The 143281-nt window shown below is 46.4% G+C and overlaps 3 protein-coding genes, 1 long non-coding RNA gene and 5 pseudogenes across 5 annotated transcripts; all 9 read right to left on the reverse strand.

The window, feature by feature from the left end:
* Nucleotides 1-584: 584 nt before the first annotated feature.
* On the reverse strand, nt 585-3209 carry LOC133054902 (uncharacterized). Its single transcript, XR_009692532.1, has 3 exons — nt 2398-3209; nt 2133-2227; nt 585-1086 (listed from the first exon to the last, which is right to left on the reverse strand). It is a non-coding gene; the product is annotated as an uncharacterized LOC133054902 (long non-coding RNA).
* A 1430-nt stretch (nt 3210-4639) lies between these two features.
* Nucleotides 4640-11989, reverse strand: LOC133054903 (killer cell immunoglobulin-like receptor 2DS2). Its single transcript, XM_061140308.1, has 6 exons — nt 11827-11989; nt 9246-9545; nt 7930-8232; nt 6908-6958; nt 5218-5270; nt 4640-5106 (listed from the first exon to the last, which is right to left on the reverse strand). The coding sequence occupies exons 1-6, from the start codon at nt 11969-11971 to the stop codon at nt 4951-4953; spliced, it is 1008 nt and encodes a 335-aa protein (XP_060996291.1). The 5' UTR covers nt 11972-11989; the 3' UTR covers nt 4640-4950.
* Nucleotides 11990-29269: 17280 nt separating this feature from the next.
* Nucleotides 29270-40671, reverse strand: LOC133055224 (putative killer cell immunoglobulin-like receptor-like protein KIR3DX1). Its single transcript, XM_061140650.1, has 6 exons — nt 40623-40671; nt 35609-35632; nt 35452-35487; nt 34013-34291; nt 32829-33128; nt 29270-29901 (listed from the first exon to the last, which is right to left on the reverse strand). Exons 1-6 carry the CDS (start codon nt 40669-40671, stop codon nt 29582-29584), a joined length of 1008 nt encoding a protein of 335 aa, XP_060996633.1. The 3' UTR covers nt 29270-29581.
* Nucleotides 40672-44985: 4314 nt separating this feature from the next.
* Nucleotides 44986-52417, reverse strand: LOC133055225 (putative killer cell immunoglobulin-like receptor like protein KIR3DP1; annotated as a pseudogene).
* Nucleotides 52418-63229: 10812 nt separating this feature from the next.
* LOC133052147 (putative killer cell immunoglobulin-like receptor-like protein KIR3DX1) lies at nt 63230-70289 on the reverse strand (annotated as a pseudogene).
* An 8147-nt stretch (nt 70290-78436) lies between these two features.
* On the reverse strand, nt 78437-86956 carry LOC133055226 (putative killer cell immunoglobulin-like receptor like protein KIR3DP1; annotated as a pseudogene).
* A 9023-nt stretch (nt 86957-95979) lies between these two features.
* LOC133052158 (putative killer cell immunoglobulin-like receptor like protein KIR3DP1) lies at nt 95980-103377 on the reverse strand. 2 transcript variants are annotated; one of them, XM_061136927.1, is made up of 9 exons: nt 103327-103377; nt 103150-103185; nt 101715-101993; nt 100530-100829; nt 99205-99504; nt 98180-98230; nt 97330-97452; nt 96557-96609; nt 95980-96445 (listed from the first exon to the last, which is right to left on the reverse strand). In XM_061136927.1, the coding sequence occupies exons 1-9, from the start codon at nt 103358-103360 to the stop codon at nt 96290-96292; spliced, it is 1332 nt and encodes a 443-aa protein (XP_060992910.1). In that variant the 5' UTR covers nt 103361-103377; the 3' UTR covers nt 95980-96289. The 2 variants fall into 2 exon arrangements, with proteins under 2 accessions (XP_060992910.1, XP_060992902.1); XM_061136919.1 differs by having other exon boundaries at nt 97318-97452.
* Nucleotides 103378-116883: 13506 nt separating this feature from the next.
* LOC133055227 (putative killer cell immunoglobulin-like receptor-like protein KIR3DX1) lies at nt 116884-124002 on the reverse strand (annotated as a pseudogene).
* Nucleotides 124003-131864: 7862 nt separating this feature from the next.
* LOC133052168 (putative killer cell immunoglobulin-like receptor like protein KIR3DP1) lies at nt 131865-138912 on the reverse strand (annotated as a pseudogene).
* Nucleotides 138913-143281: the final 4369 nt, after the last annotated feature.

The following is a 143281-nucleotide window of genomic DNA, read 5'->3' on the forward strand; positions in this document are numbered from 1 at the left end:
AGATTGATGAGGTCTTCAGGAAAGGAATAGTGACTTTATTTGGAAAGCCAACAGACCAATGAGATGGTGAACTCGTGCACCAAAGAATCATCTTATCAGGGTTAGATAGGCTTTTTTTGAAGGGGAGGGATGGTCAAACAGTGTTTACTAAATGTAAAATAACCCTAGCCCATGGGGAAGAAAATTCCAAGGAGAGGAGAGAAAAATACAGGTTAAATACCCACCTGTGAACTCACACTTTCACACACACACACACACTCTCTCTCTTTCTAAAAGGGGAGGAGGCATAGCTGGCTGTTGCCAACTTTCAATTAATTAATGAATGGCTGTGCTGGGTCTTCGTCGCTGGGCACAGGCTTTCTCTAGTTGCGGGAAGGGGGGCTGCTCTTTGCTGTGTGAGGGATCTCATCGCTGTGGCTTCTCTTGTTGTGGAGCACCCGCTCTAGGCACATGGGCTTGTGGCCCACGGGCTTAACTGCCCCATGGCATGAGGAATCTTCCCATTCTCGGGATTGGGCCTGTGTCCCCTCCATGGGCCGGCCGATTCTCAACCACTGGACCACCAGAGAATTACTGATCCAAAGTTGTTTCCCCTTAACTTATTTATTTTTAATGAAGGGACAATTACAATACTGTGATGGCTTCTACCATACATCAACACAGATCAGCCATAGGTATAATTATGTCCACTCCACTGTGGAAAACTTTTAATGCTAAATCCTTGGTTTTCAAAGCGTTCCATGTAGGTCTGGTCATAATATCCCTTTAAGCCCCCAGGAAGACAAAAGTTTCTGTCTGTTCTGCAAATTTTTATCTCTGTACGAATGGGAAAGTGTCATACCTTTCAAGTCCAGAGCCTTGAGAATAGTCTTAGTCCCTCAGTCACGTCCGACTCTGTGACCCTATCGATTGTAGCCCACCAGGCTCCTTGTCCATGGAGTTCTCCAGGCAAGAATACTAGAGTGTGTTGCCGTTGACTTCTCCAGCCTTGAGAATGGGTTCTCCTCTATTCCAAGCTCATGGCAACGTTCTTTTACCAAAGAGCCAGCATGAGTAAGCACAGACAGCAGAGCCCAAGGGTTAGAGCTGAAGTAAAGACCCAAGAGGAAGTCAGAGCCAGAGGTGTGTGGCTCTCCCTCTGAATGGTAAGTGTTATCAACTCCCAACTGCTGCAGTCATCTGTCCTGCCACCAGTCACATGGTGCTTCTGCCTAGTCGCTCAGTTGTGTCTGACTCCCTGTGATCCCATGGGCTGCATCCTGCCAGGCTCCTCTGTCAGTGGGGATTCTCCAGGCAAGAATACTGGGGTGGGTTGCCAGTTCCTCCTCCAGGGGATCTTCCCCAAGCCAGGGATCAAACTCATGTCTACTGCATTATGGTGGAGTTTTATCTTCTGAGTCACCAGGGAAGCCCGCCAGTAACATAAGAAGACTCAATGTTTCTTCCCACAATTACAATTGCCAATTTTTCCATTTACTTTCAATGAGGCCATGGTGGGTGTTTGGCATCAAGCTTTCACTATCAGTGTAGCATAACTCTGAGGTGGAATGTACCATAAACTTTTAAATAGAATATGAATAGAATGCTAACTTCCCAATTAAAAAATAGATATGCAACTAGCAACAAAGATTTACTGTATACTATCAAGAACTATAGTCAATATCTTGTAATAACCTAAAATGGAGAATAATCTGAAAAATACTACAGGTATACATAACTGAATCACCTTATTATGCACCTGAAACACTGTAAGTCAACTAACTTCACTCACATATATATATAATGAAATTTATAATTTCATTATATTTCATTTATAATTAAATTCATTTATAATTAATTCATTTAAAATTCAAATTTAGTTTAATTTTTTAATTAATTTAATTAATTTAAATTCATATATAAATTCATTTATAATTAAATTAAATGAAACCTGTAAAATAAATTTTAAAATGAAATGAAAGAAAATGAAGTTGCTTAGTCATGTCTGACTCTTTTTGACCCCCTGGACTATCCCCTGGCAGGCCCCCAATCCCTGGGGTTTTGCAGGCAAGAATACTGGAATGCATTGCCATTTCCTTCTCCAAATAGTGCAGGCCAACTGCAGCATACTCCTTGATGGACTGTGTACTCACTTGCACATTCCAACTCTGCATACAGTGTATTCACATGGGCACTCTGAAGCTGCCTAAAAGAGTCTCAGCTGAGATGGTGGGTTTCTGGAAGTTCCCTGGAAGGAAGTCAGAGGCTGAGTCCCAGGACCTCCCCACCCCTCACTCCACAGCTCAGCACAGGAGCCCTTCCAGGTTTCACCAGCATCCCAGAGTCCCCACTTCACCCCCCACCGAGCTTTCAGGGCTCAAGTGAGACATGGGTCTCAGGAGACCCAGGGGGACCCACCTGCACCATTCAGGGTCCTCTGGCCCAGACACAGCCCTGGAAGTGAGAGATTTGCCAGCGAAAGCCTGGGCTGATTCTCTTCCAGTCAGGATCCCTGGCTCTCCAGCTGCCCAAGCCCTGAGGTTCCTGTGAACTGGAGGGAGGGTGGGCGTCCTGTGCCCTCCTGCAGTGCCCTCCTGCCCTCCACATCTGGCCAAGGCAGAGAAGTGCAGAGAGGATGGGAGGTATGTCTGTAGCTCTGAGCACCCAGAACCCCGCACCAGCCCTGTACGGATGAGGAGACCATGGGGCCCTAGAGGACAAATAGAATGTGGTCCCTGGGGGTTGCCGCTGTCCCGCTGGGTTCCCAGGCCATGGACCCGCAGCAAGGGGGTGGCCCCTCCGTTGACCTGGCAACGATGACATCTCAGCCCAGCCCTGAGGTCTCACTTCTTTCACTTTTTGTCTGTTCTGAACCCCTGATCCAGAAGGTGGAATCCAGGTTTTCATCCTGATTCAACTGTCACAGCCTGGCTTCAAATAGGACTCAGAACTTGATTTTCCCAGTTCCCTCCACAAATGGAATTTACTTCTCATCTTCGGTCACTTCAAAAGTTATTGCAGAGCACCTACTCTGACCAGGCATTGGTGCCACAACAGAAATACACCCATGACCCAGGTGAAACCATCTTCTGTAAGTGGTTCAAGAATTCAGATTCAGCAGAATGCAGGCATCAAACGCTAACATTCAATTTTTTTTTTTAAAAGAAATATGAGAATAACTGGGGTTCATGTCTACACTTTGAACATTCAAAAAAATGAAGATCATGACATCTGGTCCCAGCACTTAAAGGCAAAAAAAAAAAAAAAAAAAAAAAAAGGAATCTTAGGGGGAAAATGAAAAAGTCGCAGTAGCAACACAGAAGCCCAGCCTGTCTTCACTTCTAGTGATCCTGACATTTCTTGGTGAAAGAGTTCTTGGGCGGTTTAGTTCTAAGCCAGGAGAGACATCACACACAGAGAGCTCAATGAGGAACTAAGGCTCCCTGGAGCTTGATTTTCACCCCATTTGCCAGCTCAGTTCACACCGGGGTCCTCATGTTGTTATGGTCTTCATCCCTCTGCTTGGGTGAGCCAAGCCAAATGGTGACCCAGCTGATAACTTAAGAGGCACAAGATTCTCAAATCCTTGGCTTTGGTGACAAGAAGCAAAAAAGACAAAACTTGCAAATATCAGTGGATTCACACAACACACGCAAAGCCTCCCTGGGGCAAGTGTTCTCTCTGCAGCCCCTCAGTGATCTGGAGTGGAATGTCCAGTAGAATTCTCTGTGATGGAGGGACTCTTTAAACATCTGCCCTGTCCAGCACCCTGGCACCTGGCTATATGACGCTACTGAGCACTTGAAAACTGGTGGGTGTGACTGAAGAGCTGAATGCTCTACTTCACATACGTGTAGAGTCAGTGTCTGCACCACATGGCTGGGTAACTACTTTATCAGCCAGTGCAGGTCCAGACTGACGGGGATCTTGTTGTCCTGTTTCTACCCTGGAACCCCAGCAGCCTCAGTGCCCACAGCTGAGAAAAGGTTGAGGATGTTCCCCGGTGGTTCAGTGGTAAAGAATCTGCCTGCCAATGCAAGAGACATGAGAGATGTGGGTTCAATCCGTGGGTCAAGAAGATTCCCTTGAGAAGGGAACAGCAGCCCACTCCAGGATTCTTGTCTGAAGAATCCCATGCAGAGAGGAGCCTAGCGAGCTACACACCATCCACGGGGTTGCAGAGAGGAGCCTAGCGAGCTACACACCATCCATGGGGTTGCAAAGAGTCAAACATGACTGAAACGACTTAGCACTCACACACGCAGCCTCTTCTGGCAAGTGGTACCACACTGGATGTCTCAAACAGAATATACTTGTAACCGAAGGCCATGCTGAGCCCTGACTTGGCCCCATCCTTTGGGCACAGAGTGTTATAAATTGAAGAGCTAGATCTCTTTTATTTTGCCAACTTGCATTGCTTTTATTACTGTTTCATGGAAAGCACTTTGTTTTAAATATGCCAGTGTGCACATGTCAATCTTAAACTTCCAATCTATCTCTCCCCCCACCCTTCCGCTCTGTAACTCTAAGTTTGTTCTCTAAGTCTACAAGTCTCTTTCTGTCTTGTAAATAAGTTCATCCTTGTAAACTATTAGTGAACAGAGGTTTCTTTTTTAATTGGCTTTATTTTATTTTAAACTGAATAATTTGAAGGCTCAACTTGCAAATTTTAATGCTTTACTGGAATTCTCAAAAAGTAGGATGATCATGGTAACCTACCCAGTATGTGCAACTGATTAGAATAACTTCTCCCAAAATGTTAGATAGTTAAAATAGAATATTAGTATAGCCAGGGGATTACTAAGAGGTGGTGGGACATCTGATGACAATCCGATAATTCTTGGACTCCACTGTTCACCTCAGAGCTGCTGGGCTGCTTTGGAGGAGGAGGAGTGTCCACAGAGGAAGCCCTTTAAAAAGAGATCTAGCTCTTCAATTTATAACACTCTGTGCCCAAAGGATGGGGCCAAGTCAGGGCTCAGCATGGCCTTCGGTTACAACGAGTTCCTCATAGATACTGGACTCAGCAGAGGGGTGCATGGTGCTCAGAGGAGTGGGAGTGAACAGTCTCTCAGAGAGGCTCCTGTGGTTCAAGTGGGCGAATATCACATTTTCTGCTACAAGGTCCTGAGAGGAAGGAAGTGTGAATGATGGGATGAGATGCGATCTTCGAAGGCTGGGGCATTGGGCATTGGAGGGGCTCGGCCTATGGCAAGGGTTTGGGCAGGGAGGACTCACCGCGCTGTTCACTGTTCTGTCTTCCTTGGGCTCTCCTTCCATGATGGCAACATCTGCGAATGGAAGAGAGTCAACGCTCTTGAGGTGGCGGTGGTTCTTATAGACTTCCATGTCTTGAGTGGGGACATCAAAGCCAAAAGAAGCAGTGGTGTACCCCAGGTTGCTGAGCTTGTCTACTCCACTAAATTAAAAGCAAAAACCACCCTGTATACAAGCCCAGCCACTGACGGACTCTCAGGAACCTGTGCAAACACACGGAGCCCATCCTACGTCTTCTGTTATGGACCATCCTCTAATGTGTACCAGAAGATTCCCAAGATCATAAAGGGGAGAAGAGCAGATGGCTGTGGTGGAAGGGAAGAACAGGGCTTGGAGCGTCCCTGGTGGCCGGGGATAAAGGGTCCTCCTTCCAGTGCAGAGAGTGTGGTTCCATCCCTGGTGGGAGAACCAAGACCCCACGTGCTGTGAAGCAGCTAAGCCCCACAGGCTGCAACTGCTGAGCCCGCGAGCTCTGGAGCCTTGAACCACACCCCAGCACCACAATTAAGATCCCCCATGCTGCTGCCAAGACCTGCTGCAGTGAGAAATAAATGAAATAAATGAACACATGTTTTCATAAAAAGAACAGGGTTCCATGGTTCTCTGCAAGATATTCCCTCAGGGATTACAAAGGTAAATCAGGTTTTACCCTACAGGAAGTGAAAATGCCATTCTCTGCTATGAGCCCACCTCCCCCTGGGTCAGATGATGCTGTCCTTCCCTCCTTCAGACTTATGATTTTGGGTAGAACACCAGTGACAGTTTGGCTCTTCATACTTGCTTTTTGGGAAACCAGTGACAGAGAAGAACAGCGAGGAGGATGCTGGCATAGATGAAGGCTAGGGATAGCCTAAGGAGAAGGTGCAGCTGGCTGGAGTGGCCTTGAGAAAGCCGTGCTTCTGCCAACAAACAAATGGCAGAAAGTCTGGTTATTCGTTGCATACATCCTGCCCCTAAACACAGGATTTATTGTATCCTTGTGTCAGAGTGTGTCAGCAGCTCTCAACCTGATCAGTTATGGTCTCCACTTCCCAGGAGGTACCAAAGCATCCAGCAGAGATGCTAGCAGTGGATAAAGTAAAGAGGCTGTGCAGACCAGCAGAGGTCTGAACCAAGGTCCCCCAGGCACCGATGAAGTTTTTCTCTGGTCCCCCTCATCAAGGCATGGTGTTTGTACATGATTGGAGACCCCTTTATTCCTCAATATAATTCCCCCTCCATCCACATATACCTGGAATGGAATCCTCAAGAAGACAACGACACTTCTATCTCTGAACTGTGGAATGTTTATTTCATAAAACAATAGCAAAAGGATAGCACATATTAAAGTGCTCCCTACAATTCTCCTCTTGTCCCCCCACCCCCACCATCCTTCCCCAAAGATCCTGGTGAAGGGAGGGTAAGCATCTCCCTTAAGCATGGGGTCAGGTCACTCAGACCAACTTTGTCCAACTTAGAAATTCCCTGTCCCAGAGCATGAGAAACTCAATGCCCTCTCTGGTTCTAATCCAGACCATGATCTCAAATGCTGACATGACAGGAACGTTGAGGAGCCCAAAGTCACAGAGCTGGGAGGTAGTAGAACCAACACTCACATAGGAACCCTCTGTCTTCTCAGACACTTGCTGAGATAGGAGACCGCCTTGCTTACCTTCTGTGGTGTGTGGATCCATGGTTGATGGGCAAGTACTTTTAGTGGATCCTAGGAGAAAGAAACAGAAGTGGTGAGCAAGTAACTTTCCTCATACCCACTGAATGAGGACTATTCTTTCTGGAAGGTTGACCTCCTGCCTGTCTTTTGACTCTGTCATCCCCCAGAGCACTGATGGGGGAGGGGAGAGCTTCTGGTCCCTCCCCATGAATGCGTTGAGTAGATCCTCCATCCTGAAGAAGTGACGGTGGAAGGAGGCAGGAAGGATATGTCTGGTGGTGAAAGAAAGCTGTAAGCAAGAGACATTCTCTCTGCTCCGGGAATGAATATCTATGCTCCTTAATTGGGAAATCACTTATATGTCAGAGGTGCTTTGGGAAAACACTAAGAGCAAGGGGCAGATGCAATCTCTGATCTTCCCCAAGCAGCCCAGCCTCTCCTCCTCCTGGGTCTACCCTGACCATTTTCTTTATTTGCCTGGATAGACAGGACTCTGATGTGGAGCATCCATACAGGAGGTGGAAGAGGGTTGAGATGCCATCGACCATCTCTCTTCCTCTCTGGTTCTCATTGCCTCCATTTCTCCAGAAGCCCAAAGGTCCCCTGACACCAGCACGGGGCTCTTGAGATAGAGCTCATGATATAGTAAGATGTCATGGAAAAAGCCAAATGGACTTTTTGCACAGTGCAATCTCATTTACTATATTGTAAAGCATGGGACTCTTCATGGGTTCTTGATGAAAGGCTCCTGGAGTGGGTTGCCATATCCTCCTCCAGGGGACCACGTTTTGTCAGGACTCTTCACTATGACCTGTCTGTCTTGGGCGGTCCTGCACGACATGGCTCATAGCTTCATTGAGTTACGCAAGCCCGTTTACCAGGACAAGGCTGTGATCCACGAAGGGGAGAAAGTGAAGGACAGAGGAGTCTGTCGAGCTGCAGTCCACGGGGTCACAAGGAGCTGGACACAACTTAGCGACTGAAGAGCAACAAGAAAGCTGGGCCAGGAGGAGGGTCCTCACCTGTGACAGACAGGAGCACGGGGTCGCTGGGGTCTGACCACACGTAGGGAGAGCGAGTGAAGGAGCCGTAGCACCTGTAGACCCCGCTGTGGGCTGGGGTCCCAGGACCCAGAGGGAACGCTGCCTGGAGTGCACCGCAGGGGCCCCGCCCTCCAGCGAGCAGGCGCCTAAGGTTCTCCCCCTCCCTGAGCAGATGGAACTGGTCAAAGGTGCGCTCGGAGCTGCAGAGCAAGGCCACATTCTCTCCTGACCTCACCACGGCCCCCCGCCTCTGGGCTGAGAGAGAGGGCTTCTTGGACAGACCTGGAAGGAAGACCTTGATCTTAGGGCACAAAGTAACTCTAGCCCTAAATAGAGGACTAAAGCTGGAAGTGTGCAACGAAAGAAGCACTGTAATGAGAAGGCCGCCCACTGCCAGGAGAGAAAGCCCCACAGCAACGAATACCCAGCACAGGGGAATATTCAAACTTAACTTTAATAATGGAGTGTCACTTAATATCCTTTTTTTAAATAGATATATATGTATATGAAGAACTGAATCACTCTAAGGTACAACAAGAATTAACAACATCTTAAATCAACTAGAATTCAACATAAAAAGAAAAAAGAAAATTTAAAAATCAACCAGATTGGGCTGCTCTTGAATTATGGAACCTATTATCTACTGCTGGGACCATCAGAAGATATGATACTGACCCAGAAGCAGACCTTATGGAGTGGAAATTTCCAGAGTCTCACAGGATCTTTGACCACCTCATTCTTGAGGGAGTGTTCAGTGCTGCCCTGCCCACCCCCAGGGGCTGGAATGGACTCCTTAGTAGGGAGAGTGGGAGGGACCACTCCCCCCTCTTTGTGCAGAAGGACGCGTTAAACCACGAGGCTGAGCAACTTCAGGGTGTCAACCTCTATCTCGATCACCCAGGGGCTGGACTGCAAGGGCGTCTGGTAACACTGTGCTCCTGACAGAGGACGGGAGCTCTGAAATGAAGGTTGGAAACCAGCCCCTTAACCAACCATCGTTGGCTGCCTGAGCCGGGAACTGCCCGGGTCCCTGCTCTGGTACATCTTTCTCTATTGATCGTTCTTTCGTGTTCTTGCTGCTTCACTCTGTCACCGGCTGTGTCTTCTCTTTACCACATGGCAGGTACTCTGTTCTCTTTTCCTTCCGTGTTCACACCTCCTCTCTCTCTGGTTTGTTCCCTCTCCTGAGTGTGTGTCTCTGCACGCCTGTCATTGTCTCCCGGTACTGATGCTGGACTGGACACCAGACCTTTTGTGACACAGACAGCAGAAGGGACTGGTCTGGACACACTCACCTGTGATGACGATGTCCACGGGGTCACTGGGGGCTGACCACTCATAGGGGGAGCGGCTGAGAGAGCCGTAGCATCTGTAGGTGCCCGCACTCCCCGAGGTCATGGGGCCAATGAAGAAATCAGCTGCGGCATGCCCGCCCGTGAACCTCTCTCCATGTCTCTGGAAATGCCCTGTGCTGTTTTCCTGGTGCAGGATAAACTTGTCAAACGACAGCTGTGATTGACAGTGGATGGTCACATTCCCTCCCACCTTCATGAGGGGGCCTGGGTGGGCTGAGATGGCGGGTTTTGTGAACAAACCTAGGAGCAATGAGGTTGTGAGCTTCAGTGAGTCACCCCACCTCAGCGCTTCCCCTGAGAGCTGAAGATGTGAAAAACCTCCCCATGAACCAGCAGAGCCAATTACCCTTCCTGTATGTTCTGTTGCATTCTCTCCAGCCTTGTTCTCAGGCTCTGGCTCATGCTTTTCTGTTTCTCTTTGCTCAAGACCTCCAGCCTCCTCTGAGCTTATTCTAAGCTCTTTAGCTGCTGTATCTGCTCTCAGCTTTATGCAAGCACACTCAGTCACTTCAGTCCTGTAAGACTCTCTGTGACCCCATGGACCATAACCTGCCAGACTCCTCTGTCCAAGGGATTCTCCATGTGAGAATACTGGAGTGGGTTGCCACGCTTAGCCTCATATCATCCCTAATATCCGTGGTGGGGAGCTGGGTGGTTCTGAGGATGCATACCCTGTCTCCCTTCACACTCATAGAATGTGGGCGATGACTGGCAGGACGTTGGGATGGAGGTGGAGAAAAGGGAACTTTTCCCATATGACCCCATCTCATGCCTCTGGATACTTTCCTGGGACTCCTTCCTGGGGCTCCTGCTCCTTCATCGGGTACTACAGCTCCCTACAGCATGGCAGGTGCTGGATCAGGGTCATTCCCCATCCCCCCTGCTGGCCCGCACTGCCTCCTCCTTCCTGAGCCGGCCACCACATCTGTTCAACACCCAGAGTTTATACTCTCATTTTATGTTCTCTTTCCTGGTTTGTGCCTGGCTAGGAATCCTGAATCAGTCTTGAACCACATAAGGAACTTGGACCTAGAGTGGGATTGCCTGCATAGAAGGCTGTCCTGGGCTTGGCTGAACCCCTCCTACCTGTGACCACAATCTGCAGGGGGTCACTGTGTCTGGGCAAAAGAGGGAGAAACCAGGAGAATCCAGAACACGTGTAGGACCCAGCATGTTCTCTGGTCACCGGGCCAAGGGTGAAGTTGTTGAAATGATTTCCCCAGAGCTCGGACAAACTGGTCCCATCTGTTCTGAACAGTCTGAATCTCTTAAGTGGAGAACGGAAGTGACACCAAAGAGTCACAGTCTGTCCTAAGGGAACCACGGGGCTTGGCCAGGCTTACAAAGAGGGCTTCTCAAATTCACCTAGGAGAGATGGAGGCACAGGCTTTGAGAGGAAAATAGGAATGGTCCCCTCTCCCCACTGCTTTGTTGGAGCACTTCCCCTTCAATTCTTCCAAGGCACCTACTCTAAAGTGGATCACCCTGATCCTCAAGGACACCTGGGGCTTGGGGACAGACAGAGACACAGTCAACCCAGGACAGACAACACGGAGATTCTGAGAATGTGATTCTCAGCAGTGATTCTTCTCAGGAGAAGAATAAGTCCTTGGATTGACAAAATGTTGAAAACTCTCTCAAAACACAAAACACTGGGGATTCCCAGGTGGTCCAGTGGTTAGGACTTAGCACTTTCCCCGCCAAGGGCCCTGGTAGACTCCCTCATCAGGAAACTGAGATCCTGCACGCTGCGTGATGCAGGCAAAAGGAAACACCACAGAAAAATGACGAGTGATAAAGAAGGGAAAGGACTTCCCTGTTGTGTTTGTGCAGCTCAAATGGTAAAGAATCTCCCTGCAATGCAGGAGAGCAGGGTTCAGTCCCCAGGGAGGGAAGATGCCTTGGAGAAGGAAATGGCAACACACTCCAGTATTCTTGCCTGGAGAATCCCATGGACAGAGGACCCTGCTGAGCTACAATCCATGTGGTCACAGAGTCGGACTTGACAGAGTGACTAACAGTAACACAACTAAGAAGAGAAAAAGCCACTTGACTGAAAAGCAGGAAGAAAACTATGAACCCCGCTCCTTTGTTAGCTAGCCTCCATCAAATGTGGGACAAGGTCCAGGTGGCCCTGCCTGACACCCAGCCCCTCCTCTGGGGTCAGGTCTATCGGGCGATCCTGCAGATCCTGTTGTGAAGGGCTGGTTGGAGATGCCACGTTGTTGGAGAGGGGTCTGTGGGCTATAGCACCTCACTCCCTCTCATGATAGAAATGGCAGTCAGGGGGCCCAGCTCTCAGCTCCCAGGCTTCACACTGTCCCTTCAGGTCCAGAGTCCAGAGCCGGGCTAACTTCTGGGGAGACTGAAGGTGAGTATCAATGCCAATAGGAGGACATGGGATCCACAGGGCACGCGGCTCTCACTGTACTGACAGGGGTCTCACCCTGCCCCCCAGTGTCATCTGCCTCAGCCCCGCCTGCTCTGCTCAACACAGAAATAAGGGATGGGGAGGACTCACCCACAGCTGCCCAGATCCTCAGACTCACACAGAATCCTAGAAGGAAAAGCCCGTCAGAGATGGCTTGTCCCGGTGGACTCCACGCTCCTTGCACCCTCATCCAGGGAACCTGGTCAGTGGTGTGAAGACCCCCAGTTTCCACCATAAACCAAACCTGCCGTGTCTTTCCAGACTCACCGAGACTCAGGAGGCTGAGGAGTGTGGGCCACATGGCTCTGCTTCTGTGAGGCAGGAGGCAGGACTGAGCAAAGCTGACCGAGTCACAGGATGCGGAAGGCGGGCGGTGTTGTTGATACAGTCAGCCTGGTGCAGGTCACAGGGGAAGATGGGCAGCCTCCTCTCACGCCAGGGATGGAAGTCTGTCTGAGCCTCATCTCTGAGCAGGCCTCATGACCTGAGCATCAGTTGTTGTTTCCCAAACACTATAAACGTAGGAGGATTTGAACAGATCTTGCTGCCTCATGAAGTAGGAATAGTGATTCAGTGTATACCATGCACGATGCTTTCCCCAAGCTCATGATAAATCTCATTAACCTTAAGTCTTTGCAGAAGAGAAATCCGATGTACTCACCTCGTATTTCAGGCTCAGTAGAGGTTCCCAATTAAAGGCTCATTAATATGAACTTTGATTCTACATTCTCATGAGAGGAAAAGACATGCACTTTATGGCTCTTTGAAAATTGTAAAAAATTCTATATTGTAATATTTGTGATTAAGAGACTAATTGACTGTGTTAATTTCAGCTGTACAACAAAATGATTCAGTTATTCATATACATGCGTCTATTGCTTTCAGATTCTTTTCTCACTTAGGTAGTCACAGAATATTAAGTAGAATTCTCTGTGTTATAACAGTAGGTCCTTGTTGGTCATCCATTTTAAATATAGCCCTGTGTATATAAATCCCAAACTTCTAATCCCCCTGACACTATACCACCTGGTGACCATAATTTCTTTCTCTGTGAGTCTGTTTTGTAAATAAGTTCATTCTTTTAGATGTCACAAAGAAGTGATATCATGTGGCATTTGTCTTTCTCTGACTCTTCATCTGAAATTATTCCGTGACTGTGAGTGGAAACTTTGCAAACACACACTTTCTCTGTCTCTCTCTCTTGCTCCCTTTCCAATCCAAGGACCACACATGTACACAAAGATAACGTGTGTAAAGAGCACGGTGGTGTTTTTTTGGGAGGGGGATATGTTCTGCCTGAAAAGGTGGACCACCTTGCTTACTACATACTCAAATGAACACAAAATATGTCAAGTAGAGACTTCCAAGCTCCAGAATGTTTGAGTGAGGGGCATATCTCCAATCAACTCCAATCAGGGACAAAACGGCCCAGCTGTTTCAGGACTCCAAGAGCAGACATACACCTGTTCAGCTGTTGTTCACAGACAGAAAAGAAACTCAGTAAGGGCAGTGATTCCATTCCATTTTGCTGGGGGTGGGTGTTGTTAACATTAGTGATGCTCCCTAAGTAATAAATCTGGTCTCCTCTTGATCATTATGTATATAATGGAGTAACAGTCCAGTCACCTTTCTTAAAAGTTCCTTTATTTACTTAATATCATGTTTCAGAATAGATCTGTATTCTTTGTCATTTCAGTTTGTGCATTTTGACTGCCATGTAATATTTCTTTTTTCCCCATTTATTTTTATTAGTTGGAGGCTAAGTAGTTTACAGTATTGTAGTGGTTTTTGCCATATATTGACATGAGTCAGCATGGATTTATGTGTATTTCCCATATATATATATAGAAGATCTTAACAGACCCATCACAAGCAAGGAAATCATAATCAGAAATCTTCCAGCAAACAAAAGCCCAGGACCAGATGGCTTCACAGCTGAATTCTACCCAAAATTTAGAGAAGAGCTAACACCTATCTTACTCAAACTCTTCCAGAAAATTGCAGAAGAAGGCAAACTTCCAAACTCATTCTATGAGGCCAACATCACCCTAATTCCAAAACCAGACAAAGATGCCACAAAAGAAGAAAACTACAGGCCAGTATCACTGATGAACATAGATGCAAAAATCCTTAACAAAATTCTAGCAAACAGAATCCAACAACATATTAAAAAATCATATATCATGACCAAGTGGGCTTTATCCCAGGAATAAAAGGATTCTTTAATATCTGCAAATCAATTAATGGAATACACCACATTAACAAATTGAAAGATAAAAACCATATGATTATCTCAATAGATGCAGAGAAAACCTTTGACAAAATTCAACATCCATTTATGATTAAAACTCTCCAGAAAGCAGGAATAGAAGGAACATACCTCAACATCATAAAAGCTATATATGACAAACCCACAGCAAGCATTACCCTCAATGGTGAAAAATTGAAAGCATTTCCCCTGAAATCAGGAACAAGACAAGGGTGCCCACTCTCACCACTACTATTCAACATAGTTTTGGAAGTTTTGGCCACAGCAATCAGAGCAGAAAAAGAAAAAAAAAGGAATCCAGATAGGAAAAGAAGAAGTGAAACTCTCGCTGTTTGCCATGAAATATTTCATTGCAGATATATAAACCACAAATTTTTAAAATTAAAAGGAAATTATGAACTATGGTTCATTTCCACTGTATAGCAAATTGATTCAGCTTGACCTATATATTCTTTTCCATTATGATTTTTGGCAAGATGCTGAATAGAATCCCCTGTGCCATACTGTAGAACCTCATTCTTTATCCTTTCTATGTAAAAATAGCTTTCATCTGCTCATCCCAAACTCCCAGTCCTTCCCTCCCCCGTAGCAACCACAAGCCTGTTCTCTATGTCTGTGAGTCTGTTCCTCTTTCCTTGATACGTTCCTTTTAGATTCCACAAGTGGGTGATATCACATGATAACTGTCTTTGTCTTTCTGTCTTACTTCACTTAATATGTCAATCTCCTGGTCCATCCATGCTGCTGCAAATGGCATGATTTCATTTTTCAAATGTCTGAGTAGTATTCCATTGTGTGTGTGTATAGGCATATACAACATCCTCTTTATCCATTCATCTGTTGGTGGAAATTTAGTCTGTTCCCATGTCTTGGCTATTGACAGTTGTGCTGCTATGAACACAAGGGTGCATGAATCTTTTCAAGGTATAGTTTTATTCCAGGTATATGCTCGGGACTGGAGTTGTTGGATCATATGGAAACTCTGTTTTTGCTTTTCTTGAGGAACTTCCATATTTTCTGCCACAGTGGCTGAACCAGTTTATTTTCCCCAAAAGTGTAAGAGGGTTTCCATTTTCTCCAAACCCCTCTCCTGCGTGTGTTATTTGTCAACTGTTTAATGATGACCACTCTGATTGGTATGAGGTGGTACCTCATCGCAGTGTCAGTTGGCCTTTCTCTACTAGTGAGCAATGCTGAGCATCTTTTCATATGCCTGTTGGCCATCTGTGAATCTTCTTTTAAACCACAGATATCAGTTGTGAGAGTGATGTCTTTGGTTTTGTCTAAAATGAACAACACCTCTGCTGATGTCTCATGAATGTGCTCTGAGTGCAGCCTCACATTGCTTGTCATGGGACAAAGTGATGAGATCTTCAGGAAAGGAATAGTGACTTTATTTGGAAATCCAGCAGACCAACGAGATGGTAAACTCGTGCCCCAAAGAATCATCTTACCTGAGTTAGATGGGCTTTTCGGGGGGTGGAGAGGGTTGGTCAGTATTTACTGAATGTAAAATAACACTAGCTCATTGGGAAGAAAATTCCAAGGAGGAGAGAGAGCTATACTGTTTAAACACCCACCTGTGACTCACACTTTGACACTTACACACACACACACACACACACACACACACACACACTCTCTCTAAAGGGGGAGGAGGTGTGGCTGATTGTTGCAAACTTTTATTAATTAATTGATGCCTCCACTGGGTGTTCATCACTGTGCACAGGCTTTCTCTAGTTGTGGGAAGGGGGCCTGCTCTTTGCTGTGGTGCAGGGTCTTCTCCTTGCAGTGGCTTCTCTTGTTGTGGAGCACCCTCTCAAGGAACATGAGCTTGTGGCCCTTGGGCTTAAGTGCCCCGAGGCATGTGGAATCCTCTCGGTTCCGGGATCGGGCCAGTGTCCCCTACATTGGCAGGCAGATTCCCAACCGCTGGACCATCAGGGAAGTCCTGTTGCAAGCTTTTTTCCCTTAATTATTTTTAATTTAAGGACAACTACAATATTATTAGTTTCTGCCATACATCAACATGGATCAGCCATAGCTATAGTTATGTCCCCTCCAGTGTGGAAAACTTTTAATCTTGGAATCCTTTGTTCTCAAAGCTGTCCATGCAGGTCTGGTCATGCTGTCCCTTTAAGCCCCCAACAAGACAGAAGGTTCTGTCTGCTCTGCCACTTTTTATGTCTTTATAAAAGGGAAAGTGTTATACCTTTCAAGTTCAGAGCCCTGAGAATAGTCTTAGTCCCTGAGTCATGTGTGACTCTTTGTGATCCCACGGGCTGCAGCCCGCCAGGTTCCTCTGCCCGTGGGGATTCTCTAGGCAAGAATACTGGGGTGGGTTGCCATTACCTTCTCCAGGAGATCCTCCCAATCCGGGGATCGAACTGAGATCTCCTGCATTGCAGGAGGATTCTCTATCATCTGAGTCACCAGGGAAGCCCAGCAGTAACATCATGTGATTCAATATTTCTTCCCACAATTCATGTTGCCACTGTTTTCCATTTACTTTCAACGTGGACCTGGTGGGATATTGGCATTATGCTTTCACTGTCAGTGTAGCATAATACTGAGGTGGAATATAGCATAAATTTAAAATAGGAGTTTGGATACAATGCTACGTTTCTAATTAAAAAAGAAAGATGTGCAACAAGAGACACAGATTTACTGTATAGCACGGGGAACCACAGTCAATATGTTGCCATTACCTAAAATGGAAAATAATCTGAAAAATAATGTATGTGTATTTGAATAACTGAAGATCACCTTGCGGTGCACCTGAAACACTGTAAGTCACTGAACTTCAATAAAATATATTTATGAGATTAAGTAATGGAATCAGTAAAATAAATAAATTTTAAAACAAAGTGAAAGAAAATGAAGTCACTCCATTGTGTCCGACTCTGCAACCTTATGGACTGTAGGCTGGCAGGCCCCAATATCCATGGGATCTTCCAGGCAAGAATACTGGAATGAGTCACCATTTCCTTTTCCAAATAGTGCAGGCCAACTGCAGCATACTCCCTGAAAGTCTGTGTACTCACTCTCACACTCCAACTCTGCACACAGTGTATTCACATGGGCACCTTGAGCTGCCCAAAGAGGCTCAACCCAGTTGGTGGGTTTGTCGAAGGTCCCTGGAAGGAAGTCAGAGGCTTAGCCCAGGAGCTCCCCACCCCTCACTCCCCAGTTCAGCTCAGGAGCCCTTCCAGGTTTCACCAGCATCACTCCAGAATCCCAGTGCCCTCACCTCCTCCCCCACCAATTTCCTGGGACTGAAGTGAGATATGGCGACCCAGGAGCCCTGGGAAGACTCACCTGCAGGGTTCGGGGTCTTCTGGCCCAGACTCAGCCCTGGAAGTGAGAGATTTGCCACCGAAATCCTGTGCTCATTCTCTCCCCATCAGGATCCCTGGTCCCTCCAGCTGCCTGAGCCCTGAGGTTCCTGTTAACTGGGGGCGGGTGGGCATCCCGTGCCCTCCTGCGGTCCCCTCCTGCTCTCCACATCTGGCTGAAGCAGGGAAGCCCAGGGAGGATGGAAGGCATGTCTGCACCTCTGAGTGCCCAAACACCTCCGCCCCCATCCTGTACAGATGAGGAGACTACGGGGCCTTAGAGGACAAACAGGATGTGGTCCCTGGGGGGCTGCCGCCAACCCTCTGGGTTCCCATGGCCGTGGACCCACAGCAAGGGGGGCCCCCTCCATGGACTTAGCAACGATGTCACTCGGCAGGGCTCAGGAGGCATCTCAGCCCAGACCTGAGGTCTCACCTCTCTCTTTCTGCCCGGTCTGACCGCCTGCTGTAAGGGTGAGACCCATGTTCTCGTCCTGAGTCAGCCCCAGACAGTCTGGCTCCAACTAGGACTCAGAGATTTATTTTACCAGTCCCCTCCAGAAATGGAATTTACTTCTCATCTTGGGTCAGTTCATAAAGTATTGCAGAGCACCTACTGTGTACCAGGCATTGGTGTCACACAGCAGAAATACACCCATGACCCAGTTAAAGCCATCTTCTGTAAGTGCTTGAAGAACTCAGATTCTGCAGAATGCGAGCATCAAATGCTAATAATCAATTATTTTTTAAAGAAGAAATATGAGAATAACTCGGGTCTATATCTACACTGTAGACATTTGAAAAAATGAATTGCATGGCCTCTGGTCCCAGCACTTAATGGCAAACAAACAAACAAAAAAATTTAGGGGAAAAGTGGCAACTGTGACAGATTTTCTTTTTTTGGGCTCCAAAATTACTGCAGATAGTAACTGCAGCCATGAAATTAATAGACCCCTCTCCTTGGAAGAAAAGCTGTGACAAACCTCGACAGTGTATTAGAAATCACTGTTCCAACAGAGGTCCTTATAGTCAAAGCTATGGTTTCCTAGTAGGCACATGCGGATGTGAGAGCTGGAGGTAAAGAAGGCCGAGCACTGAAGAACATGCTTTTAGACCGTGGTGCTGGGGAAGACTCTTGAGAGTCCCTTGCACATCAAGGAGATCAAACCCATCAATCCTAAAGGAAATCAACCCTGAGAGTATTCATTGGTAGGACTGATGGTGAAGCTGAAGCTGCAATAATTTGACCACATGATGCAAAGAACTGACTAATGGAAAAGACCCTGATGCTGGGAAAGATTGAGGGCAAGAGGAGAAGAGCGCGACAGAAGATGAGATGGTTGGATGGCATGATTGACTCAATGGACTTGAGTTTGAGCCAACTCTGGGAGACAGTGAAGGACAGAGAAGCCTGGTGAGCTGCAGTCCATGGTCACAAAAGTGACACATGACTTAGTGACTGAACAAGAGCGTCTACACTGTACTTGAGGGAAGAGCTGCTTGAGGAGGTGGAGAGCCCTGGGGTAGGAGGGAGTACGTTCTAGAGGGAAAAGAACATTCCCTAGACCCTGGGACACAGGACTTCCTGAGGCGGGAGGGGGGAGTTGGTGGAGGGCATGTACAGTGCTGTCCACTGTTCAAGGATTGTGGTTTTATTTTTAAGAGAAATCAATAGATAAGCAAAAAACTGTATGATAAGACAGCATTGTGAAGGTCATATTATATTAGTCGCTGTAGAGAAAAGGGAAATGGAGGGAGGAGCCAAGATGGCGGAGGAGTAGGACGGGGAGACCACTTTCTCTCCTACAAATTCATCAAAAGAATAACTGAACGCAGAGCAAACTTCGCAAGACAACTTCTGATTGCTAGCTGAGGTCATCAGGCGTCCAGAAGAGCAGCCCATTGTCTTCGAAAGGAGGTAGGACAAAATATAAAAGATTAAAAGTGAGACAAAAGAGCTAAGGACGGAGATCCGTCCCGGGAAGTCTTAGGCGGCATTGCTTGGGGTAGGGTCCGGGCCTGAGTGCCCTGAGGACAATCGGAGGGAGCTTCTGTGAGTTGCCGACTTGAACTGTGGGAGACCAAAAGAGAGAGAGTAAACTAACCGGCCCGAACACACTGCCGGCCATTCGCAGAACAAAGCGACCGAGAAAATCCAGAGAAGAGCTCGCAGGCTGCGGACCGGCCCAGCCCCGCCAGAGGCAGGAGGCAGGAGGGAGGGGAAGGTCGCGGCGAGACACAGGGCGCAGGCACCCGACCGGCGCGGGCGGGGACTGGGGCTGGGGACGCGGAGGCAGAAGGCGCGCGCACCCGACTGGCGCCAACGGAAACTGAGACTGGGTCCGCGGAGGGGAGGGGGCGTGCCACATCTGGGGAGAGTGCGCCCACCAAGCCCCTGGCTGCCTGGACCGCTCTGACGGGGAAGGCACAGTGAGCAGGCGCAGCTTTTCCTTCCGCGCTTTTGTGGAACACCCGAGGGCTGGAACCTCGCGCAGCGCGGGGCGCGCTTCACATAGAACAGCTGGAAGCCTGAGCAGCGCAGATGGAGAAAGCAGCGTCAGCCCCTCCCGGCAGCCCCAGCCCGTCCCCGCGGCGCCAGCCCGTCACCACAGCGCCAGCCCCTCCCGGCAGCGCCAGCCCCGCCCCGCAGCGCGACGGAACTAGCTACCTGAATAAGAGTCCACTTCCGCCCGCCTGTGTCAGGGCGGAAATGAGGCTCTGAAGAGACCGGCAAACAGAAGCCAAATAAACAAAGGGAACCGCTTCAGAAGGGACTGGTGCAACAGATTAAAATCCCTGTAGAAAACAGTGACTACACCGGAAGGCGCCTGTAGATATGGAGAAGCGTAAGCTGGAACGAGGAGCTATCTGAAACTGAGCCGAACCCACACTGACCGCAACAGCTCCAGAGAAACTCCTAGATATAATTTTACTTTTTTCTCTTTTTTTTTCTTTTTTTAATTTTTTCTCTTTTATTTTCCTTTAAAATCCCCTATTACTCCCCCATTACTCCTTAACTTTCATTTACATAGATTTTTACGATTTTTTTAATTAGGGGAAAAAAATTTTTTTTCTTTTCTTTTTTTTTTCTTTTTTCTTCTTTTTTTTCTTTCCTTTTTCTCTTCTATTTTCTATTTTTCTTTTTCTCATTTCTTTTAAAGTCCTCTAGTACTCCTCTACGACTCCTTAATTTTCATTTTCAATACACTATAACCTTACAAAAAAAAAAAAAAAAAGAAGAGAAGCCCTATTTTTAAACCAAAGAGTATTCTCTCCCAATCTTGACTCTCTGTTTTCTACCTCAGAACACCTCTATTTCCTCCTTTCCCCTTCTCTTCCCAATCCAATTCTGTGAATCTTGGTGAGTGACTGGGCTACGGAGAACACTCTGGGAACAGACAGCTGCGTAGATCTGTCTCTCTCCTCTTGAGTGCCCTTTTTTCTCCTCCTGCTCATTTCTATCTCCCTCCTCCCTCTCCTCTTCTTCATGTAACTCTGTGAACCTCTCTGGGTGTCCCTAACAGGGGAGAATCTTTTAGCCATTAACCTAGAAGTTTTCTTATCAGGGCTGTATAGTTGGAGAAGTCCTGAGACTACAGGAAGAATAAAAGTGAAATCCAGAGGCAGGAGACTTAAGCCCAAAACCTGAGAACACCAGAAAACTCCTGACTACATGGAACTTTAAGTAATAAGTGACTGTCCAAAAGCCTTGATACCTACACTGAAACCAACCACCACCCAAGAGCCAATAAGTTTTAGAGCAAGACATACCACGCAAATTCTCCAGCAATGCAGGAACATAGCCCTGAACATCAACATACAGGCTGCCCAAGGTCACACCTAACACATAGACCCATCTCAAAACTCATTACTGGGCACTCCATTGCTCTCCAAAGAGAAGAAATCAAGTTCCACAAACCAGAACAATGACGCAAGCTTCCCTAAACAGGAAACCTTGACAAGCCAATCGTCTAACCCCACCCACCGGGTTAATCCTCCACAATAAAAGGGAACCACAGACTTCCAGAATACAGAAAGCCCACTCCAGATACAGCAATCTAAACAAGATGAAAAGGCAAAGAAATACCCAACAGGTAAAGGAACATGAAAAATGCCCACCAAGTCAAACAAAAGAGGAGGAGATAGGGAATCTACCTGAAAAAGAATTTAGAATAATGATAATAAAAATGATCCAAAATCTTGAAAACAAAATGGAGTTACAGATAAATAGCCTGGAGACAAAGATTGAAAAGATTCAAGAAATGTTTAATAAAGACCTAGAAGAAATAAAAAAGAGTCAATTAAAAATGAATAATGCAATGAATGAGATCAAAAACACTCTGGAGGGAACCAAGAGTAGAATAATGGAGGCAGAAGATAGGATAAGTGAGGTAGAAGATAAAATGGTGGAAATAAATGAAGCAGAGAGGAAAAAAGTAAAAAGGATCAAAAGAAATGAGGACCACCTCAGGGACCTCTGGGACAATGTGAAACGCCCCAACATTTGAATCATAGGAGTTCCAGAAGAAGAAGACAAAAAGAAAGGCCATGAGAAAATACTCGAGGAGATAATAGCTGAAAACTTCCCTAAAATGGGGAAGGAAATAGCCACCCAAGTCCAAGAAACCCAGAGAGTCCCAAACAGGATAAACCCAAGGCGAAACACCCCAAGACACATATTAATCAAATTAACAAAGATCAAACACAAAGAACAAATATTAAAAGCGGCAAGGGAAAAACAACAAATAACACACAAAGGGATTCCCGTAAGGATAACAGCTGATCTATCAATAGAAACCCTCCAGGCCAGAAGGGAATGGCAGGACGTACTGAAAGTAATGAAAGAGAATAACCTACAACCTAGATTACTGTACCCAGCAAGGATCTCATTCAGATATGAAGGAGAATTCAAAAGCTTTACAGATAAGCAAAAGCTGAGAGAATTCAGCACCACCAAACCAGCTCTTCAACAAATGCTAAAGGATCTTCTCTAGACAGGAAATGCAGAAAGGTTGTATAAACGTGAACCCAAAACAACAAAGTAAATGGCAACGGGACCACACCTATCAATAATTACCCTAAATGTAAATGGGTTGAATGCCCCAACCAAAAGACAAAGTTTGGCTGAATGGATACAAAAACAAGACCCCTATATATGCTGTCTACAAGAGACCCACCTCAAAACAAGAGACACATACAGACTAAAAGTGAAGGGCTGGAAAAAAAATATTTCATGCAAATGCAGACCAAAAGAAAGCAGGAGTCACAATACTCATATCAGATAAAATAGACTTTCAAATAAAGGATGTGAAAAGAGACAAAGAAGGACACTACATAATGATCAAAGGATCAATCCAAGAAGAAGATATAACAATTATAAATATATATGCACCCAACATAGGAGCACCGCAATATGTGCGGCAAACACTAACGAGTATGAAAGAGGAAATTAATAGTAACACAATAATAGTGGGAGACTTTAATACCCCACTCACAACTATGGATAGATCAACTAAACAGAAAATTAACAAGGAAACACAAACCTTAAATGACACAATGGACCAGCTAGACCTAATTGATATCTATAGGACATTTCACCCCAAAACAATCAACTTCACCTTTTTCTCAAGTGCACACGGAACCTTCTCCAGAATAGATCACATCCTGGGCCATAAATCTGGTCTTGGAAAATTCAAAAAAATTGAAATCGTTCCAGTCATCTTTTCTGACCACAGTGCAGTAAGATTAGATCTCAATTACAGGAAAAAAATTGTTAAAACTTCAAACATATGGAGGCTAAATAACACCCTTCTGAATAACCAACAAATCATAGAAGAAATCAAAAAAGAAATCAAAATATACAAAGAAATGAATGAAAATGAAAACACAACAACCCAAAACCTATGGGACACTGTAAAAGCTGTGCTAAGGGGAAGGTTCATAGCATTACAGGCTCACATCAAGAAACAAGAAAAAAACCAAATAAATAACCTAACTCTACACCTAAAGCAATTAGAGAAGGAAGAAATGAAGAACCCCAGGGTTAGCAGAAGGAAAGAAATCTTAAAAATTAGGGCTGAAATAAATGCAAAAGAAACTAAAGAGACCATAGCAAAAATCAACAAAGCTGAAAGCTGGTTTTTTGAAAAAATAAACAAAATTGACAAACCATTAGCAAGACTCATTAAGAAACAAAGAGAGAAGAACCAAATTAACAACATTAGAAATGAAAATGGAGAGATCACAACAGAAAACACTGAAATACAAAGGATCATAAGAGACTACTACCAGCAGCTCTATGCCAATAAAATGGACAACTTGGATGAAATGGTCAAATTCTTAGAAAAGTATAACTTTCCAAAACTGAACCAGGAAGAAATAGAAGATCTTAACAGACCCATCACAAGCAAGGAAATCGAAACTGTAATCAAAAATCTTCCAGCAAACAAAAGCCCAGGACCAGATGGCTTCACAGCTGAATTCTACCAAAAATTTAGAGAAGAGCTAACACCTATCTTACTCAAACTCTTCCAGAAAATTGCAGATGAAGGTAAGCTTCCAAACTCATTCTATGAGGCCACCATCACCCTAATCCCAAAACCAGACAAAGATGCCACAAAAAAAGAAAACTACAGGCCAATATCACTGATGAACATAGATGCAAAAATCCTTAACAAAATTCTAGCAAACAGAATCCAACAACATATTAAAAAAATCATACACCATGACCAAGTGGGCTTTATCCCAGGAATGCAAGGATTCTTTAATATCCGCAAATCAATCAATGTAATACACCACATTAACAAATTGAAAGAGAAAAACCATATGATTATCTCAATAGATGCAGAGAAAGCTTTTGACAAAATTCAACATCCATTTATGATTAAAACTCTCCAGAAAGCAGGAATAGAAGGAACATACCTCAACATAATAAAAACTATATATGACAAACCCACAGCAAGCATTACCCTCAATGGTGAAAAATGGAAAGCATTTCCCCTGAAATCAGGAACAAGACAAGGGTGCCCACTCTCACCACTACTATTCAACATAGTGTTGGAAGTTCTGGCCACAGCAATCAGAGCAGAAAAAGAAAAAAAGGAATCCAGATAGGAAAAGAAGAAGTGAAACTCTCGCTGTTTGCAGATGACATGATCCTCTACATAGAAAACGCTAAAGACTCTACCAGAAAATTACTAGAGCTAATCAATGAATATAGTAAAGTTGCAGGATATAAAATTAACACACAGAAATCCCTTGCATTCCTATATACTAACAATGAAAAAGCAGAAAGAGAAATGAAGGAAACAATACCATTCACCATTGCAACAAAAAGAATAAAATACTTAGGAGTATATCTACCTAAAGAAACAAAAGACCTATACATAGAAAACTATAAAACACTGATGAAAGAAATCAAAGAGGACACAAACAGATGGAGAAACATACCGTGTTCATGGATTGGAAGAATTAATATTGTCAAAATGGCTATTCTACCCAAAGCAGTCTATAGATTCAATGCAATCCCTATCAAGCTACCAACGGTATTTTTCACAGAACTAGACCAAAGAATTTCACAATTTGTATGGAAATACAAAAAACCTCGAATAGCCAAAGTAATCTTGAGAAAGAAGAATGGAACTGGAGGAATCAACCTGCCTGACTTCAGACTCTACTACAAAGCCACAGTCATCAAGACAGTATGGTACTGGCACAAAGACAGAAATATAGACCAATGGAACAGAATAGAAAGCCCAGAGATAAATCCACGAACCTATGGACACCTTATCTTTGACAAAGGAGGAAAGGATATACAATGGAAAAAAGACAACCTCTTTAACAAGTGGTGCTGGGAAAACTGGTCAACCACTTGTAAAAGAATGAAACTAGAACACTTTCTAACACCATACACAAAAATAAACTCAAAATGGATTAAAGATCTAAATGTAAGACCAGAAACTATAAAACTCCTAGAGGAGAACATAGGCAAAACACTCTCCGACATAAATCACAGCAAGATGCTCTATGACCCACCTCCCAGAATATTGGAAATAAAAGCAAAACTAAACAAATGGTACCTAATGAAACTTAAAAGCTTTTGCACTACAAAGGAAACTATCAGTAAGGTGAAAAGACAGCCCTCAGATTGGGAGAAAATAATAGCAAATGAAGAAACAGACAAAGGATTAATCTCAAAAATATACAAGCAACTCCTGCAGCTCAATTCCAGAAAAATAAATGACCCAATCAAAAAATGGGCCAAAGAACTAAACAGACATTTCTCCAAGGAAGACATACAGATGGCTAACAAACACATGAAAAGATGCTCAACATCACTCATTATTAGAGAAATGCAAATCAAAACCACAATGAGGTACCATTACACGCCAGTCAGGATGGCTGCTATCCAAAAGTCTACAAGCAATAAATGCTGGAGAGGGTGTGGAGAAAAGGGAACCCTCTTAGACTGTTGGTGGGAATGCAAACTAGTACAGGCGCTATGGAAAACAGTGTGATGATTTTTAAAAAACTGGAAATAGAACTGCCATATGACCCAGCAATCCCACTTCTGGGCATACACACTGAGGAAACCAGATCTGAAAGAGACACATGCACCCCAATGTTCATCGCAGCACTGTTATAATAGCCAGGACATGGAAGCAACCTAGATGCCCATCAGCAGATGAATGGATAAGGAAGCTGTGGCACATATACACCATGGAATATTACTCAGCTGTTAAAAAGAATTCATTTGAATCAGTCCTAATGAGATGGATGAAACTGGAGCCCATTATACAGAGTGAAGTAAGCCAGAAAGATAAAGAACATTACAGCATACTAACACATATATATGGAATTTAGAAAGATGGTAATGATAACCTTATATGCAAAACAGAAAAAGAGACACAGAAATACAGAACAGACTTTTGAACTCTGTGGGAGTTGTGAGGGTGGGATATTTCAAAAGAACAGCATGTATACTATCTATGGTGAAACAGATCACCAGCCCAGGTGGGATGCATGAGACAAGTGCTCCAGCCTGGTCCACTGGGAGGACCCGGGGGAATCGGGTGGAGAGGGAGGTGGGAGCGGGGATCGGGATGGGGAATACGTGTAAATCCATGGCTGATTCATATCAATGTATGACAAAACACACTGAAATGTTGTGAAGTGATTGGCCTCCCACTAATTAAAAAAAAAGTTAAAAAAAAAAAAAGAGAAAAGGGAAATGTGAGTATAAATGTAATTTTTTTAATTAAAAAAAATCATTCTTGACCTTCAATTATTCCGATATGGGCATGTCAACCAGCATTCTAAATGACTTATGTGGATTTTTCATATGAAAATTGCCCCTTAATAAGGAAAAAACCCAATAAGAAGGGATGGAAATGATAGAGTATACCTTTGTGTCTACTTTTGATTGGGAGTAGAAAAGGAACTTGTTGAGTCTGAATGTTCTCAGAAGAGCTGATATGAGAGAGCACACAAATGTAAAATGGCCTATTTTCCGTGTATTGGAGTGTGTGTGTGGTGTTACTGCACTATTATCATTGTGAGGGAAGAAAAGGTGAGACCTGAGATCGGAGGGGGGTCACCTCTGGAGGACCATGAGCAGACTGGAATTCAGGTAGAAGAGTTTGGGGTTTGCCCTGAAGATGTGGGCACCATGCAAGGATTCAGGGCCGAAAGCAGATTCTGAAATGTGAGTTAGACAGATGAAATGTGGAGGATGAACTGGAGATGGGAGTGTGGGTCTGAAGCTGAGAACTAGGGAGGTTATGGCTGGGATCCATGTGTGGCTGTGGGCTGGACTATGTGGATAGAGAGGACAGCAGTGGTCAGGGGCACCCTGGAGGCTGAATTCATTTACTGCATGATTGAATACGAGATGTAAGTGTCGAGGAGTTGAGTGTGACATTCACTCACTGCCTTGGTTGGGTGGAGGCACCAGTGATGCCCTCAGAGACCTGGTGAACCGCGGGGTGGGGGAGCGAGGATGGCTGGGGAGTTTTGCAAAGTACACTCTGCTCTCACAAGAGAGCACAGCTCATCCTCCTGGACCCAGAGAGCAGGCTTTACTTCTCCCAGTGACAGGCCAGGGTATGTAAGAAGCAGGATGTGTTCTGTCCCTTTGAGGTGAAGCATAGATTCATTTCTGTCCCTTCAAAGCATCCTCTGATGCATCATGTTGCTCTCCTTGTCAACCAATGGAGACTCCAGGATTCAGACAAGAATGGTCCTCATCAGAGTTCCTGATCAAGGACAGACACAGATACTAATACATATGATATACTTCCCTGAAGTGAAATAAAAATAAGACAGGAAGCAGCCTGCTAAAGTCACCAACTGCCTCAGGAAGTGGTATAGCCACCACTGAAATCTATTGATCTATCTATCTCTCTATCTACATATCCTCATGGAGAATGAAATGCAACGCACTCCAATATTCTTGCTTGGACAATCCCATGGACAGAGGGTCCTATTAGGTTTCAGTCCATCGTGTTGTAAAGAGCTGGACATGACGAAGAGACTAAGCACATCTATTATCTATCTATCCAGTTTCATTTCTTGTAATTGACATACAGCCCTGAGGTGTAGAAGCTAATGACCTGACTTACATGTATTAGGAAATGATTGCACGTTCAGATATATCACACAGCCGTGTGGTATGTGCTCACTCACAGTAGCAACAAGAAAGGAAGCCCCAGCAAGTCTTCATTTGTAGCGATCCTGAGATTTCTCTTGGTAAAACAGTTCTTGGGTGGTTTAGTTCTAAGCCAGGGGAAAGATCACACACAGAGAGCTCAATGAGCAACTAAGGCTCCATGGAGCTTGATCTTTGCCCTATTTTCCAGCTCAGTTCACACCGGGGTCCTCATGTGTTTATGCTCTTCAGCCCTCCTCTTGGTCAAGACAAGCTGCATTGTGCTACCAGTTCATAACTTAAAAGGCACAAGATTCTCAAATCCTTGGCTTTGGTGAAAAGAAGCAAAAAAGACAAAATGTGCAAAAATCGATGGATTCACACAACACGTGCAACCCTCCCCGGGGCAAGCATTCCCTCTGCAGGCCTCGGTGATCTGGAGTGGAATGTCCACTAGAACTCTCGGTGATGATGGGACTCTTTAAACATCTGCTCTGGCCAGCACCCTGGCACCTGGCCACAGGATGCTACTGAGCACATGCAATGTGGTGGGTGTGACTGAAGAACTGAACGCTTTTTTCATATACGTGTAGAGCCATTGTCTGTACCGAGTGGCTGGGTAACTACTTTATCAGCCAGCGCAGGTCCAGACTGAGGGGGAATTTGTTGTCCTGTTTCTACCCGTGGATCCCCAGCAGCCTCAGTTCACATGGCTGGGAAAATGTTGAGGGAGCGTCCTCGATGCCTCAGTAGTAAAGAATCCGCCTGCCAATGCAAGAGACATGAGAGATGTGGGTTCGATCTCCGGGTCAAGAAGATCCCCTCGAGAACGTAATGGCAACTGACTCCAGGATTCTTGCCTGGCGAATCCCAGGCACAGAGGAGCCAAGCGAACTACACACTACTCATGGGGTTGCAAAGAGTCAGTTATGACTGAATTGCCTTAGCACGCACACACAGAGCCTCATATGGCTAGTGGCACCACACTGGCTAACTCAAACAGAATATACTTCATGTTTTTATTTCGCCATCTAGCATTGCTTTCATTATTTTTCATGGAAAGCATTTTATTTTAAACATAGCAGTGTGCACATGTCAATCTTAAACTTCCAATCTATCTCTCCCCTCACCCTTCCCCTCCATAGCTCTAAGATTGTTCTCTAAGTCTACAAGTCTGTTTCTGTCTTGTAAAAATGTTCATCCTTGAAAAACATTATTGAATAGACATTTTATTTATTGGTTTTGTGTTTGTTTTAAAACAGAATAATTTGATGAAACAACTGGGAAATTTTTTATGCTTTATTGGAATTTTAGAAAAAGTAAGATGATCATATTAACCTGCGCAGTTTGTGTGATTGATTATACCATCTCCCCAAACAGTGAGATAGATAAAATGGAGTCCTAGAAGAGACAGGAGATTACTTAGAGGTTGTGTGATTTTTGAAGATGATCCTGCAATCTTGGACTCCACTGTTCACCTCAGAGCTGCTGGGCTGCTTTGGAGGAGAAGGAGGAGTGTCCACAGAGGAACCTCTTTAAAAAGAGATCTAAGTCTTTGATTTGTAGCAATCTATGTGCTCACAGCCTGGGGCCAGGTCAGGGCTCAGCACGGTCTTTCTTTACATTGAATTCTTCATAGATACTGGGCTCGGGGAAGGGGTGCAATGGGCTCAGGGAAGTGTGAGTATTCAGTCTCTCAGAGAGGGTCCTGAGGTCCAAGTGAGCGTATATCACATCATCTTCTGGAGAGTCCTGAGAGGAAGGAGGTGTGAATGATGGATTGAGATGTGATTTTCGAAGACTGGGACATTGGGCATTCGACAGGCCGATGCTATGGCAAGGGTTTGGGCTGGGAGGACTCAGTTCATTGCTCACTGCTTGGTCTTCCTTGGGCTCTCCTTCCATGATGTCAAGATCTGTGAATGAAAGAGAGTCAAGGATCTTGGGGGGTGGAGGCAGTTATTCCAGACCTCCATAACTTTGATAGGGACATCAAAGCCAGAAAAAAAAACAGGGGTGTGCCCCAGGTTGCTGAGTCTGTCTACTCCACTAAATTAAATGAAAACAAAACATTCCATCTACAAGCCCAGCCATTCACGGACTGTCTCAGGAGCCTGTGCAAACCCACAGACCCATCCTACCACTTCTGTTATGGACCATTCTCCTCTGCTTATCAGCAGATTCCCAAGATCATGTAGGGGAGAAGAACAGATGGTTGTAGTTGAGGGAAGAACAGGGCTTGGAATGTCCCTGGTGTCCAGAGATTAAGTGTCCATCTTCCAGTGCAGGCAGCCTGGGTTCTATCCTTCGTGGGAGATTTTTGATCCCACATGTCTTGAAGCAACTGAGCCCCACGTGCTACAAAAGGTGAGGGCACGAGCTCTGGAGCCTGAACCACACCCCAGACTGCAATGTGGATCCCCCATGCTGCTGCAAAGACCTGATGCAGCCAAGAAGAAATCAACACATATTTTCATAAAAAAAACAGGCTTCCATGGGTCTCTGGATGATGTTCCCTCAGAGATAACAACACTGGAAACCAGTTTTAACCTGCGGGAAGTGAAAACCTCATTCTCTGCTATGAGCCCATCTCCCCCGGGTCAGATGGTGCTGAGCTCGCCACCCTCAGGCTTACGATTTGGGGTAGAACACCAGTGACAGACAAGAGCAGCGAGGAGGATGCTGGTAGAGGTGATGGCTATGGCAAGCCCAAGGACGATGTACAGTGCACTGGAGCATTCTTGAGGAAGCCCTGTTTCTGCCAAGAAAAGCTGATTAAAGACAGCTGTAAGAAAGAGACATTGTTTCTACTCCAGGAATGAGTATCTATGCTCCTTAATTGGGAAATCACGTGTATGTCAGAGGTGCCTCTGGGAAAACATTAAGTGCAAGGGCCCAATGCAATCTCTGATCCTCCCAAATCAGCCCATCCTCTCCTCCTCCTGGGTCTACCCTGAACCTTTTCTTTATTTGCCTGGATAGACAGGACTCTGATGAGAAGCATCCATACAGGAGGTGGAAGAGTGTTGAGATGCCACCGACCATCTCTCGTCCTCTCTGGTTCTCATTGCCTCCATTTCTCCAGAAGCCCTAAGGTTCCCCTGACAGCAGCACAGGGCCCTTGAGATAGAGCACAGTGATAGAGTAAGATGTTATGGAAAAAGCCAAACAGACTTCTTGACCAACACAAAGTGATTTCGTGTACTGTAAAGCATGGGACACTTCTTGGCACTCTGGAAACAAGAATACTGCAGTGGGTTGCTGTTTCCTCCTTCAGGGGACCAGATTTTGTCAATACTCTTCACTATGACCTGTCAGTCTTGGGCAGCCCTGCACAACATGGCTCATAGCTTCATTGAGTTACACAAGCGCCTTCATCATGACAAGGCTGTGATTCACGAAAGGGAGATAGTGAACAACACAGGAGTCTGTCGAGCTGCAGCCCACGGGGTCACAAAGAGTTGTACACAACATAGCGACTGAAGAGCAACAAGAAAGCTGGGCCAGGAAGAGGGTCATCACCTGTGACAGACAGGACCAGGGGGTCGCTTGCGTCTGACCATGAGTAGGGAGAGTGAGTGAAGGAGCTTAGCACCTGTAGGCCCCGCTGTGGGCTGGGGTCCCAGGACCCAGAGGGAACTCAGCCTGGAGTGCTCCGCAGGGGCCCCACCCTCCAGCGAGTGGGCGCCCAAGGTTCTCCCCCTCCCTGAGCAGATGGAACTGGTCAAAGGGGTGCTCGGAGCTGCAGAGCAAGGTCACGTTCTCTCCTGACCTCACCACGGGGCCCCCCTGGGCTGAGAGAGAGGGTTTCTTGGACAGACCTAGAAGGAGGAGATCTTGATATTAGAGCACAATGTAACTCTAGTCCTAAATATAGGCCTAAAGCCAGAAGTGTGCAACAAGAGAAGCATTGCAATAGAAGGCCGCCCACCGCCAGGAGAGGAAGCCCCACAGAAACGAATACCCAGCGCAGGGGAAAATTCAAACATAACTTTAATAATGGACTGTCATATAATACCCTTTCTCTGAAAAGAAATAGATGTATATGACTAACTGAATCAGTCTTATGTACAACAGGAATTAGCAACGTTGTAAATCAACTAGACATCAACAAGAATAAATAAGAAAAAATATACTTTAAAAATCAACAGGACATGGGGTTCTCTCGAAAGACGGAACCTACTAGGTTCTGCTGGGACCATCATAAAACATGGTATTGACCCAGAAACAGACATTATGGCCTGGAAATTGCCAGAATCTCACAGGATCTTTGACCACTTCAAACTTGAGGGAGTGTTCAGCACTGCCCTGCCCACCCCCAGGGGCTGGAAGGGACTCCTTAGTGGGGAGGGTTGGCAGGGACCACTCCTTCCTCTTTGTGCAGAAGGACACATTAAACCACAAGGCTGAGCAACTTCAAGGTGTAGACCTCCATCCTGACCACCCAGGGCCAGACTGCAAAGGTGTCTGGTATCACAGAGCTCCTGACAGAGGAAGGGAGCTCTGACATGAAGGCAAGAAACCAGCCCCTTAACCAACCATCATTGGCTGCCTGATCCAGGAACTGCCCGGGTCCCTGCTCTGGTACATCTTTCTCCATTGGTCGTTCTTTCACGTTCTTGCTTCACTCTGTCACTGGCTGTGTCTTCTCTTTAGCACATGGCAGGTGCTCTGTTCTCTTTTCCCTTCCGTGTTCACACCTCCTCTCTCTCTGGTTTGTTCCCCTTCCTGAGTGTGTGAGCATCTCTGCACGCCTGTCATTGTCTCCCGGTACTGATGCTGGACTGGACACCAGACCTACTGTGACACAGACAGCAGAGGGAACTGCTCTGGACACACTCACCTGTGATGACGATGTCGACAGGGTCACTGGGGGCTGACCACTCATAGGGGGAGCGGCTGAGAGAGCTGTAGCATCTGTAGGTGCCCACACTCGCCAAAGTCATGGGGCCAATGGAGAAGTCAGCTGGGGCACGCCCACCCGTGAACGTCTCTCCATGTCTCTGGAAATGCCCGTTGCTGCCTTTTTTGTGCAGCATAAATTTGTCCAGCAGCAGCGGTGAGTGACAGTGGAGGGTCACATTCTCTCCCGCCTGCACGAGGGGGCCTGGGTGGGCTGAGATGTAGGGTTTTGTGAACACAACTAGGAGCAAAGAGGTTGTGAGCTTCAGTGAGTCACCCTGTCTCAGCTCTTCCCCTGAGAGCTGAAGGTGTGAAAAATATCCCCGTGAACCACCAAAGCCAATTACCCTTCCTGTGTGTTCTGTTGCATTTTCTCTAGCCTTGTTCTCAGGTCTGGCTCATGCTTTTCTGTTTCTCTTTGCTCAAGATCTCCAGCCTCCTCTGTGCTTATTCTAAGCTCTTTAGCTGCTGGATCTGCTCTCAGCTTCATGCAAGCATGCTGTCACTTCAGTTGTGTCCGACTCTGTGGGGTCCCATGGACTGTAGCCCGCCAGGCTCCTCTGTCCCTGAGATTCTCCAGGCGAGAATACTGGAGTGGGTTGCCATGCTCTCAGCCTCTTCCCATCCCTAATTTGCATTTGAGGGGCTGGGGTGGTTCTCAGGATGCATACCCTGTCTCCCTTCACATACATCTCTTATAACGTGAGTGATGACTGGCAAAATTAGGAAGGCAGTGGAGAAAAAGTGGAACATTTCCCATCTCTGACCCCACCTCATGCCTTTGGAGACATTGCTGGGATTCCTCCGTGGGGCTCCAGCTCCTTCACAGGGGACTACAGCTCCCTATTGGGTGGCAGGTTGTGGATCAGGGTCATTCCCTTCCTCCCTGCTGGCAGGCAGTGGTCGCATCCTGTCTAACTAAAGCCTAGGGAGGTCCTCCTTCCGGAGCTGGGGCACCCATCCCTCTATTCAAACCCTGAGTTTAAACTCTCAGAGTGGGTTCTCTTTCCCTGGTTAGGTTCTGGCTGGGAATCCTGAGGACGTCTTTGGCTGCACTGGCACGTGGACCTAGCATAGGATTGCCTGCAGGCTCGGCCATCCCGGGCTAGGCTGGACCCCTCCTACCTGTGACCACAATCTGCAGGGGGTCACTGTGTGTGGACCACACAGAGAGAGACATGTAGGTTCCAGTACACGTGTAGGACCCGGCATGTTCTCTGGTCACCGGGCCAAGGGTGAAGGTGTTGACATGATGTCCCTGGAGCTTGGGCAAACTGGTCCCATCTCTTTTGAACAGTCTGAATATTGCAAAAGGAGAACGGGAGTGACACTGAAGAGTCACAGTCTGTCCTAAGGGAACCACGGGGCTTGGCCAGGCTGACAAAGAGGGCTTGTCATATTCACCTAGGACAGAAGGAGGCACAGGCTTTGAGAGGCAAATAGGAACAGTCTCCTCTCCCCGCTGCCCCAATGGGTGCTTCCACTTCAATTCTTGCAAGTTTCCTCCCCTAAAGTGCATCATCGTGGTTCTAAAGGACACCTGGGGCTTGGGGACAGATAGAGACACAGTCAACCCAGGACGGACATCACGGAGATTCTAAGAATATGATTCTCAGAGGTGATTCTTCTCAAGAGAAGAATCATTCCTCAGGTTGACAAAATTTTGAGAACCTTTCTCTCGAAACACAAGACACTGGGGATTCCCTGGCAGCCCAGTGATTAGGACTTGGCACTTTCTCTGCCAAGGGCCGGGGTTGATCCCTGATCAGGGAACTAAGATCCTGCAAGCTGCACACTGCAGGCTAAAAAAACACCACAGAGAAATTGATGCATGGAAAATAAGTGAAAGGACTTCCTTGTTCGATTTGTTAAAGCTCAAAGGGTACAAAATCTTCCAGCAATGCAGGAGAGCAGGGTACAATCCCTGAACTGGCAAGATCCCCTGGGCAAGGAAATGGCAGCCACCTCCAATATTCTTGCCTGGAAAAGCCCATGGACAGAGGAGCCTGCTGAGCTACAGATCATGGGTCGCAAAAAGTTGGATATGACTGAGTGACTTACAGTAACACAACTAAGAAGAGAAAAAGCCACCTGACTGAAAAGAAGGAAGAAAACCATGAACCCCGCTCCTTTGTTAGCTAGCCTCCATCAAATGTGTGATCAGGCCCAGGTGGCCCTGCCTGATGCCCAGCCCCTCCCCTGGGGTCAGGTCTAGAGGGCGGTCCTGCAGATCCTGTGGTGAATGGCCGGTAGGAGATGCCACCTTGTTGGGAGAGGGGTCTGTGGGCTGCAGCCCCTTGCTCCCCTCTCATGATAGTAATGGCAGTCAGGGGGCCCAGCTCCCAGCTCCCAGACTTCACACTGTCCCTTCAGGTCCAGAGTCCAGAGCTGGGCTAACCTCTGGGGAGAGTGAAGGTGAGTATCAAGGCCAGTAGAGGACCTGGGATCCACAGGGCACACGGCTCTCACTCTACTTACAGGGGTCTCACCCTGCCCCCCAGTGTCATCTGCCTCAGCCCCGACTGCTCTGCTCAACACAGAAATAAGGGATGGGGAGGACTCACCCACAGGTGCCCAGATCCTCAGACTGACACAGAATCCTAGAAGGAAAAGCCCGTCAGAGATGGCTTGTCCCGATGGACCCCACGCTCCTTGCACCCTCATCCAGGGAACCTGGTCAGTGGTGTGAAGACCCCCGATTTCCACCAAAACCTCTCCTACCTTGTCTTTCCAGACTCACCAAGACTCAGGAGGCTGGGGAGTGTGGGCCACATGGCTCTGCTTCTGTGAGGCAGGAGGCAGGACTGAGCAAAGCTGACTGAGTCACAGGATGCGGAAGAGGGTTGGTGTTGTTCATACAGTCAGCCTGGTGCAGGTCACAGGGGAAGATGGGCAGCCTCCTCTCATGCCAGGGATGGAAGTCTGTCTGAGCCTCGTCACTGAGGTCACCTCATGACCTGAGCGTCACTTTTTGTTTCCCTGAACACTATGAACATAGGAGGATTTGAACAGGTCTTGCTGCATTTAGGAAGTAGTCATGGTGATTCTGTATATACCATGCAGCATGCTTTTCCCAAGCTCATGATAAATGTCATTAACCTTAAGTCTTTGCAGAAGAGAAATCACATGTACCCACCTCGTATCTCAGGTTCAGTGCAGGTTTCCAATTAAAGTCTCATTAATAGAGACTTTGATTCTGCATTCTTATAAGAGGAACAGTCATGCATATTATGGCTCTTTGAAAATATTAAAAAATTCTATATTGTAATATATGTGATTAAGAAACTAGCTGTGTGAGTTTCAGCTATTCAACAAAGTGAATCAGTTATACCTATGCATGCATCTATTGCTTTCAAACTCTTTTCCCACTTAGGTAGTTACAGCATATTAAGTAGAATTCTCCGTTTTTACAGTAGGTCCTTGTTGGTCATCCATCTTAAATACACCCATATATATATATCAATCCTAAACTTCCAAGCTAACTTCCCCTTGAGACTATCCCTCCTGGTAACCATAAGTTCATTCTCTGTGTGTCTGTTTTGTAAATAAGCTCATTGTTTTAGATGTCACAAAGAAGTGATATCATGTGACATTTGTCTTTCTCTGACTCTTCTTCATCTGAAATTATTTCATGACTGTGAGTGGAAACTTTGCACACACACACACTCTGTCTCTCTCTCTTGCTCCGTTTCCAATCCAAGGACCACACATGTACACAAAGATAACGTGTGTAAAGAGCACGGTGGCATTTTTTTGGGAGGGGGATTTGTTCTGCCTGAAAAGGTGGACAACCTTGCTTACTACATACTCAAATGAACACAAAATATGTCAAGTAAAGACTTTCAAGCTCCAGAATGCTTGAGTGAGGGGCATATCTCCAATCAACTCCAAACAGGGACAAAATGACCCAGTTGTTTCAGGACTCCAAGGGCAGACATACACCCAGTTCAGCTGTTGTTCACAGACAGGAAAGAATCTCAGTAAGGGCAGCGATTCCAGACCATTTTGCTGGGGGTGGGGGTTGTTAACATTAGTGATGTGCCCTACGTAATAAATCTGGTCTCCTCTTGATAATTATATATGTAATGGAGTAACAGTCCAGTCACCCTTTTCAAAATTTCTGTTTATTTACTTAATATCATGTTTCAGAATTGATCTGTGTTCTTTGTTATTTCAGTCTGTGCATTTTTACTGCCAAGTAATGTTTCATTGCAGGTATATAAACCACAAATTTTTAAAAATTAAGAAAAATTTTGGACTATAGTTTATGTCTCCTGTACAGAAAACTGATTCAGCTCCACATATATATTCTTTTCCATTATGATTTATGGCAAGATACTGACTAGAATCCCCTGTGCCATGCTGTAGGACCTCAATGTTAATCCATTTTATGTGTAAATAGATTTCATCTGCTCATCCCAAACTCCCAATCCTTCCCTCCCCCTTGGCACCCACAAGCCTGTTCTCTGTGTCTGGGATTCTGTTCCTGTTTCATTGATATGTTCCTTTTAGAGTCCACATATGGGTGATATCATATGATAATTGTCTTTCTCTTTCTGTCTTACTTCACTTATTATGTTAATCTCCAGGTCCATCCATGCTGCTGCAAATCTCATGATTTCATTTTTTCAATGTCTGAGTAGTATTTCATTGTGTGTGTGTGTATAGGCATATAAAACATCTTCTTTATCCATTCATCTGTCGATGGACATTTAGGCTGTTCCCATGTCTTGACTATTTCAAGTTGTGCTGCTATGAACACAGGGGTGCATGAATCTTTTCAAGGCACAGTTTTGTCATAGATATATGCTCAGGATTGGAATTGTTGGGTCAAATGGAAACTCAGTTTTTAGTTTTTTGAGGAACCTCCATACTGTTTTCCACAGTGGCTGCACCAGTTTACACTATCCCAACAGTGTAAGAGGGTTTCCCACTCCTCCACATGCTCTCCAGCATCTATTTTTCATCAACTGTTTAATGATGGCCCTTCTGATTGGTATGAAGTGGTACCTAATTGCAGTGTCAAATGGCCTTTCTCTACTAATGAGCAATGCTGAGCATCTTTCCATATGCCTGTTGGCCATTGTGTATCTTCTTTTAAACCACAGATATCAATTGTGAGCGTGATGTCTTTGGTTTTTGTCTAAAATGAACGACACCTCTGCTAAAGCTTCATGAATGTGCTCTGAGTCCAACCTCACATTTCTTGTCATGAGACAGAGTGATGAGATCTTCAGGAAAGGAATGGCGACTTTATTTGGAAAGCCAGCAGATCAACAAGATGGTGAACTCGTTCTCCAAAGAATCATCCTATCTGAGCTAGATGGGCTTTTTGGGAAGAGAACACTGGTAAGTGTTTACTGAATATAAAGTAACCCTAGCCCATGGGGAAGAATAGAAGGCAATGGCACCCCACTCCAGTACTCTTGCCTGGAGAATCCCATGGCTGGAGGAGCCTGGTAGGCTGCAGTCCATGGGGTCACACAGAGTCGGACACAACTGATGAAGTTAGCAGCAGCAGCAGCATGTGGAAGAAAATTCCAAGGACAAGAGAGAACTGTACAGATTAAATACCCACCTGTGAACTCACACTTTCACACTTACACTCACAGTCACACTCTACAAAAGGAGGAGGTGTAGTTGGTGGTTGCAATGCTTTAATTAATTCATTAATGGCTGTACTGGGCACAGGCTTTCTCTAGTTGCGCGAAGGGGGCGCTGCTGTTTGCTGTGGCGCAGGGTCTTCTCATTGCCGTGGCTTCTCTTGTTGTAGAGCACCCTCCCTAGGCACATGGGCTTGTGGCCCACGTGTTAAACTGCCCCGGGGCATGTGCAATCTTCCCAGTCCTGGGATCAGGCCCGTGTCCCCTGCATTGGCAGGCAGATTCCCAACCACTGGACCACCAGGGAAGTCCTGTTACAAGCTTTTTTCCCCCCTTAATTTATTTACTTTTAATTTAAGGACAACTACAATTTTGTTAGTTTCTCCCATACATCAACATGTATCAGTCATAGCTTACATCCCCTGCACTGTGGAAAACTTTTAATCTTGGAATCCTTTGTTCTCAAAGCTGTCCATGTAGGTGTGGTCATAATACCCCTTTAAGCCCCCAGAAAAACAAAAGGTTCTGTCTGTTCTGCCACTTTTTATCTCTTTACAAAAGGGAAAGTGTTATACCTTTCAAGTTTAGAGCCTTGAGAATAGTCTTAGTCCCTGAGTCATGTCTGACTCTTTGTGATCCCATGGGCTGCAGCCTGCCAGCTTCCTCTGTGCATGGGGATTCTCTAGGCAAGAATACTGGGGTGGGTTGCCATCTCCTTCTCCAGGAGATCTTCCCAATCCAGGGATCGAGCTCAGGTCTCCCGCCTTGCAGGTGGATTCTCTATCATCTGAGTCACCAGGGAAGCCCAGCAGTAGATAATGTGATTCAATATTTCCTCCCACAATTCACGTTGCCACTGTTTTCCATTAACTTTTAACGTGGACCTGGTGGGACTTTGGCATCGTGCTTTCACTGCCAGTGTTGCATAATACTGAGGAATATACCATAAATTTTAAAATAGGAGTTTGAACACAATGCTAGGTTTCTAATTCAAAAGAGATGTGCATCAAGCAACAAAGATTTACTGTATAGCACGGGGAACCACAGTCAATATGTTGCCATAACCTAAAATGGAAAATAATCTGAAAAATAATGTATGCGTATTTGTATAACTGAAACTCACTTTGCGGTGCACCTGAAACACTGTAAGTCACTGCACTTCAATAAAATATATTTATGAGATTAAGAAATGGAACCAGTAAAATGAATAAATTTTAAAACAAAGTGAAAGAAAATGAAGTCACTCGGTCGTGTCTGACTCTGCAACCCTATGGACTGTAGGCTGGCAGGCTCCAATGTTCATGGGATTTTCCAGGCAGGAATACTGGAATGCGTCGCCATTTCCTTCACTAAATAGTGCAAGCCAACTGCAGCATACTCCCTGATGGTTTGTGTACTCACTCTCACACTCCAACTCTGCACATGGTGTATTCACACGGGCACCTTGAAACTGCCCAAAAGAGTCTCAGCCCAGATGGTGGTTTTGTAGAAGGTCCCTGGAAGGAAGTCAGAGGCTGAGCCCAGGAGCTCCCCACCCCTCACTCCCCAGTTCAGCTCAGGAGCCCTTCCAGGTTTCACCAGCATCACTCCAGAATCCTAGTGCCCCCACGTCCTCCCCCACCATTTCCTGGGACTGAAGTGAGATATGGCGACCCAGGAGCCCTGGGAAGACTCACCTGCAGGGTTCAGGGTCCTCTGGCCCAGACGTAGCTCTGGAAGTGAGAGAATTTCCACTGAAAGCTTGGGCTGATTCTCTCCCCATCAGGATCCCTGTCCCCTCCAGCTGCCTGAGCCCTGAGGTTCCTGTGAACTGGGGGTGGGGGGTGGGCGTCCCATGTCCTCTTGCAGTCTCCTCCCAGCTCTCCACATCTGGCTAGGGCAGAGAAGCCCAGGGAGGATGGAAAGCATGTCTGCACCTCTGAGCACCCAGACACCTCCACCCCTGCCCTGTACAGATGAGGAGACCACGGGGCCCTAGAGGACAAACAGGATGAGGTCCCTGGGGGGCTGCCGCCGCCCCCTCTGGGTTCCCACGGCTGTGGACCCACAGCAAGGGGGCCCCTCCGTGGACCTGGCTCCGATGTCTCCAGACAGGGCTCAGGAGGCATCTCAGCCCAGACCTGAGGCCTCACCTCTCTCTTTCTGCCCGGTCTGACCGCCTGCTCTAAGGGTGGGGCCCATGTTCTCGTCCTGAGTCAGCCCCAGACAGTCTGGCTCCAACTAGGCCTCAGAGATTTATTTTCCCAGTCCCCTCCAGAAATGGAATTTACTTCTCATCTTGGGTCAGTTCATAAAGTATTGCAGAGCACCTACTGTGTACCAGGCATTGGTGTCACACAGCAGAAATACACCCTTGACCCAGTTAAAGCCATCTTCTGTAGGTGCTTGAAGAATTCAGATTCTGCAGAATGCAAGCATCAAATGCTAATAATCAATTATTTTTTAAAAGAAGAAATATGAGAATAACTGGGGTCTATATCTACACTGTAGACATTCGGAAAAATGAATTGCATAGCCTCTGGTCCCAGCACTTCATGGCAAACAAACAAAAAAAAAATTTAGGGGAAAAGTGGCAACTGTGACAGATTTTCTTTTTTTTGGGCTCCAAAATTACTGTGGCTAGTAACTGCAGCCATGAAATTAAAAGACCTTTCCCCTTGGAGGAAAAGCTGTGACAACGCTAGACAGCACATTAGAAAGGACTGTGCCAACAGAGGTCCTTATAGTCAAAGCTGTGGTTCCTAGTAGGTCTATATGGATGTGAGAGTTGGACATAAAGAAGGCCGAGCACTGAAGAACATGCTTTTAGACCGTGGTGCTGGGGAAGACTCTTGAGAGTCGCTTGGACAGCAAGGAGATCAAACCCATCAATCCTAAAGGAAATCAACCCTGAGAGTATTCATTGGTAGTACTGATGGTGAAGCTAAAGCTGCAATAATTTGACCACATTATGCAAAGAACTGACTATTGGAAAAGACCCTGATGCTAGGAAAGATTGAGGGCAAGAGGAGAAGAGGGCAACAGAGGATGAGATGGTTGGATGGCATGATTGACTCAATGGACTTGAGTTTGAGAAAACTCTGGAAGATAGTGAAAGACAGAGAAGCCTGGCGAGCTGCAGTCCATGGTCACAAAAGTAACGCATGACTTAGTGACTGAACAACAACGGAGTCTACACTGTTAACTTGAGGGAATAGCTGCTTGAAGAGGTGTGGACACCATGGGGGAGGAGCAAGTACATTCTAGAGAGAAAAGAACATTCCATAGACCCCTGGGGACACAAGGAGTTACTGAGGGGAGAGGGGAGTTGGTGGTGGTCATGTACAGTGCTGTCCTCTGTTCAAGAATGATGGAGAATATTTTTAAGAGAAATGGAATATACAAGCAAAAGATTCTAATGATAAAAAAAATTATGATGATCACATGTTATTAGCAGCTATAGAGAAAAAGGAAATGAGACTATAAATTTACTTTTTTTTAAATTAAAAAGAAATAACCCTTGATCTTCAATTATTTCAACATGGGTGTGTCAACCAGCATTCTAAGTGATTTATGTGGATTTTTCATATTAAAATTGCCCCTTAATAAGGCAAAAACCCATTAACAAGTGATGGAAATGATAGTGTCTACCTTTGTGTCTACTTTCGATTAGGAGTAGAAAAGGAACTTGTTGAGTCTGAGTGTTCTCAGAAGAGATGGTATGAGAGAAAACACAAATGTTCAATGGCCCATTTTCCATGTGTGTATTTTTGGTAAAGCATCACTACAAACAAAGCTACTGGAGTTGATGGAATTCCAGTTGAGCTATTTCAAATCCTGAAAGATGATGCTGTGAAAGTGCTACACTCAATATCCCAGCAAATTTGGAAAACTCAGCAGTGGCCACAGCACTGGGAAAGGTCAGTTTTCATTCCAATCCCTAAGAAAGGCAATGCCAAAAGAGTGCTCAAACTACCACACAAATGCACTCATCTCACACGCTAGTAAGGTAATGCTCAAAATTCTCCAAGCCAGGCTTCAGCAATACATGAACCGTGAACTTCTAGATGTTCAAGCTGGTTTTAGAAAAGGCAGAGGAACCAGAGATCAAATTGCCAACATCATCTCGATCATCAAAAAAGCAAGAGAGTTCCAGAAAAACATCTATTTCTGCTTTATTGACTATGCCAAAGCCTTTGCCTGTGTGGATCACAGTAAACTGTGGAAAATTATGAAAGAGATGGGAATACCAGACCACCTGACCTGCCTCTTGAGAAACCTGTATGCAGGTGAGGAAGCAACAGTTAGAACTGGTCATGGAGCAGCAGACTGGTTCCAAATAGGAAGAGGAGTTCGTCAAGGCTGTATATTGTCACTCTGCTCATTTAACTTATATGCAGAGAACATCATGAGAAACGCTGGGCTGGAGGAAGCACAAGTTGGAATCAAGATTGCCAGGAGAAATATCAGCAACCTTAGATATGCAGATGACACCACCCTTATGGCAGAAAGTGAAGAAGATCTAAAGAGCCTCTTGATGTAAGTGAAAGAGGAGAGTGAAAAAGTTGGTTTAAGCTCAACATTCAGAAAACTAAGATCGTGGCCTCTGGTCGCATCACTTCATGGCAAATACATGGGGAAACAGTGGAAACAGTGGCTGATTTTATTTTTCTGGGCTCCAAAATCACTGAATATGGTGATCGCAGCCATGAAATTAAAAGACACTCCTTAGAAGGAAAGTTATGACCAACCTAGACAGCTTATTAAAAAGCAGAGATATTACTTTGTCAACAAAGCTTCCACTAGTCAAGGCTATGGTTTTTGCAGTAGTCATGTATGGATGTGAGAGTTGGACTATAAAGAAAGCTGAGCACTGAAGAATTGATGCTTTTTAACTGCGGTGTTGGAGAAGACTCCTGAGAGTCCTTTGGACTGCAAGGAGATCCAACCAGTCTATCCTAGGAGGTCAGTCCTGGGAGTTCACTGGAAGGAGTGATGTTGAAGCTGGAACTCCAATACTTTGGCCACCTGATGAGGAGAGCTGACTCATTTGAAAAGACCCTGATGCTGGGAAAGACTGAAGGCAGGAGGAGAGGGGACGACAGAGGATGAGATGATTGGATGGCATCACCGACTCAATGGACATGGGTTTGAGTGGAGTTCACGAGTTGGTAATGGACAGGGAGGCCTGGCATGCTGCAGTTCATGGGGTGGCAGTCAGACACGAGAGAGGGACTGAACTGAACTGAACTGAACATATACTATGAAATGATTACACATTCAGATATATCACACAGCAGTATGGTATATGCTCACTCACAAAAGCAACAAGAAATGAAGCCACAGCATGTCTTCATTTCTAGCGATCCTGACGTTTCTCTTACTAAAACAGTTCTTGGGCGATTTAGTCCTAAGGCAGGAAAAGATCACACACAGAGAGCTCAATGAGCAGCAAAGGCTCTGTGGAGCTTGACCTTCACCCCATTTGCCAGCTCAGTTCACACTGGGGTCCTCTTGGTCTTATGCTCTTCAGCCTTCCGTTTGGGTGAGCCAGGCCACATCGTGCCACCAGTTGATAATTTAAAAGGCACGAGATTCTCAAATCCTTTGCTTTGGTGAAAAAAAGCAAAAAAGACAAAACTCGCAATTATTGATGGATTATCACAACACATGCAAAGCCTCCCTGGGGTGAGTGTTCCCTCGGTAGCCCTTCAGTGATCTGGAGTGCAATGTCCAGAAGAATTTTCTGTTGAAACATCTGCTCTGTCCAGCACCCTGGCACCTGGCCACAGGACACTACTGAGCACTTGAAATGTTGTGGGTGTGACTGAAGAACCGAAAGCTTTACTTCACATACGTGTAGAGCCATTGTCTGTACCACGTGGCTGGGTAAGTACTCTATCGGCCAGTGCAGGTCCAGACTGAGGGGGATTCTGTTGTCCTGTTTCCACCCCTGGAACCCCAGCAGCCTCAGTGCCCACAGCTGGGAAAAGGTTGAGGGGCTTCCTCGGTGGCTCAGTGGTAAAGAATCCGCCTGCCAATGCAAGAGACATGAGAGTCATGGGTTCAATCCCTGGGTCAAGAAGATCCCCTCGAGAAGGGAATGGCAACCCATTCCGGATTCTTGCTTGGAGAATCCCATGCAGAGAGGAGTCTAGCGAGCTACACACTGCCCATGGTGTCCCAAAGAGTCAAACATGACTGAACCGACTTCCACTCACACACGCAGCCTCTTCTGGCAAGTGGCACCACACTGGATGTCTCAAACAGAATATACTTTATCTTTTTATTTTGCCAACTTGCATTGCTTTTATTATTGTTTCATAGAAAGCACTTTGTTTTAAATATGCCAGTGTGCACATGTCAATCTTAAACTTCCAATCTATCTCTCCCCCACCTTTTCCCTCTGTAACTCTAAGTTTGTTCTCTAAGTCTACAAGTCTCTTTCTGACTTGTAAATAAGTTCATCCTTGTAAACTATTAATGAAGAGAGGTTTCTTTTTTTAATTGGCTTTATTTTATTTTAAACTGAATAATTTGAAGGCTCAACTTGCAAATTTTTATGCTTTAGTGGAATTCTCAAAAAAAGTAGGATGACCATGGTAACCTACCCAGTATGTGCGGTTGATTAGACTAACTTCTCCCAAAATGTTAGATAGTTAAAATAGAATATTAGTATAGCCAGGGGATTACTAAGAGGTGGTGGGACATCTGATGACAATCCGATAATTCTTGGACTCCACTGTTCACCTCAGAGCTGCTGGGCTGCTTTGGAGGAGGAGGAGTGTCCACGGAGGAAGCCCTTTAAAAAGAGATCTAGCTCTTCAATTTATAACACTCTCTGTGCCCAAAGGAAGGGGCCAAGTCAGGACTCAGCATGGCCTTGGTTTACATCGAGTTCCTCATAGATACTGGACTCAGTGGAGGGATGCATGGGGCTCAGCGGAGTGGGAGTGAACAGTCTCTCAGAGAGGCTCCTGTGGTTCAAGTGGGCGAATATCACATCTTCTGCTACAAGGTCCTGAAAGGAAGGAGGTGTGAATGATGGGATGAGATGCGATCTTCGAAGGCTGGGGCATTGGGCATTGGAGGGGCTCGGGCTGTGGCAAGGGTTTGGGAAGGGAGGAATCACCTCACCGCTCACTGTTTGATCTTCCTTGGGCTCACCTTCCATGATTGCAACATCTGCGAATGGAAGAGAGTCAAGGCTTGTCGGGTGGGGGTTGTTCTTCTAGACCTCCATATCTTTGGTGGGCACATCAAAGCCAAAAAAAGCAGGGGTTGCACCAGGTTGCTTAGCCTGTCTAGTCCACTTAAAAACAACCACCCCATATACCAGCCCAGCCACTGATGGACTCTCTCTGGAACCTGTGCAAACACAGGGAGCCCACCCTACGTCTTCTGTTATGGACCATCCTCTAATGTGTACCAGCAGATTCCCAAGATCATAAAGGGGAGAAGAACAGATGGTTGTGGCTGGAGTGAAGAATAGGGCTTGGAACGTCCCTTGTGGCTGGGGATAAAGAGTCCTCCTCCCAGTGCGGAGAGTGTGGTTCCGTCCCTGGTGGGAGAACTGAGACCCCACGTGCTATGAAGCAGCTAACCCCCACAGGATACTACTGCTGAGCCTGTGAGCTCTGGAGCCTTGAACTGCACCTCAGCACCACAATTAAGATCCCCCATGCTGCTGCCAAGACCTACTGCAGCCAGATTAAATGAACACATATGTTCATAAAAAGAACAGGGTTCCATGGTTCTCTGGAAGATATTCCCTCTGTGAAAACAACAATGGAAATCAGTTTTTAACCTACAGGAAGTGACAACACCATTCTCTGCTATGAGCCCACCTCCCCCTGAGTCATATGCCACTGTGCTTCCCTCCTTCAGCCTTATGATTTTGCGTAGAACACCAATGACAGTTTGGCTCTTCATACTTACTTTTTGGGAAACCAGTGACAGACAAGAACAACGAGGAAGAAGCTAGTATAGATGAAGGCTACGGAGAGCCTAAGGAGAAGGTGCAGCTGGCTGGAGTGGCCTTGAGGAAGCTTTGCTTCTGCCAACAAGCAAACGGGAGAAGTTCTGGTTATTCGTTGCATACACGCTGCGCCTACACACAGGATTTATTGTATCCTTGTGTCAAAGTGTGTCAGCATCTCTCAACCTGATCAGTTATGGTCTCCACTTCCCAGGAGGTACCAAAGCATCCAGGAGAGATGCTAGCAGTGGATAAAGTAAAGAGGCTGTGCAGACCAGCAGAGGTCTGAACCAAATTCCCCCAGGCACCAATGCAGTTTTTCTCTGGTCCCCCTCATCAAGGCATGGTGTTTGTACATGACTGGAGACCCCTTTAATCCTCAATATAATTCCCCCTCCATCCACATATACCTGGGATGGAATCCTCAAGAAGACAACGACACTTCTATCTCTAAACTCTGGAATGTTTATTTCATAAAACAATAGCAAAAGAATAGCACATATTAAAGTGCTCCCTACAATTCTCCTCTTCTCCCCCACCCCCACCATCCTTCCCCAAAGATCCTGGTGGAGGGAGGGTAAGCATCTCCCTTAAGCATGGGGTCAGGTCGCTCAGACCAACTTTGTCCAATTTAGAAATTCCCTGTCCCAGAACATGAGAAACTCAATGCCCCCTCTGGTTCTAATCCAGACCATGATCTCAAATGCTGACATGACAGGAACGTTGAGGACCCCAAAGTCACGGAGCTGGAAGGTGGTAGATCCAACACTCAAACAGGAACCCTCTGTCTCCTCAGACACTTGGTGAGATAGGAGACCATCTTGCTTACCTTCTGTGGTGTGTGGATCCATGGTTGATGGGCAAGTACTTGTAGTGGATCCTAGGAGAAAGAAGACAGAAGGGGTGAGCAAGTAATCTTCCTCGCCCCATGAATGAGGACTATTCTTTCTGGAAGGTTGACCTCCTGCATGTCTTTTGACTCTGTAAAAAGTCTGATGGGGGAGGGGAGAGCTTCTGGTCCCTCCCCATGAATGCATTGAAGAGACCCTCCATCCTGAAGAAGTGATGGTGGAAGGAGGCAGGAAGGATATGCCTGGTGGTGAAAGAAAGCTGTAAGCAAGAGACATTCTCTCTGCTCCGGGAATGAATATCTATGCTCCTTAATTGGGAAATCACTTGTTTGTCAGAGGTGCTTTGGGAAAACACTAAGAGCAAGGGGCAGATGCTATCTCTGATCTTCCCAAATCAGCCCAGCCTCTCCTCCTCCTGGGTCTACCCTGACCCTTTTCTTTATTTGCCTGGATAGACAGGACTCTGATGGGGGCATCCATACAGGAGGTGGAAGAGGGTTGAGATGCCACCGACCATCTCTCTTCCTCTCTGGTTCTCATTGCCTCCATTTCTCCAGAAGCCCAAAGGTCCCCTGACACCAGCACGGGGCCCTTGAGATAGATCTCATGATACAGTAAGATGTCATGGAAAAAGCCAAATGGACTTTTTGCACAGCGCAATCGCATTTACTATATTGTAAAGCATGGGATTCTTCATGGGTTCTCGATGAAAGGATCCTGGAGTGGGTTGCCATATCCTCCTCCTGGGGACCAGGTTTTGTCAGGACTCTTCACTATGACCCGTCTGTCTTGGGCGGCCCTGCATGACATGGCTCATAGCTTCATTGAGTTACACAAGCCCGTTTACCAGGACAAGGCTGTGATCCATGAAGGGGAGAAAGTGAAGGAAAGAGGAATCTGTCTAGCTGCAGTCCTCGGGGTCGCAAAGAGTTGGACACAACTTAGTGACTGAAGAGCAACAAGAAAGCTGGGTCAGGAGGAGGGTCCTCACCTGTGACACACAGGAGCAGGGGGTCGCTGGGGTCTGACCACGCATAGGGAGAGTGAGTGAAGGAGCCGTAGCACCTGTAGACCCCGCTGTGGGCTGGGGTCCCAGGACCCAAAGGGAACACTGCCTGGAGTGCTCCATGCGGGCCCTGTCCTCTCGCTAGCAGGCGCCCAAGGTTCTCCCCTTCCCTGAGCAGATGGAACTGGTCAAAGGTGCTCTCAGAGCTGCAGAGCAAGGTCACGTTCTCTCCTGACCTCACAACGGGCCCCCCTTGGGCTGCTAGAGAGGGTTTCTTGAACTGACCTGGAAGGAAGAGACCTTGACCTTAGAGCATAAAGTAACTCTAGTCCTAAATAGAGGACTAAAGCCCGAAGTGTGCAACAAGAGAAGCATTGCAATGAGAAGGCCACCCACCACCAGGAGGAAAGCCCCACAACAAGGGATACCTGGAACAGGGGAAAATTCAAAGGTAACTTTCATAATGGAGTGTCACTTAATATTCTTTTTTTAAAAAAGAAATATAGATAAATGAACAACTGAATCACTCTTATGTACAACAGGAACTAGCAACATCATAAATCAACTAGATTTCAACAAAAATGAATAAGAAAAAATATACTTTAAAAATCAACGAGATGTGGGGTTCTCTTGAAGAATGGAACCTATTAGGTACTGCTGGGACCATCATAAAACATGGTATTGACCCAGAAGAAGGCATTATGGCGGGGAGATTGCCAGAATCTCATTCAATCTTTGACTACCTCAAATGTGAGGTAGTGTTCAGCGTTACCCTGCCCACCCCCAGGGGCTGAAAGGGACTCCTTAGTGGGGAGGGTTGGCAGGGACCACTCCTTCCTCTTTGCGCAGAAGCACGCGTTAAACGACAAGGCTGAGCAAATTCAAAGTGTTGACCTCCGTCCTGACCACCCAGGGGCCAGACTGCAAAGGCGTCTGGTACCCCAGCGCTCCTGACAGAGGAAGGGAGCTCTGACATGAAGGTGGAAACCAGCCCGTTAAGCAACCATCGTTGGTTGCCTGAGCCGGGAACTGCCCGGGTCCCTGCTCTGGTACATTTTTCTCCATTGCTCGTTCTTTCACGTTCTTGCTGCTTCACTCTGTCACCAGCTGTGTCTTCTCTTTAGCACATGGCAGGTACTCTGCTCTCTTTCCCTTCCATGTTCACACCTCCTCTCTCTCTGGTTTGTTCCCTCTCCCGAGTGTGTGAGTGTCTCTGCACGCCTGTCATTGTCTCCCGGTACTGATGCTGGACTGGACACCAGACCTTCTGTGACACAGACAGCAGAGGGGACTGGTCTGGGCACACTCACCTGTGATGACGATGTCCACGGGGTCGCTGGGGGCTGACCACTCATAGGGGGAGCGGCTGAGAGAGCAGTAGCATCGGTAGGTGCCCACACTCCCTGAGGTCATGGGGCCAATGGAGAAGTGAGCTGGGGCATGCCCGCCCGGGAGCGTCTCTCCATGTCTCTGGAAATGCCCGTTGCTGCCTTTTTTTGTGCAGCATAAATTTGTCCAGCAGCAGTGGTGAGTGACAGCGTAGGATCACATTCCCTCCCGCCCTCACTATGGGGCCTGGGTGGGCTGAGATGGTGGGTTTTGTGAACAAACCTAGGAGCAAAGAGGTTGTGAGCTTCAGTGAGTCACCCCACCTCGGCGCTTCCCCTGACATCTGAAGGTGTGAAAAATGTCCCCGTGAACCACCAAAGCCAATTATCCTTCCTGTCTGTCCTGTGGCATTCTCTCTAGCCTTGTTCTCGGGTCTGGCTCATGCTTTTCTCTTTCTCTTTGCTCAAGACCTCTAACCTCCTCTGTGCTTATTCTAAGCTCTGTAGCTGCTGGATCTGCTCTCAGCTGCATGCATGCATGCCAAGTCATTTCAGTTGTGTCTGACTCTGTCGGACCCCATGAGCCTGCCAGGCTCCTTTCTCCATGGGATTCTTCAGGCGAAAATACTGGAGTGGGTTGCCGTGCTCTCAGCTTCATCCCATCCCTAATTTGCATTTGAGGTCTGGGTGGTTCTGAGGATTCATACCCTGGCTCCCTTCACAGACATCTCCTATATCATGGGTGATGACTGGCATCAACGGGAAGGAAGTGGAGAAAAAAGGGAACATTTCCCATCTGTGACCCCGCCTCATGCCACTGGAGACATTCCTGGGACTTCTCCCCAGACCCCAGCTCCTTCATACGGGATTACAGCTCCCAACTGGGTGACAGGTGCTGGATCAGGGTCGTTCCCATCCACCCTCCTGGCAGGGGATGGCCACATCCTGTCTAACTAATGCCCAGGGAGGCTCCTGCTTCCTCAGCCGGGCATCCCATCCCTCTATCAACACCCTGAGTTTAAACTCTCAGAGTGGATTCTCTTTCCCTGGTTAGGTCCTGGCTGGGAATCCTGAGGACGTCCTTGGCTGCACTGGCACGTGGACCTATAGTAGGATTGCCTGCAGGCTCGGCCATCCCGGGCTGGCTGGACCCCTCCTACCTGTGACCACAATCTGCAGGGGGTCACTGTGTGGGTACCGGTAGCCTCCAGAACACGTGTAGGACCCGGCATGTTCTCTGGTCCCCGGCCAAGGGTGAAGGTCTTGAAATGAATTCCCCGGAGCTCGGAGAAACTGGTCCCATCTCTTTTGAACAGTCTGAATCTCTTAAGTGTAGAACGGAAGTGACACCGGAGAGTCACATTCTGTCCTAAGGGAACCACGGTGCTTGGCCAGGCTGACAAAGAGGGCTTGTCATATTCACCTAGGACAGAAGGAGGCACAGGTTTTGAGAGGACAATAGGAACAGTCTCCTCTCCACCCTGCCCCCATGGGCCCGTCCCCTTCAATTCTTGCAAGTCTCCTATCCTAAAGTGCATCACCTTGATTCTCAAGGACACCTGGGGTTTGGGGACAGACAGAGACACAGTCAACACAGGACGGAGATCACAGAGATTCTAAGAATATGATTCTCAGAAGTGATTCATAAGAGTCACTCCTTGGGTTGACAAAATGTTGAAAAAGTTTCTCTCAAAACAAGACACTAGGGATTCCTTAGCGGTCCAGTAATTAGGACTCAGTGCTTTCTCTGCTGAAGGCTCGGGTTGATCCCTGATCAGGGAACTAAGGTCCTGCAAGCTGCATGATGCAGGCAAAGGAAAACACCATGGAAAAATTGATACATGGAAAAGAAGTGAAAGGGCTCCCCTGTTGCATTTGTTGTAGCTCAAATGTTCGAGAATATTCCTGTCATGCAGGAGAGCAGGGTTCAATCCCGGCGTTGGCGAAATCTCCTGGACAAGGTAATGGTAACCTCCTCCAGTATTCTTGCCTGGAGAACCCCATGGACAGAGGAGCCTGCTGAGCTACAGTCCTTGGGGTCAGAAAGAGTCAGACACGATTGAGCGACTAACAGTAACACAACTAAGAAGAGAAAAAACCATCTGACTGAAAAGAACGAAAGAAACCATGAGCCCCGCTCCTTTGTTAGCTAGCCTCCATCAAATGTGGGACCAGGTCCAGGTGGCCCTGCCTGATGCCCAGCCCCTCCCCTGGGGTCAGGTCTAGTGGGTGGTCCTGGAGATCCTGTAGTGAATGGCCAGTTGGAGATGCCACCTTGTTGGAGAGGGGTCTGTCGGCTGTCGCCCCATTGCCCCCCTCTGATGATAGAAATGGCACTCAGGGCTCCAGCTCTCAGCTCCCAGACTTCACCCTGTCCCTTCAGGTTCAGAGTCCAGAGGTGGGCTAACCTCTGGGGAGAGTGAAGATGAGTATCAAGGCCAATAGAGGACCTCGGATCCACAGGGCACCTGGCTCTCAGTGTACTGACAGGGGTCTCACCCTGCCCCCCAGTGTCATCTGCCTCAGCTCCGGCTGCTCTGCTGAACACAGAAATAAGGGATGGGGAGGACTCACCCACAGCTGCCCAGATTCTCAGACTCACACAGAATCCTAGAAGGAAAAGCCCGTCAGAGATGGCTTGTCCCGATGGACCCCACGCTCCCTGCACCCTCATCCAGGGAACCTGGTCAGTGGTGTGAAGACCCCCGATTTCCACCATAAACCTCTCCTACCAGGTCTTTCCGGACTCACCGAGACTCAGGAGGCTGAGGAGTGAGGGCCGCATGGCTCTGCTTCTGTGAGGCAGGAGGCAGGACTGAGCAAAGCTGACCGAGTCACAGGATGCGGAAGGGGGGCGGTGTTGTTCATACAGTCAGCCTGGTGCCTGTCACAGGGGAAGATGGGCAGCCTCTTCTCCCGCTAGGGATGGAAGTCTGTCTGAGCCTCGTTTCTGAGCAGGCCTCATGACCCGAGCATCAGTTGTTGTTTCCCAAACACTATAAACGTAGGAGGATTTGAACAGATCTTGCTGCCTCAGGAAGTAGGAACAGTGATTCAGTGTATACCATGCAGGATGCTTTCCCCAAGCTCATGATAAATCTCAGTAACCTTAAGTCTTTTCAGAAGAGAAATCAGATGTACTCAGCTAGTATTTCAGGCTCAGTTGAGGTTCCCAATTAAAGGCTCATTAATATGGACTTTGATTCTGCATTCTTTTTTTTTTTTTTTAAGGTTTTTAAATTTTTTTTATTAGTTGGAGGCCAATCACTTCACAACATTTCAGTGGGTTTTGTCATACATTGATATGAATCAGCCATGGATTTACACGTCTTCCCCATCCCAATCCCCGCTCCCACCTCCCTCTCCACCCGATTCCTCTGGGTCTTCCCAGTGCACCAGGCTGGAGCACTTGTCTCATGCATCCCACCTGGGCTGGTGATCTGTTTCACCATAGATAGTATACATGCTGTTCTTTTGAAATATCCCACCTTCACATTCTCCCACAGAGTTCAAAAGTCTGTTCTGTATTTCTGTGTCTCTTTTTCTGTTTTGCACATAGGGTTATCGTTACCATCTTTCTAAATTCCATATACATGTGTTAGTATGCTGTAATGTTCTTTATCTTTCTGGCTTACTTCACTCTGTATAAGGGGCTCCAGCTTCATCCATCTCATTAGGACTGGTTCAAATGAATTCTTTTTAATGGCTGAGTAATATTCCATGGTGTATATGTACCACACTTCCTTATCCATTCATCTGCTGATAGGCATCTAGGTTGCTTCCATGTCCTGGCTATTATAAACAGTGCTGCGATGAACATTGGGGTGCACGTGTCTCTTTCAGATCTGGTTTCCTCAGTGTGTATGCCCAGAAGTGGGATTGCTGGGTCATATGGCAGTTCTATTTCCAGTTTTTAAAGAAATCTCCACACTGTTTTCCATAGCGGCTGTACTAGTTTGCATTCCCACCAACAGTGTGATTCTGCATTCTTATGAGAGGAAAAGACATGCACTTTATGGATCTTTGAAAATTGTAAGAAATTCTATATTGTAATATATGTGATTAAGAGACTAATTGACTCTGTTAGTTTCAGCTGTACAACAATGTGATTCAGTTATTCATATACATGCGTCTATTGTTCTCAAATTCTTTTCTCACTTAGGTAGTCACGGAATATTAAGTAGAATTCTCTGTTTTTACAGTAGGTCCTTGTTGGTCATCCATCTTAAATATAGCTGTGTGTATATATCAATCCTAAACTTTCAAGCTAAGCTCCCCCGACACTATCCCTCCTGGTAACCATAAGTTCATTCTCTGTGTGTCTGTTTTGTAAATAAGTTCATTGTTTTAGATGTCACAAAGAAGCGATATCATGTGATTTGTCTTTCTCTGACTCTTCATCTGAAATTATTCCGTGACTGTGAGTGGAAAGTTTGCACACACACACCCTTTCTGTCTCTCTCTCTTGCTCCCTTTCCAATCCAAGGACCACACATGTACACAAAGATAACGTGTGTAAAGAGCACGGTGGTGTTTTTTTGGGAGGGGGATTTGTTCTGCCTGAAAAGGTGTATAACCTTGCTTACTACATACTCAAATGAACAAAAAATATGTCAAGTAGAGACTTCCAAGCTCCAGAATGTTTGAGTGAGGGGCATATCTACAATCAACTCCAATCAGGGACAAAACGGCCCAGCTGTTTCAGGACTCCAAGAGCAGACATACACCCTGTTCAGCTGTTGTTCACAGACAGAAAAGAAACTCAGTAAGGGTTATGATTCCATTCCATTTTGCTGGGGGTGGGGATTGTTAACATTAGTGATGAGCCCTAAGTAATAAATCTGGTCTCCTCTTGATCATTATGTATATAATGGAGTAACAGTCTAGTCACCTTTCTTAAAAGTTCCTTTATTTACTTAATATCATGTTTCAGAATTGATCTGTGTTCTTTGTCATTTCAGTTTGTGCATTTTGACTGCCATGTAATATTTCTTTTTTCCCCATTTATTTTTATTAGTTGGATGCTAAGTAGTTTACAGTATTGTAGTGGTTTTTGCCATACATTGACATGAGTCAGCACGGATTTATGTGTACTTCACATATATATATAGAAGATCTTAACAGACCCATCACAAGCAAGGAAATCATAATCAGAAATCTTCCAGCAAACAAAAGCCCAGGACCAGATGGCTTCACAGCTGAATTCTACCCAAAATTTAGAGAAGAGCTAACACCTATCTTACTCAAACTCTTCCAGAAAATTGCAGAAGAAGGTAAACTTCCAAACTCATTCTATGAGGCCAACATCACCCTAATTCCAAAACCAGACAAAGATGTCACAAAAGAAGAAAACTACAGGCCAGTATCACTGATGAACATAGATGCAAAAATCCTTAACCAAATTCTAGCAAACAGAATCGAACAACATATTAAAAAATCATATATCATGACCAAGTGGGCTTTATCCCAGGAATAAAAGGATTCTTTAATATCTGCAAATCAATCAATGGAATACACCACATTAACAAATTGAAAGATAAAAACCATATGATTATCTCAATAGATGCAGAAAAAACCTTTGACAAAATTCAACATCCATTTATGATTAAAACTCTCCAGAAAGCAGGAATAGAAGGAACATACCTCAACATAATAAAAGCTATATATGACAAACCCACAGGAAGCATCACCCTCAATGATGAAAAATTGAAAGCATTTCCCCTGAAATCAGGAACAAGACAAGGGTGCCCACTCTCACCACTACTATTCAACATAGTTTTGGAAGTTTTGGCCACAGCAATCAGACCAGAAAAAGAAAAAAAAGGGATCCAGATAGGAAAAGACGAAGTGAAACTCTCGCTGTTTGCCATGTAATATTTCATTGCAGATATATAAACCACAAATTTTTTAAATTAAAAGGAAATTATGAACTATGGTTCATTTCCGCTGTATAGCAAATTGATTCAGCTTGACCTATATATTCTTTTCCATCATGATTTTTGGCAAGATGCTGAATAGAATCCCCTGTGCCATACTGTAGAACCTCATTCTTTATCCTTTCTATGTAAAAATAGCTTTCATCTGCTCATCCCAAACTCCCAGTCCTTCCCTCCCCCTTAGCAACCACAAGCCTGTTCTCTATGTCTGTGAGTCTGTTCCTCTTTCCTTGATACGTTCCTTTTAGATTCCACAAGTGGGTGATATCACATGATAACTGTCTTTGTCTTTCTGTCTTACTTCACTTAATATGTCAATCTCCTGGTCCATCCATGCTGCTGCAAATGGCATGATTTCATTTTTCAAATGTCTGAGTAGTATTCCATTGTGTGTGTGTATAGGCATATACAACATCCTCTTTATCCATTCATCTGTTGGTGGAAATTTAGTCTGTTCCCATGTCTTGGCTATTGTCAGTTGTGCTGCTATGAACACAAGGGTGCATGAATCTTTTCAAGGTATAGTTTTAGTCCAGATATATGCTCGGGACTGGAGTTGTTGGATCATATGGAAACTCTGTTTTTGCTTTTTTTGAGGAACTTCCATATTTTCTGCCACAGTGGCTGAACCAGTTTATATTCCCCAAAAGTGTAAGAGAGTTTCCGTCTTCTCCAACCCCTCTCCTGCGTGTGTTATTCGTCAACTGTTCAATGATGGCCACTCTGATTGGTATGAGGTGGTACCTCATCGCAGTGTCAGTTGGCCTTTCTCTACTAGTGAGCAATGCTGAGCATCTTTTCATATGCCTGTTGGCCATCTGTGAATCTTCTTTTAAACCACAGATATCAGTTGTGAGAGTGATGTCTTTGGTTTTGTCTAAAATGAACAACACCTCTGCTGATGTCTCATGAATGTGCTCTGAGTGCAGCCTCACATTGCTTATCATGGGACAAAGTGATGAGATCTTCAGGAAAGGAATAGTGACTTTATTTGGAAATCCAGCAGACCAATGATATGGTAAACTCGTGCCCCAAAGAATCATCTTACCTGAGTTAGATGGGCTTTTCGGGGGGTGGAGAGGGTTGGTCAGTGTTTACTGAATGTAAAATAACACTAGCTCATTGGGAAGAAAATTCCAAGGAGGAGAGAGAGCTATACAGATTAAACACCCACCTGTGACTCACACTTCGACACTTACACACACACACACACTTTCTAATGTGGGAGGAGGTGTGGCTGATTGTTGCCAACTTTTATTAATTAATTGATGCCTCCACTGGGTGTTCATCACTGTGCACAGGCTTTCTCTAGTTGTGGGAAGGGGGCCTGCTCTTTGCTGTGGTGCAGGGTCTTCTCCTTGCAGTGGCTTTTCTTGTTGTGGAGCACTCTCTCAAAGAACATGAGCTTGTGGGCCACGGGCTTAAGTGCCCCGAGGCATGTGGAATCCTCTCGGTCCCGGGATCGGGCCAGTGTCCTCCACATTGGCAGGCAGATTCCCAACCACTGGACCACCAGGGAAGTTCTGTTGCAAGCTTTTTTCCCTTAATTTATTTATTTTTAATTTACGGACCACTACAATATTATAGGTTTCTGCCATACATCAACATGGATCAGCCATAGCTATCGTTATGTCCCCTCCACTGTGGAAAACTTTTAATCTTGGAATCCTTTGTTCTCAAAGCTGTCCATGCAGGTCTGGTCATGCTGTCCCTTTAAGCCCCCAACAAGACAGAAGTTTCTGTCTGCTCTGCCACTTTTTATCTCTTTACGAAAGGGAAAGTGTTATACCTTTCAAGTTCAGAGCCCTGAGAATAGTCTTAGTCCCTGAGTCATGTGTGACTCTTTGTGATCCCACGGGCTGCAGCCCGCCAGGTTCCTCTGCCCATGGGGATTCTCTAGGCAAGAATACTGGGGTGGGTTGCCATTACCTTCTCCAGGAGATCTTCCCAATTCGGGGATCGAACTGAGATCTCCTGCATTGCAGGCGGATTCTCTCTCATCTGAGTCACCAGGGAAGCCCAGCAGTAACATCATGTGATTCAATATTTCCTCCCACATTTAACGTAGCCGCTGTTTTCCATTTACTTTCAACGTGGACCTGGTGGGATTTTGGCATCGTGCTTTCACTGCCAGTGTAGCATAATACTGAGGTGGAATATAGCATAAATTTAAAATAGGAGTTTGGATACAATGCTATGTTTCTAATTAAAAAAGAAAGATGTGCAACAAGCAACACAGATTTACTGTATAGCACGGGGAACCACAGTCAATATGTTGCCATAACCTAAAATGGAAAATAATCTGAAAAATAATGTATGCGTATTTGTATAACTGAAACTCACTTTGCGGTGCACCTGAAACACTGTAAGTCACTGCACTTCAATAAAATATATATAATATGAGATTAGAAAATGGAACCAGTTAAATAAGTAAATTTTAAAACAAAGTGAAAGAAAATGAAGTCACTCCATATGTATGACTCTGCAACCTTATATACTGTAGGCTGGCAGGTTCCAATATCCATGGGATTTTCCAGGCAAGAATACTGGAACGCGTCGCCATTTCCTTCTCCAAATAGAGCAGGCTGACTGCAGCATACTCCCTGATGGTCTGTGCACTCATGCTCACACTCCAACTCTGCATACGGTGTATTCACACAGGCACCTTGAGTGGCGCAAAAGAGCCTCAGCCTACATGGTGAGATTCTGCAAAGTCCCTGGAAGGAAGTCAGAAGCTGAGTCCCAGGAGCTCCCCACCCCTCACTCCCCAGCTGAGCTCAGGAGCCCTTCCAGGCTTCACCACCATCACTCTAGGATCCCAGTGCCCCCACCTCCTCCCCCACCAATTTCCTGGGACTGAAGTGAGATATGGTGAACCAGGAGCCCTGGGAAGACTCACCTGCAGGGTTCGGGGTCCTCTGGCCCAGACTCAGCCCTGGAAATGAGAGATTTGCCACCAAAATCCTGTGCTCATTCTCTCCCCATCAGGATCCCTGGTCCCTCCAGCTGCCTGAGCCCTGAGGTTCCCGTGAACTGGGGGTGGGTGGGCATCCCGTGCCCTCCTGCGGTCCTCTTCTGCTCTCCACATCTGGTTGAAGCAGGGAAGCCCAGGGAGGATGGAAGGCATGTCTGCAGCTCTGAATGCCCAAACACCTCCGCCCCCATCCTGTACAGATGAGGAGACCATGGGGCCTAGAGGACAAACAGGATGTGGTCCCTGGGGGGCTGCTGCCGCCCCTCTGGGTTCCCATGGCCATGGGCCCACAGCAAAGGGGGCCCCTCCATGGACTTAGCAATGATGTCACTCGGCAGGGCTCAGGAGTCATCTCAGCCCAGACCTGAGGTCTCACCTCTCTCTTTCTGCCCGGTCTGACCGCCTGCTCTAAGGGTGGGACCCAAGTTCTCGTCCTGAGTCAGCCTCAGACAGTCTGGCTCCAACTAGGACTCAGAGATTTATTTTCCCAGTCCCCTCCAGAAATGGAATTTACTTCTAACCTTGGGTCAGTTCATAAAGTATTGCAGAGCACCTACTGTGTACCAGGCATTGGTGTCACACAGCAGAAATACACCCATGACCCAGTTAAAGCCATCTTCTGTAGGTGCTTGAAGAACTCAGATTCTGCAGAATGTGGGCATCAAATGCTAATAATCAATTATTTTTTAAAAGAAGAAATATGAGAATAACTGGGGTCTATGTCTACACTGTAAACACTCGAAAAAATCAATTCCATGGCCTCTCTTCCCAACACTTCATGGCAAACAGACAAATGCCAAAATTTAGGAGAAAAGTGGCAAGTGTGACAGATTTTCTTTTCTTGAGCTCCAAAATCACTGTGTACAGTGACAGCAGCCATGAAATTAAAAGATCCCTCTCCTTGGAAGAAAAGCTGTGAAAACCCGAGACAGTGCATTAGAAATCATTGTTCCAACAGAGGTCCTTATAGTCAGAGCTATGGTTTCCTAGTAGGCACATGCGGATGTGAGAGCTGGACGTAAAGAAGGCCAAGCACAGAAGAACATGCTTTTAGACCATGGTGCTGGGGAAGACTCTTGAGAGTCCTTTGGACAGCAAGGAGATCAAACCCATCAATCCTAAAGGAAATCAACCCTGAGAGTATTCACTGGTAGGACTGATGGTGAAGCTGAAGCTGCAATAATTTGACAACATGATGCAAAGAACTGACTAATGGAAAAAACCCTGATGCTGGGAAAGATTGAGTGCAAGAGGAGAAGAGGGTGACAGAGGATGAGATGGTTTGATGGCATCATTGACTCAATGGACTTGAGTTTGAGCAAACTCTGGGAGACAGTGAAGGACAGAGAAGCCTGGCGAGCTGCAGTCCATGGTCACAAAAGTCACACATGACTTAGTGACTGAACAACAGTGTCTACACTGCACTTGAGGGAAGAGGCTGCTTGAGGTGTTGGAGACCATCAGGGAGGAGCGAGTACGTTCTAGAGAGAAAAGAACATTCCCTAGACCCTGGGACACAGGCACTCTCTAGGTGCAGGGGGAGTTGGTGTTGGGCATGTACAGTGCTGTCCACTCTTCAAGCATGATGATTTTATTTTTAAGAAAAATCAATAGATAAGCAAAAGACTGTATGATAAGACAACTTTGTGAAGGTCATATTATATTAGCCGCTGTAGAGGAAAGGGAAATGTGAGTATAAATGCAATTTTTTTAATTAAAAAAAATCATTCTTGACCTTCAATTATTCCGATATGGGCATGTCAACCAGCATTCTAAATGATTTATGTGGATTTTTCATATGAAAATTGCCCCTTAATAAGGCAGAAACCCATTAACAAGTGATGGAAATGATAGAGTCTACCTTTGTGTCTACTTTTGATTCGGAGTAGAAAAGGAACTTGTTGAGTCTGAGTGTTCTCAGAAGAGCTGATATGAGAGAGCACACAAATGTAAAATGGCCTATTTTCCATGTATCGGAGTGTGTGTGTGTGTGTGGTGATACTGCACTATTATCATTGTGAGGGAAGAAAAGGTGAGACCTGAGATTGGAGCGGGGTCACCTCTGGAGGACCATGAGCAGACTGGAATTCTGATAGAAGATTTTGGGGTTTGCCCTGAAGATGTGGGCACCATGGCAGGATTCGGGGTAGAAAGCAGATTCTGAAATGTGAGTTAGAAAGATGAAATGTGGAGGATGAACTAGAGATGGGAGTGTGGATCTGGAGCTCAGAGCCCAGGGAGGTTATGGCTAGGATCCAGGTGTGGCTGTGGGCTGGATTATGTGGATGGAGAGGACAGCAGGGGTCAGGCGGACCCTGGAGGCTGAATTCATTTACTGCGTGATTGAATACCAGATGTAAGAGTCGAGGAGTTGAGTGTGACCTCCACTCCCCACCGTGGTTGGGTGGAGGCACCAGCGATGCCCTCAGAGACCTGGTGAACCAAAGCGTGGGGGAGTGAGCAGGGCTGGGGAGTTTTGCAAAATACACTCGGCTCTCACAAGACAGCACAGCTCTTCCTTCTGGGCCCAGAGGGCAGGCTTTACTTCTCCCAGTGACAGCCCAGGGTGTGTAAGAAGCAGGATGTGTCTCTGTCCCCTTGAGGTGAAGCATGTGAGTCATTTCTGTCCCTTCAAAGCATCCTTTGATGCTTCATGTTGCTCTCCTTGTCAACCAATGGAGACTCCAGGATTCAGACAAGAATGGCCCTCATAAGAGTTCCTGATCAAGGACAGACACATATACTAATACATATGATATACTTCCCTGAAGTGAAATAAAAATAAGACAGGAAGCAGCTTGCTAAAGTCACCAACTGCCTCAGGAAGTGGTATAGCCACCACTGAAGTCTATTGATCTATCTCTCTATCTACATATCCTCATGGAGAATGAAATGCAACCCACTCCAATATTCTTGCTTGGACAATCCCATGGACAGAGGGTCCTATAAGGTTTCAGTCCATCGTGTTGTAAAGAGCTGGACATGACCAAGAGATGAAGCACATATATTATCTATCTATCCAGTTTCATTTGTTGTAATTGACATACAGCCCTGAGGTGTAGAAGCTAATGACCTGACTTACATGTATTAGGACATGATTGCATGTTCAGATATATCACACAGCCGTGTGGTGTGTGCTCACTCACAGTAGCAACAAGAAAGGAAGCCCCAGCATGTCTTCATTTGTAGCGATCCTGAGATTTTTCTTGGTAAAACAGTTCTTGGGCGGTTTAGTTCTAAGCCAGGGGAAAGATCACACCCAGAGATTTCAATGAGCAACTAAGGCTCCATGGAGCTTCATATACGCCCTATTTGCCAGCTCAGTTCACACCGGGGTCCTCATGTTTTTATGATCTTCAGCCCTTTTCTTGGTCGAGCCAAGCCACATTGTGACCCAGTTGATAACTTAAAAGGCACAAGATTCTCAAATCTTTGGCTTTGGTGAAAAGAAGCAAAAAAGACCAAACGTGGAAATATAGATGGATTCACACAACACGTGCAATGCCTCCCCAGGGCAAGTGTTCCCTCTGCAGGCCTCAGTGATCTGGAGTGGAATGTCCAGTAGACCTTTCTGTGATGACGGGACTTTTCAAACGTCTGCCCTGTCCAGCACCCTGGCACCTGGCCACATGACGCTGGTGAGCACTTGAAACGTGGTGGGTGTGACTGAAGAACTGAACGCTTTACTTCACATACGTGTAGAGTCAATATCTGCACTGCGTGGCTGGGTAAGTACTTTACCGGCCAGTGCAGGTCCAGACTGAGGGGGATCTTGTCCTGTTTCCACCCCTGGAACCCCAGCACCCTCAGTGCACACGCCTGGGAAGAGATTGAGGGAGCTTCCTCGGTTGGTCAGATGTAAAGAATCCACCTGCCAATGCAAGAGACATGAGAGACATGGGTTTGATCCCTGGGTCAAGAAGATCCCCTCGAGAAGGGAATGGCTGCCCACTCCAGGATTCGTGCCTGGAGAATCCCATGCACGGAGGAGCCTAGCGAGCCTCACACTGTATATGCCATTGCAAAGAGTCGGACATGACTGAATCGAATTAGCATGCACACACCCAGCCTCATATAGGTAGTGGCACCACACTGGATATCTCAAACAGAATATACTTCATCTGTTTATTTGGCCATCTAGCATTGCTTTTGTTAGTTTTTATGGAAATCATTTTATTTTAAATATAACACACATCAATCTTAAACTTCCAGTCTATCTCTCCCCCAACCCTTCCCCTCTGTAACTCTAAGATTGTTCTCTAAGTCTACAAGGTTGTTTCAGTTTTGTAAATAAGTTCATCCTTGTAAAACGTTGCTGAATAGACATCTTATTTATTGGTTTTGTGTTTTTTAAAAAAACTGAATAATTTGAAGAATCAACTGGCAGATTTTTTTATGCTTTATTGGATTTTTAGATAAAGTAAGATGATCATATTAACCGACCCAGTGTGTGTGATTGATTATCCCATTTCTCAAACAGTGAGATAGAGAAAATGGAGTCCTAGAAGATACAGGAGATTACTTCGAGGTTGTGGGATTTTTGAAGATGATTTGGCAATCTTGGACTCCACTGTTCACCTCAGAGGTGCTGGGCTGCTTTGGAGGAGTGTCCACAGAGGAACCCCTTTAAAAAGAGATCTAAGTTTTTGATTTGTAGCACTCTGTGTGATCACAGCCTGGGGCCAGGTCAGGGCTCAGCACGGTCTTTCTTTACATTGAATTCCTCATAGATAATGGGCTCGGGGAAGGGGTGCATAGGGCTCAGGGGAGTGGGAGTATTCAGTCTCTCAGAGAGGGTCCCGAGGTCCAAGTGAGCATATATCACGTCTTCTGCTGGAGAGTCCTGAGAGGAAGGAGGTGTGAATGATGGACTGAGACACGATCTTTGAAGGCTGGGACATTGGGCATTGGATGGGCCGATGCTATGGTAGGGTTTGGGCTGGGAGGACTCACTTCATTGCTCACTGCTTGGTCTTCCTGGGGCTCTCCGTCCATAACAGCAAGATCCGCGACTGAAAGAGAGTCAAGGATCCAGGGGGTGGAGGCAGTTATTCCAGACCTCCATAACTTTGATGGGGATATCAAAGCCAGAAAAAAAACAGGGGTGTGCCCCTGGTTGCTGAGTCTGTCTACTCCACTACATTAAATGAAAACAAAACATTCCATCTACAAGCCCAGGCATTCACTGACTCTCTCAGAAGACTGTGCAAACCCACAGACCCATCCTACGTCTTCTGTTATGGACCATCCTCTTCTGCATATCAGCAGATTCCCAAGATCATGTAGGGGAGAAGAACAGATGGTTGTAGTTGAAGAGAAGAACAGGGCTTGGAATGTCCCTGGTGTCCAGAGATTAAGTGTCCATCTTCCAGTGCACGCAGCCTGGGTTCTATCCTTGGTGGGAGATCTATGATCCCATGTGTCTTGAAGCAACTAAGCCCCACGAGCTGCAACAGCTGAGCGCACGAGCTCTGGAGCCTGAACCACACCCCAGACTGCAATGTGGATCCCCCATGCTGCTGCAAAGACCTGATGCAGCCAAGAATAAATCAACACATATTTCCATAAAAAGAACAGGGTTCCATGGGTCTCCGGAAGTTGTTCCCTCCGAGATAACAACAACGGAAATGAGTTTTTAACCTACAGGAAGAGAAAACGCCATTCTCTGCTATGAGCCCAGCTCCCCCTGGGTCAGATGATAATGAGCAGGCCACCCTCAGACTTATAATTTTGGGTAGAACACCAGTGACAGACAAGAGCAGCGAGGAGGATGATGGTAGAGGTGAAGGCTATGGCAAGCCCAAGGACGATGTACAGCGCACTGGAGCATTCTTGAGGAAACCCTGCTTCTGTCAACAAGCAAACGGACGGTCTCGTTTTTCATTGCGTACACGGTGCCCCTACACACTGGTTTTATTGTATCCTTGTGTCAAACTGTCAGCATCTGTCAGCCTGATCACTTATGGTCTCCACTTCCCAGGAGGTACCAAAGCATCCAGGAGAGATGCTAGGATTGGATGAAGTAAAGAGGCCTTGCAAGTCCAGCAGAGGTCTGAACCAAGGTCCACTGGGCACCAATGCAGTTTTTCTCTTCTCCCACGTCAAGGCATGGTACTTTTCCATGCTTGGAGACCCTTTTACTCCACAATACATTTCCCCCTCATCCACATATACCTGGCACAGAATCCTCAAGAAGATATAACACATTTATTTCAGAACTGTGGATGCTTAGTTCATAAAACACTAACAGAAGAATAACATATTTAAGGTGCTCCCTAAAATTCTTCACTTGCCACCCCAATCCATCCCCAAAGATCATGGTGGAGGGAGGGTAAGCATCTCCCTTAGGCATGGGATCAGGTCACTCTGACCCACTTTCTTCAGTTTAGAAATTCCCAGTCCCAGGATCTCAATGCCCCCTCTGGTTCTCATGCACACCACAATCTCAAATGCTGACTTGAGATGGATGTTTAGAAGCACAAATTCACAGAGCTGGTAGCTGGATAAGCCAACACTCACACAGGACCCCTAAGTCTTCTTAGAAATTTGCTAAGATAGGAGATCTTCTTGCTTACTTTCTGTGCTTCTTGGATTCATGGGTGATGTGCAAGTTCTTGCAGTGGAACCTAGGAGAAAAAAGACAGAAGAGGTGAGCTAGTAACCTTCCTCACCCCACCAAAGGAGGACTGTTATTTTTGGAAGGTTGACCTCCTGCCTGTCCTTGACTCTGTGATCCCTCAGAGCACTGATGGGGTGGGGGGGAGAGCTTCTGGTCCCTCCCCATGAATGCGTTGAGTAGAACCTCAATCCTAGAGAAGAGATGGTGGAACCAGGCGGGAAGGGTATGACTTGAGATGAAAGACATCTGTAAGCAAGAGACATTCTCTCTGCTCTGGGAATGAGTATCTATGCTCCTTAATTGGGAAATCACTTGTATGTCAGAGGTGCCTCTCGGAAAACATTAAGAGTAAGGGGCTAATGCAATCTCTCATGTTTCCAAATCAGCCCAGCCTCTCCTCCTCCTGGATCTACCCTGACCCTTTTCTTTATTTGCCTGGATAGACAGGACTCTGATGTGGAGCATCCATACAGGAGATGGAACAGGGTTGAGATGCCATCGACCATCTCTCTTCCTCTCTGGTTCTCATTGCCTCCATTTCTCCAGAAGCCCTAAGTTCCCCTGAAACCAGCATGGAGCCCTTGAGCTAGAGTTCAGTGATAGAGTAAGATGTTATGGAAAAAGCCAAATGGAATTTGTGGCCAACACAAAGTGATTTAGTGCATAGTAAAGCACGGGACACTTCTTGGGGTTCTGGAAACAAGAATTCTGCAGTGGGTTGCCATTTCCTCCTAGGGGACCACGTTTTGTCAGGCCTCTTCACTATGACCTGTCTGTCTTGGGTGGCCCTGCACGACATGGCTCAGAGCTTCATTGAGTTACACAAGCCTGTTTACCAGGACAAGGCTGTGATCCACGAAGGGGAGATAGTGAAGCACAGAGGAGTCTGTCATGCTGCATCCCACGGGGTCAAAAATAGTTGGACACAACTTAGCGACTGAAGAGCAACAAGAAAGCTGGGCCAGGAGGAGGGTCCTCACCTGTGACAGACAAGAGCAGAGGGTCGCTGGAGTCTGACCACGCGTAGGGAGAGTGAGTGAAGGAGCCGTAGGACCTCTAGACCCCGCTGTGGGCTGGGGCCCCAGGACCCGGAGGGAACTCGGCCTGGAGTGCTCCGCGGGGGCCCTGGCCTCCAGCGAGCAGGCGCCCAAGGTTCTCCCCCTCCCTGAACAGATGGAACTGGTGAAAAGGGTGCTTGGAGCTGCAGAGCAAGGTCACATTCTCTCCTGACCTCACCATGGAGGCCCCCTGGGCTGAGAGAAAGGGTTTCTTGGACCAACCTGGAAGGAAGAGACCTTGATCTTAGAGCATAAAGTAACTCTAGACCTAAATAGGGGACTAAAACCCAAAGTGTGCAACAAGAGGAGCATTACAATGAGAAGGCCGCCCACTGCCAGGAGAGAAAGCCCCACAGCAAGGAATACCCGGCCCAGGGAAATATTCAAACATAACTTTAATATTGGAGTGTCACTTAGTATCCTTTTCTTAAAAAAGAAATATAGGTAAATGAACAACTGAATCACTCTTATGTACAACAGGAATTAGCAACATCATAAATCAACCAGACTTAAACCAAAATGAATAAGAAAAAATATACTTTAAAAATCAACGAGATGAGGGGTTCTCTTGAAAAATGGAACCTACTAGGTTCTGCTGGGACCATCATAAAATAGGGTACTGACCCAGAACAAGACATTATGGCCGGGAGATTGCCAGAATCTCATTGGATCTTTGACTACCTCAAACTTGAGGGAGTGTTCAGTGCTGCCGTGCCCACCCCCAGGGGCTGGAAGGGACTCCTTAGTGGGGAGGGTTGGCAGGGACCACTGTCCCCCCTTTGAGCAGAAGGACGCATTAAACCACAAGGCTGAGCAACGTCAAGGTGTCGACCTCCGTCCTGACCACCCAGGGGCCAGACTGCAAGGGCGTCTGGTACTACAGTGCTCCTGACAGAGGAAGGGAGCTCTGACATGAAGGTGGGAAACCAACCCCTTAACCAACCATCGTTGGCTGCCTGAGCCGGGAACTGCCCGGGTCCCTGCTCTGGTACATTTTTCTCTATTGTTCGTTCTTTCACGTTCTTGCTCCTTCACTCTGTCACCGGCTGTGTCTTCTCTTTAGCACATGGCAGGTGCTCTGTTCTGTTTTCCTTCCATGTTCACACCTCCTCTCTCTCTGGTTTGTTCCCTCTCTTGAGTTTGTGAGTGTCTCTGCACGCCTGTCATTCTCTCCCGGTACTGATGCTGGACTGGATACCAGACGTCCTGTGACACAGACAGCAGAGGGGACTGGTCTGGACATACTCACCTGTGATGACGATGTCCACGGTGTCACTGGGGGCTGACCACTCATAGGGTGAGCGGCTGAGAGAGCCATAGCATTGGTAGGTGCGCTCACTCCCCGAGGTCATGGGGCCAATGGAGAAGTCAGCTGCAGCATGCCCACCCGGGAGCATCTCTCCACGTCTCTGGAAATGCCCATGTTGCCTTTTTTGTGCAGCATAAATTTGTGAAGCAGCAGTGGTGAGTGACAGCGGAAGGTCACATTCCCTCCCGCCCTCACTATGGGGCCTGGGTGGGCTGAGATGGCGGGCTTTGTGAACACACCTAGGAGCAAAGAAGTTGTGAGCTTCAGTGAGCCACCTGACCTCGGCGCTTCCCCTGACACATGAAGGTGTGAAAAACGTCCCTGTGAACCAGCAAAGCCAATTACCCTTCCTGTCCTGTGGCATTCTCTGTAGCCTTGTTCTCAGGCTCTGGCTCATGCTTTTCTGTTTCTCTTTGCTCAAGACCTCCAGCCTCCTCTCTGTTTATTCTAAGCTCTGTAGCTGCTGGATCTGCTCTCAGTTCATGCATGCATGCTCAGTCACTTCACTCGTGTCTGACTCTGTGGGACCCCATGGAGAGTAGCCTGCCAGGATCCTTTCTCCATGGGATTCTCAGGCAGGAATACTGGAGTTGGTTGCCATGCTCTCAGCTTCATCCCATCCCTAATTTGCATTTCAGGGCTTGGGTGGTTCTGAGGAGTCATACCCTGGCTCCCTTCACACACGTCTCCTATAACGTGGGTGATGACTGGCATCAACAGGAAGGAAGTGGAGAAAAAAGGGAACATTTCCCATCTGTGATCCCACCTCATGCCTCTGAAGCCATTCCTGGGTCTCCTCCCTGGACCCCAGCTCTTTCATACGGTATTACAGCTCCCTACTGGGTGGCAGGTGCTGGATCAGGGTTGTTGCCATCCTCCCTCCTGGCAGACAGTGGCTGCATTCTGTCTAACTAATGCCTAGGGAGGCTCCTCCTTCCTGAGCCGGGCACCCCATCCCTCTATCAACACCCTGAGTTTAAACTCTCAGAGTGGGTTCTCTTTCCCTGCTTAGGTTTTGGCTAGGAATCCGGAGGACGTCTTTGGCTGCACTGGCACGTGGACCTAGGATATGAATGCCTGCAGGCTCAGCCATCCCAGGCTTGGCTGGACCCCTCCTACCTGTGGTCACTATCTGCAGGGGGTCACGGTGTGTGGACCACACAGAGGGAGACCTGTAGGCTCCAGAACATGTGTAGGACCCAGTATGTTCTCTGGTCACTGGGCCAAGACTGAAGGTGTTGAGTTGATGTTCCTGTAGCTTGGGCAAACTGGTCCCATCTCTTTTGAACAGACTGAATATTGCAAATGGAAAACGGGAGTGACACCGAAGAGTCACAGTCTGTCCTAAGGGAACCACGGGTCTTGGCAAGGCTGACAAAGAGGGCTTGTCATATTCACCTAGGACAGAAGAAGGCACAGGCTTTGAGAAGCAAATAGGAACAGTCTCCTCTCCACCCTGCCCCCATGGACCCTTCCCCTTCAATTCATGCAAGTCTTCTCTCCTAAAGTGCATCACCTTGATACTCAAGGACACCTTGCATTTGGGTGCAGACAGAGACACAGTCAACCTAGGAGGATATCATGGAGATTCTAAGAATATGATTCTCAGAAATGATTCAGAAGTATCATTCCTTGGGTTGGCAAAATGTTGAAAAACTTTCTCTCAAAACACAAAACACTGGGGATTCCCTGGCGGTCCAGTGATTAGGGCTCGGCACTTTCTCTGCCAAGGGCCTGGCTTGATCCCTGATTAGGGAACTAAGATCCTGCAAGCTGCATGATACAGGCAAAAGAAAACACCACGGAAAAATTGATAAATGGAAAAGAAGTGAAAGGGCTTCCCTGTTGGATTTGTTGCAGCTCAAATGTTACAAAATATTCCTGTCATGCAGGAGAGCAGGGTTCAATCCCTGAGTTGGCAAAATCTCCTGGACAAGGTAACCATAACCTCCTCCAGTATTCTTGCCTGGAGAACCCCATGGACAGAGGAGCCTGCTGAGCTACAGTCCATGGGGTCAGAAAGAGTCAGACACGACTGAGCGACTTACAGTAACACAACTAAGAAGAGAAAAACCCACTTGACTGAAAAGAAGGAAGGAAACCATGAACCTCACTCCTTTGATAGCTAGCCTCCATCAAATGTGGGACCAGGTCCAGGTGGCCCTGCCTGATGCCCAGCCCCTCCCCTGGGGTCAGGTCTAGCAGGTGGTCCTGCAGATCCTGTTGTAAAGGGCCGGTTGGAGATGCCACCTTCTCTGAGAGGGGTCTGTGGGCTGCAGCCCCTCACTCCCTCTCATGATAAAAATGGCACTCAGGGCCCCAGCTCCCGCCTCCCAGACTTCACACTGTCCCTTCAGGTCCAGAGTCCAGAGCTGGGCTAACCTCTGGGGAGAGTGAAGGTGAGTATCAAGGGCAATAGGATGACCTGGGATCCACAGGGCATGCGGCTCTCACTGTACTGACAGGGGTCTCACCCTGCCCCCCCAGTGTCATTTGCGTCAGCCCCGCCTGCTCTGCTCAACACAGAAATAAGGGATGAGGAGGACTCACCCACAGCTGCCCAGATCCTCAGACTCACGCAGAATCCTAGAAGGAAAACCCCGTCAGAGATGGCTCGTCCTGATGAACCCCACGCTCCCTGCACCTTCATCCAGGGAAGCTGGTCAGTGGTGTGAAGACCCCCGATTTCCACCATAACCCTCTCCTACCGGGTCTTTCCGGACTCACCGAGACTCAGGAGGCTGAGGAGTGTGGGGCACATGGCTCTGCTTCTGTGAGGCAGGAGGCAGGACTGAGCAAAGCTGACCAAGTTACAGGATGCGGAAAGCGGGCGGTGTTGTTCATACAGTCAGCCTGGTGCATGTCAGAGGGGAAGATGGGCAGCCTCTTCTCATGCTAGGGGTGGAAGTCTGACCTGAGCCTTGTCACTGAGCAGTCCTCATGACCTGAGCATCACTTTTTGTTTCCCTGAACACTGTAAACGTAGGAGGATTTGAACAGGTCTTGCTGCCTCATCAAGTAGTAACGGTGATTCAGTGTACACCATGTTGGTGGTGGTGGTTTAGTTGCAAAGTGGTGTCCGACTCTTGTGACCCCATGGATTGTATCCCAGTGGGAATTCTGTCCATGGGATTTCCCATGCAAGAATACTAGCGTGGGTTGCCATTTCCTTCTCCAGGGAATTTTCCCAACCCAGGAATCAAACCCGGGTCTCATGCATTGCAGGCAGATTCTTTACCAACTGAGAGGCTTAGTTTCTATAAATATCTTGTTTGAAGAAAGACTGACTCAGTTCCTTTCCTTCTTTTGATGACACGTTCTACTTCAGTTGTGCAGGTCTGGGAATTACCTGGTGATCCAGTGGCTACTCCCTGATTTCAATGCTGAATGCCCAAGTTCAATTCCTGGTTGGGGAACTAAGATGAGATCCCCCAAGCCATGAAGCCCAGCCCCCCATCCCCAAAAAAGTGCAGGGTTACTAACTGCTTACTGTCTAATGGTACCCACAGGGAAAAAACCACAGTGATTTATTGTCAGCAAAGATTTCTAAGGCCTCTCTGCTCTTGAATTTAAAACAATTTTTTTTTTCAATCATGTTACCTGGAATTCATTTTCCTGGTTGTCATGTTGTTACTCATTCTCTACAAAACAAACCAGGGAGTTCAGTGCAGAGAAAACAACTCTAATTAATATGTATCCTCAACCAGAATGTCCAAGAATTCCAACAATCCCCTCATGCTTTTACATAAGAGATGGCATGTTGCCCTGATAAAGTAAAAATGCTTTAAATGATGATCTTCATAAGAAAGATAACCCTTCTGAAGAAATCCAGTATATACCATGCAGAATGCTTTCCCCAAGGTGACGATAAATGTCATTAACCTTAACTCTTTGCAGAAGAGAAATCACATGTACACATTTCATATTTCAGGCTCAGTGAAGGTTGCCATTTAAGAACTCATTAATATTGTAGTGGTTTTTGTCACACATTGACATGAATCTAATAAAAGTAAATGAAAGAAAAGAACTCATTAATAGAGACTTTGATTCTGCATTCTTATAAGAGAAAGAGACATGCGTATTATGGCTCTTTGAAAATTTAAAAAAATTATATAGTGGAGTATAGGTTATTAAGAAACTGTTAGTGTCAGGCATACAACAAGTTGATTCAGTTATACACATACATGTGTCTATTGCTTTTCAAATTCTTTTCCCCCTTAGCTAGTTACGGAATATTAAGCAGAGTTCCCTGTGCTATCCAGTAGGTCCTTGTTGGTCATCCATGTTAAGTATAGCCGTGTGTATATGTCAAAGCCAAGCTGTCAATCTATCGGTCCCCCCACCCACCATCCCACCTGGTAACCATAAGTTCATTCTCTGTGAATCTGTTTTGTAAATAAGTTCATTTTCTTAGATGTCACCAATAAGTGATATCATGTGATATTTGTCTTCCCCTGACTATTCTTTTCATCTGAAATTATTTCCTGACTATGAGTGGAAACTTCGCACACACACACACTCTTTCTGTCTCTCTCTCTTTCTTTCTTGCCAATCCAAGGACCACACGTGTACACAAAAAGATGTGTGTAAAATGATTGTGGGTTTTTTTGGGGGGTGTGGAATTGTTTTGCCAGAAAAGGTGGACAACCTTGCTTTGTACATAAAAATGTGTAAAGGAGAGACTTCCAAGCTCCAGAATGCTTGAGTGAGGGACGTGTCCTCAACAATCAGTTCCAAACCAGGACAAAATTGTCCATCTGTTTCAGGATTCCAAGGGCAGACACACACCCAGGTCAGCATTTGTTCATGGACATGATAGAACCTCAGTAAGGGCTGTGATTCTGTACCAATTTGCTAGGAGTGGGGATGCTTAGATTAGTTATGCTCCCTAGGTAATAAATCTGGTCTCCTCTTGATTATTATGTATGTAATGGAGTGTGAGGACAGTCAGGGTTCTTAAAATTTCCTTTTATTTACTTAATATCATGCTTCAAAATTGATGTGTATTCTTTGTCATTTCAGTTTGTGCATTTTTACTGCCATGTGTTGGGGTCTTTCAGTGGACTGGAACCTGGTGGTACGGAGTTGATGATAAGAAAGTAAAAAAGAGAAGGAGAGAGAGAGACAAAAAACGACCCGGGGACCTAAGCTCTGATGGACCAAAGGTGCTTTAATGATTTTTCTATGAGTATATATAGGCTGTGGTACAAGAAACTTCTTTCGGGAATGACAGAGATCAGAAAACCAAACATACAGCAATCGTTACCAAGGGAACAAGGGATAATGTTAGTCACGAGGTCAGGAGACAATCCATATCTCAAGAAAGGGGAACGAGACTAAGCAGTTTTGTCCGAAAGAGAATGTTTACTAAAGGAGACCCAAGCCTGCCTCACACAATGACCTCAGTCCCTGGGAGCAGTGTGCTGTTCCGCTTGAAGAGGGACAAAGGACTCATGAGAGACAGCACGTAGGAATCCTCGGTCAAACATTCCCTGACAGCCATGTACTCTTTCATTGCAGATACATAAACTGCAAATTTTTTTAATTAAAAAAATTATTGAAGTATAGTTCATATCTGCTGTACAGCAAATTGATTCACTGTGACAAATGTATTCTTTTTCATTATGAATTACAGCAAGATACTGAATAGAATTCCCCATTCTAGACTGTAGGTCCTCATTGTTTATCCATTCTACGTAAAAATAGATTTCATCTGCTAATCCCAATCTCCCAATCCTTCCCTCCTTGGCAACCACAAGCCTGTTCTCTATGTCTGTGAGTCTGTTCCTGTTGCATTGATATGTTCCTTTTAGATTCCACATATGAGTGATATCATATGAAAAGTCTGTTCTATACATCTGTGTCTCTTTTTCTGTCTTGCATAAAGGGTTATCGTTAACATCTTTCTAAATTCCATATATATGTGTTAGTATACTGTATTGATGTTTATCTTTCTGGCTCACTTCACTCTATATAATGGACTCCAGTTTCATCCATCTCATTAGAACTGACTCAAATGAATTCTTTTTAATGGCTGAGTAATATTCCATTGTGTATATGTACCACAGCTTTCTTATCCATTTGTCTGCTGATGGGCATCTAGGTTGCTTCCATGTCCTGGCTATTATAAACAGTGCTGCGATGAACATTGCGGTACAGGTGTCTCTTTCAGTTCTGGTTTCCTCACTGTGTATGCCCAGGAGTGGGATTGCTGGGTCATATAGCAGTTCTATTTCTAGTTTTTTAAGGAATCTCCACACTGTTCTCCATAGTGGATGTACTAGTTTGCATTTCCACCAACAGTGTAAGAGGTTTCCCTTTTCTGCACACCTCTCCAGCATCTATTGCTTGTAGACTTTTTGATAGCAGTCATTCTGACAGGTTAATAACCTGTTAATACAGGTTAAATAACCACCTGTGAACTCACACTTTCACTCACACACACACAGACACACACACACTCTAAGAGGGGAGGAGGTATAGCTGGCTGTTGCCAACTTTCAATTAATTAATTAATGGCTGTGCTGGGTCTTCGTCGCTGGGCACAGGCTTTCTCTAGTTGCGGGAAGGGGGTGCTGCTCTTTGCTGTGTGCAGGGCTCTCATCGCTGTGGCTTCTCTTGTTGTGGAGCACCCGCTCTAGGCACATGGGCTTGTGGCCCACGGGCTTAACTGCCCTGAGGCATGTGGAATCTTCCCATTCTCAAGGCCGGGCCTGTGTCCCCTACATGGGCAGGCAGATTCCCAACCATTGGACCACCAGAGAATTCCTGTTCCAAGCTTGTTTTCCCCTTGACTTATTTACTTATTTTTAATTAAAGGACAATTACAGTACTGTGATGGCTTCTGCCATACGTCAACACAGATCAGCCATAGGCATACTTACGTCCACTCCACTGTGGAAAACTTTTAATACTGGATTCCTTTGTTCTCGAAGCTTTCCATGTAGGTCTGTTCATAATATCCCTTTAAGACCCCAACAAGACAAAAGTTTCTGTCTGTTCTCCAACTTTTTATCTCTGTACGAATGGGAAAGTGTCATACCGTTCAAGTCCAGAGCCCTGAGAATAGTCTTAGTCCTTCAGTCACGTCTGACTCTGTGATCCTATCGATTGTAGCCCACCAGGCTCCTTGTCCATGGAGTTCTCCAGGCAAGAATACTAGAGTGTGTTGCCATTTACTTCTCCAGCCTTGAGAATGGGTTCTCCTCTGTTCCAAGCTCATGGCAACGTTCTTTTACCAAAGAGTCAGCATGACTAAGAACAGACAGCAGAGCCCAAGGGTTAGAGCTGAAGGAACAGATCTAAGAGGAAGTCAGATCCAGAGGTGTGTGGCTCTCCCTTTGAATGGTACATGTTATCAACTCCCCGACTGCTGTAGTCATCTGTCCTCCCACCAGTCACATGGTGCTTTTGCCTAGTCGCTCAGTTGTGTCTGACTCCCTGTGATCCCTTGGGCTGCATCCCACCAGGCTCCTCTGTCAGTGGGGATTCTCCCGGCAAGAATACTGGGATGGGTTGCCAGTTCCTCCTCCAGGGGATCTTCCCCAAGCCAGGGATCGAACTAAGGTCTACTGCATTATGGTGGATTTTCGTCTTCTGAGTCTCCAGGGAAGCCCGCCAGTAACATAAGGAGACTCAATATTTCTTCCCACAGTTCACATTGCCATTGTTTTCCATTTAATTTCAATGAGGCCATGGTGGGAGTCTGGCATCAACCGTTCACTATCAGTGTAGCATAACTCTGAAGTGGAATGTAACATAAATTTTTAAACAGAAGTATTAATAGAAAGCTAACTTTCCAATTAAAAAAACAGATATGCAAGAAGCAACAAAGGTTTACCATATAGCACCAAGAACTATAGTCAATATCTTGTAATAACCTAAAATGGAGAATAATCTGAAAAATACCAAGTGTATATATATAACTGAATCACCTCACTGTGCACCCGAAACACTGTAAGTCAACTAACTTCACTCAAATATATATATTATGAAAGTTAGAAAATGAAACCTGTAAAATAAATATATTTTAAAATGAAATGAAAGAAAGTGAAGTCGCTGAGTCCTGGCTGGCTCTTTTTGACCCCCCTGGACTATCCCCTGGCAGGCCCACCATCCATGGGATTTTGCAGGCAAGAATACTGGAATGCTTTGCCATTTACAGTTCCAAATAGTGCAGGCCAACTGCAGCATACTCCTTGATGGTCTGTGTACTCACTTGCACATTCCAAGTCTGCATTCAGTGTATTCACATGGGCACTTTGAAGCTGCCCAAAAGAATCTCAGCCCAGATGGTGGGTTTGTGGATGGTCCCTGGAATGATGTCATTGGCTGAGTCCCAGGACCTCCCCTCTCCTCACTCCCCAGCTCAGGTCAGGAGCCCTTCCAGGTTTCACCAGCGTCACAGAGCCCCCACCTCGCCCCCACCAAGTTTTCAGGGCTCAAGTGAGACATGGGTCTCAGGAGACCCGGGGGGACCCACCTGCAGCATTCAGGGTCCTCTGGCCCAGACACAGCCCTGGAAGTGAGAGATTTGCCAGCGAAAGCCTGGGCTGATTCTCTTCCCATCAGGATCCCTGGCCCTCCAGTTGCCCAAGCCCAGAGGTTCCAATGAACTGGGGGGAGGGTGGGCGTCCCGTCCCCTCCTGCAGTCCCTTCCTGCCCTCCACATCTGGCCAAGGCAGAGAAGTGCAGAGAGGATGGAAGGCATGTCTGCAGCTCTCAGCGCACAGAACCCTGCACCTGCCCTGTACGGATGAGGAAACCATGGGGCCCTAGAGGACAAACAGAATGTGGTCCCTGGGGGTCCGCTGCTGCCCCGCGGGGTTCCCAGGCCGTGGACCCGCAGCAAGGGGGCGGCCCCTCCATTGACCTGGCAACGACGGCATCTCAGCCCAGCCCCGAGGTCTCACGTCTTTCACTTTTTGCCTGTTCTGACCCCCTGATCCAGAAGGTGGAATCCAGGTTTTCATCCTGAGTCAGCCGTCACAGCCTGGCTCCAAATAAGACTCAGAACTTGATTTTTCCAGTCCCCTCCACAAATGGAATTTACTTCTCATCTTCGGTCACTTCATAAATTATTGCAGAGCACCTACTCTGACCAGGCATTGGTGCCACAACAGAAATACACCCATGACCCAGGTAAACCCATCTTCTGTAAGTGGTTGAAGAATTCAGATTCAGCAGAAGGCAGGCATCAAATGCTAACATTCAAATTTTTTTAAAAGAAGAAATATGAGAATAACTGGGGTTCATGTCTACACTGTGAACATTAAAAAAAAATGAAGATCATGACATCTGGTCCCAGCACTTAAAGGCAAAAAAAAAAAAAAGGAATCTTCGGGGAAAAATGGAAACAGTCGTGGTAGCGACACAGAAGCCCAGCCTGTCTTCACTTCTAGTGATCCTGACATTTCTTGGTGAAAGAGTTCTTGGGCGGTTTAGTTCTAAGCCAGGAGAGCCATCACACACAGACAGCTCAATAAGCAAGTAAGGCACCCTGGAGCTTGATCTTCGCCCCATTTGCCAGCTCAGTTCACACCGGGGTCCTCATGGTGTTATGGTCTTCATCCCTCTGCTTGGGTGAGCGAAGCCACATGGTGACCCAGCTGATAACTTAAGAGGCACAAGATTCTCAAATCCTTGGCTTTGGTGACAAGAAGCAAAAAAGACAAAACTTGCAAATATCAGTGGATTCACACAACACACGCAGAGCCTCCCTGGGGCAAGTGTTGTCTCTGCACCCCCTCAGTGATCTGGAGTGGAATGTCCAGAAGAATTCTCGGTGATGACGGGACTCTTTAAACATCTGCCCTGTCCAGCACCCTGGCACCTGGCCACATGACGCTACTGAGCACTTGAAACCTGGTGTGTGTGACTGAAGAAATGAACGTTTTTTTCATACACGTGTAGTCAGTGTCTGCACCGCGTGGCTGGGTAACTACTTTATCGGCCAGTGCAGGTCCAGACTGAGGGGGATCTTGTCCTATTCCTAGCCCTGGAACCTCAGCACCCACAGTGCCCACAGCTGAGAAAAGGTTGAGGGGCTTCCCCGGTGGCTCAGTGGTAAAGAATCTGCCTGCCAATGCAAGAGACATGAGAGATGTGGGTTCGATCCCTGGGTCCAGAAGATTCCCTTGAGAAGGGAACAGCAGCCCACTCCAGGATTCTTGCCTGGAGAATCCCATGCAGAGAGGAGCCTAGCAAGCTACACACCATCCATGGGATCGCAAAGAGTCAAACATGACTGAATCGACTTAGCACTCACACATGCAGCCTCTCTGGCAAGCGGCACCACACTGGATGTCTCAAACAGAATATACTTTATCTTTTTATTTTGCCAACTTGCATTGCTTTTATTACTGTTTCATGGAAAGCACTTTGTTTTAAATATGCCAGTGGGCACATGTCAATCTTAAACTTCCAATCTATCTCTCCCCCCACCCTTTCCCTCTGTAACTCTAAGTTTTTTCTGTAAGTCTACAAGTCTCTTTCTGTCTTGTAAATAAGTTCATCCTTGTAAGCTATTACTGAACAGAGGTTTCTTTTTTAATTGGCTTTATTTTATTTTAAACTGAATAATTTGAAGGCTCAACTTGCAAATTTTTATGCTTTACTGGAATTCTCAAAAAGTAGGATGATCATGATAACCTACCCAGTATGTGCAATTGATTAGAATAACTTCTCCCAAAATGTTAGATAGTTAAAATAGAATATTAGTATAGCCAGGGGATTACTAAGAGGTGGTGGGACATCTGAAGACAATCCTATAATTCTTGGACTCCACTGTTCACCTCAGAGCTGCTGGGCTGCTTTGGAGGAGGAGGAGTGTCCACAGAGGAACCCCTTTAAAAAGAGATCTAGCTCTTCAATTTATAACACTCTCTGTGCCCAAAGGATGGGGCCAAGTCAGCGCTCAGCATGGCCTTGGTTTACATCAAGTTCCTCATAGATACTGGACTCAGCAGAGGGGTGCATGGGGCTCAGCGGAGTGGGAGTGAACAGTCTCTCAGAGAGGCTCCTGTGGTTCAAGTGGGCGAATATCACATCTTCTGCTACAAGGTCCTGAGAGGAAGGAGGTGTGAATGATGGAATGAGATGCGATCTTCGAAGACTGGGGCATTGGGCATTGTAGGGGCTCGGGCTATGGCAAGGGTTTGGGCAGGGAGGACTCACCTCGCCGTTCACTGTTCTGTCTTCCTTGGGCTCTCCTTCCATGATGGCAACATCTGCAAATGGAAGAGAGTCAACGTTCTTGGGGTGGCGTGGTTCTTCTAGACTTTCATGTCTTGAGTGGGTACATCAAAGCCAAAAGAAGCAGTGGTGTACCCCAGGTTGCTGAGCTTGTCTACTCCACTAAATTAAAAACAAAAACCACCCAATATACAAGCCCAGCCACTGACGGACTCTCAGGAACCTGTGCAAACACATGGAGCCCATTCTACGTCTTCTGTTATGGACCATCCTCTAACAGAGGGAGGGTAAGCATCTCCCTTAAGCATGGGGTCAGGTCACTCAGACCAACTTTGTCCAATTTAGAAATGCCCTGTCCCAGAGATGAGAAACTCAATGCCCTCTCTGGTTCTAATCCAGACCATGATCTCAAATGCTGACATGACAGGAACGTTGAGGAGCCCAAAGTCACAGAGCTGGGAGGTAGTAGAACCAACACTCACACAGGAACCCTCTGTCTTCTCAGACACTTGCTGAGATAGGAGACCATCTTGCTTACCTTCTGTGGTGTGTGGATCCATGGGTTGATGGGCAAGTACTTTTAGTGGATCCTAGGAGAAAGAAGACAGAAGGGGTGAGCAAGTAACCTTCCTCGCCCCATGAATGAGGACTATTTTTTCTGGAAGGTTGACCTCCTGCCTGTCTTTTGACTCTGTCATCCCCCAGAGCACTGATGGGGGAGGGGAGAGCTTCTGGTCCCTCCCCATGAATGCGTTGAGTAGACCCTCCATCCTGAAGAAGTGATGGTGGAAGGAGGCAGGAAGGATATGCCTGGTGGTGAAAGAAAGCTGTAAGCAAGAGACATTCCCTCTGCTCCGGGAATGAATATATATGCTTCTTAATTGGGAAATCACTTGTATGTCAGAGGTGCTTTGGGAAAACACTAAGAACAAGGGGCAGATGCAATCTCTGATATTCCCAAAGCAGCCCAGCCTCTCCTCCTCTTCGGTCTACCCTGACCATTTTCTTTATTTGCCTGGATAGACAGGACTCTGATGTGGAGCATCCATACAGGAGGTGGAAGAGGGTTGAGATGCCATCGACCATCTCTCTTCCTCTCTGGTTCTCATTGCCTCCATTTCTCCAGAAGCCCAAAGGTCCCCTGACACCAGCACGGGGCCCTTGAGATAGAGCTCATGATATAGTAAGATGTCATGGAAAAAGCCAAATGGACTTTTTGCACAGCGCAATCTGATTTACTATATTGTAAAGCATGGGACTCTTCATGGGTTCTTGATGAAAGGCTCCTGGAGTGGGTTGCCATATCCTCCTCCAGGGGACCACGTTTTGTCAGGACTCTTCTCTATGACCTATCTGTCTTGGGCGGCCCTGCACAACATGGCTCATAGCTTCATTGAGTTACACAAGCCCGTTTACCAGGACAAGGCTGTGATCCACAAAGGGGAGAAAGTGAAGGACAGAGGAGTCTGTCGAGCTGCAGTCCACGGGGACGCAAAGAGCTGGACACAACTTAGCGACTGAAGAGCAACAAGAAAGCTGGGCCAGGAGGAGGGTCCTCACCTGTGACAGATAGGAGCAGGGGGTTGCTGCGGTCTGACCACACGTAGGGAGAGTGAGTGAAGGAGCTGTAGCACCTGTAGACCCTGCTGTGGGCTGGGGTCCCAGGACCCAGTGGGTACGCTGCCTGGAGTGCACCGCAGGGGCCCCGCCCTCCAGCGAGTGGGCGCCCAAGGTTCTCCCCTTCCCTGAGCAGATGGAACTGGTCAAAGGCGTGTTCGGAGCTGCAGAGCAGGCCACATTCTCTCCTAACCTCACCACGGCCCTCCGCCCCTGGGCTGAGAGAGAGGGTTTCTTGGACAGACCTGGAAGGAAGACCTTGATCTTAGGGCATTGAGTAACTCTAGTCCTAAATAGAGGCCTAAAGCCAGAAGTGTGCAACGAGAGAAACACTGCAATGAGAAGGCAGCCCACTGCCAGGAGAGAAAGCCCCACAGCAACGAATACCCAGCACAGGGGAAAATTCAAACTTAACTTTATAGTATAGTCTGAAGTCAGGCAGGTTGATTCCTCCAGTTCCATTCTTCTTTCTCAAGATTACTTTGGCTATTCGAGGTGTTTTGTATTTCCATACAAATTGTGAAATTATTTGTTCTAGTTCTGTGAAAAATACCGTTGGTAGCTTGATAGGGATTGCATTGAATCTATAGATTGCTTTGGGTAGAATAGCCATTTTGACAATATTGATTCTTCCAATCCATGAGCATGGTATGTTTCTCCATCTGTTTGTGTCCTCTTTGATTTCTTTCATCAGTGCTTTATAGTTTTCTATGCATAGGTCTTTTGTTTCTTTAGGTAGATATATTCCTAAGATTTTATTCTTTTTGTTGCAATGGTGAATGGTATTGTTTCCTTAATTTCTCTTTCTGTTTTTACATTGTTAGTATATAGGAATGCAAGGGATTTTTGTGTGTTAATTTTACATCCTGCAACTTTACTATATTCATTGATTAGCTCTAGTAATTTTCTGGAAGAGTCTTTAGGGTTTTCTATGTAGAGGATCATGTCATCTGCAAACAGCGAGAGTTTCACTTCTTCTTTTCCTATCTGGATTCCTTTTACTTCTTTTTCTGCTCTGATTGTTGTGGCCAAAACTTCCGACACTATGTTGAATAGTAGTGGTGAGAGTGGGCATCCTTGTCTTGTTCCTGATTTCAGGGGAAATGCCTTCAATTTTTCACCATTGAGGGTGATGCTTGCTGTGGGTTTGTCATATATAGCTTTTATTATGTTGAGGTATGTTCCTTCTATTCCTGCTTTCTGGAGAGTTTTAATCATGAATGGGTGTTGAATTTTGTCAAAGGCTTTCTCTGCATCTATTGAGATAATCATATGGTTTTTCTCTTTCAATTTGTTAATGTGGTGTATTACATTGATTGATTTGCGGATATTAAAGAATCCTTTTATTCCTGGGATAAAGCCCACTTCTTCGTGGTGTATGATTTTTTTAATATGTTGTTGGATTCTGTTTGCTAGAATTTGGTTAAGGATTTTTGCATCTATGTTCATCAGTGATATTGGCCTGCAGTTTTCTTTTTTTGTGGCATCTTTGTCTGGTTTTGGAATTAGGGTGATGGTGGCCTCATAGAATGAGTTTGGAAGTTTACCTTCCTCTGCAATTTTCTGGAAGAGTTTGAGTAAGACAGGTGTTAGCTCTTCTCTAAATTTTGGGTAGAATTCAGCTGTGAAACCATCTGGTCCTGGGCTTTTCTTTGCTGGAAGATTTTTGATTACAATTTAGATTTCCTTGCTTGTGATGGGTCTGTTAAGATCTTCTATTTCTTCCTGGTTCAGTTTTGGAAGGTTATACTTTTCTAAGAATTTGTCCATTTCATCCAAGTTGTCCATTTTATTGGCATAGAGCTGCTGGTAGTAGTCTCCTATGACTCTTTGTATTTCAGTGTTGTCTGTTGTGATCTCTCCATTTTCATTTCTAATTTTGTTAATTTGGTTCTTCTCTCTTTGTTTCTTAGTGAGTCTTGCTAATGCTTTGTCAATTTTGTTTATTTTTTCATAAAACCAGCTTTTAGCTTTGTTGATTTTTGCTATGGTCTCTTTATTTTCTTTTGCATTTATTTCTGCCCTAATTTTTAAGATTTCTTTCCTTCTGCTAACCCTGGGGTTCTTCATTTCTTCCTTCTCTAATTGCTTTAGGTGTAGAGTTAGGTTATTTATTTGGCTTTTTTCTTGTTTCTTGATGTGAGCCTGTAATGCTATGAACCTTCCCCTTAGCACTGCTTTTACAGTATCCCATAAGTTTTGGGTTGTTGTGTTTTCATTTTCATTCATTTCTATGCATATTTTGATTTCTTTTTTGATTTCTTCTATGATTTGTTGGTTATTCAGAAGCGTGTTATTTAGCCTCCATATGTTTGAAGTTTTAACAATTTTTTTCCTGTAATAGAGATCTAATCTTACTGCACTGTAATCAAAAAAGATGACTGGAATGATTTCAATTTTTTTGAATTTTCCAAGACCAGATTTATGGCCCAGGATGTGATCTATTCTGGAGAAGGTTCTGTGTGCACTTGAGAAAAAGGTGAAGTTGATTGTTTTGGGGTGAAATGTCCTATAGATATCAATTAGGTCTAGCTGGTCCATTGTGTCATTCAAGGTTTGTGTTTCCTTGTTAATTTTCTGTTTAGTTGATCTATCCATAGTTGTGAGTGGGGTATTAAAGTCTCCCACTATTATTGTGTTACTATTAGTTTCCTCTTTCATACTCATTAGCGTTTGCCGTACATATTGCGGTGCTCCTATGTTGGGTGCATATATATTTATAATTGTTATATCTTCTTCTTGCATTAATCCTTTGATCATTATGTAGTGTCCTTCTTTGTCTCTTTTCGCATCCTTTATTTGAAAGTCTATTTTATCTGATATGAGTATTGCAACTCCTGCTTTCTTTTGGTCTCCGTTTGCATGAAATATTTTTTTCCAGCCCTTCACTTTTAGTCTGTATGTGTCTCTTGCTTTGAGGTGGGTCTCTTGTAGACAGCATATATAGGGGTCTTGTTTTTGTATCCATTCAGCCAATCTTTGTCTTTTGGTGAGTGTCACTTAATATCCTGTTTTTTAAAAAAGATATATATGTATATGAAGAACTGAATCCCTCTAATGTACAACAAGAATTAACAACATCTTAAATCAATTAGAAATCAACAAAAAAAGAAAAAAGAAAATTTAAAAATCAACCAGATTGGGCTGCTCTTGAATTATGGAACCTACTAACTACTGCTGGGACCATCAGAAAACATGATACTGACCCAGAAGCAGACCTTATGGAGTGGAAATTTCCAGAATATCACAGGATATTTGACCACCTCATTCTTGAGGGAGTGTTCAGTGCTGCCCTGCCCACCCCCAGGGGCTGGAAGGGACTCCTTAGTAGGGAGGGTGGAAGGGACCACTCCCCCCTCTTTGTGCAGAAGGATGCGTTAAACCACGAGGCTGAGCAACTTCAGGGTGTCAACCTCTATCTTGATCACCCAGGGGCCGGACTGCAAGGGCGTCTGGTACCACAGTGCTCCTGACAGAGGACGGGAGCTCTGACATGAAGGGGGGAAGCCAGCCCCTTAACCAACCATCGTTGGCTGCCTGAGCCGGGAACTGCCTGGGTCCATGCTCTGCTACATCTTTCTCCATTGTTTGTTCTTTTACGTTCTTGCTGCTTCACTCTGTCACCGGCTGTGTCTTCTCTTTAGCACATGGCAGGTGCTCTGTTCTCTTTTCCCTTCCTTGTTCACACCTCCTCTCTCTCTGGTTTGTTCCCTCTTCTGAGTGTGTGAGTGTCTCTGCACGCCTGTCATTGTCTCCCGGTACTGATACTGGACTGGACACAAGACCTCTTGCAATACAGACAGAAGACGGGACTGGTCTGGACACACTCACCTGTCATGATGATGTCCACGGGGTCACTCGGGGCTGACCACACATCGGGGGAGTGGCTAAGAGAGCTGTAGCATCTGTAGGTGCCCGCACACCCCGAGGTCATGGGGCCAATGAAGAAGTCAGCTGCGGCATGCCCGCCTGTGAACCTCTCTCCATGTCTCTGGAAATGCCCTGTGCTGTTTTCCTAGTGCAGGATAAACTTGTCAAACGACAGCTGTGATTGACAGTGGATGGTCACATTCCCTCCCACCTTCATGAGGGGGCCTGGGTGGGCTGAGATGGCGGGTTTTGTGAACAAACCTAGGAGCAATGAGGTTGTGAGCTTCAGTGAGTCACCCCACCTCAGGCTTCCCCTGAGAGCTGAAGGTGTGAGAAACCTCCCCATGAACCAGTAGAGCCAATTACCCTTCCTGTGTGTTCTGTAGCATTCTCTCCAGCCTTGTTCTCAGGCTCTGGCTCATGCTTTTCTGTTTCTCTTTGCTCAAGACCTCCAGCCTCCTCTGAGCTTATTCTAAGCTCTTTAGCTGCTGTATCTGCTCTCAGCTTCATGCAAGCACACTCAGTCACTTCAGTCCTGTAAGACTCTCTGCGACCCCATTGACCATAACCTGCCAGGCTCCTCTGTCCAAATGATTCTCCATGTGAGAATACTGGAGTGGGTTGCCACGCTCAGCCTCATCTCATCCCTAATATCCGTGGTGGGGAGCTGGGTGGTTCTGAGGATGCATACCCTGTCTCCCTTCACACTCATAGAATGTGGGCGATGACTGGCAGGACGTTGGGATGGAGGTGGAGAAAAGGGAACTTTTCCCATATGACCCCATCTCATGCCTCTGGATTCTTTCCTGGGACTCCTTCCTAGGGCTCCAGCTCCTTCATCGGGGAGTAGAGCTCCCTACAGCATGGCAGGTGCTGGATCAGGGTGATTCCCCATCCCCCCTGCTGGCCGGCCCTGGCTCCTCCTTCCTGAGCTGGGCACCACATCTGTTCAACACCCAGAGTTTAAACTCATTTTATATTCTCTTTCCTGGTTTGTTCCTCGCTAGGAATCATGAGTCAGTCTTGAACCACATAAGGAACTTGGACCTAGAGTGGGATTGCCTGCATAGAAGGCTGTCCCGGGCTTGGCTGAACCCCTCCTACCTGTGACCACAATCTGCATGGGGTCACTCTGTCTGGGCAACAGAGGGAGAAACCTGGAGAATCCAGAACACGTGTAGGGCCCAGCATGTTCTCTAGTCACCGGGCCAAGGATGAAGTTGTTGAAATGATTTCTCCGGAGCTCGGACAAACTGGTCCCATCTGTTTTGAACAGTCTGAATATCTTAAGTGGAGAACGGAAGTGACACCGGAGAGTCACAGTCTGTCCTAAGGGAACCACAGGGTTTGGCCAGGCTGACAAAGAGGGCTTGGCATATTCACCTAGGAGAGACGGAGGCACAGGCTTTGAGAGGAAAATAGGAACAGCCCCTGCTCCCCACTGCTTTGTTGGAGCGCTTCCCCTTCAATTCTTCCAAGGCACCTACTCTAAAGTGCATCACCCTGATCCTCAAGGACACCTGGGGCTTGGGGACAGACAGAGACACAGTCAACCCAGGACAGACATCACGGAGATTCTGAGAATGTGATTCTCAGCAGTGATTCTTCTCAGGAGAAGAATAAGTCCTTGGATTGACAAAATGTTGAAAACTCTCTCAAAACACAAAACACCAGGGATTCCCAGGTGGTCCAGTGGTTAGGACTTAGCACTTTCCCCGCCAAGGGCCCGGGTTGACTCCCTCATCAGGAAACTGAGATCCTGCATGCTGCGCGATGCCGGCAAAAAGAACCACCACAGAAAAATGACGAGTGGTAAAGAAGTGAAAGGACTTCCCTGTTGTGTTTGTGCAGCTCAAACGGTAAAGAATCTCCCTGCAAGGCAGGGGAGCAGGGTTCAGTCCCCAGGGAAGAAGATGCTTTGGAGAAGGAAATGGCAACCCACTCCAGTATTCTTGCTTGGAGAATCCCATGGACAGAGGAGCCTGCTGAGCTACAGTCCATGGGGTCACAGAGTCATACTTGACAGAGTGACTAACAGTAACACAACTAAGAAGAGAAAAAGCCACTTGACTGAAAAGCAGGAAGGAAACCATGAACCCCGCTCCTTTGTTAGCTAGCCTCCATCAAATGTGTGACCAGGCCCAGTGGCCCTGCCTGATGCCCAGCCCATCCCCTGGGGTCAGGTCTAGTGGGCGGTCCTGCAGATCCTGTTTCTAAGGGCCAGTTGGAGATGCCACCTTGTTGGGAGAGGGGTCTGTGGGCTGCAGCCCCTTGCTCCCCTCTCATGATAGAAATGACAGTCAGGGGGCCCAGCTCTCAGCTCCCAGACTTCACACTGTCCCTTCAGGTCCAGAGTCCAGAGCTGGGCTAACCTCTGGGGAGAGTGAAGGTGAGTATCAAGGCCAATAGAGGACCTAGGATCCAAAGGGCACATGGCTCTCAGTGTACTGATAGGGGTCTCACCCTGTCCCCCAGTGTCTTCTGCCTCAGCCCCACCTGCTCTGCTGAACACAGAAATAAGGGATGAGGAGGACTCACCCACAGCTGCCCAGATCCTCAGACTCACACAGAATCCTAGAAGGAAAAGCCCGTCAGAGATGGCTTGTCCCGGTGGACCCCACGCTCCTTGCACCCTCATCCAGGGAACCAGGTCAGTGGTGTGAAGACCCCGATTTCCACCATAACCATCTCCTACCCGGTCTTTGCAGACTCACCGAGACTCAGGAGGCTGAGGAGTGTGGGGCACATGGCTCTGCTTCTGTGAGGCAGGAGGCAGGACTGAGCAAAGCTGACTGAGTCACAGGATGCAGAAGGCGGGCGTTGTTCGTGCAGTCAGCCTGGTGCCTGTCACAGGGGAAGATGGGCAGCCTCTTCTCACGCCAGGGATGGAAGTCTGTCTGAGCCTCGTCACTGAGGTCACCTCATGACCTGAGCGTCATTTTTTGTTTCCCTGAACACTGTAAACCTAGGAGGATTTGAACAGGTCTTGCTGCCTTCAGGAGTAGAAACAGTGATTCAGTGTATAGCATGCAGGATCCTTTCCCCAAGCTCATGATAAATGTCATTAACCTTAAGTCTTTGCATAAAAGAAATCACATGTACCCATCTCGTATCTCAGGCTCAGTACAGGTTACCAATTAAAGACTCATTAATAGAGACTTTGATTCTGCATTCTTACGAGAGGAACAAACATGCATATTATGGCTCTTTGAAAATTGTAAAAAATTCTATATTGTAATATATGTGATTAAGAAACTAACTAATTGTGTTAGTTTCAGCTGTACAACAAAGTGATTCAGTTATTCATATACATGCATCTATTGCTCTCAAATTCTTTTCCCAATTATGTAGTTACAGAATATTAAGTAGAATTCTCTGATTTTACAGTAAGTCCTTGTTCGTCATCCATCTTTGCATATATGTGAATCCCAAACTTCCAATCTAACCTCCCCCTGACACTATCCTCCCTGGGATCCATAAGTTCATTCTCTGTGAATCTGTTTTATAAATTAGTTCATTTTGTTAGATGTCACAAGTAAGCGAAATCATGTGATTTCTTTTTCTCTGACTCTTCTTCATCTGAAATTATTTCGTGACTGTGAGTGGAAACTTTGTACACACACACCCTTTTTGTCTCTCTCTCTTGCTCCCTTTCCAATCCAAGAACCACACATGTACACAAAGATAATGTGTGTAAAGATGACTTTGGTGTTTTTTTGGGAGGGGGATTTGTTCTGCCTGAAAAGGTGGACAACCTTGCTTACTACATACTCGAATGAACACAAAATACGTCAAGTAGAGACTTCCAAAATCCAGAATGCTTGAGTGAGAGGCGTGTGCACAACAATCAATTCCAAACAGGGACAAAATGGCCCAGCTGTTTCCAGACTCCAAGAGCAGCCATACACCCAAATCAGCTGTTGTTCATAAACAGGAAAGACCCTCAGTAATGGGAGTGATTCCACACCATTCTGCTGGGGTCGGGGGTTGTTAACATTATTGATGCTCCCTAAATAATAAATCTAATCTCCTCTTGATCATTATGTATGTAAAAGACTAACAGTACAGTCACTCTTCTTAAAATTTCCTTTTATTTACTTAATATCATGTTTCAGAGTTGATCTATATTTTTTGTCATTTCAGTGTGTGCATTTTTACTGCCATTTTTATTTCATTGCAGTATATAAACCACAAATCTTAAAATTAAAAAAAATTTTTGAAGTGTATTTCATTTCTGCAGTATAGCAAATTTATTCAGCTTGACATATATATTTTTCCATTATCATTTATGGAAAGATCCTGAATAGAAGTCCCTGTGCCATGCTGTAGGACCTCAATGTTAATCCATTTTATGTAGAAATAGATTTCATCTGCTAATCCCAAGTTCCCAATCCTTCCCTCCCGCTTGACAACCACAGGCCTATTCTCTATGTCTGTGAGTCTATTCCTCTTTCATTGATATGTTCTTTTTAGATTCCACATATGGGTTATATCACATGAACATTGTCTTTCTCTTTCTGTCTACTTCACTTAATATGATAATTCCAGGTCCATCCATGCTGCTGCAAATGGCATTATGTCATTTTTTAAATCTCTGAGCGGTATTCCATTCTCTCTGTGTATAAGCATATCCATTTTATTTATTCATTCATCTGTCGGTGGACAGTTAATCTGTTCCCATGTATTGGCTATTGTAAGTTTTGCTGCTCTGAACACAGGGGTGCATGAATCTTTTCAAGGTATAGTTTTATTCCAGATATATGCTCGGGACTGGAATTGTTGGATCATATGGAAACTGAACTTCCATACTGTTTTCCACAGTGGCTGTAGCAGTTTACACTCTCCCAACAGTGTCAGAGGGTTTCCCTCTTCTCCACATGCTCTCCAGCATCTATTATTCATCAACTATTTAATGATGGCCATTCTGATCAGTATGAGGTGGTACCTCATCACAGTGTCAAATGGCCTTTCTCTACTAATGAGCAATGCTGAGCATCTTTCCATATGCCTGTTGGCCATCTGCATATCTTCCTTTAAACCACAGATATCAATTGTGAGAGTGACGTCTACGGATTTTGTCTAAAATGAATGACACCTCTGCTGATGGCTCATGAATGTGCTCTGAGTCCAACCTCACGTTGTTGTCAAGGGACGGAGTGATGAAGGCTTCAGGAAAGGAATAGTGACTTTATCTGGAAAGTCAGCAGACCAATGAGATGGCGAACTTGTGTCCCAAAGAATCATATTACCTGAGTTAGATGGGCTTTTTGGGGAGTGAGAGGGATGGTCAAACAGTGTTTAGTGAATGTAGAATAACGCTAGCCCATTGGGATGAAAATTCCAAGGAGAAGAGAGAACATTACAGATGAAACACACACCTGTGAACTCACAGTTTCATACTTACATCACACACACACACACACACTAAAAGAGGAGGAGGTGTAGTTGGCTGTTGCAATGCTTTAATTAATTCACTAATGGCTGTACTGGGCACAGGCGTTCTCTAGTTGCAGGAAGGGGGCCTGCTCTTTGCTGTGTGCAGGGTCTTCTCATCGCCGTGGCTTCTCTTGTTGTGGAGCACCCACTCTAGGCACATGGGCTTGTGGCCCACAGGCTTAACTGCCCTGAGGCATGAGGAATCTTCCCAGGCCCAGGATCAGGCCCGTATTCCCCACATCGGCAGGCAGATTCCCAACCACTGGACCATCAGGGAAGTCCTGTTGCAAGCTTTTTTCCCCTTAATTTATTTATTTTTAATTTAAGGAAAACTGCAATATTGTTAGTTTCTGCCATACATCAACATGGATCAGTCATAGCTATACTTACGTCCCCTCCACTGTGGAAAACTTATAATCTTGGGATTCTTTGTTCTTGAAGCTGTCCATGCAGGTCTGGTCATACTGTCCCTTTAAGCCCCCAACAAGACAATGGGTTTTGTCTGTTCTGCCACTTTTTACCTCTTTATGAAAGGGAAAGTGTAATACCTTTCAAGTTCAGAGCCTTGAGAAGAGTTTTAGTCCCTCAGTCATGTCTGACTCTTTGTGATCCCACAGGCTGCAGCCCGCCAGCTTCCTCTGTCCATGGGGATTCTGCAGGCAAGACTACTGGGGTGGGTTGCCATTTCCTTGTCCAGGGGATCTTCCCAACTGAGGGCTCGAGCTCAGGTCTCCCACCTTGCAGGCGGATTCTCTATCATCTGAGTCACCAGGGAAGCCCAGCAGTGGATAATGTGATTCAATATTTCCTCCCACAATTCACGTTGCCACTGTTTTCCATTTAGTTTTAACGTGGACCTGGTTCGATTTTGGCATCGTGCTTTCACTGCCAATGTAGCAGAGCCCTGAGGTGGAATATACCATAAATTTAAAAATAGAAGTGTGAATAGAAGTGCTAGGTTTCTAATTAAAAAAGATGTGCAACAAGCAGCAAAGATTTACTGTGTAGCACGGGGAACCACAGTCAATATGTTGCAATAACCTAAAATGGAAAATAATCTGAAAAATAATGTATGCGTATCTGTATAACTGAAGATCACCTTGCAGTGCACCTGAAACACTGTAAGTCAACCAGACTTCAATAAAATATATACATTATGAGATTAGAAAATGTAACCAGTAAAATAAATAAATTTTAAATAAAACAAAAGAAAACTAATTCGCTCAGTCGTGTCTGACTCTCTGCACCTAATGGACTGTAGCCTGGCAGGCCCCAATGTCCACGGGATTTTCCAGGCAGGAATACTGGAATGAGTCGCCATTTCCTTCTCCAAATAGTGCAAGCCGACTGCAGCATTCTCCCTGATGGTCTGTGTACTCACGCTCACACTCCAACTCTGCACACGGTGTATTCACATGGGCACCTTGAGTGGCACAAAAGAGTCTCAGCCCACATGGTGAGTTTCTGGAAAGTCCCTGGAAGGAAGTCAGAGGCTGAGCCCAGGACCTCCCCACCCCTCACTCCCCGGCTCAGCTCAGGAGCCCTTCCAGGTTTCACCACCATCACTCTAGGATCCTAGTGCCCCCACCTCCTCCCCCACCGATTCCTGGGACTGAAGTGAGACATGGGGACCCAGGAGCCCTGGGAAGCCTCACCTGCAGGGTTCGGGGTCTTCTGGCCCAGACTCAGCCCTGGAAGTGACAGTTTGCCAGTGAAAGCCTGGGCTCATTCTCTCTCCATCAGGATCCCTGGTCCCTCCAGCACCCTGAGCCCTGACATTCCTGTGAAGTGGGGGTGAGGGTGGGCGTCCCGTGCCCTCCTGCAGTCCCCTCCTGCCCTCCACAACTGGCCAAGGCAGAGAAGCGCAGAGAGGATGGAAGGCCTGTCTGCAGCTCTGAGCGCCTAGACAGCCCAACCCCACCCTGTACAGGTGAGGACACCCCGGGGCCCTTGAGGACAAACAGCATGTGGTCCCTGGGGGGTTGCTGCCACCCCTTGGGGTTCCCATGGCCGTGGACCCACAGCAAGGGGGCAGCCCCTCCCTGGACCTGGCTCTGATGTCTCCAGGCAGGGCTCAGGAGGCCTCTCAGCCCAGACCTGAGGTCTCAGCTCTTTCTCTTTATGCTAGGTCTAACCACCTGCTCTATAGGGTGGGACCCAGGTTCTCGTCCTGATTCAGCCCCAGGCAGTTTGGTTCCAGCTAGGATTCAGAAATTTATTTTCCCAGGCCCCTTCAGAAAATTACTTTGCATCTTAGGTCAGTTCATAAATTACTGCAGAGCACCTACTCTGTCCCAGGCATTGGTGTCACACAGCAGAAATACACCCATGACCCAGATAAACCCATCTTCTGTAGATCCTTGAAGAACTGAGATTCTGCAGAATGCAGGCATCAAATGCTAATATTCAATTATTTTTTTAAAAGAAGAATTATGAGAATACCTGGGGTCTATATCTACACTGTAAACATGTAAAAAAATGAAGCTCATGAATTCTAGTCCAAGGTCTTTATGGCAGAAAAAAAAAAGTGGGAAAAACTGAAACAGTGACAGATTTTCTTTTCTTGGGCTCCAAAATTATTGCAGATAGTAACTGCAGCCATGAAATTAAAAGACATTTCTCCTTGGAAGAAAAGCTGTGACAAACCTCCACAGTGTATTAGAAATCACTGTTCCAACAGAGGTCCTTATAGTCAAAGCTATGGTTTCCTAGTAGGCATATACGGATGTGAGAGTTGGACGTAAAGAAGGCCAAGCACTGAAGAACATTCTTTTAGACTGTGGTGCTGGGGAAGATTCTTGAGAGTCGCTTGGACAGCAAGGAGATCAAACCCATCAATCCTAAAGGAAATCAACCCTGAGAGTATTCATTGGTAGAACTGATGGTGAAACTGAAGCTGCAATAATTTGACCACATGATGCAAAGAACTGAGTAATGGAAAAGACCCTGACGCTGGGAAAGATTCAGGCAAGAGAAGAGGGCGACAGAGGATGAGATGGTTGGATGGCCTCATTGACTCAATGGACTTGACTTTGAGCAAACTCTGGGAGATAATGAAGGACAGATAAGCCTGGCGAGGTGCAGTCCATGGTCACAAAAGTCAACATGACTTAGTGACTGAACAACAATGGCTACACTGTGCTTGTGGGAAGAGGCTGCTTGAGGAGGTGTGGACACCATGCGGGAGGAGCGAGTACATTCTAACAAGAAAAGAACATTCCCTAGACCCTGGGACACAGGCACTCTCTGGGAGGATGGGGAGTTGGTGGTGGGCATATACAGTGCTGTCCACTGTTCAAGGATGATGGTTTAATTTTTAAGAAAGATGGAATATACAAGCAAAAGACTATGATAAGAAAACTTTATGAAGGTCACATTATATTAGCCACTGTAGAGAAAAGTGAAATGAGTGTATAAATGTAATTTTTTTTTAATTAAAAAAGAATAATTCTTGACCTTCAATTATTCCAACATGGGCATGTCAACCAGCATTCTAAATGATTTACATGGATTTTTCTTATGAAAATTGCCCCTTAATAATGCAAAAACCCATTAACTAGTGATGGAAATGACAGAGTCTACCTTTGCATCTACTTTTGATTGGGAGGAGAAAAGGAACTTTTTGAACTGAGAGTTCTCAGAAGAGCTGAGATGAGAGAGTACACAAATGTTAAATGGCCTATTTTCTGCACGTTTGCATGTGTATGTGTGTGTGTGTGTGTGTGTGTGTGTGTGTGTGTGTGTGTGTGGTGTAACTGCACCAGTATCATTAGGAGGGAAGAAAAGGTGAGACCTGAGGAGTGGGGGGTAGGGGTCACCTCTGGAGGAGCATGAGCAGGCTGGAATTCAAGTAGAAGAGTTTGGACATTGCCCTGCAGATGTGGGCATCATGGAAGGATTCAGGGCAGAAAGCATATTCTGAAATGTGAGTTAGAAAGATGAAATGTGGAGGGCGGACTGGAGATGGGAGTGTGGGTCTGAGCTCAGAACCCAGGGCGGTTATGGCTGGGATCCAGGTGTGGCTGTGGAATGGACTATGTGGATGGAGAGGACAGGATGTGTCACGGGCACCCTGGAGGGTGAATTCTTTTACTGCGTGATTGAATACAAGATGTAAGAGTCGAAAAGTGGAGTGTGACCTTCACTCCCTGCCTTGGTTGAGTGGAGGCACCAGCGATGCCCTCAGAGACCTGGTGAACCACGGGGCAGGGGAGATTTGCAAAGTATAGTCTGCTCTTACAAGAGAGCACAGCTCTTCCTTCCGGGCCCAGAAGGCAGGCTTTACTTCTCCCAGGGACAGGCCAGGGTGTGTAAGAAGCAGGATGTGTCTCTGTCCCCTTGAGGTGAAGCATGTGAGTCATTTCTGTCCCTTCAAAGCATCCTTTGATGCTGCATGTTGCTCTCCTCTTCATCCAACAGAGACTCCAGGATTCAGACTAGAATGGTCCTCATCAGAGGTCCTGATCAAGGACAGACCCATATATTAATACATGTGATATACTTGCATGAAGCAAAATACAAATAAGACAGGAAGTAGCCTGCTAAAGTCATCAACCACCTCAGGAAGTGGTATAGCCACCACTGAAATCTATTGATCTATCTATCTACATATCATCATGGAGAATGAAATGCAATGTGAAGTGAAAGTGAAGTCACTCAGTCGTGTCCAGCTCCTTGCGACGCCATGGACTGTAGCCAACCAGGCTCCTCCGTCCCTGGGACTTTCTGGGCAAGAATACAGGAGTGGGTTACCCTTTTCTTCTTCAGGAGATCTTCCCCACTCAGGGATCGAACCCTGGTCTCTCGCATTGTAGACAGATGCTTTACTGTCTGAGCCACCAGGGAGGTCTCCACTCCAATATTCTTGCTTGGAGAACCCCATGGAAAGAGGATCCTATAACATTTCAGTCCAAAGGGTCGCAAGGAGCTGGACATGACCAAGCGACTGAGCACATATATTATCTATCTATCCAGTTTCATTGAGTTATAATTGACATACAGCCCTGTGGTGTCCAAGCTAGTGACCTGACTTATATATATTATGGAATGATTGCATGTTCAGATATATCACACAGCCGTGTGGTATGTGCTCACTGACAGTAGCAACAGGAAAGGACTCTCCTGCTTGTCTTCATTTGTAGTGATCCTGACATTTCTCTTGGTAAAACAGTTCTTGGGTAGTTTAGTTCTAAGCCAGAAGAAAGATTGCACACGGAGAGCTCAATGAGCAGCTAAGGCTCCGTGGAGCTTCATCTTTGCCCTATTTGCCAGCTCAGTTCACACCGGGGTCCTCATGGTGTTATCCTTCAGCCTTCCGCTTGGGTGAGCCAAGCCATATCGTGCCACCAGCTGATAACTTAAGAGGCACAAGATTCTCAAATCCTTGGCTTTGGTGCAAGAAGCAAAAAAGACAAAACGTGCAAATATCGATGGATTCACACAACACATGCAAAGCCTCCCTGGGGCAAGTGTTCTCTCTGCAGGCCTCAGTGATCTGGAGTGGAATGTCCAGTAGAAATCTCAGTGATGATGGAACTTTTTAAACATCTGCTCTGTCCAGCACCCTGGACCTGGCCACAGGACGCTGCTGAGCACTTGAAACGTGGTGGGTGTGACTGAAGAACTGAACGCTTTTTTCATATACGTGTAGAGTCAATGTCTGCACCGCGTGGCTGGGCAACTACTTTATCAGCCAGTGCAGATCCAGACTGAGGGGTATCTTATTGTCCTGTTTCTACCCCTGGAATGCCATCAGCCTAAGTGCACATGCCTGGGAAGAGGTTGAGGGGGCTTCCCTGGTGGCTCAGTGGTAAAGAATCCACCTGCCATTGCAAGATACATGAGAGACGTGGGTTCCATCCCTGGGTCAAGAAGATCCCCTCGAGAAGGGAATGGCTGCCCACTCCAGGATTCGTGCCTGGAGAATCCCATGCAGAGAGGAGCCTAGCGAGCCTCACACTGTATATGCCATTGCAAAGAGTCGGACATGACTGAATCGAATTAGCATGCACACACCCAGCCTCATATAGGTAGTGGCACCACACTGGATATCTCAAACAGAATATACTTCATCTGTTTATTTGGCCATCTAGCATTGCTTTTATTAGTTTTTATGGAAATCATTTTATTTTAAATATAGCACATGTCAATCTTAAACTTCCAGTCTATCTCTCCCCCAACCCTTCCCCTCTGTAACTCTAAGATTGTTCTCTAAGTCTACAAGGTTGTTTCAGTTTTGTAAATAAGTACATCCTTGTAAAACGTTGCTGAATAGACATCTTATTTATTCGTTTTGTGTTTTCTTTAAACTGAATAATTTGAAGAATCAGCTGGCAGATTTTTTAATGCTTTATTGGAATTTTAGGTAAAGTAAGATGATCATATTAACCAACCCAGTATGTGTGATTGATTATACCATTCCCCAAACAGTGAGATAGATACAATGGAGTCCTAGAAGAGACAGGAGATTACTTCGAGGTTGTGGGATTTTTGAAGATGATTTGGCAATCTTGGACTCCACTGTTCACCTCAGAGCTGCTGGGCTGCTTTGGAGGAGGAGGAGGAGTGTCCACGGAGGAACCCCTTTAAAAAGAGATCTAAGGCTTTGATTTGCAACACTCTGTGTGCTCACAGCCTGGGGCCAGGTCAGGGCTCAGCACCGTCTTTCTTTACATTGAATTCCTCATAGATACTGGGCTCGGGGAAGGGGTGCATGGGGCTCACGGGGGTGGGAGTATTCAGTCTCTCAGAAAGGGTCCCGAGGTTCAAGTGAGCATATATCACGTCTTCTGCTGGAGAGTCCTAAGAGGAAGGAGGTGAGAATGATGGACTGAGACGCGATCTTTAAAGGCTAGGACATTGGGCATTGGAAGGGCCGATGCTATGGCAAGGGTTTGGGCTGGGAGGACTCACCACGCCGCTCACTGCTCCATCTTCCTGGGGCTCTCCTTCCATGATGGCAAGATCTGCGAATGAAAAAGAGACAAGGATCTTGGGGATGAAGGCAGTTATCCCAGACCTCCATAACTTTGATGGGGACATCAAAGCCAGAAAAAGAAAAGGGTATATGCCCTCTGGTACTGGGTCTGTCTACTCCAATAAATAAATCAAAAACAAAACATTCCATCAACAAGCCCATCCATTCACGGACTGTCTCAGGAGCCTGTGCAAACCCACAGACCCATCCTACGTCTTCTGTTATGGACCATTCTCTTCTGCATATCAGCAGATTCCCAAGATCATGTAGGGGAGGAGAACAGATGGCTGTAGTTGAAGGGAAGAACAGGGCTTGGAATGTCCCTGGTGTCCAGAGATTAAGTGTCCATCTTCCAGTGCAGGCAGCCTGGGTTCTATCCTTGGTGGGAGATCTATGATCCCATGTGTCTTGAAGCAACTAAGCCCCACGAGCTGCAACAGCTGAGCGCACAAGCTCTGGAGCCTGAACCACACCCCAGACTGCAATGTGGATCCCCCATGCTGCTGCAAAGACCTGATGCAGCCAAGAATAAATCAACACATATTTTCATAAAAATAACAGGGTTCCATGGGTCTCTGGATGATGTTCCCTCCGAGATAACAACACTGGAAACCAGTTTTAACCTGTGGGAAGTGAAAACCTAATTCTCTGCTATGAGCCCACCTCCCCCTGGGTCAGATGATGCTGAGCTCACAACCTTCAGGCTTACGATTTTGGGTAGAGCACCAGTGACAGACAAGAGCAGCGAGGAAGATGCTGGTAGAGGTGAAGGCTATGGCAAGCCCAAGGATGATGTACAGCACACTGGAGCGTTCTTGAGGAAACCCTGCTTCTGTCAACAGAAAAAGGGAAGGTCTGGTTTTTCATTGCGTACACTGTGCCCCTACACACTGGTTTTATTTTATCCTTGCATCAAACTGTCAGCATCTGTCAACCTGATCACTTATGGTCTCCACTTCCCAGGAGGTACCAAAGCATCCAGGAGAGATGCTAGCATGGATGAAGTAAAGAGGCGGTGCAAGACCAGCAGAGGTCTGAACCAAGGTCCGCTGGGCACCAATGCAGTTTTTCGCTGCTCCCTCACGTCAAGGCATGGTGTTTTTCCATGAATGCAGACCCCTTTAATCCTCAGTACATTTCCCCCTCATCCACATATACCTGGAACAGAATCCTCAAGAAGATATGACAAATTTATTTCGGAATGTGGAATTCTTTGTTCATAAAACACTAACAGAGGAATAACATCTGTAAGGTGCTCCCTCAAATTCTCCACTTTTCACCCCCATCCATCCCCTAAGATTCTGGTGGAGGGAGGGTAAGCATCTCGCTTGGGCATGATATTAGGTCACTCTGACCAATTATCTTCAATTTAGAAATTCCCAGTCCCAGGATCTCAATGCCCCCTCTGGTTCTCATGCACACCTCAGTCTCATATGCTGACTTGAGATGGATGTTGAGAAGCTCAACATCGCAGTGCTGGGAGCTGACAGAGCCAGCACTTACATAGGACTCCTATGTCTTCTTAGAAATTTGCTGAGGTAGGAGACCTTCTTGCTTACCTCCTGTGGTGTGTGCATCCATGGGTGAAGGGCAAGTACTTGTAGTGGAACCTAGGAGAAAAAAGACAGAAGGGGTGAGCCAGTAACCTTCCTCACCCCACCAAAGGAGGACTGTTCTTTCTAGAAGGTTGACCTCCTGCCTGTGCTTGACTCTGTGATCCCTCAGAGCACTGATGGGGGAGGGGAGAGCTTCTGGCTCCTCCCCGTGAATGTGTTGAGTAGACCCACCATCCTGGAGAAGAGATGGTGAAAGGAGGTGGGAAGAGTATCCCTGGTGAAGAAAGACAATTCTAAGCAAGAGACATTATTTCTGCTCTAGGACTGAGTATCTATGTTCCTTAACTAGGAAATCACGTGTATGTCAGAGGTGCCTCTGGGAAAACATGAAGAGCAAGGGCCCAATGCAATCTCTGATCCTCCCAAATTAGCCCAACCTTTCCTCCTCCTGGGTCTACCCTTACCCTTTTCTTTATTTGCCTGATTAGACAGGACTCTGATGACAAGCATCCATACAGGAGGTAGAAGAGGGATGAGATGCCACCGACCATCTCTCTTTCTCTCTGGTTCTCATTGCCTCTATTTCTCCCGAAGCCCTAAGTTTCCCCTGACACCAGCACAGGGCCCTTGAGATAGAGCGCAGTGATAGAGCAAGATGTTATGGAAAAAGCCAAATGGACTTCTTGACCAAAACAAAGTGATTTAGTGTACTGTAAAGCATGGGACACTTCTTGGCGTTCTGGAAACAAGAATACTGCAATGGGTTGCTGTTTCCTCCTTCAGGGGACCAGCTTTTGTCAGAACTCTTCACTATGACCTGTCAGTTTTGGGCGGCCCTGCACAACATGGCTCATAGCTTCATTGAGTTACACAAGCACCTTCATCACGACAAGGCTGTGATCCACGAAGGGGAGATAGTGAAGGACAGAAAAGTCTGTCGTGCTGCAGCTCACGGGGTCACAAAGAGTTGGACACAACTTAGCGACTGAAGAGCAACAAGAAAGCTGAGCCAGGAGGAGGGTCCTCACCTGTGACACACAGGAGCAGGGGGTCGCTGGGGTCTGACCACGAGTAGGGAGAGCGAGTGAAGGAGCCGAAGCAACTGTAGACCCCGCTGTGGGCTGGGGTCCCAGGACCCAGAGGGAACACTGCCTGGAGGGCTCCGTGGGGACCCCGGCCTCCAGCGAGCAGATGCCCAAGGTTCTCCCCCTCCCTGAGCAGATGGAACTGGTCAAAGGCGCGCTCAGAACTGCAGAGCAAGGTCACGTTCTCTCCAGACCTCACCACGGGGCCCCCCTGGGCTGAGAGAGAGGGTTTCTTGGACAGACCTGGAAGGAAGAGACCTTGATCTTAGAGCATAAAGTAACTCTAGTCCTAAATCTAGAATTAGAACCCGAAGTGTGCAACAAGAGAAGCGCTGCAATGAGAGGCCGCCCACAGCCAGGAGAGAAAGCCCCACAACAAGGAATACCCAGCACAAGGACAAATTCAAACATATCTTTAATGATGGACTGTCATTTACTATCCTTTCTCTGAAAAGAAATATATGCATATGAACAACTAAATCAGTCTTATGTACAACAGGAATTAGCACCATCGTAAATCAACTACACTTCAACAAAAATGAATCAGAACAAATATACTTTAAAAATCAACAAGATGTGGGGTTCTCTTGAAAGATGGAACCTACTAGGTTCTGCTGGGATCATCATAAAACATGGTACTGACCCAGAAACAGACATTATGGACGGGAGATTGCCAGCATCTCATTGGATCTTTGACTACCTCAAACTTGAGGGAGAGTTCAGCATTGCCCTGCCCACATCCAGGGACTGGAAGGGACTCCTTAGTGGGGAGGGTTGGCAGGGAGGACTCCCCCCTCTTTGTGCAGAAGGGCGCTTTAAACCATAAGGCTGAGCAACTTCAAGATGTCAACCTCCGTCCTGACCACCCAAGGGCCAGACTGCAAGGGCGTCTGGTACCACAGTGCTCCTGAAAGAGGAAGGGAGCTCTGACATGAAGGCGGGAAGCCAGCCCCTTAACCAACCATCATTGGCTGCCTGAGCTGGGAACTGCCCGGGTCCCTGCTCTGGTACATCTTTCTCCATTGATCGTTCTTATGTGTTCTTGCTGCTTCATTCTGTAACTGGCTGAGTCTTCTCTTTACCGCATGGCAGGTGCTCTGTTCTCTTTTCCCTTCCATGTTCACACCTCCTCTCTCTCTGATTTGTTCCCTCTCTGAGTGTGTGTGTGTCTCTGCACGCCTGTCATTGTCTCCCGATGCTGATGCTGGACTGGACACCGGACCTCCTGTGACACAGACAGCAGAGGGGACTGGTCTGTACACACTCACCTGTGATGACGACGTCCACGGGGTCACTGGGGGCTGACCACTCATAGGGGGAGCGGCTGAGAGAGCCGTAGCATCTGTAGGAGCCCGCACTCCCCGAGACCACGGAGCCAATGAAGAAGTCAGCTGAGGCATTCCCGCCTGTGAACCTCTCTCCACGTCTCTGGAAATGCCCTGTACTATTTTCCTGGTGCAGGATAAACTTGTCAAGCGACAGCGGTGAGTGACAGCGGATGGTCACATTCTTTCCCTCCTGCACGAGGGGGCCTGGGTGGGCTGAGATGGAGGGTTTTGTGAACACACCTAGGAGCAAAGAGGTTGTGAGCTTCAGTGAGTCATCCCGCCTCGGCGCTTCCCCTGACATCTGAAGGTGTGAGAAACGTCCCCGTGAACCACCAAAGCCAATTACTCTTCCTGTCTGTCCTGTTGCATTCTCTCTAGCCTTGTTCTCAGGCTCTGGCTCATGCTTTTCTCTTTCTCTTTGCTCAAGACCTCCAGCCTCCTCTGTGTTTATTCTAAACTCTTCAGCTGTTGAATCTTCTCTCAGCTTCATGCATGCATACTCAGTTGCTTCAGTCCTGTCTGACTCTGTGGGACCCCATGGAGAGTCGCCTGCCAGGCTCCTCTGTCCTTGAGATTCTTCAGGCGAGAATACTGGAGTGGCTTGCCGTGCTCTCAGCTTCATCCCATCCTTAATTTGCATTTGAGGTCTGGGTGGTTCTGAGGATTCATACCCTGGCTCCCTTCACACACATCTCCTATATCATGGGTGATGACTTGCATCAACGGGAAGGAAGTGGAGAAAAAAGGGAACATTTCCCATCTGTGACCCCGCCTCATGCCACTGGAGACATTCCTGGGACTTCTCCCTGGACACCAGCTCCTTCATACAGGATTACAGCTCCCTACTGGGTGGCAGGTGCTGGATCAGGGTCATTCCCATCCTCCCTCCTGGCAGGGGGTGGCCACATCCTGTCTAACTAATGCCTAGGAAGGCTCCTCCTTCCTCAGCCGGGCATCCCATCCCTCTATCAACACCCTGAGTTTAAACTCTCAGAGTGGATTCTCTTTCCCTGGTTAGGTCCTGGCTGGGAATCCTGAGGACGTCCTTGGTTGCACTGGCACGTGGACCTAGAGTAGGAATGCCTGCAGGCTCAGCCATCCCGGGCTGGGCTGGAACCCTCCTACCTGTGACCACAATCTGCAGGGGGTCACTGTGTGTGGACCACACAGAGACAGACCCGTAGAATCCAGAGCACGTGTAGGACCCGGCATGTTCTCTGGTCACCGGGCCAAGGGTGAAGGTGTTGAAATGATATCCCAGGAGCTCGGGCAAACTGGTCCCATCTCTTTTGAACAGTCTGAATATCTTAAATGGAGAATGGAAGTGACACCGGAGAGTCACAGTCTGTCCTAAGGGAACCACAGGGCTTGGCCAGGCTGACAAAGAGGGCTTGTCATATTCACCTAGGACAGAAGGAGGCACAGGCTTTGAGAGGAAAATAGGAATGGTCCCCTCTCCCCACTGCCCTTGTTGGAGTGCTTCTCCTTCAATTCTTCCAAGGCACCTACTCTAAAGTGCATCACCCTGATCCTCAAGGACACCTGGGGCTTGGGGACAGACAGAGACACAGTCAACCCAGGACAGACATTATGGAGATTCTGAGAATGTGATTCTCAGCAGTGATTCTTCTCAGGAGAAGAATAAGTCCTTGGATTGACAAAATGTTGAAAACTCTCTCAAAACACAAAACACTGGGGATTCCCAGGTGGTCCAGTGGTAAGGACTTAGCACTTTCCCCGCCAAGGGCCCGGGTTGACTCCCTCATCAGGAAACTGAGATCCTGCACGCTGCGCAATGCAGTCAAAAGGAACCACCACAGAAAAATGACGAGTGGTAAAGAAGGGAAAGGACTTCCCTGTTGTGTTTGTGCAGCTCAAACGGTAAAGAATCTCCCTGCAAGGCAGGAGACCAGGGTTCAGTCCCCAGGGAGGAAGATGCCTTGGAGAAGGAAGTGGCAACCCACTCCAGTATTCTTGCCTGGGGAATCCCATGGACAGAGGACCCTGGTGAGCTACAGTCCATGGGGTCACAGAGTCAGACTTGACAGAGTGACTAACAGTAACACAACTAAGAAGAGAAAAAGCCACCTGACTGAAAAGAAGGAAGGAAACCATGAACCTCGCTCCTTTGTTAGCTAGCCTCCATCAAATGTGGGACAAGGTCCAGGTGGCCCTGCCTGATACCCAGCCCCTCCCCTGGGGTCAGGTCTAGCGGGCGGTCCTGCAGATCCTGTTTCTAAGGGCCAGTTGGAGATGCCACCTTGTTGGGGAGGGGTCTGTGGGCGGCAGCCCCTCCATCTCTCTCATGATAGAAATGGCACTCAGGGGGCCCAGCTCCCAGCTCCCAGACTTCATACTGTCCCTTCAGGTCCAGAGTCCAGAGCTGGGCTAACCTCTGGGGAGAGTGAAGGTGAGTATCAAGGCCAATAGGAGGACCTGGGATCCACAGGGCACGTGGCTCTCACTGTACTGACAGGGGTCTCACCCTGCCCCCCAGTGTCATCTGCCTCAGCCCCGGCTGCTCTGCTGAACACAGAAATAAGGGATGGGGAGGACTCACCCACAGCTGTCCAGATCCTCAGACTCACACAGAATCCTAGAAGGAAAAGCCCGTCAGAGATGGCTTGTCCCGATGGACCCCACGCTCCTTGCACCCTCATCCAGGGAACCTGGTCAGTGGTGTGAAGAACCCCGATTTCCACCATTACCCTCTCCTACCGGGTCTTTGCAGACTCACCGAGACTCAGGAGGCTGAGGAGTGTGGGGCACATGGCTCTGCTTCTTGTGAGGCAGGAGGCAGGACTGAGCAAAGCTGACCGAGTCACAGGATACGGAAGGCGGGTGGTGTTGTTCATACAGTCAGCCTGGTGCCTGTCACAGGGGAAGATGGGCAGCCTCTTCTCACGCCAGGGATGGAAGTCTGTCTGAGCCTCGTCACTGAGGTCACCTCATGACCTGAGCGTCACTTTTTGTTTCCCTGAACACTATAAACATAGGAGGATTTGAACAGGTCTCGCTACCTTCAGGAGTGGAAACAGTGATTTGGTGTATAGCATGCAGGATGCTTTCCCCAAGCTCATGATAAATGTCATTAACCTTAACTCCTTGCAGAAGAGAAATTCCATGTACTCACCTCATATTCAGGCTCAGTGCAGGTTGCCAATTAAAGAGTCATTAATAGAGACTTTGATTCTGGATTCTTATAAGAGGAACAGTCATGCATATTATGGCTCTTTGAAAATATTAAAAAATTCTGTATTGTTATATATGTGATTAAGAAACTAACTGTGTTAATTTCAGCTGTTCAACAAAGTGAATCAGTTATTTATATACATGCATCTGTTGCTTTTCAAACTCTTTTCTCACTTAGGTAGTCACAGAATATTAAGTAGAATTCTCTGTTTTTACAGTAGATCCTTGTTGGTCATCCATCTTAAATATAGCCGTGTGTATATATCAATCCTAAACTTTCAAGCTAACCTCCCCCTGACACTATCCCTCCTGGTAACCATAAGTTCATTCTCTGTGTGTCTGTTTTGTAAATAGGTTCACTGTTTTAGATGTCACAAAGAAGCAATATCATGTGATATTTGTCTTTCTCTGACTCTTCTTCATCGAAATTATTCCGTGACTTCTAGTGGAAACTTTGCACACACACACACTCTGTCTCTCTCTCTTGCTCCCTTTCCAATCCAAGGACCACACATGTACACAAAGATAACGTGTGTAAAGATCACGGTGGCAATTTTTTGGGAGGGGGATTTGTTCTGCCTGAAAAGTTGGACAACCTTGCTTACTACATACTCAGATGAACACAAAATATGTCAAGTAGAGACTTTCAAGCTCCAGAATGCTTGAGTGAGGGGCATATCTCCAATCAACTCCAAACAGGGACAAAATGACCCAATTGTTTCAGGACTCCAAGGGCAGACATACACCCAGTTCAGCTGTTGTTCACAGACAGTAAAAAATCTCAGTAAGGGCAGTGATTCCAGACCATTTTGCTGGGGGTGGGGGTTGTTAACATTAGTGATGTGGCCTAAGTAATAAATCTGGTCTCCTCTTGATCATTATGTATGTAATGGAGTAACAGTCCAGTCACCCTTCTTAAAATTTCCGTTTATTTACTTAATATCATGTTTCAGAATTGATCTGTGTTCTTTGTCATTTCAGTCTGTGCATTTTTACTGCCAAGTAATGTTTCATTGCATGTATATAAACCACACATTTTTAAAAATTAAGAAAAATTTTGGAGTATAATTTATGTCTCCTGTACAGAAAACTGATTCAGCTCCACATATATATTCTTTTCCATTATGATTTATGGCAAGATTCTGAATGGAATCCCCTGTGCCATGCTGTAGGACCTCAATGTTAATCCATTTTATGTGTAAATAGATTTCATCTGCTCATCCCAAACTCCCAATCCTTCCCTCCCCCTTGGCAACCACAAGCCAGTTCTCTATGTCTGTGAGTCTGTTCCTGTTTCATTGATATGTTCCTTTTATAGTCCACATATGGGTGATATCATATGATAATTTTCTTTCTCTTTCTGTTCTACTTCACTTAGTATGTTAATCTCCAGGTCCATCCATGCTGCTGCAAATCTCATGATTTCATTTTTTCAATGTCTGAGTAGTATTCCATTGTGTGTGTGTATAGGCATATACAACATCTTCTTTATCCATTCATCTGTCGATGGACATTTAGGCTGTTCCCATGTCTTGACTATTTCAAGTTGTGCTGCTATGAACACAAGGGTGCATGAATCTTTTCAAGGTACAGTTTTGTCATAGATATACATTCGGGATTGGAATTGTTGGATCACATGGAAACTCAGTTTTTAGTTTTTTGAGGAACCTCCATACTGTTTTCCACAGTGGCTGCACCAGTTTACACTCCCCCAACAGTGTAAGATGGTTTCCGTCTTCTGCACATGCTCTCCAGCATCTATTTTTCATCAACTGTTTAATGATGGCCATTCTGATAGGTATGAGGTGGTATCTCATTGCAGTGTCAAATGGCCTTTCTCTACTAATGAGCAATGCTGAGCATCTCTTCATATTCCTGTTGGCCATTGTGTATCTTCTTTTAAACCGCAGATATCAATTGTGAGAGTGATGCCTTTGGTTTTTGTCTAAAATGAATGACACGTCTGCTAAAGCTTCGTGAATGTGCTCTGAGTCCAACCTCACATTTCTTGTCATGGGACAGAGTGATGAGGTCTTCAGGAAAGGAATAGTGACTTTATTTGGAAAGCCAGCCAACCAAAAGATGGTGAACTCGTTCCTCAAAGAATCATCCTATCTGAGTTAGATGGGCTTTTTGGGGCGAGGGCGATGGTAAGTGTTTACTGAATATAAAGTAACCCTAGCCCATGGGGAAGAATAGAAGGCAATGGCACCCCAGTCCAGTACTCTTGCCTGGAGAATCCCATGGCCGGAGGAGCCTGGTAGGCTGCAGTCCATGGGGTCACACAGAGTCGGACACAACTGATGAAGTAGCAGCAGCAGCAGCGTGTGGAAGAAAATTCCAAGGAGAAGAGAGAACTGTACAGATTCAATACCCACCTGTGAACTCACACTTTCACACTTACACACACAGACACACTCTAAAAAAGGAGGAGGTGTAGTTGGTTGTTGCAATGTTTTAATTAATTCATTAATGGCTGTACTGGGCACAGGTTTCCTCTAGTTGCGGGAAGGGGGGTCTGCTCTTTGCGGTGGCGCAGAGTCGTCTCATCGCCGTGGCTTCTCTTGCTGTAGAGCTCCCGCTCTAGGCACATGGGCTTGTGGCCCATGGGCTTAACTGCCCCAAGGCATGTGGAATCTTCCCAGTCCCAGGATCAGGCCCGTGTTCCCTGCATTGGCAGGCAGATTCCCAACCACTGGACCACCAGGGAAGTCCTGTTACAAGCTTTTTCCCCCCCTTAATTTATTTACTTTTTTACAAGTACAATTTTGTTAGTTTCTCCCATACATCAACATGGATCAGTCATAGCTTACGTCCCCTCCACTCTGGAAAACATTTAATCTTGGAATCCTTTGTTCTCGAAGCTGTCTGTGCAGGTCTGGTCATAATATCCCTTTAAGCCCCGAGCAAAACAAAAGGTTCTGTCTGCTCTGCCACTTTTTATCTCTTTACGAAAGGGAAAGTGTAATACCTTTCAAGTTCAGAGCCTTGAGAATAGTCTTAGTCCCTGAGTCATGTCTGACTCTTTGTGATCCCACGGGCTGCAGCCCGCCAGGTTCCTCTGTCTATGGGGATTCTCCAGGCAAGAATACCGGGGTGGGTTGCCAGTTCCTTCTCCAGGAGATCTTCCCAATCCAGGGATTGAACTGAGATCTCCCGCATTGCAGGCAGATTCTCTATCATCTGAGTCACCAGGGAAGCCCAGCAGTAACATCATGTGATTCAATATTTCCTCCCACAATTAACGTTGCCACTGTTTTCCAATTCCTCTTAACGTGGACCTGGTCAGATTTTCACATCATGCTTTCACTGCCAGTGTAGCATAATACTGAGGTGGAATATACAATAAACTTTAAAATAGGAGTATGAACACAATGCTAGGTTTCTAATTAAAAAAAGATGTGCAACAAGTGACACAGATTTACGGTATAGCACAGGGAACCATAGTCAATATGTTGCCATAATCTAAAATGGAAAATAATCTGAAAAAAAAAAGTATGTGTATTTGTATAACTTAAACTCACCTTGCAGTGCACCTGAGACAGTGTAAGTCAACTACACTTCAACAAAATATATATATATTATGAGATTAGAAAATGGAACCAGTAAAATAAATAAATTTTAAAACAAAGGGAAAGAAAATGAAGTCACTCCATTGTGTCCGACTCTGCAACCTTATGGACTGTAAGCTGGCAGGCTCCAATATCCATGGGATTTTCCAGGCAGGAACACTGGAATGGGTCGCCATTTCCTTCTCCAAATCCTGCAGGCCAACTGCAGCACACTCCCTGATGGTTGTGTACTCACGCTCACACTCCAACTCTGCACACGGTGTATTCACATAGGCCCCTTGAGCTGCCCAAAGAGGCTCAACCCAGATGGTGGGTTTGTGGAAGGTCCCTGGAAGGAAGTCAGAGGCTGAGCCCAGGAGCTCCCCACCCCTCACTCCCCAGTTCAGCTCAGGAGCCCTTCCAGGTTTCACCACCATCACTCTAGAATCCCAGTGCCCCCACCTCCTCCCCCACCAATTTCCTGGGACTGAAGTGAGATATGGCGACCCAGGAGCCCTGGGAAGACTCACCTGCAGGGTTCGGGGTCCTCTGGCCCAGACTCAGCCCTGGAAGTGAGAGATTTGCCACCAAAAGCCTGTGCTCATTCTCTCCCCATCAGGATCCCTGGTCCCTCCAGCTGCCTGAGCCCTGAGGTTCCCGTGAACTGGGGGTGGGTGGGCATCCCGTGCCCTCCTGCGGTCCTCTTCTGCTCTCCACATCTGGTTGAAGCAGGGAAGCCCAGGGAGGATGGAAGGCATGTCTGCAGCTCTGAGTGCCCAAGCAACTCCGCCCCCATCCTGTACAGATGAGGAGACCACCTGACCCTAGAGGACAAACAGGATGTGGTCCCTGGGGGGCTGCTGCCGCCCCTCTGGGTTCCCATGGCTGTGGACCCGCAGCAAGGGGGGCCCCTCCATGGACTTAGCAATGATGTCACACGGCAGGGCTCAGGAGGAATCTCAGCCCAGACCTGAGGCCTCACCTCTCTCTTTCTGCCCGGTCTGACCGCCTGCTCTAAGGGTGGGGCCCATGTTTTCGTCCTGAGTCAGCCCCAGACAGTCTGGCTCCAACTAGGACTCAGAGATTTATTTTCCCAGTCCCCTCCAGAAATGGAATTTACTTCTCATCTTGGGTCAGTTCATAAAGTATTGCAGAGCACCTACTGTGTACCAGGCATTGGTGTCACACAGCAGAAATACAACCATGACCCAGTTAAAGCCATCTTCTGTAGGTGCTTGAAGAACTCAGATTCTGCAGAATGCAGGCATCAAATGATAATAATGAATTATTTTTTAAAAGAAGAAATATGAGAATAACTGGGGCCTATGTCTACACTGTAAACACTCGAAAAAATCAATTGCATGGCCTCTCTTCCCAACAGTTCATGGCAAACAAACAAATGAAAAAATTTAGGGGAAAAGTGGCAAGTGTGACAGATTTTCTTTTCTTGAGCTCCAAAACCACTCTGGACAGTTGCAGCAGCCATGAAATTAAAAGACCACTCTCCTTGGAAGAAAAGCTGTGACAACCCTAGACAGTGCATTAGAAATCACTGTTCCAACAGATGTCCTTATAGTCAATGCTATGGTTTCCTAGTAGGCACATGTGGATGTGAGAGCTGGACGTAAAGAGGCTGAGCACTGAAGAACATGCTTTTAGACTGTGGTGCTGGGGAAGACTCTTGAGAGTCCCTTGGACAGCAAGGAGCTCAAACCCATCAATCCTAAAGGAAATCAACCCTGAGAGTATTCACTGGTAGGACTGATGGTGAAGCTGAAGCTGCAATAATTTGACCACATGATGCAAAGAAGTGACTAATGGAAAAGACCCTGATGCTGGGAAAGATTGAGGACAAGAGGAGAAGAAGGTGACAGAGGATGAGATGGTTGGATGGCATCATTGACTCAATGGACTTGAGTTTGAGCAAACTCTGGGAGATAGTGATTGACAAAGAAGCCTGGTGAGCTGAAGTCCATGGTCACAAAAGTGACACATGACTTAGTGACTGAACAAGAGCGTCTACACTGTACTTGAGGGAGGAGGCTGCTTGAGGCGGTGGAGACCATGGGGGAGGAGCGGGTACATTCTAGAGAGAAAAGAACTTTCCCTAGACCCTGGGACACAGGCACTCTCTGGGTGCAGGGGGAGTTGGTGGTGGGCATGTACAGTGCTGTCCACTCTTCAAGCATGATGATTTTATTTTTAAGAAAAATCAATAGATAAGCAAAAGACTGTATGATAAGACAACTTTGTGAAGGTCAAATTATATTAGTTGCTGTAGAGAAAAGGGAAATGTGAGTATAAATGCAATTTTTTTAATTAAAAAAATCATTCTTGACCTTCAATTATCCCGATATGGGCATATCAACCAGCATTCTAAATGATTTATGTGGATTTTTCATATAAAAATTGCCCCTTAATAAGGCAAAAACCCATTAACAAGTGATGGAAATGATAGAGTCTACCTTCGTGTCTACTTTTGATTGGGAGTAGAAAAGGAAGTTATTCTTTTTGTTGCAATGGTGAATGGTATTGTTTCCTTAATTTCTCTTTCTGTTTTTACATTGTTAGTATATAGGAATGCAAGGAATTTTTGTGTGTTAATTTTATATCCTGCAACTTTACTATATTCATTGATTAGCTCTAGTAATTTTCTGGAAGAGTCTTTAGGGTTCTCTATGTAGAGGATCATGTCATCTGCAAACAGCGAGAGTTTCACTTCTTCTTTTCCTATCTGGATTCCTTTTACTTCTTTTTCTGCTCTGATTGCTGTGGCCAAAACTTCCAACACTATGTTGAATAGTAGTGGTGAGAGTGGGCACCCTTGTCTTGTTTCTGATTTCAGGGGAAATGCTTTCAAGTTTTCACCATTGAGGGTGATGCTTGCTGTGGGTTTGTCATATATAGCTTTTATTATGTTGAGGTATGTTCCTTCTATTCCTGCTTTCTGGAGAGTTTTAATCATGAATGGGTGTTGAATTTTGTCAAAGGCTTTCTCTGCATCTATTGAGATAATCATATGGTTTTTATCTTTCAATTTGTTAATGTGGTGTATTACATTGATTGATTTGTGGATATTAAAGAATCCTTGCATTCCTGGGATAAAGCCCACTTGGTCATGGTGTATGATTTTTTTTTAATATGTTGTTGGATTCTGTTTGCTAGAATTTTGTTAAGGATTTTTGCATCTATGTTCATCAGTGATATTGGCCTGTAGTTTTCTTTTTTTTTGTGGCATCTTTGTCTGGTTTTGGAATTAGGGTGATGGTGGCCTCACAGAATGAGTTTGGAAGTTTACCTTCATCTGCGATATTCTGGAAGAGTTTGAGTAAGATAGGTGTTAGCTCTTCTCTAAATTTTTGGTAGAATTCAGCTGTGAAGCCATCTGGTCCTGGGCTTTTGTTTGCTGAAAGATTTTTGATTACAGTTTTGATTTCCTTGCTTGTGATGGGTCTGTTAAGATCTTCTCTTTCTTCCTGGTTCAGTTTTGGAAAGTTACACTTTTCTAAGAATTTGTCCATTTCATCCAAGTTGTCCATTGTATTGGCATAGAGCTGCTGGTAGTAGTCTCTTATGATCCTTTGTATTTCAGTGTTGTCTGTTGTGATCTCTCCATTTTCATTTCTAATTTTGTTAATTTGGTTCTTCTCTCTTTGTTTCTTAATGAGTCTTGCTAATGGTTTGTTAATTTTGTTTATTTTTTCAAAAAACCAGCTTTTAGCTTTGTTGATTTTTGCTATGGTCTCTTTAGTTTCTTTTGCATTTATTTCTGCCCTAATTTTTAAGATTTCTTTCCTTCTGCTAACTCTGGGGTTCTTCATTTCTTCCTTCTCTAATTGCTTTAGGTGTAGAGTTAGGTTATTTATTTGGCTTTTTTCTTCTTTCTTGATGTAAGCCTGTAATGCTATGAACTTTCCCCTTAGCACTGCTTTTACAGTGTCCCATAGGTTTTGGGTTGTTGTGTTTTCATTTTCATTCATTTCTATACATATTTTGATTTCTTTTTTGATTTCTTCTATGATTTGTTGGTTATTCAGAAGGGTGTTATTTAGCCTCCATATGTTTGAAGTTTTAACAATTTTTTCCCTGTAATTGAGATCTAATCTTACTGCACTGTGGTCAGAAAAGATGACTGGAATGACTTCAATTTTTTTGAATTTTCCAAGACCAGATTTATGGCCCAGGATGTGATCTATTCTGGAGAAGGTTCCGTGTGCAATTGAGAAAAAGGTGAAGTTGATTGTTTTGGGGTGAAATGTCCTATAGATATCAATTAGGTCTAGCTGGTCCATTGTGTCATTTAAGGTTTGTGTTTCCTTGTTAATTTTCTGTTTAGTTGATGTATCCATACTTGTGAGTGGGGTATTAAAGTCTCCCACTATTACTGTGTTACTATTAATTTCCTCTTTCATTCTCATTAGCGTTTGCTGTACATATTGCGGTGCTCCTATGTTGGGTGCATATATATTTATAATTGTTATATCTTCTTCTTGGATTGATCCTTTGATCATTATGTAGTGTCCTTCTTTGTCTCTTTTCACATCCTTTATTTGAAAGTCTATTTTATCTGATATGAGTATTGCGACTCCTGCTTTCTTTTGGTCTCCGTTTGCGTGAAATATTTTTTTCCAGCCCTTCACTTTTAGTCTGTATGTGTCTCTTGTTTTGAGGTGGGTCTCTTGTAGACAGCATATATAGGAGTCTTGTTTTTGTATCCATTCAGCCAATCTTTGTCTTTTGGTTGGGGCATTCAACCCATTTACATTTAAGGTAATTATTGATAGGTGTGGTCCCGTTGCCATTTACATTGTTGTTTTGGGTTCACGTTTATACAACCTTTCTGCATTTCCTGTCTAGAGAAGATCCTTTAGCAATTGTTGAAGAGCTGGTTTGGTGGTGCTGAATTCTCTCAGCTTTTGCTTATCTGTAAAGCTTTTGAATTCTCCTTCATATCTGAATGAGATCCTTGCTGGGTACAGTAATCTAGGTTGTAGGTTATTCTCTTTCATTACTTTCAGTATGTCCTGCCATTCCCTTCTGTCCTGGAGGGTTTCTATCGATAGATCAGCTGTTATCTTTATGGGAATCCCTTTGTGTGTTATTTGTTGTTTCTCCCTTGCTGCTTTTAATATTTGTTCTTTGTGTTTGATCTTTGTTAATTTGATTAATATGTGTCTTGGGGTGTTTTGCCTTGGGTTTATCCTGTTTGGGACTCTCTGGGTTTCTTGGACTTGGGTGGCTATTTCCTACCTAAAGAAACAAAAGACCTATACATAGAAAACTATAAAACACTGATGAAAGACATCAAGAGGACACAAACAGATGGATAAACATACTGTGTTCATGGATTGGAAGAATCAATATTGTCAAAATGGCTATTCTACCCAAAGCAATCTATAGATTCAATGCAATCCCTATCAAGCTACCAACGGTATTTTTCACAGAACTAGAGGAAATAATTTCACAATTTGTATGGAAATACAAAAAACCTCGAATAGCCAAAGCAATCTTGAGAAAGAAGAATGGAACTGGAGGAATCAACCTGCCTGACTTCAGACTCTACTACAAAGCCACAGTCATCAAGACAGTATGGTACTGGCACAAAGACAGAAATATAGATCAATGAACAGAATAGAAAGCCCAGAGATAAATCCACGAATCTATGGACACCTTATCTTTGACAAAGGAGGCAAGGATATACAATGGAAAAAAGACAACCTCTTTAACAAGTGGTGCTGGGAAAACTGGTCAAACACTTGTAAAAGAATGAAATTAGAACACTTTCTAACACCATACACAAAAATAAACTCAAAATGGATTAAAGATCTAAATGTAAGACCAGAAACTATAAAACTCCTAGAGGAGAACATAGGCAAAACATAAATCACAGCAAGATCCTCTATGACCCACCTCCCAGAATATTGGAAATAAAAGCAAATCTAAACAAAATGGACCTAATGAAACTTAAAAGCTTTTGCACTACAAAGGAGACTATAAGTAAGGTGAAAAGACAGCCCTCAGATTGAGAGAAAATAATAGCAAATGAAGAAACAGACAAAGGATTAATCTCAAAAATATACAAGCAACTCCTGCAGCTCAATTCCAGAAAAATAAATGACCCAATCAAAAAATAGGCCAAAGAACTAAACAGACATTTCTCCAAAGAAGACATACAGATGGCTAACAGACACATGAAAAGATGCTCAACATCACTCATTATTAGAGAAATGCAAATCAAAACCACAATGAGGTACCATTACACGCCAGTCAGGATGGCTGCTATCCAAAAGTCTACAAGCAATAAATGCTGGAGAGGGTGTGGAGAAAAGGGAACCCTCTTACACTGTTGGTGGGAATGCAAACTAGTACAGCCACTATGGAAAACAGTGTGGAGATTTCTTAAAAAACTGGAAATAGAACTGCCATATGACCCAGCAATCCCACTTCTGGGCATACACACTGAGGAAACCAGATCTGAAAGAGACACGTGCACCCCAATGCAACACTGCTTATGATAGCCAGGACATGGAAGCAACCTAGATGCCCATCAGCAGATGAATGGATAAGGAAGCTGTGGTACATATACACCATGGAATATTACTCAGCCATTAAAAAGAATTCACTTGAACCAGTTCTAATGAGATGGATGAAACTGGAGCCCATTATGCACAGTGAAGTAAGCCAGAAAGATGAAGAACATTACAGCATTCTAACACATATATATGGAATTTAGAAAGATGGTAACGACAACCCTATATGCAAAACAGAAAAAGAGACACAGAAATGCAGAACAGACTTTTGAACTCTGTGGGAGAAGGTGAGGGTGGGATGTTTTGAAAGAACAGCATGTATATTATCTATGGTGAAACAGATCACCAGCCCAGGTGGGATGCATGAGACAAGTGCTCTGGCCTGGTGCACTGGGAAGACCCAGAGGAATCAGGTGGAGAGGGAGGTGGGAGGGGGCATTGGGATGGGGAATACGTGTAAATCTATGGTTGATTCATATCAATGTATGACAAAACCCACTGAAAAACAAAATAAATAAATAAAGGGGGGGGGGAAGAAAAAAAAAAAAAAAAGGAAGATGAAATGTGGAGGGTGAACTGGAGATGGGAGTGTGGGTCTGGAGCTCAGAGCCCAGGAGGTTATGGCTAGGATCCAGGTGTGGCTGTGGGCTGGACTATGTGGATGGAGAGGACAGCAGTGGTCAGGCGGACCCTGGAGGCTGAATTCTTTCACTGTGTGATTGAATATCAGATGTAAGAGTCGAAGAGTTGAGTGTAACCTACACTCCCCGCCGTGGTTGGGTGGAGGCAACAGCGATGCCCTCAGAGACCTGGTGAACCGAGGGGTGGAGGAGGGAGCAGGGCTGGGGATATTTGCAAAATACACTCTGCTCTCACAAGATAGCACAGCTCATCCTTCTGGACCCGGAGAGCAGGCTTTACTTCTCCCAGGGACAGGCCAGGGTGTGTAAGAAGCAGGATGTGTCTCTGTCCCCTTGAGGTGAAGCATGTGAGTCATTTCTGTCCCTTCAAAGCATCCTTTGATGCTTCATGTTGCTCTCCTTGTCAACCAATGGAGACTCCAGGATTCAGACAAGAATCGCCCTCATAAGAGTTCCTGATCAAGGACAGACGCATATACTAATACATATGATATACTTCCCTGAAGTGAAATAAAAATAAGACAGGAAATAGCCTGCTAAAGTCATCAACCGCCTCAGGAAGTGGTATAGCCACCAGTGAAATCTATTGATCTATCTGTCTATCTACATATCATCATGGAGAATGAAATGCAAACCACTCCAATATTCTTGCTTGGACAATCCCATGGACAGAGGATCCTATAAAGTTTCAGTCCATCGTGTTGTAAAGAGCTGGACATGACCAAGAGATGAAGCACATATATTATCTATCTATCCAGTTTCATCGAGTTGTAATTGACATACAGCCCTGAGGTGTAAAAGCTAATGATCTGACTTACATGTATTAGGAAATGATTGCATGTTCAGATATATCACACAGCCGTGTGGTATGTGCTCACTGACAGTAGCAACAAGAAAGGAAGCCCCAGCATGTCTTCATTTGTAGCAATCCTGACATTGCTCTTGGTAAAACAGTTCTTGGGCAGTTTAGTTCTAAGCCAGGGGAAAGATCACACACAGAGAGCTCAATGAGCAACTAAGGCTCCGTGGAGCTTCATATACGCCCTATTTGCCAGCTCAGTTCACACCGGGGTCCTCATGGTGTTATGATCTTCAGCCCTCTTCTTGGTTGAGCCAAGCCACATTATGACCCAGTTGATCACTTAAAAGGCACAAGATTCTCAAATCTTTGGCTTTGGTGAAAAGAATCAAAAAAGACAAAATGTGCAACTATAGATGGATTCACACAACACGTGCAACGCCTCCCCGGGGCAAGCGTTCCCTCTGCAGGCCTCCGTGATCTGGAGTGGAATGTCCAGCAGACCTTTCTGTGATGACGGGACTTTTCAAACATCTGCCCTGTCCAGCACCCTGGCACCTGGCCACATGACGCTACTGAGCACTTGAAACGTGGTGGGTGTGACTGAAGACCTGAATGCTCTACTTCCCACACGTGTAGAGTCAGTGTCTGTACCACATGGCTGGGTAAGTACTTTATCGGCCAGTGCAGGTCCAGACTGAGGGGGATCTTGTTGTTCTGTTTCCACCCCTGGAACCCTAGCACCCTCAGTGCACATAGCTGGGAAAAGATTGAGGCAGCTTCCTTGATGGCTCAGTGGTAAAGAATCCACCTGCCAATGCAGGAGACATGAGAGATGTGGGTTCGATCCCTGGGTCATGAAGATCCCCTCGAGAAGGGAATGGCAACCCCCTTCAGGATTCTTGCCTGGAGAATCACATGCACAGAGGAGCCAATAACTACATACTACACATGGGTTGCAAAGAGTCAGTTATGACTGAATTGCCTTAGCACGCACACACACAGCCTCATATGGCTAGTGGCACCACACTGACTATCTCAAACAGAATATATTTCATGTTTTTATTAGGCCATTTAGCATTGCTTTTATTAGTTTTCATGGAAAGCATTTTAAATATAGCAGTGTGCACATGTCAATCTTAAACTTCCAATCTATCTCTGCCCTCACCCTTCCCCTTTATAACTCTAAGATTGTTCTCTAAGGCTATAAGTCTTTTCAGTTTTGTAAATAAACTCATCCTTTTGAAACGTTAGAATAGATATCTTATTTATTGGTTTTTTTGTGTGTTTTTTTTAACTGAATAATTTCAAGAATCAACTGGGAAATTTTTTATGCTTTTTGGAATTTTAGAAAAAGTAACATGATTATATCAACCTACCCTGTATGTGTGATTGATTATGCCATCTCCCCAAACAGTGAGATAGATAAAATGGAGTCCTAGAATAGCCAGGAGTTTACTAAGATGTTTTTGGATACTTGAAGATGATCCTGCAATCTTGGACTCCACTGTTCACCTCAGAGCTGCTGGGCTGCTTTGGAGGAGGAGGAGTGTCCATAGAGGAACCTCTTTAAAAAGAGGTCTAAGTCTTTGATTTGTAGCCCTCTGGGAGCTCACAGCCTGGGGCCAGGTCAGGGCTCAGCATGGTCTTTTTTACATTGAATTCCTCATAGATACTGGGCTCGGGGAAGGGGTGCATGGGGCTCAGGGGAGTGTGAGTATTCAGTCTCTCAGAGAGGGTCCCAAGGTTCAAGTGGGCGTATATCACATCTTCTGCTGGAGAGTCCTGAGAGGAAGGAGGTGTGAATGATGGACTGAGACGTGATCTTCGAAGGCTGTGACATTGGGCATTGGAAGGGCCGATGCAATGGCAAGGGTTTGGGCTGGGAGGACTCACGTCACCGCTCACTGCTTGGTCTTCCTGGGGCTGTCTGTCCATGATGGCAAGATCTGTGAATGAAAGAGAGTCAAGGATCATGGGGGTGGAGGCAGTTATTCCAGATCTCCATGACTTTGATGGGGATATCAAAGCCAGAAAAAAAGCAGGGGTGTGCCCCAGGTTACTGAGTCTGTCTACTCCACTAAATAAAACAAAAGGAAGACATTCCATATACAAGCCCAGCCATTCACGGACTGTCTCAGGAACCTGTGCAAACCCAAAGACCCATCCTACGTCTTCTGTTATGGACCATCCTCCTCTGCATATCAGCAGATTCCCAAGATCATGTCGGGGAGAAGAACAGATGGCTGTAGTTGAGGGAAGAACAGGGCTTGGAATGTCCCTGGTGTCCAGAGATTAAGTGTCCATCTTCCAATGCAGGCAGCCTGGGTTCTAGCCTTGGTGGGAGATCTATGATCCCATGTGTCTTGAAGCAACTAAGCCCCACGTGCTGCAACAGCTGAGCGCACAAGCTCTGGAGCCTGAACCACACCCCAGACTGCAATGAGGATTGCCCATGCTGCTGCAAAGACCTGATGCAGCCAAGAATAAATCAACACATATTTTCATGAAAAGAACAGGGTTCCATGGGGCTCTGGAAGATGTTCCCTCAGGGTAACAACACCGGAAATGAGTTTTTAACCTATGGGAAGTGAAAACCTCATTCTCTGCTATGAGCCCACCTCCCTTTGGGTCAGATGATGCTGAGTTCGCTTCTTCAGACTTACGATTTTGGGTAGAACACCAGTGACAGACAAGAGCAGCGAGGATGATGATGGTAGAGGTGAAGGCTATGGCAAGCACAAGGATGATGTACAGCACACTGGAGCGTTCTTGAGGAAGCCCTGCTTCTGTCAACAGGCAATCGGAAGGTCTGGTTTTTCATTGTGAACACTGTGCCCCTACACACTGGTTTTATTGTATCCTTGCGTCAAACTGTCAGCATCTGTCAGCCTGCTCAATTATGGTCTCCACTTCCCAGGAGGTACCAAAGAATCCAGGAGAGATGCTAGCAGTGGATAAAGTAAAGAGGCCGTGCAAGACCAGCAGAGGTCTGAACCAAGGTCCACTGGTCACCAATGCAGTTTTTCTGTGCTCTCCCACGACAAGGCATGGTGTTTTTCCATGAATGGATACCCCTTTAATCCACAATACATTCCGACCCCCCCCCCCCTCCCACCCCGTCCACATATACCTGGATCGGAATCTTCAAGAAGAATTGACACTTTTATTTCTGAATGTGGAATGCTTAGTTCATAAAACACTAACAGAGGAATAACATATTTACAGTGCTCCCTAAAATTCTCCACTTGCCGCCCCCATCCATCCTCAAAGATCATGGTGGAGGGAGGGTAAGCATCTCCCTTAAGCATGGGATCAGGTCACTCTGACCCACTTTCTTCAGTTTAGAAATTACCAGTCCCAGAATCTCAATGTCCCCTCTGGTTCTCATGCACACCACAGTCTCAAATGCTGACGTGAGAGGGATGCTGAGAAGCCCAAAGTCACAGAGCTGGGAGCTGGAAGAGCCAACACTCACACAGGACCCCTATGTCTTCTTAGAAATTTGTTAAGATAGGAGACCTTCTTGCTTACCTTCTGTGGTGTGTGCATCCATGGGTGATGGGCAAGTACTTGTAGTGGAACCTAGGAGAAAAAAGACAGAAGAGGTGAGCAAGTAACCTTCCTCACCCCACCAAAGGAGGACTGTTCTTTCTGGAAGGTTGACCTCCTGCCTGTGCTTGACTCTGTCATCCCCCAGAACACTGATGGGGAAGAGGAGAGCTTCTGGTCCCTCCCCATGAATGCGTTGTGTACAGCCTCTATCCTGGCTTAGAGATGGTGGGCCAAGGCGGGAAGGGTATGCCTGGCAATGAAAGACATCTGTAAGCAAGAGACATTCTCTCTGCTCCAGGAATGAATATCTATGCTCCTTAAATGGGAAATCACTTGTATGTCAGAGGTGCGTCTCGGAAAACATTAACAGCAAGGGGCTAAAGCAATCTCTGATCTTCCCAAATCAGCCCAGCATCTCCTCCTCCTGGGTCTACCCTGACCCTTTTATTTATTTGCCTGGATAGACAGGACTCTGATGTGGAGCATCCACACAGGAGGTGGAAGAGGGTTGAGATGGCATCGACCATCTCTCTTCCTCTCTGGTTCTAATTGCCTCCATTTCTCCAGAAGCCCTAAGGTCCACTGTCACCAGCACAGGGCCCTTGAGATAAAGATCAGTGATGTTATGTCAGAGTAAGATGTTATGGAAAAAGCAAATGGACTTTTTGGCCAACACAAAGTGATTTAGTGCATTGTAAAGCACGGGACACCTCTTGGGGTTCTGGAAAGAAGAATACTGCAGTGCATTGCCATTTCCTCCTAGGGGACCACGTTTTGTCAAAACTCTTCACTATGACCCAACTGTCTTGGGTGGCTCTGCACGACATGGCTCACAGCTTCATTGAGTTACACAGCCCCTTTACTAGGACAAGGCTGTGATCCACGAAGTGGAGATAGTGAAGGACAGAGGAGTCTGACGTGCTGCAGCCCACAGGGTCAAAAAGAGTTGGGCACCACTTAGCGATTGAAGAGCAACAACAAAGCATGGGCCAGGAGGAGGGTCCTCACCTGTGACAGATAGGAGCAGGGGGTCGCTGGGGTCTGACCACAGGTAGGGAGAGTGAGTGAAGGAGCCGTAGCACCTGTAGGACCCGCTGTGGGCTGGGGTCCCAGGACCCAGAGGGAACACTGCCTGGAGTGCTCCATGGGGGCCCCATCGTCTCGTGAGCAGGCGCCCAAGATTCTTCCCTCCCTGAGCAGATGGAACTGGTCAAAGTCGCGCTCGGAGCTGCAGAGCAAGGTCACGTTCTCTCCTGACCTCACCACGGCCCCCCCCCCCCCCCCCCCTGCGCTGAGAGAGAGGGTTTCTTGAACCGACCTGGAAGGAAGAGACCTTGATCTTAGAGCATAAAGTAACTCTAGTCCTAAATAGAGGACTAAAGCCCGAAGTGTGCAATAAGAGAAGCATTGCAATGAAAAGGCCGCCCACCACCAGGAGGAAAGCCCCACAACAAGGGATACCTGGAACAGGGGAAAATTCAAAGGTAACTTTCATAATGGAGTGTCACTTAATATTCTTTTTTAAAAAAGGAAATATAGGTAAATGAACAACTAAATCACTCTTATGTACAACAGGAACTAGAAACATCATAAATCAACTAAACTTCAACAAAAATGAATAAGAAAAAATATACCTTAAAAATCAACGAGATGTGGGGTTCTCTTGAAAAATGGAACCTGTTAGGTACTGCTGGGACCATCATAAAACATGGTATTGACCCAAAAGAAGACATTATGGTGGGGAGATTGCCGAATCTCGTTCGATCTTTGACTACCTCAAACGTGAGGTAGTGTTCAGCGTCACCCTGCCCACCCCCAGGGGCTGAAAGGGACTCCTTAGTGGGGAGGGTTGGCAGGGACCACTCCTTCCTCTTTGTGCAGAAGGACGCGTTAAACGACAAGGCTGAGCAAATTCAAAGTGTTGAACTATGTCCTGACCACCCAGGGGCCAGACTGCAAAGGCGTCTGGTACCACAGCGCTCCTGAGAGAGGAAGGGAGCTCTGACATGAAGGTGGAAACCAGCCCGTTAAGCAACCATCGTTGGTTGCCTGAGCCGGGAACTGCCCGGGTCCCTGCTCTGGTACATTTTTCTCCATTGCTCGTTCTTTCACGTTCTTGCTCCTTCACTCTGTCACCGGCTGTGTCTTCTCTTTAGCACATGGCAGGTGCTCTGTTCTCTTCTCCCTTCCGTGTTCACACCTCCTCTCTCTCTGGTTTGTTCCCTCTCCCGAGTGTGTGAGTGTCTCTGCACGCCTGTCATTCTCTCTCGGTACTGATGCTGGACTGGACACCAGACCTTCTGTGACACAGACAGCAGAGGGGACTGGTCTGGGCACACTGACCTGTGATGACGATGTCCACGGGGTCGCTGGGGGCTGACCACTCATAGCGGGAGCGGCTGAGAGAGCCGTAGCATCGGTAGGTGCCCTCACTCCCCGAGGTCATGGGGCCAATGGAGAAGTGAGCTGCGGCATGCCCACCCGGGAGCGTCTCTCCACGTCTCTGGAAATGCCCTCTGCTGCCTTTTTTGTGCAGCATAAATTTGTCCAGCAGCAGTGGTGAGTGACAGCGTAGGGTCACATTCCCTCCCGCCTGCACGAGGGGGCCTGGGTGGGCTGAGATGGCGGGTCTTGGGAACAAACCTAGGAGCAAAGAGGTTGTGAGCTTCAGTGAGTCATCCCACCTCGGCACTTCCCCTAACATCTGAAGGTGTGAAAAATATCCCCGTGAACCACCAAAGCCAATTACCCTTCCTGTCTGTTCTGTGGCATTCTCTCTAGCCTTGTTCTCGGGTCTGGCTCATGCTTTTCTCTTTCTCTTTGCTCAAGACCTCTAACCTCCTCTGTGCTTATTCTAAGCTCTGTAGCTGCTGGATCTGCTCTCAGCTTCATGCATGCATGCCGAGTCACTTCAGTTGTGTCTGACTCTGTCGGACCCCATGAGCCTGCCAGGCTCCTTTCTCCATGGGATTCTTCAGGCGAAAATACTGGAGTGGGTTGCCGTGCTCTCAGCTTCATCCCATCCCTAATTTGCATTTGAGGTCTGGGTGGTTCTGAGGATTCATACCCTGGCTCCCTTCACACACATCTCCTATATCATGGGTGATGACTGGCATCAACGGGAAGGAAGTGGAGAAAAAAGGGAACATTTCCCATCTGTGACCCCGCCTCATGCCACTGGAGACATTCCTGGGACTTCTCCCCGGACCCCAGCTCCATCATACGGGATTACAGCTCCCGACTGGGTGGCAGGTGCTGGATCAGGGTCATTCCCATCCTCCCTCCTGGCAGGGGGTGGCCGCATCCTGTCTAACTAATGCCCAGGGAGGCTCCTGCTTCCTCAGCCGGGCATCCCATCCCTCTATAAACACCCTGAGTTTAAACTCTCAGAGTGGGTTCTCTTTCCCTGGTTAGGTCCTGGCTGGGAATCCTGAGGACGTCCTTGGCTGCACTGGCACACGGACCTATAGTAGAATTGCCTGCAGGCTCGGCCATCCCGGGCTGGCTGGACCCCTCCTACCTGTGTCCACAATCTGCAGGGAGTCACTGTGTGGGGACTGGTAGCCTCCAGAACACGTGTAGGACCTGGCATGTTCTCTGGTCACTGGGCCAAGGGTGAAGGTGTTGACATGATGTCCCTGGAGCTCGGGCAAACTGATCCCATCCCTTTTGAACAGTCTGAATAATGCAAATGGAGAACGGGAGTGACACTGAAGAGTCACAGTCTGTCCTAAGGGAACCACGGTGCTTGGCCCGGCTGACAAAGAGGGCTTGTCGTATTCACCTAGCACAGAAGGAGTCACAGGCTTTGAGAGGAAAATAGGAACGGTCTCCTCTCCACCCTGCCCCCATGGGCCCTTCCCCTTCAATTCTTGCAAGTCTCCTATCCTGAAGTTCATCACCTTGATTCTCAAGGACACCTGGGGTTTGGGGACAGACAGAGACACAGTCAACACAGGACGGAGATCACAGAGATTCTAAGAATATGATTCTCAGAATGGATCCATAAGAATCACTCCTTGGGTTGACAAAATGTTGAAAAAGTTTCTCTCAAAACAAGACACTAGGGATTCCCTAGCGTCCAGTAATTAGGACTCGGCGCTTTCTCTGCCAAAGGCTTGGGTTGATCCCTGATCAGGGAACTAAGATTCTGCAAGCTGCATGATGCAGGCAAAAGAAAACACCACGGAAAAATTGATACATGGAAAAGAAGTGAAAGGGCTCCCCTGTTGCATTTGTTGTAGCTCAAATGTTACAAAATATTCCTGTCATGCAGGAGAGCAGGGTTCAATCCCTCAGTTGGCAAAATCTCCTGGACAAGGTAATGGTAACCTCCTCCAGTATTCTTGCCTGGAGAACCCCACGGACGTAGGAGCCTGCTGAGCTACAGTCCTTGGGGTCAGAAAGAGTCAGACACGATTGAGCGACTAATAGTAACACAAGTAAGAAGAGAAAAAGCCACTTGACTGAAAAGCAGGAAGGAAACCATGAGCCCCGCTCCTTTGTTAGCTAGCCTCCATCAAATGTGGGACCAGGCCCAGGTGGCCCTGCCTGATGCACAGCCCCTCCCCTGGGGTCAGGCCTAGCGGGCGGTCCTGCAGATCCTGTTGTGAAGGGCCGGTTGGAGATGCCACGTTGTTGGAGAGGGGTCTGTCGGCTGTAGCCCCTTGCCTCCCTCTGATGATAGAAATGGCACTCAGGGAGCCCATCCCCCAGGTCCGAGACTTCACACTGTCCCTTCAGGTCCAGAGCCCAGAGCTGAGCTAACCTCTGGGGAGAGTGAAGATGAGTATGAAGGCCAATAGAGGACCTGGGATCCACAGGGCACATGGCTCTCAGTGTACTGACAGGGGTCTCACCCTGCCCCCCACTGTCATCTGCCTCAGCCCCGCCTGCTCTGCTGAACACAGAAATAAGGGATGGGGAGGACTCACCCACAGCTGCCCAGATCCTCAGACTCACACAGAATCCTAGAAGGAAAAGCCCGTCAGAGATGGCTTGTCCTGGTGGACCCCACGCTCCTTGCACCCTTATCCAGGGAAGCTGGTCAGTGGTGTGAAGACCCCCAATTTCCACCATAACCCTCTCCTACCGGGTCTTTCCAGACTCACCGAGACTCAGGAGGCTGAGGAGTGTGGGGCACATGGCTCTGCTTCTGTGAGGCAGGAGGCAGGACTGAGCAAAGCTGACCGAGTCACAGGATGCGGAAGGCGGGCGGTGTTGTTCATACAGTCAGCCTGTTGCAGGTCACAGGGGAAGATGGGCAGCCTCCTCTCACACCAGGGATGGAAGTCTGTCTGAGCCTCGTCTCTGAGCAGGCCTCATGACCTGAGCATCAGTTGTTGTTTCCCAAACACTATAAACGTAGGAGGATTTGAACAGACCTTGCTGCCTCATGAAGTAGGAACAGTGATTCAGTGTATACCATGCAGTAAGCTTTCTCCAAGCTCATGATAAATCTCATTAACGTTAAGTCTTTGCAGAAGAGAAATCCGATGTACTCACCTCTTGTTTCAGGCTCAGTAGAGGTTCCCAATTAAAGGCTCATTAATACAGACTTTGATTTTGCATTCTTATGAGAGGAAAAGACATGCACTTTATGGCTCTTTGAAAATTGTAAAAAATTCTATATTGTAATATTTGTGATTAAGAGACTAATTGACTGTGTTAGTTTCAGCTGTACAACACAGTGATTCAGTTATTCATATACATGCATCTATTGTTCTCAAATTCTTTTCTCACTTAGGTAGTCACAGAATATTAAGTAGAATTCTCTGTGTTATAACAGTAGGTCCTTGTTGGTCATCCATTTTAAATATAGCCCTGTGTATATAAATCCCAAACTTCTAATCCCCCTGACACTATACCACCTGGGAACCATAATTTCTTGCTCTGTGAGTCTGTTTTGTAAATAAGTTCATTCTTTTAGATGTCACAAAGAAGTGCTATCATGTGGCATTTGTCTTTCTCTGACTCTTCATCTGAAATTATTTTGTGACTGTGAGTGGAAACTTTGCAAACACACACTCTCTCTGTCTCTCTCTCTTGCTCCGTTTCCAATCCAAGGACCAGACATGTACACAAAGATAACGTGTGTAAAGAGCACGGTGGTGTTTTTTTGGGAGGGGGATATGTTCTGCCTGAAAAGGTGGACCACCTTGCTTACTACACACTCAAATGAACACAAAATATGTCAAGTAGAGACTTCCAAGCTCCAGAATGTTTGAGTGAGGGGCATATCTCCAATCAACTCCAATCAGGGACAAAATGGCCCAGCTGTTTCAGGACTCCAAGAGCAGACATACACCCTGTTCAGCTGTTGTTCACAGACAGAAAAGAAACTCAGTAAGGGCAGTGATTCCATTCCATTTTGCTGGGGGTGGGTGTTGTGAACATTAGTGATGCTCTCTAAGTAATAAATTTGGTCTCCTCTTGATCATTATGTATATAATGGAGTAACAGTCCAGTCATCTTTCTTAAAAGTTCCTTTATTTACTTAATATCATGTTTCATAATTGATCTGTGTTCTTTGTCATTTCAGTTTGTGCATTTTGACTGCCATGTAATATTTCTTTTTTCCCCATTTATTTTTATTAGTTGGATGCTAAGTAGTTTACAGTATTGTAGTGGTTTTTGCCATACATTGACATGAGTCAGCATGGATTTACATGTATTTCCCATATATATATAGAAGATCTTAACAGACCCATCACAAGCAAGGAAATCGTAATCAGAAATCTTCCAGCAAACAAAAGGCCAGGACCAGATGGCTTCACAGCTGAATTCTACCAAAAATTTAGAGAAGAGCTAACACCTATCTTACTCAACTCTTCCAGAAAATTGCAGAAGAAGGCAAACTTCCAAACTCATTCTATGAGGCCAACATCACCCTAATTCCAAAACCAGACAAAGATGCCACAAAAGAAGAAAACTACAGGCCAGTATCACTGATGAACATAGATGCAAAACTCCTTAACCAAATTCTAGCAAACAGAATCCAACAACATATTAAAAAATCATATATCATGACCAAGTGGGCTTTATCCCAGGAATAAAAGGATTCTTTAATGTCTGCAAATCAATCAATGGAATACACCACATTTCAACAAACTGAAAGATAAAAACCATATGATTATCTCAATAGATGCAGAAAAAACCTTTGACAAAATTCAACATCCATTTATGATTAAAACTCTCCAGAAAGCAGGAATAGAAGGAACATACCTCAACATAATAAAAGCTATATATGACAAACCCACAGCAAGCATTACCCTCAATGGTGAAAAATTGAAAGCATTTCCCCTGAAATCAGAAACAAGACAAGGGTGCCCACTCTCACCACTACTATTTAACATAGTTTTGGAAGTTTTGGCCACAGCAATCAGACCAGAAAAAGAAAAAAAGGAATCCAGATAGGAAAAGAAGAACTGAAACTCTCGCTGTTTGCCATGTAATATTTCATTGCAGATATATAAACCACAAATTTTTAAAATTAAAAGGAAATTATGAACTATGGTTCATTTCCACTGTATAGCAAATTGATTCAGCTTGACCTATATATTCTTTTCCATTATGATTTTTGGCAAGATGCTGAATAGAATCCCCTGTGCCATACTGTAGAACCTCATTCTTTATCCTTTCTATGTAAAAATAGATTTCATCTGCTCATCCCAAACTCCCAGTCCTTCCCTCCCCCTTAGCAACCACAGCCTGTTCTCTGTGTCTGTGAGTCTGTTCCTCTTTCCTTGATACGTTCCTTTTAGATTCCACAAGTGGGTGATATCACATGATAACTGTCTTTGTCTTTCTGTCTTACTTCACTTAATATGTCAATCTCCTGGTCCATCCATGCTGCTGCAAATGGCATGATTTCATTTTTCAAATGTCTGAGTAGTATTCCATTGTGTGTGTGTATAGGCATATACAACATCCTCTTTATCCATTCATCTGTTGGTGGAAGTTTAGTCTGTTCCCATGTCTTGGCTATTGTCAGTTGTGCTGCTATGAACACAAGGGTGCATGAATCTTTTCAAGGTATAGTTTTAGTCCAGGTATATGCTCGGGACTGGAATTGTTGGATCATATGGAAACTCTGTTTTTACTTTTTTTGAGGAATTTCCATATTTTCTGCCACAGTGGCTGAACCAGTTTATATTCCCCAAAAGTGTAAGAGGGTTTCCTTCTTCTCCACATGCCTCTCCTGCATCTGTTATTCGTCAACTGTTTAATGATGGCCACTCTGATTGGTATGAGGTGGTACCTCATCGCAGTGTCAGTTGGCCTTTCTTTACTAGTGAGCAATGCTGAGCATCTTTTCATATGCCTGTTGGCCATCTGTGAATCTTCTTTTAAACCACAGATATCAGTTGTGAGAGCGATGTCTTTGGTTTTGTCTAAAATGAACAACACCTCTGCTGATGTCTCATGATGTGCTCTGAGTGCAGCCTCACATTGCTTGTCATGGGACAAAGTGATGAGATCTTCAGGAAAGGAATAGTGACTTTATTTGGAAATCCCAGTGGCCCCACCTCCTCCCCCACTGATTTCCTGGGACTGAAGTGAGACATGGGGACCCAGGAGACCTGGGAAGACTCACCTGCAGGGTTCCACGTCCTCTGGCCCAGACCCAGCCCTGGAAGTGAGAGATTTGCCAGTGAAAGCCTGGGCTCATTCTCTGTCCATCTGGATCCCTTGTCGCTCCAGCCGCCTGAGCCCTGACATTCCTGTGAACTGGGGGTGAGGGGTGGGCGTCCCGTGGCCTCCGGCGGTCCCCTCGTGCCCTCCACAACTGGCCAAGGCAGAGAAGTGCAGAGATGATGGAAGGCATGTCTGCAGCTCTGAGCGCCTAGACACGCCCACCCCGCCCTGTACAGATGAGGAGACCACAGGGCCCTTGAGGACAAACAGCATGTGGTCCCTGGGGGGCTGCTGCCTCCCCTTGGGGTTCCCATGGCCGTGGACCCGCAGCAAGGGGGCAGCCCCTCCCTGGACCTGGCTCTGATGTCTCCAGGCAGGGCTCAGGAGGCCTCTCAGCCCAGACCTGAGGTCTCAGCTCTTTCTCTTTATGCTAGGTCTAACCACCTGCTCTATAGGGTGGGACCCAGGTTCTCATCCTGATTCAGCCCCAGGCAGTTTGGTTCCAGCTAGGATTCAGAAATTTATTTTCCCAGTCCCCTCCAGAAATTTACTTCTCGTCATAGGTCAGTTCATAAATTAATGCAGAGCACCTAGTCTGTCCCAGGCATTGGTGTCACACAGCAGAAATACACCCATGACCCAGTAAACCCATCTTCTGTAGATCCTTGAAGAACTCAGACTCTGCAGAATGTGGGCATCAAATGCAAACATTCAATTATTTTTTTAAAAGAAGAATTATGAGAATAACTGGGGTCTATATCTACACTGTAAACATCTAAAAAATGAAGCTCATGAATTCTAGTCCCAGCACTTTATGGCAGAAAAAAAAAAGTGGGAAAAAGTGAAACAGTGACAGATTTTCTTTTCCTGGGCTCCAAAATTACTGCAGATAGTAACTGCAACCATGAAATTAAAAGACCTTTTTCTTTGGAAGAAAAGCTGTGACAAACCTCCACAGTGTATTAGAAATCACTGTTCCGACAGAGGTCCTTTTAGTCAAAGCTATGGTTTCCTAATAGGCATATACGGATGTGAGAGTTGGACGTAAAGAAGGCCAAGCACTGAAGAACATGCTTTTAGACTGTGGTGCTGGGGAAGACTCTTGAGAGTCGCTTGGACAGCAAGGAGATCAAACCCATCAATCCTAAAGGAAATCAACCCTGAGAGTATTCATTGGTAGAACTGATGACCTTCAATTCTTCCAATATGGGCATGTCAACCAGCATTCTAAATGATTTATGTGGATTTTTCTTATGAAAATTACCCTTTAATCATGCAAAAACCTATTAACAAGTGATGGAAATGACCGAGTCTACCTTTGCACCTACTTTCGATTGGGAGGAGAAAAGGAACTTGTTGAGCTGAGTGTTCTCAGAAGAGCTGAGATGAGACAGCGCACAAATGTTAAATGGCCTATTTTCTGCACGTGTGTGTGTGTGTGTGTGTGTGTATGTGTGTGTGTGGTGTAACTGCACCAGATACATTGGGACGGAAGAAAAGGTGAGACCTGAGGAGTGGGGGGTAGGGGTCACCTCTGGAGGAGCATGAGCAGAATGGAACTCAGGTAGAAGAGTTTGGAGTTTTCCCTGAAGATGTGGGCACCATGGAAGGATTTCAGGCAGAAAGCATATTGCGAAATGTGAGTTAGAAAGATGAAATGTGGAGGGTGCACTGGAGATGGGAGTGTGGGTCTGGAGGTGAGAACCCAGGGAGGTTATGGCTGGGATCCAGGTGTGGCTGTGGGCTGGACTATGTGGATGGAGAGGACAGCAGGGCCAGGGACACCCTGGAGGCTGAATTCTTTTACTGCGTGTTTGAATACAAGATGTAAGAGTCGAAGAGTTGAGTGTGACCTTCACTCCCTGCCTTGGTTGGGTGGAGGCACCAGCGATGCCCTCAGAGACCTGGTGAACTGCGGGGTGGGGGAGCAAGGATGGCTGGGGAGATTTGCAAAGTAGAGTCTGCTCTCACAAGAGAGCACAGCTCTTCCTCCCAGGCCCAGAGGGCAGGCTTTACTTCTCCCAGGGACAGGCCAGGGTGTGTAAGAAGCAGGATGTGTCTCTGTCCCCTTGAGGTGAAGCATGTGAGTCATTTCTGTCCCTTCAAAGCATCCTTTGATGCTGCATGTTGCTCTCCTCTTCATCCAACAGAGACTCCAGGATTCACACTAGAATGGTCCTCATCAGAGGTCCTGATCAAGGACAGACCCACATATTAATACATGTGATATACTTGCATGAAGCAAAATACAAATAAGACAGGAAGTAGCCTGCTAAAGTCATCAACCACCTCAGGAAGTGGTATAGCCACCACTGAAATCTATTGATCTATCTATCTACATATCATCATAGAGAATGAAATGCAATGTGAAGTGAAAGTGAAGTCACCAGTCGTGTCCAACTCCTTGCGACCCCATGGACTGTAGCCAACCAGGCTCCTCCGTCCCTGGGACTTTCTGGGCAAGAATACAGGAGTGGGTTACCCTTTCCTTTTCCAGGAGATCTTCGCCACTCATGGATCAAACCCTGGTCTCCCGCATTGTAGACAGATGCTTTACCGTCTGAGCCACCAGGGAAGTCACCACTCCAATATTCTTGCTTGGAGAACCCCATGGAAAGAGGATCCTATAACATTTCAGTCCAAAGGGTCGCAAGGAGCTGGACATGACCAAGCGACTGAGCACACATATTATCTATCTATCCAGTTTCATTGAGTTATAATTGACATACAGCCCTGTGGTGTCCAAGGTAATGACCTCAGTTACATATATTATGAAATGATTGCACGGTCAGATATATCACACAGCCGTGTGGTATGTGCTCACTCACAGTAGCAACAGGAAACGATGCTCCTGCATGTCTTCATTTGTAGAGATCCTGACATTTCTCTTGGTAAAACAGTTCTTGGGTGGTTTAGTTCTAAGCCAGGAGGAAGATCGCATCAGAGAACTCAATGAGCAACTAAGGCTCCGTGGAGCCTGATCTTTGCCCCACTTGCCAGCTCAGTTCACACCGGGCTCCTCATGTTGTTATGCTCTTCAGCCCTCCTCTTGGGTGAGCCAAGCCACACTGTGCCACCAGCTGATAACTTAAGAGGTACAAGATTCTAAAATCCTTGCCTTTGGTGCAAGAAGCAAAAAAGAGAAAACATGCAAAATGATGGATTCACACAACACACGCAAAGCCTCCCTGGGGCAAGTGTTCTCTCTGCAGGCCTCAGTGATCTGGAGTGGAATATCCAGTATAATTCTTGGTGATGATGGAACTTTATAAACATCTGCTCTGTCCAGCACCCTGGACCTGGCCACATGACGCTACTGAGCACTTGAAACGTGGTGGGTGTGACTGAAGAACTGAATGCTTTTTTCATACACGTGTAGAGCCATTGTCCGCACCGCGTGGCTGGGTAAGTACTTTACCGGCCAGTGCAGGTCCAGACTGAGGGGGATCTTGTCCTGTTTCCACCCCTGGTACCCCAGCAGCCTCAGTGCACATGCCTGGGAAGAGACTGAGGGAGCTTCCCCAGTGGCTCAGTGGTAAAGAATCCACCTGCCAATGCAAGAGACATGAGAGACGTGGGTTCCATCCCTGGGTCAAGAAGATCCCCTCGAGAGGGAATGGCTGCCCACTCCAGGATTCGTGCCTGGAGAATCCCATGCAGAGAGGAGCCTAGCGAGCCTCACACTGTCTATGCCATTGCAAAGAGTCGGACATGACTGAATCGAATTAGCATGCACACACCCAGCCTCATATAGGTAGTGGCACCACACTGGATATCTCAAACAGAATATACTTCATCTATTTATTTGGCCATCTAGCATTGCTTTTATTAGTTTTTATGGAAATCATTTTATTTTAAATACAGCACATGTCAATCTTAAACTTCCAGTTTATCTCTCCACCAACCCTTCCCCGCTGTAACTCTAAGATTGTTCTGTAAGTCTACAAGGCTGCTACAGTTTTGTAAATAAGTTCATCCTTGTAAAACTTTGCAGAATAGACATTTTATTTATTGGTTTTGTGTTTTTTTTAAACTGAATAATTTGAAAAATCAACTGGCAGATTTTTTTATGCTTTATTGGCATTTTAGATAAAGTAAGATGATCATATTAACCAACCCAGTATGTGTGATTGATTATACCATTCCCCAAACAGTGAGATAGATACAATGGAGTCCTGAAAGAGACAGGAGATTACTTAGAGGTTGTGGGATTTTTGACGGTGATCTAGCAATCTTGGACTCCACTGTTCACCTCAGAGCTGCTGGGCTGCTTTGGAGGAGGAGGAGGAGTGTCCACGGAGGAACCCCTTTAAAAAGAGATCTAAGGCTTTGATTTGCAACACTCTGTGTGCTCACAGCCTGGGGCCAGGTCAGGGCTCAGCACGGTCTTTCTTTACGTTGAATTCCTCATAGATACTGGGCTTGGGGAACGGGTGCATGGGGCTCAGGGGAGTGGAAGAATTCAGTCTCTCAGAGGGTCCCGAGGTTCAAGTGAGCATATATCACGTCTTCTGCTGGAGAGTCCTGAGAGGAAGGAGGTGAGAATGATGGACTGAGATGCAATCTTTGGAGGCTGGGACATTGGGCATTGGAAGGGCTAATGCTATGGCAAGGGTTTGGGCTGGGAGGACTCACCACGCCGCTCACTGCTTGTTCTTCCTTGGGCTCTCTTCATAATGGCAAGATCTGCGAATGAAAGAGAGTCAAGGATCTTGGGGGGTGAAGGCAGTTATTCCAGACCTCCGTAACTTTGATGGAGACATCAAGCCCAGAAAAAGGCAGGGGTATGCCACCTGATGCTGGGTCTGTCTACTCCAATAAATAAATCAAAAACAAAACATTCCATCTACAAGCCCATCCATTCACGGACTGTCTCAGGAGCCTGTGCAAACCCACAAACCCATCCTACCTCTTCTGTTATGGACCATTCTCTTCTGCATATCAGCAGATTCCCAAGATCATGTAGGGGAGAAGAACAGATGGTTGTAGTTGAAGGGAAGAACAGGGCTTGGAATGTCCCTGGTGTCCAGAGATTAAGTGTCCATCTTCCAGTGCACGCAGCCTGGGTTCTAGCCTTGGTGGGAGATCTATGATCCCATGTGTCTTGAAGCAACTAAGCCCCACGTGCTACAACAGCTGAGCGCATGAGCTCTGAAGCCTGAACCACACCCCAGACTGCAATGAGGATTGCCCAAGCTGCTGCAAAGACCTGATGCAGCCAAGAATAAATCAACACATATTTTCATAAAAAGAACAGGATTCCATGGGGCTCTGGAAGATGTTCCCTCCGAGATAACAACACTGGAAACCAGTTTTAACCTGCGGGGAGTGAAAACCTCATTCTCTGATATGAGCCCACCTTCCCCTGTGTTGGATGGTGCTGAGCTCACCACCTTCAGGCTTACGATTTGGGGTAGAACACCAGTAACAGACAATAGCAGCGAGGAGGATGCTGGTAGAGGTGAAGGCTATGGCAAGCCCAACAACGATGTACTGCGTGCTGGAGTGTTCTTGAGAAAGCCCTGCCTCTGCCAACAAGCAAACGGAAGGTCTGGTTTTTCACTGCATACACTGTGCCCCTACACACTGGAGTTATTGTATCCTTGCGTCAAACTTCAGCCTCTGTCAAACTGATCACTTATTATCTCCACTTCCCAGGAGGCACCAAGGCATCCAGGAGAGATGCTAGCAGTGGATGAAGTAAAGAGGCCTTGCAAGACCAGCAGAGGTCTCAACCAAGGTCCACTGGGCACCAATGCAGTTTTTCTCTGCTCCCTCATGTCAAGGCATCGTGTTTTTCCATGAATGGAGACCCCTTTAATCCACAATACATTCCGACCACCCCCCTCCCCCCATTCCACATATACCTGGAACGGAATCCTCAAGAAAATGTGACACTTTTATTTCTGAATGTGGAATGCTTTGTTCATAAAACACTAACAGAGGAATAACATATTTAAGGTGCTCCCTCAAATTCTCCACTTGTCGCCCCCATCCTCTCCAAAAATTCTGGTGGAGGGAGGGTAAGCATCACCCTTAGGCGTGGGATCAGGTCACTCTGACCAATTATCTTCAATTTAGAAATTCCCAGTCCCAGGATCTCAGTGCCCTCTCTGGTTCTCATGCAGACCACAGTCTCAAATGCTGACTTAGACGGACGTTGAGAAGCACAAAGTCGCAGATCTGGGAGCTGAAAGAGCCAGCACTCACACAGGACCCCTATGTCTTCTTAGAAATTTGCTGAGATAGGAGACCTTCTTGCTTACCTTCTGTGGTGTGTGCATCCATGGGGGAAGGGCAAGTACTTGTAGTGGAACCTAGGAGAAAATAGACAGAAGGGGTGAGCAAGTAAGCTTCCTCGCCCCACCAAAGGAGGACTGTTCTTTCTGGAAGGTTGACCTCCTACCTGTGCTTGACTCTGTGATCCCTCAGAGCACTGATGGGGGAGGGGAGAGCTTCTGGTTCCTCCCCGTGAATGTGTTGAGTAGACCCACCATCCTGGAGAAGAGAAGGTGGAAGGAGGAGGGAGGGTATGCCTGGTGATGAAAGACAGCTGAAAGCAAGAAACATTATTTCTGCTCCAGGACTGAGTATCTATTCTCCTTAATTGGGAAATCACCTGTATGTCAGAGGTGCCTCTGGAAAACATGAAGAGCAAGGGCCCAGTGCAATCTCTGATCCTCCCAAATCAGCCCAGCCTCTCCTCCTCCTGGGTCCACCCTGAACCTTTTCTTTATCTGCCTGGATAGACAAGACTCTGATGAGAAGCATCCATACAGGAGGTGGAAGAGGGTTGAGCTGCCACCGACCATCTCTCGTCCTCTCTGGTTCTCATTGCCTCTATTTCTCCAGAAGCCCTAAGGTTCCCCTGAGACCAGCACAGGGCCCTTGAGATAGTGCGCAGTGGTAGAGTAAGATGTCATGGAAAAGGCCAAACGGACTTCTTGACCAACACAAAGTGATTTAGTGTACTGTAAAGCATGGGACACTTCTTGGCATTCTGGAAACAAGAATACTGCAGTGGGTTGCTGTTTCCTCCTTCAGGGGACCAGCTTTTGTCAGAACTCTTCTCTATGACCTGTCAGTTTTGGGCGGCCCTGCACGACATGGCTCATAGCTTCATTGAGTTCCACAACCTCCTTTATCACAACAAGGCTGTGATCCATAAGGAGGAGATAGTGAAGCACAGAGGAATCTGTCATGCTGCAGCCCACGGGGTCACAAAGAGTTGGACACAACATAGCGACTGAAGAGCAATAAGATTCCTGGCCAGGAGGAGGGTCCTCCCCTGTAACGGACAGGAGCAGGGGGTTGCTGGGGTCTGACGATGCATAGGGAGAGTGAGTGAAGTAGCTGTAGCACCTGTAGACCCCGCTATGGGCTGGGGTCCCAGGACCCAGAGGGAATGCTGCCTGGAGTGCTCCGTGGGGGCCCTGGCCTCCACCGAGCGGGCACCTAAGGTCTCCGCCTCCCTGAGCAGATGGAACTGGTCAATGGTACCCTCGAAGCTACAGAGCAAGGTCATGTTCTCTCCTGACCTCACCACAGGGCCCCCCTGGCCTGAGAGAGATGGCTTCTTGGACAGACCTGGAAGGAAGACCTTGATCTTAGAGCATGGAGTAACTCTAGTGCTAAACGGAGGACCTAAGCCCGAGGTGTGCAACAAGAGAAGCACTGCATGAGAAGCCCGCCCACCACCAGGACAGAAAACCCCACAGAAACGAATACCCAGCATAGGGAAAAATTCAAACGTAACTTTAATAATGGACTGTCATTTAACATCCATTCTCTGAAAAGAAATATATGTATATGAACTACTGAATCAGTCTTATCTACAACAGGAATTAGCAACATCAAAAATCAACTAGACTTCAAAAAAAATAAATAAAAACTATACTTTAAAAATCAACAAAATGTGGGGTTCTCTTGAAAGACGGAACCTACTAGGTTCTGCTGGGACCATCAGAAAACATGGTATTGACCCAGAAAAAGACATTATGGCCTGGAAATTGCCAGCATCTCATTGGATCGTTGACTACCTCAAACATGAGGGAGTATTCAGCGCAGCCCTCCCCACCCCCAGGGGCTGGAAGGGACTCCTTAGTGGGGAGGGTTGGCAGGGAGGACTCCTTCCTCTTTGTGCAGAAGGACGCATTAAACCAGAAGGCTGAGCAACTTCAAGGTGTCGACCTCCATCTTGACCACCCAGGGGCCAGACGGCAATGGCCTCTGGTAAAACAGCACTCCTGACAGAGGAAGTGAGCTCTGACATGAAAGTGGGAAACTAACACCTTAACCAACCATCATTGGCTGCCTGAGTTGGGAACTGCCCGGGTCCCTGCTCCGGTACATTTTTCTCCGTTGTTTGCTCTTTCACGTTCTTGCTGCTTCACTCTGTCACCGGCTGTGTCTTCTCTTTAGCACATGGCAAGTGCTCTGTTCTCTTCTCCCTTCCGGGTTCACCCCTCCTCTCTCTCTGGTTTGTTCCCTCTCCCGAGTTTGTGAGTGTCTTTGCATGCCTGTCATTCTCTCCCGGTACTGATGCTGGACTGGACACAACCCTTCTGTGACACAGACAGCAGAAGGGACTGGTCTGGACACACTCACCTGTGATGACGATGTCCACGGGGTCACTTGGGGCTGACCACTCATAGGGGGAGCGGCTGAGAGAGCCATAGCATCGGTAGGTGCCCACACTCCCCAAGGTCATGGGGCCAATGAAGCAGTCAGCTGAGGCATGCCCGCCCGTGAACGTCTCTCCACGTGTCTGGAAATGCCCTGTGCTATTTTCCTGGTGCAGGATAAACTTCTCAAACAACAGCTGTGGTTGACAGTGAAGGGTCACATTCCCTCCCTCCTGCACGAGGGGGCCTGGGTGGGCTGAGATGGAGGGTTTTGTGAACACCCTAGGAGCAAAGAGGTTGTGAGCTTCAGTGGTCACCCCGTCTCAGCGCTTTCCCTGACATCTGAAGGTGTGAGAAATGTTCCCGTGATCCAGCAGAGCCAATTTCCCTTCCTGTCTGTTCTGTTGCATTCTCTCTAGCCTTGTTCTCGGGCTCTGGCTCATGCTTTTCTCTTTCTCTTTGCTCAAGACCACCAGCCTTCTCTGTGTTTATTCTAAACTCTTTAGCTGCTGGATCTTCTGTCAGCTTCATGCATGCATACTCAGTCGCTTCAGTCCTGTCCGACTCTGTGGGACGCCATGGACTGTAGCCCGCCAGGCTCCTCTGTCCCTGAGATTCTCCAGGCGAGAATACTGGAGTGGGTTGCCATGCTCTCAGCCTCTTCCCATCCCTAATTTGCATTTGAGGGGCTGGGGTGGATCTCAGGATGCATACCCTGTCTCCCTTCACATACATCTCTTATAACGTGGGTGATGACTCACATCATTGGAAAGGAAGTGGAGAAAAATGGAACCAATCTGTGGCCTCACCTCATGCCTCTGGAGACATTTTTGAGACTCCTCCCTGGGGCGCCAGCTCCTTCACAGTGGACTACAGCTCCCTACTGGGTGGCAGGTGCTGGATCAGGGTCGTTCTCATCCTCCCTGCTGGCAAGCAGTGGCCGCATCCTGTCTACTAATGCCGAGGGATGCTCCTTCTTTCTGCGCTGAGGAACCCCATCCATCTATTCAACACCCCAAGTTTAAACTCTCAGAGTGGGTTCTCTTTCACTGGTTCGCTCCTGACTGGGAATCCTGAGTAAGCCTTGGGTGCACTGGCATGTGGAGCTAGGGTAGGATTGCCTGCAGGCTCATCCGTCCCGGGCTGGCTGGACCCCTCCTACCTGTGACCACAATTTGCAGTGGGTCACTGTGTGGGGACTGGTAGCCTCCAGAACACGTGTAGGACCCGGCATGTTCTCTGGTCACCAGGCCAAGGGTGAAGGTGTTGACATCATGTGACTGGAGCTCGGGCAAACTGGTCCCTTCTCATTTGAACAGTCTGAATATTGCAAATGGAGAACGGGAGTGACACCAAAGAGTCACAGTCTGTCCTAAGGGAACCACGGGGCTTGGCCAGGCTGACAAAGAGGGCTTCTCATATTCACCTAGGAGAGATGGAGGCACAGGCTTTGAGAGGAAAATAGGAACAGTCTACTCTCCCCCCTTTCCTCATGGGCGCTTCCCCTTCAATTCTCCCAGCTCTCCTCCCCTAAACTGCATCACCTTGATGCTCAAGGATACCTAGGGCTTGGGGACAGACAGAGACACAGACATCCCAGGATGGACATCATGGAGATTCTGAGAATATGATTCTCAGAGGTGATTCTCAGGAGAAGAATCATTCCTTGGATTGACAAAATTTTGAGAAACTTTCCCTCAAATCACAAAACACTGGGGATTCCCTGGCGGTCCAGTGGTTAGGACTCAGCACTTTCTCTACCAAGGGCCTGGGTTGATCCCTGATCAGGGAACTAAGATCCTACAAGCTGCATGATGCAGTCTAAAGAAAACTCCACAGAGAAATTGATGCATGGAAAAGAAGTGAAAGGACTTCCCTGTTGCATTTGTTGTAGCTCAAATGGTACAAAATCTTCCTGCAGTGCAGGAGAGCAGGGTACAGTCTCTCAGCTGGCAAGATCCCCTGGGCAAGGAAATGGCAACCCCTTCCCGTATTCTTGCCCTGAGAATCCCATGGACAGAGGAGCCTGGTGAGCTACAGATCATGGGGTCGGGAAGAGTTGGATATGACTGAGTGACTAACAGTAACACAACTAAGAAGAGAAAAAGCCACCTGACTGAAAAGAACGAAGGAAACCATGACCTTGCTCCTTTGTTAGCTAGGCTCTATCAAATGTGGGACAAGGTCCAGGTGGCCCTGCCTGATGCCCAGCCCCTCCCCTGGGGTCAGGTCTAGTGGGCGGTCCTGCAGATCCTGTTGTGAAGGGCCGGTTGGAGATGCCACCTTGTTGGGAGAGGGGTCTGTGGGCTGCAGCCCCTTGCTCCCCTCTCATGATAGAAATGGCACTCAGGGGGCCCAGCTCCCAGCTCCAAGACTTCACACAGTCCCTTCAGGTCCAGAGTCCAGAGCTGGGCTAACCTCTGGGGAGAGTAAAGATGAGTATCAAGGCCAAGAGGAGGACCTGGGATCCACAGGGCACACGGCTCTCCCTGTACTGACAGGGGTCTCCCTCTGTGCCCAGTGTCATTTACCTCGGCCCCAACTGTTCTGCTGAACACAGAAATAAGGGATGCTGAGGACTCACCCACAGCTGCCCAGATCCTCAGACTCACACAGAATCCTAGAAGGAAAAGCCCGTCAGAGATGGCTTGTCCCGATGGACCCCACGCTCCTTGCACCCTCATCCAGGGAAGCTGGTCAGTGGTGTGAAGACCCTGGATTTCCACCATAAACCACCCTACCGGGTCTTTCCGGACTCACCGAGACTCAGGAGGCTGAGGAGTGTGGGGCACATGGCTCTGCTTCTGTGAGGCAGGAGGCAGGACTGAGCAAAGCTGACCGAGTCACAGGATGAGGAAGGCAGGCGGTGTTGTTCATACAGTTAGCCTGGTGCATGTCACAGGGGAAGATGTCCAGCCTCTTGTCACGCCAGGGATGGAAGTCTGACCTGAGCCTCGTCACTGAGCAGGCCTCGTGACCCGAGGGTCAGTTTTGTTTCCCTAAATACTATGGACTTAGGAGGATTTGAACAGGTCTTTCTGCCTTCAGGAAATAGTAATGGTGTCAGTGTATACCATTTTGGTGGTGGTGGTTTAGTCGCAATGTGATGTCCTACCCCTGCGGCCCCATGGATTGTATCCCACTGGGCTCCTCTGTCCATGGGACTGCCCATGCAAGAAATCTGGAGTGGGTTGCCATTTCCTTCTCCAGGGGATTTTCCTGACCCATGCATCAAACCCAGGCCTACTGCTTTGCAGGCAGACTCTTTACCAACTAAGAGGCTTAATTTCTATGAATATCTTGTTTGAAGAAAGATTGACTCAGTTCCTTTCCTTCTTTTGATAACAAGTTCTACTTCAGTTGTGCAGGTCTGGGAATTCCCTGGTGGTCCAGTGGCTACTCCCTGACTTCACTGCTGAACAACCAGGTTCAATTCCTGGTTGGGGAACTAAGATGAGAACCCCCAAGCCATGAAGTCCAGCCAAAAAAAAATGTGCAGGGTTACTAACTGCTTACTCTGTAATGCTAACCACAGGAGAAAAAAAAAAAAAAACAAAAAACAAAAAAACCACACTGATTTATTTTCAGCAAAGATTTCTAAGGCCTCTCTGCTCCTGAATATAAAAGAATTTTTTTTTTTTTCAATCACGTAACCTGGAATTCATTTTCCTGGTTGACATGTTGTTACTCATTCTTAGGGTTTTCTATGTAGAGGATCATGTCATCTGCAAACAGTGAGAGTTTTCCTTCTTCTTTTCCTATCTCGATTCCTTTTATTTCTTTTTCTGCTCTGATTGCTGTGGCCAAAACTTCCAAAACTATGTTGAATAGTAGTGGTGAGAGTGGGCACCCTTGTCTTGTTCCTGATTTTAGAGGAAATGCTTTCACCTAAATTTTTCACCATTGAGGATAATGTTTGCTGTCGGTTTGTCATATATAGCTTTTATTATGTCGAGATATGTTCGTCTATTCCTGCTTTCTGTACAGTTTTTATCACAAATGAGTGTTGAATTTTGTCAACGGCTTTTTCTGCATCTATTGAGATAATCACATGGATTTTATCTTTCAATTTGTTAATGTGGTGTATTACATTGATTGATTTGCAGATGTGAAGGAATCCTTTTATTCCTTGGATAAAGCCCACTCGGTCATGATGTATGATCTTTTTAATATGTTGTTGGATTATGTTTACTAGAATTTGGTTAAGGAGCTTTGCATCTATGTTCATCAGTGATATTGGCCTGTAGTTTTCTTTTTTGGTGGCATCTTTGTCTGGTTTTGGAATTAGGGTGATGGTGGCCTCATAGAATGAGTTTGGAAGTTTGCCTTCTTCTACAACTTTCTGGAAGAGTTTGAGTAAGATAGGTATTAGCTCTTCTCTAAATTTTTGGTAGAATTCAGCTGTGAAGCTGTCTGTTCCTGGGCTTTTGTTTGCTGGAAGATTTCTGATTCCAGTTTCAATTTCCATGCTTGTGATGGGTCTGTTAAGATCTTCTATTTCTTCCTGGTTCAGTTTTGGAAAGTTATACTTTTTTAAGAATTTGTCCACTTCTTCCAAGTTGTCCACTGTATTGGCATAGAGCTACTGGTAGTAGTCTCTTATGATCTTTTGTATTTCAGTGTTGTCTGTTGTGATCTCTCCATTTTCATTTTTCCAATTTTGTGGATTTGATTCTTCTCCCTTTGTTTCTAATCTTTTCAAGGTATAGATTTTTCCGGGTATATGCTCCGGACTGGAATTCTTCAATCATATGGAAGCTCAGTATTTAGTTTTTTTTGAGGAACTTTCATACTGTTTTCCACAGTGGCTGAACAAGCTTACACTCCCCCAACAGTGTAAGAGGGTTTCCGTCTTCTCCCCATGCTCTCCAGCATCTATTATTCATCAACTGTTTAATGATGGCCATTCTGATCCGTGTGATGTGGCACCTCATTGCAGTGTCAGTTGGCATTTCTCTACTAATAAGCAATGCTGAGCATATTTTCACATGCCTGTTATCCATCTGCGTATCTTCCTTATTTTTTTTCCATTTATTTTTATTAGTTGGAGGCTAATTACTTCCTTTAAACCACAGGTATCAATTGTGAGAGTGACACATTCCAATTTTGTCTAAAATGAATGACACCTCTGCCAATGTCTCATGAATGTGCTCTGAGTCCAATCTATTGTTGCTTGTCATTGGGGAGAGTGATGAGGTCTTCAGGAAAGGAATAGTGACTTTATTTGGAAAGCCAGCAGACAACGAGATGGTGCAATTATGCCCCAGGAATCATCTCATCTGCATTAGATGGGCTTTTTTTGAAGGGGAGGGATGGTCAAAGAGTGTTTACTGAATGTAAAATAACTGTAGCCCATGGGGAAGAAAATTCCTAAGGAGGAGAGAAAAATAAAGGTTAAATACCCACCTGTGAACTCACATTTTCACACAAGTACACACAGACACACACAGACACAACACACACACACACACACTCTAAAAGGTGAGGAGGCATAGCTGGCTGTTGCCAACTTTCAATTAATTAATTAATGGCTGTGCCGGGTCTTTGTCGCTGGGCACAGGCTTTCTCTAGTTGCGGGAAGGGGGGCTGCTCTTTGCTGTGTGCAAGGCTCTCACTGCTGTGGCTTCTATAGTTTTGGATCATCCGCTCTAGGCACATGGGCTTGTGGCCGACAGGCTTAACTGCCCCAAGGCAAGTGGAATCTTCCCATTCTCGACACCGGGCCTGTGTCCCCTACATGGGCAGGCAGATTCCCAACCATTGGACCACCGGAGAATTCCTGTTCCAAGGTTTTTTTCCCCCTTACTTATTTTTATTAAAGCACAATTACAGTACTGTGATGGCTTCTGCCATACATCAACACAGATCAGCCATAGGTATACTTACTTCCACTCCACTCTGGAAAACTATTAATACCGGAGTCCTTTGTTCTCGAAGCTTTCCATGTAGGACTGGTCATAATATCCCTTTAAGCCCCCAACAAGACAAAAGTTTCTGTCTGTTCTCCAACTTTTTATCTCTGTACGAATGGGAAAGTGTCATACCTTTCAAGTCCAGAGCCTTGAGAATAGTCTTAGTCCCTCAGTCACGTCCGACTGCCACCCTAGGGATTGTAGCCCACCAGGCTCCTTGTCCATGGAGTTCTCCAGGCAAGAATACTGGAGTGTGTTGCCATTGACTTCTCGAGCCTTGAGAATGGGTTCTCCTCTATTCCAAGCTCATGGCAATGTTCTTTTAGCAAAGAGCCAGCATGAGTAAGCACAGACAGCAGAGCCCAAGGGTTAGAGCTGAAGGAACAGATCCAAGAGGAAGTCAGAGCCAGAGGTGTGTGGCTCTCCCTTTGAATGGTACATGTTATCATCTCCCCGACTGCTGCAGTCATCTGTCCTCCCACCAGTCACATTGTGCTTCTGCCTAGTCACTCAGTTGTGTCTGACTCCCTGTGATCCCATGGGCTGCATCCCACCAGTGCGGGTTCTCCAGGCAAGAATACTGGGGTGGGTTGCCAGTTCCTCCTCCCGGGGATCTTCCCCAAGCCAGGGATCAAACTCAGGTCTACTGCATTATGGTGGATTTTTATCTTCTGAGTCACCAGGGAAGCCCTCTAGTAACATAAGGAGACTCACTATTTCTTCCCACAATTAACATTGCCATTGTTTTCTTTTTAGTTTAATAAGGCCATGGTGGGAGTCTGGCATCAACCTTTCACTATCAGTGTAGCGTAACTCTGAAGTGGAATGTACCATAAATTTTTAAATAGAAGTATGAATAGAATGCCAGCCTTCCAATTAAAAAAAATAGATTTGCAACTAGCAACAAAGGTTTACCATATATCACCAAGAACTATAGTCAATATCTTGTAATAACCTAAAATGGAGAATGATCTGGAAAATACCGTGTGTATATATATAACTGAATCACCTCACTGAGCACCCGAAACACTGTAAGTCAACTAACTTTAATCAAATATATATATTATGAAAGTTAGAAAATGAAACCTGCAAAATAAATAAATTTTCAAATGAAAAGAAAGAAAGTGAAGTCACTTAGTCATGTCCGACTCTTTTTGACCCCTTGGACTGTACCCTGGCAGGTCCCCATCCATGGGATTTTGCAGGCAGGAATACCGGAATGCATTGCCATTTCCTTCTCCAAATAGTGCA

This window comes from Dama dama, chromosome 4 (genome assembly GCF_033118175.1).
Source record: "Dama dama isolate Ldn47 chromosome 4, ASM3311817v1, whole genome shotgun sequence".
In the NCBI taxonomy this organism is placed as follows: Eukaryota; Metazoa; Chordata; class Mammalia; order Artiodactyla; family Cervidae; genus Dama; species Dama dama.

Excerpts from the sequence above, each read along its gene's own strand:
- LOC133054903 (XM_061140308.1), bottom strand. The coding sequence starts at position 11,971 with ATGGTGGAAACTGGGGGTCTTCACACCACTGACCAGGTTCCCTGGATG. Across the intron at positions 9,546-11,826 it reads GAGGATCTGGGCAGCTGTGG|GTTTGTTCACAAAACCCGCC; the intron begins GTGAGTCCTCCC and ends CATTGCTCCTAG. Across the intron at positions 8,233-9,245 it reads CGTGGACATCGTCATCACAG|GTCTGTCCAAGAAGCCCTCT; the intron begins GTGAGTGTGTCC and ends TCTTCCTTCCAG.
- LOC133055224 (XM_061140650.1), bottom strand. The coding sequence starts at position 40,671 with ATGGGCCCCACCCTTAGAGCAGGCGGTCAGACCGGGCAGAAAGAGAGA. Across the intron at positions 35,488-35,608 it reads GGTGAGTCTGGAAAGACAAG|GATTCTGTGTCAGTCTGAGG; the intron begins GTAGGAGAGGTT and ends TTTTCCTTCTAG. Across the intron at positions 29,902-32,828 it reads TGTCGACATCGTCATCACAG|ATCTTGACATCATGGAAGGA; the intron begins GTGAGTGTGTCC and ends TTTCATTCACAG.
- LOC133052158 (XM_061136919.1), bottom strand. The coding sequence starts at position 103,360 with ATGTGCCCCACACTCCTCAGCCTCCTGAGTCTCG. Across the intron at positions 98,231-99,204 it reads CCTGCTCCTGTGTGTCACAG|GTTCCACTACAAGTACTTGC; the intron begins GTGAGGACCCTC and ends TTTTTCTCCTAG. Across the intron at positions 97,453-98,179 it reads GGATGCACACACCACAGGAG|AAGCAGGGTTTCCTCAAGAA; the intron begins GTAAGCAAGAAG and ends TTCTGTTGACAG.